A 127,441-nucleotide genomic window follows, 5' to 3' on the forward strand; every position below is an offset into this window, starting at 1 on the left:
ACCAGGTTTTCTGGAAAAAAATTGCTGCTATGAGCATCATTATGTGTCATTTCAGGTCTTCCTTTGTTTGTGGGAATGTCAGAAGGAACTTCAAAATTACAATTAATCACTAATGTTTGAAAGCAAGTGGGATAGCAAGCATATATGGTGACTGTTTCCCATGAGAGTTAATTCTGGTCAGAACCGAACATATTTTTAAATCCAATCTTCTTCTGGAAGTTACTCCAGTTACTCTCAGACATTCACTAGTTCTGTGACCTAGCAAAAGTCTAACTGACAACATGCCTCACTTTCTTAATCTGCAAAATTAGGAGGATTGGTTTTGATGCTTTTCAAGGTCCTTTCCAGTTATATGTGATAATGTGAAGTCAGTGATGAGTGGGATACTTTTCTTGTTTAAGCATTTTCTCATATTGTCTTTATCACCTACCTGGTCCTCATAGCAAATGCCACAAATGCTATTGCTCTGAACAAATAGGAAAGGGCAGCTCATGGAATAAGAAGGTTATTCCTTGGGAAGAAATACAAAGAAACCTTGGCTTTCTGTAGTCATATTTATTAGAATCAACTTCAACCCACAGGCATAAAATATCTGTAACATTTCTTTCTTATATAGTGGCAAGAGCTGTAAGTTAAGGGGTTGTCCATCAATTGGAGAGTGACAGAACAAATTATGGTAACAGATGTAATGAAATATTATTGAGTAGAAATGATGAAAGAGATAGTTTTAGAAACATCTGAGAAGACTTGTATTAGCTGATACAGAATAAAGTGAGAAGATTAAGATATGTGAGGTAGGTGTTTTCAAGGTTATGTTAATGAAGGTTGTTATTTACCCAAGGTCACACAGTAAGTACCTTAGCTTAGATAGGAACTCTGGTTTTCCTGCCTCCAGACCCAATTCCCTATCTATTACACCACTTGACTGCCTCAAAAATGAATAGAACAAAAAAAGGAGGCCAGAAAGAACCGTAGACAAGCAGAATAGCTTTCAGGAATACAGGTTGAATTTATTATCTTATATTAAATATTAATGTAATAAACATAATTATATATGTTTTTATATGTTATGTTTATAAATAAAAGCAAGCTATATATAGTAAAATGCCACAGTTTCAGGTACAATCCTCCCCGTTTTTTACTATATAAATGGAACAATGCATTTTATTTGGTCTTTGTTAAGTTCAGTATAAAAATATTAAAAATAAACCTTTTAAAGTCAATTTGAATTCCTTTTGACATAAGCATGTTGGGATCCTTGTGTTTCAATCACAAGGGAAAACTATCCAACAAACATGTATTAAGCACCCACTGTGTGCAAGTCACTATGCTGTGCTTTAATGATAAATCTTTTTAAATGGTTGTTTCCTTTAAGAAGTTTGTATTCTACTGAGACGGTAGCATGGTGTGGGAAGGGAGGTAGGGCATACAAGATTTAAGCATGTAACAAAGCACATCCCATAGAACATACTCAAAATTGCTCTTCTTGGTTCTGTGTAAATAAATATGGTGCTCAATATTTAGATAAATTAGAAATGATGAACTCCCTGGCAGTGGATGTAGTGATCCAGTTCTCAAAAGGATTTAGCATTTAGTTATTCTGTGGCAAGCCTTGTCTAGCCTCTCCTTCCCTGACTCCCTTAACCAACCAATGGTAGAGGGAACCTTTGTTATATCAGTTAAAAGACTATTTTTGGCTAAGTCTCTTTTCTTTGACCCTCCAGGAAGCATCATATAACTTCAAGGCTTGCAGTGAGGGATAGGGGAGTGTTGATTCCCTTCTCCCTCTGGTATCATTGTGATCTCAGCTGCAGGACAACTAGTATAGAGATGCTTGACTAGGTGAACCTGTACCCGGCCCCCTGGCTGCCTTATCCACTTTTGTGTTTTTCTCTTTTTTGATTCAGGTGAATGAGCATATATCCCAAGATGGATGTATCCATGCCTGGAAATGACCTTGGAAGTCTGAGAAATCTGGATGTCTTAAATCTTTTTTTTTTTTGTCAGAGCTAAATGGTGACAAGGGGAGGCTTCCTTAAATACTACTCCAGTGCTCTTGAATAAAATAATCACCAATAAGCGGACTAGTCCAAGCCCCTGGGACTAGTGCAAGCAGACATGTGCTGGGAGTTGGTTGAAAAGTCCAGAATTGAAGTTTATAAGATACCTACTTAACTGATTTTCAAACTACTTCATGTTTAGATGGTTTTAATGACCAACTATGCATAATAATACTGACATTTATTTAATTAAAGTCATTGTCTTGTATTTTGGATTTTATCATTTTTTGATATGTGTGTGTGTGTGAGTGAAATAAATACCTGTCTCATACTTGATTCATATTGTAGATTTAGTATTTTTCTTTCTCTTTTGAGGAAATAGTAGATAGGAACATAAACTTAAGGTTTAAATAATTTTTCCATCAGGGTACCAAGCTGGGAGGTTTTAAGAAGTCAAAGAATATAATAAAATGTAGTCTAACCCCCCCTTATAAAAGGCCATACTTTCCCAGGATTGATCCCACTGCAGACTCTCAATCAGTCTTTCTTTCAGTCAATAAGCATTTCTCAACCACATATTATGTTGTAGGGACTGTGTTGACCCAGACTGGGTCCAGAGTAATGGAACTATTTAGTGAAGAAGGAAAAGGACACTGTACCATATCCTCTGTGATCCAAGAAGTGATTCCTTAATATTTGTCATAATGGGAGTCTGACCAATGGGAGCCTCATCCTCAGAACATGCACAACATTCTCTTATTTCACCTGAGGATACCTAGAGAGCTTTCTTCTGGAAATCTGTGATGATATGTAGTGAAGGAGTCCTATTTTTCACTTCAGAATATATGCAAGTATGCTTGCTCTCTGTCCACTAATCATGTGGTGAACAAATACTTTTGATTGGTTGATGAGCTAAAAATGCAAGTGTATACAAAAAATTTCCTTTGGGACAATGAAGTTCTTTTTCCTTCTACATTGTCCATTGAAGAGGATGAGCTGCGGTGTCTCTCTTTATGGGAAAGGGCCTGGAATAAAGCTTTGGGTGTATTACTCTGCTGTTGCTGAGAAAAGTGGTATTGGGGCCCAGCAGTCTTTCTTCCCAACCAGGACATATGAAGCCATGAGCACATGGACTTGTTTCTCTTTTTTATGAGTATTCTTTTATGATTTATGTGTAGAGTTGTAGGAGATGTAAAGGATTATGTTGTGGCCTTTGAAAGATTCAAAACATCTAGAGAGGCATCAGAATTCTAGGTGCTGGAGTGTAGGCCAGAGTTTGTGGCCAGATGAGATCAGTTCACCATCACAGACTCAAGGAATGATGAGGACTCATCCCAGCAATGCACTGACCACTAGCCAACTTGTTGGGTCCTATAAGAGGGAAAGAATCATCCTTTGGTTGCACTGCATTAGAGTCAACTAGGTGGCCAATTTTGGAGGATTAAACCCTTTGTGGCAACTTTGTTAGGATTGAGTCCACTCTTTCCATAGACCAAGCTAGTACGGGAGAGTGTGCTCCTGGTATTGGAGAAAAATGTTTTTACTTGTGCTCTTATATATCTTCTTCCCATTTATCTAGCTAACCATCCATCCATCCATCCATCCATCCATCCATCCATCCATCCATCCATCCATCCATCCATCCATCCATCCATCCATCTATCTATCTATCTATCTATCTATCTATCTATCTATCTATCTATCTATCTATCTATCTATCTACCTATCTATATCTGTCTGTCCATTCATTTGTTCGTTCATTCATTCATTCATTCACTTATAACTCTTCTTTATCTTTTCAGTAAAATTTCTTTGAAACAGTCTATTGATATTAATTGTGTAAATAAAATTGTTGCTAATCACTGGAGAGTGCTTATCTAATTAAAGAGATTGTAACTGTAACTAGTGATTATTGATATTGGAGAAGATATAATGGAATAGGGATTTGAGCCTATAACATTAGAGAGATGTCTCCAGTCTTTAAGGGATACCCTAGAACTCTTCAGAAGAGAAGTAGTCTGACTTATCAATGTGAATAGAAGTTGGAATAAGGATCCCCAGATTTTATAAAGGCTTTGAGATATAGATAAGCAGGCACAAAATACATGAAAAGCAATATCAATGTGGGGAGGGGAGAGGATGAGGAAAAGCCTTTTCTTGGAGTTGGCACCTAAATAGTGCTTTGACCTAGAGATTCTAAAAGTCAAACACAAATTTGAGCTTGGTGAAGACATATGTGGTGGTATGATAATTATTCAAAATGTTTTCAATCTATTCTCTTGCTTTCTTAGTGCAGTTTGCAGAAGTAATTTGCTTTTATCAAAGGGAAATCTTTTTGTGGCTTCTAATGTAGGAAAAACACAAACACAGCAGGCAGTGTTGAAGGATTATAGAGTTGCCTTTAGATCAATCAGTAGTAATAGTTGTGGTAATATGCTGCTTCTATTCATATGTGAATGACAATTTCTGATGCCAATACTGAGAAAGACAAGGCATTTTATTTTGGCTTTGTCCATATCTTTTCTAGTTTTCTGTGAGGACAAAAAAGAGACATGAATCCCTAGAATGAAACAATTTTTGTGAAATAATGACAATAATGTTAATATTTAGTATTTATGTGATACCTTAGGGTTAGTAAATCTCTCCACATATATTATATCATTTGACCTTTCTTTCAACCCTGTGAGGTAGGTGTTATTATCATCCCCATTTTACAGATAAGGATAATCTCTCTGGGGCTCAGAGAGATTGTCATTCAACATCACAAGGCTAGTAAGTCTATGAAGCAGGATTTGAACTCACTTCTGACCGATTCCAAGTCCAGTACTCTATCCGCTATACTACCTATATCTGCTACTAAAGAAATAGAGGGAAAGGGTGACTCCAAAGGAATAATTTTTCATAGTCCAGTATGAGGAAAATAGGCATACCATCACCATATTGCCACAAAAATACGAATGAAACATTTCAAGAACATTTGCAACCAACCAAGCATTTATTAAGTACCTACTGTGTGCCCAGGCACTAAGAAAACAAATTTAAATACCGCTGGATCTCAGCAAAATTACATTCTACTGACTTTGAATATATATGTTCCTATTGTGGTAAAAAACTATGAAAGTTTTTTAACAGTCGGTTAGGATAACTGAAAGACGCCAGTTTTTTTTTTTAAGGACCACCCTTTCGGGGAGGAGACCAATAGCATGAGCTACGCACGCCAGTCCACCTGCTGCGCACGTCAGACTGCCTGCTAGCACTCCACTTCCAGGGTGCGAGCTTAAAAGGCAAGGAGAGAATGGAAGTGGGAAGTTTTTTTCCTGCTCTGCTGGTCTCCTGACTGCGCTGCACAGACGGTCTCTCTCTCCCCAAGGGTGGCCTTCGGCTTTTGGTGAGTTTTATACGGAATATAGACTAAGCTTAGACTTAAGACGATTTATATTGTGTTTCTACTTTCCTATCCTTCTAATCAACATCACCTTGTGACTACCATACATTAAAGGCTCTATCTAGAAAACCAGAAGCTTCTTCCATTTACTAGTCTGGGAGATAAATTAAGGGAAAGGTTAAGTAGGGGAGATTTATGATCTAATATCCAATTTTAATCTCACACTATTATTGATAACATGAATGCCCACAATGCTCAAACTGGCCAGAAACAAATGATTATTAGCTCAGCTGCCAGTTCATTTGCTCACATGTTCCTTAAAATGGACATCAACAAAGGTTCTAAGGTATTTTTATGTTGATAAAAATATCATAGTTGAAGTCCTTTATAATTCAATCATGCCCAATTTCACTAGTTCCTTAATAGAAACTAAACGAACAGTTCTGCTTGATTAATTGAGCCCCAATTGACAATAGTAAATAGTCCAAGAATGTCATTAACACTCAGAATATCCTTCAGTTCACCATCAGCCCTGCTGATCTTGAGAGAAATGTGGTTTTTTCCCCACCAACAGCAGTCAATGATTGTTTGACAGAAAAGAAAAGGGAGTCCAGAAACTGAATCATTCCCAAGGGTGAGGCTTTTATCACTTAGCAAAATGGCATTATCTTTAAGAGAGAGATTGTAAAACTTATAAGCTAAGGTACAAATTTAAGTGAGGGCCTATGACTTGAAGAACAGATGTTAGGATGGTGAGGAGATTAAGCATTAGACTAATATTCATAATATATATGTATGTGTGTGTGTTTCCCTGCACTGCCAAAATTAACTATTGTTTGTAGTCATCTAGGATGGATGTCTCCAGATCAAAGGATGGAGAGCAGAATGCTATTTGGAGGGCTACCAACAGACTTTGGAAAGATTATTTGGAAGTTCTTATCAAGATAAGACATTGAAGAATATTTTCAACTCTTATCCATGGCATGCAATCTGAGGCAAACATAGTCATTCCAACTCACGAACAGACGAACATGATACAGAACACATGATGATACAGAATCCAAAGATGATGAAACTCTTACTGAAACCTCTTGGTGTGGTAGGAAAAGAATCATATAACTGGTCCACACTTTCATCTTAAAAATATGGAACAATGAATATACTCCAGATGTCCTTGACTGTGGGAAACTTTAAGAAAGAAGAAAAATCAAATTGTGTGCAAAATTCTTTTAGGAGCCCTATCCTCAGGGGGAAGCTAGGTGTTGCAGTGGATAAAGCACTGGCCCTGGATTCAGGAGGACCTGAGTTCAAATCCGAAATCAGACACTTGATACATAACCAGCTGTGTGACCCTGGGCAAGTCACTTAACTCTCATTGCCCTGGAAAAAAAAAAGGAGTCTATCCTCCACTAAGAACTTGAGAACCTACATACATTTCAGGGTTTCCATAATTGATTTGAGGTTCCACCTAGAAATTTTTAGGATTAAAAACCTATCAGGTGGGCAGCTAGGTGGCACAGTGGATAAAGCACTGGCCCTGGATACAGGAGTACCTGAGTTCAAATCCGGCCTCAGACACCTGATACTTACTAGCTGTGTGACCCTGGGCAAGTCACTTAACCCCTCATTGCCCCACAAAAAACCCAAAAAACCATCAGGTCACCTGCTTGGATATAATTGTTGTCCCTTCCAAGGAAGAATATTATTAAAAAAAAACAACCCTCCCTCAAAATTTACACAAATAATAAAGGTTGACAACTCTTTCCCAAGAAGATAGTGGTGAAGTAGCTAAGAGGAGGAAAGACAGAGACCCTCCCCCCTGCCAAAGACATAAATCCCTCTTTACCCTGATATATCATAACTTGAAACTCCTATCCTCTAAGTTCTTTCATGTGTACTGTGTGAATAGCTTCCAACTTCTAGACCTGTTCAGGGTCTCATCTACTTCTTCCAAAACAGGTGCTCTTAACTCCTAGGGCAGATTAAAAGCTCATTGACATTCCCCTTCATCACCTTTAGAAAACAACCTTCTGTTGTTCTCTAGTGGAAGCCCTTTCAGAGGGGCATCTCAAGGCTGAGATAACTCATTCAGAGACTTTTCTGGTACCTTAGGGAAACAGGCCTATGCCTCATTATATAAGATCACATTCTCAGCTACTCGGTTTACTGACTTCATTGGATTCAGAACATACATTACATTGCTCAGAGGGACTCTGAGAGAACCACAGAGTAGAGTCCATCACTCAGTATCATAAATCATATATCTAGGACACTTGCCAAAGTCTCCCAATTTTTCTTCATAAGGTCCAATAAAATGAGCACATATGCAAATTAAGTCACAGGAATATCTTTAGGAATCCTGTAGCTTGCTAAGGGAAATATGTAAACTAATAACCATGAGTATCATGTGACATATATTCATATATTTTGTATATGTGTATATATATTCATATGTATATATGCATGCATGTATGTATATGGAAATGTATGCATATCATAGGCTTTTGAGAGAAAACTCTCTCTAATGAGCATCAGTTTCTGTCCTGCAACCTGTAGTATTGGAGAGTTACTAGGGGCAACTGAAAAGTTAAGTGACTTGCTCAGCCACATATCATCCAATAGACTTCTCAAATTCAACATGTTGGAAACAAAGCTCATTATATTCCATCTGAAATCTTTTCCTTTTCCAAACTTCCCTATTACTGTTGAGTGTACATCCTCTGGATCACCCAGACTCACAACCTTTGTATCACCCTCAACTTTCTCACATTCATTTCACATATTCAATCTATTGCCAAGTTCTCTTGTTTCTAGGCTCACATCTATCATTTCTTTTGTCTACTCTGACACTGCTATAACCCTTAGACTGGCCTTCTGGTTGTCTCCAAGCCTCAAGTATCTTCCCACTCCAATCCATCCTCTCTTCAGTTGCCAAAGTGATATTTCCTAAAGTGAAGATCTGAGCATATCACCCCCTCCTTACCTATTCCCCCACCATTTACTCACTGGTTATGTTTCCATCCATCCATCCATCCATATATATATATTCATGCTTGTTCATCTGTTTACTTATTAGTATATAAAACCTCTGTTTGGAATTTAAAGCCCTTTACAACATGAGACCTTCCTACCTATTCAGTCTTCTTACAGTTTACTCACCACCATACATTCTATGATCTAGCAAATGACATTGACCTCACTATTCTGCCCACATAACACTCAGTCTCTTGACTCTACAGTTTTACTAGCTATCCCCTATGCTTGGAATGCTCTTCCTCCTCTCTCCTATCTCCTAAATTCAGGGATTCCTTCAGATGCAGATGAAATCACAGCTGCTGGAGGCCTTCGAAGTCTCCCTTCCTCCCTACTTCACACTTCTAGTGCCTTATCTCTGAGTCTTGCTTCTTTTTTTTGCTAGGCAATGAGGGTTAAGTGACTTGCCCAGGGTCACACAGCTAGTAATGTGTCAAGTGACTGAGGCTGGATTTATACTCAGGTCCTCCTGAATCCAGGGCCAGTGCTTTATCCACTGCACCACCTAGCTGCCCTGAGGCTTCCTTCTTTCTACAGTGTTTATATCTTGTATGTACAACATTGTTTGCCTGTTGTCCCCCCATTAAAATAGCTGCTTCTTAAGGGCAGGAACCATGAATTTATTTTCTTTGTATATCCAATGCTTAGCACAGTGCCAGGCATATAATAGGTGTTTAATAAATGCTTGTAGACTGACAGTTCATCAGACCATGAGTAGGAAAAGAGAGATGGATGGTGAGGTCACTCAGAGTTTAGGTTTTCTGAGGCATGAATAACAATAGGACAAAGGGCAAGGAGTTTAACTTGTGGTTCAACTGATAAAACTATAGGGGAAGGATCATGAAAGAAAGAGAGGTCAGAAGTGGAGTGATGCACTGAGAAAATAGGGAATGGAGAGAAAAATGGAGGGCCCAATGAAGATAAAGTATGAGGTCCAATTCTGTGATTTTATGAAACAAAGGAAAGATGGAATAAGAACTCATATTCAAAGAGATGAATTTCAGAATTAGGATGTTAGAGGTAGAATAATAATGGATGATATGAACTCTATGGTATGAAGAACAGATAACTATGATTGATTCTTTATTCAAGAAGAATTTACTAAGCATCCACTGGACGGAAAGGAAGGGAATAAGCATTTATTATGCACCTACTATGTACTACTGTGCTAGGTGCCATGGACAAACATTTTGAAAGATATAAATAGTCTGCTCTGAAGGAACTTTCATTCTATTAGACGTTTCCCCAATTTTACATTCCCCAAATAAACCATACTTTTATAGCTAAATTGAAGCATATGCTAATATATACACATTGAGTCTTCACTAATAGAATGTAAGTACCTTCAATCCAGGTACTCTTTCATCTATTTTTTTGAAACCTCATCACTTAGCACAGTCTCTGGAACATAGCAGGTGCATAATAAATGCATATTCATTGCTAGCTTGATTGATTGATAAGAGACTGAATATATAAACAATAAATTTCCTTGAAAGATGTTCTCAAGGCCAATAGGATGTATAACAATAATAACAATGATAATAATCCAAAAGATGCTAATACTCAGAACTGTCTTGCTTAAAAAAAATGTTACCACTTGGTTGAAATTTGGTAATTCTAATGTGGAATGGAAAGTGATCTCATTAGAAACAACAAAACACAAATTGAATTAAAAATCTCTCATCATGTGAGGGTTTTTTTTTTTATCTGATCCATAGGAGAGTCTATTAATCTCATAGTCTCATGGGCCTCATTAACCATAGGACAATAGATTAGAGGTAGAAGGAAATGATCTATTTCAGCGTTTTCATTTTACGAATAAGAGATTTGAGATCCAGAGAACTTAGGTGACTTGTTAAAGGTCACTCAGGTAATAAGGTGGAAAGGTACCATTTTAACTCAGATATTCTTACTCTAACTCTAGCACATTCCATCTCACCCTATGACCTTTCTTCTGTTATAGATATGAATAGGGATCAGTAGAGTCAATCAATCAACCATCCCATTTCTACTTAAACTTTTGTAAGGTGAGAACAGCTCTGTTGCATCAACTACTAAAAAGCATTAAAATACTGTTAGGTTCTGTCCTGCTCTGTGGGTCTTCTGTAAAAGAGCTAGCTGGTTTGGAACTTATACATTCTAGTTTCTGGCAGCACAGAGGAGAAAGCAGTCCAGTTAAGACACTGAGAGGAAATCGCTTGGTCAGGGGTGGGTTGGAGAATACTTCTATTTCCAGTACCCTTTATCCTTGACCAGAGGACAACCTCATGAACTTTAGAAAGTGATACCTAAGGGAGACATCTTGAGGTTTGCAACAAAACAACTTGCAAGAGCAGTATGTTACTTTTTTGCCATAGGTATTCTGACTCGAGACCATTTCTCCTGGACTCTCTATGTGCTTTTAGGATAGTATATCACAGACCTTTGTGTGTGTGTGTGTGTGGGGGGGGGCGGTGTTTTATACCAACTATTTTGATTTTATCATCATAGTAAATACCTCTTTCTCAAATTTAATTGTCTGATTGATTGACATCAATGGATAATCAATAAGGAGAAGTATATCAGGGAAGGCTCTTGAATCATAACTAGAAAATCTCACTCCCAAAGTACTAGGGGACCCACAAAAGAGAAGAAGCCAAGCTCTGTCAATACAGTCAATTAATGGTCGCAAGGATTGGGAGTGCAGAATATTTGTTACATAGTTAGCAGTGTCTCCAAGACAAAAAAAAAGACAAAAACAAAAACCCAACCCCCATAAAAAAATTGTGAACCTAGAATCACCAGAATTGAATTTGAAATTCTTCTCTGACACAATGATCGTGTGATCTTAGGTAAATCACTTCCTATCTCAGGGTCTGGGTTTCCTTATCTGTCAAAGGAGGGTCTTAGACTAGATGATTTCCAGAAAGGAATTCCCTTCCAGCTGTAAATCCTATGATCTTATGTATTTCCATGATTTATTTGCCTATGATCCTCCTCTTGTGAAAGAGGCAAGAGAACGTGACTTTGAAGTTTTTGCATTTGTATACAATTTGGCATCCTCCATACTACAAATGTCATTGGTGCCCTCACTTCATCAGGAAAACTCAAGGAAACCTCCCCTCCCCCCACTATACATCAGAAAGACTGCTGCTGCTGAATTTATGGCAGGACGAGGACAAAAGTAGGATAGACTGGGCTGGTCAAGGTTATTGATCTGGATGGTAGGAGAGAGCACCTACAAATTCCTTTAAGTTTTTAAACTTTTGCAATATGTGTTTCCTTGAGTTCCCTGAGATGGGAAGTGATTTATCTAGGGTCACAAGATCACTGTATCTGAGAAGAAATTCAAATTCTAGTCTGGTGATTCTAGGTGCAGTGGTTTTTCTTGTCTTTTCTACTATTACCACATTGTCTTCAAGATTCTATCTTGTGTTGAAAACCTTGAAATTCTGTAGAAAGGATCGTTGTTGAGTTTGATATCATCATTATCACCACCATTCCATTTGTACTTCTTGTAATTGTTTCTGACTGTTATCCATACTACTCAGGACCAAAGAAGAGTCAAACAGTAGGAAGAAAGAACAATTCAATATTGATTTATCAAGGATGTCTCATGAGAGCTGCCATCAATGGTAAAGTAGATAGAGTGCTGGACTTGGAGCTTTGAAGATCTGGGTTCAGATCTACCTCTGATGTTTACTACCTGTATGGTCTTAGGAAAGTCACTTAAACTTCATGTGTCTCAGTTTCCTATTTGTAAAATACAGAGCTTCTGTAAAATAAATGATTTCTTTGATCCTAAATCTATGATCTTATAAATTGTGTTTTTATTGGACTTTGCCACTTACTGACTATAAGACTATTCGGGGGTGGGGGGAGGGTCACTTACCCTCACTAAGTTTCAGTTTTGTTATGCTTGAAACAGGATAATGATACCCATACCATCTGTCTTTATAGGGTGGCAGTGAGGCTCAAATGAGACAGTACAAAATGCACTTTGCATAGTATACAAGAATATATGTAATTTCTTACTATTATAAAACTGTTATATGTATGTAACTATTGACTACTGTTGTCATTATTATTATGTCTCCTCTAGAGGCACACGTGAACAGTAGGACTAGGCCCTTGTGTGGTCATGGGATTTGGCCTTGCCTGACTGCTGACAGCAGCAAGGAATTACCTGTTCCTTACAGTTGTTATGAAGCAGTTATAGAGATTTGTTTAGATTAAGAAAGTAAGCCCCTGAAATAACATTTGCTTTCTTAGGCTTGGGACAGTCATTGGTCTAACATTCAGAATATTTTGACCAAGAACAGTAACCTCTCTTAGTTTATAAGGTCAGCTTCCTGCTGGTTGCTTTTATGGTCATGGTTGTACGTATGCCTTTGTCTGTAGCTGATGGTGTCCTTTTCCCATCGTGACCCACTAACCATGTCTGATCACGCTAGTTTAATTGAATGTACCCAAGCAGACATATCTAAAGATGCATCCAGGAATCAGAAATATGACACAGCCTCTGTTTTCTGTCTTGAGAAAGATTATTTAGCATCCAATATCCTTAACATGGGCATCTAGGACCTCCAACAGGCTCATAACTATATACTCATTGAGTTTATGAAGTTGTTTCTGGTTTATAAACTGTTTTTCTCACAAAAACCCTCTGTGGTAGATAGTTTAGTATTATTTCCCCCATTTTAGAGATGAGGTAACAAGGTGGAGTGAGTTGCTTGTGGTCACATTGGCTAATAACACAGTAAGGGGCAAAACCAGAAATTGATTCAAGTTCCTTCCACTCCAAGTCTTTCAGGCTAACACCTAAGAAGAAGATGCAGGCAATTTGTCAGAGCAACAAAGAATTTGAAACTGGCAAAGCACTGTCATACACCAACCTGAAAAAACCCAAGGGCTTTCACTGGCTCCATGGAACAGAAAGCTATTGCCAAAACTGGTTCTGAATCTGCCCGTGGGACAGCTTGCCAGATGTTGAAAGAGTATCATCACCAAGTGATAATAATTACAACATGTAAGAGCTCCAGAAAAGCCAAGTAAAAGAAAAATTAGGCTTGTTCTATTTGGCCCCAGAAGCCAGAAGCCAGAACAATGGACAGAAGTTGTAAAGAAACAAATTTAGGCTTGATGTCTGGGGAAACTTTCTAACAACAAAAGTTTTCTAAAATGGATTTGGCTGTCTCCAGCAAGAGCAGGTTGCCCATTATTTGGAAGTCTTCAAACAGAATCCAGAAGACCATTTGTTGTGTACATTGGTAGTAGAGATTTCTTTTCCACTATGGGTTGGACTGGATGACCATAGACCAATGCTTCAGAAGCCTCTTCTCCCTGGAAGCTCACTTCAGCCCTGGACATCACCCATTGGCAATACTCTTAACCCCTGTGACCTTTCCCTCTGATTGGCTAGTTCCTCCCAGAACCTCCATTTTTAGGAGGATGGCCAGGCCAACCAAGTCTTCATTCTTCTCCAGGCTGACTTTCTGACTCTCCTCCTGAACTTTCTCTACAATGCCTCCATGGGCATCTTCATTCCCACCCCTCTCCTCTTTTCATTTTCTTTTTATATTTTATCTTACCTCATTAGAAGGTAATCTCCTTGAGGTCAGGGATTTTTTTTTCTTTTTGCATGTATTTGTATTCTCAGAATTTTGCATAGTACCTGACACATAGTAGGTGCTTATTGGGGTTGTACCACCTACTCCAGGAAGTCTGTCCTGGTTTTCTTAGTTGCTAGTGCCCCCTAAAATACCTTTGGATCTTTTTTGTAAATATTTGTACTTACTTATATGTATGTATTCATGCTACCTTCCTCTAAAAAAGGGACTTCATGGCCATGTTGCCTGTGGACGGGGGAAGGTTCTGTTTCAAGACCTCTAATGAGGGAGAACCCACCAAGTCAAGTCAAAGAGCATTTATTAAGCACCTACTATGTATAAAAAAGAAAAAAGGAAAAAAGAAGAAAAGAAATTTACATGACAACTTTTGTTGTATATTTGAAAGAAATATCAAGTTGTCCATAGTAGATATGCGGTTTCATGTGCAATCACCTTTTTTAAAAATTCTACTATATTATGTTATTGAAATGCTTGTTTTATTCCATAAATTAAAAAATAAAAAATAATAAAAGGATTTAAGTTCCCCAAGGAAAAAGACTTTTTTTAGTCTTTCTATTTCTAGCACCTAATATGGTGTTTGGAACATTGTAGGTACTTAATAAATGCTTGTTGAATGAATGGTCTTCAGCTTCTTCTGAAGAATGAGGAATTTGAACTAAATTATGTCAGTAATTGCTTTTAGTCCAAATACCATATAATCATGTTATACTTATATGACACTTTGAGTTGTGAGGCTTCAATAATGTCTTCCAAAATCCTGCAGAAAAGTAGCATGTCATTGTATTAATTATTCAGGGAGTACTATTATCTTTTATTTTTAATCATCTACATTTCCTATGGGCTGGTAGGTGGTACAGTGGATAGAGCACTGGGTTGGTATCAGGAAGACATCCTCCTAAATTCAAATCTGGCCTCAGATGCTTACTAGCTATGTGATCATGGGCAAGACTTTTTTGCCTCAGTTCCTCATCTGTAAAATGAGCTGGAGAAGGAAATGGCAAACCACTCTAGTATCTCTGCCAAGAAAATCCCAAATGGGCTCACAAAGAGTCAGACACAATTGGAATGACTCAACAAATATTTCCCCCACCCCTATCACACAGTATTCCTCCATCTCCCCTCCCAGAGTCATTACTTATAATAAAGAATAAAAAAAAGAGGAAGAACAAGAATCGAGCAAAAGAAATCAATGTCTCAGGTCAGCAGCAAAAAAAAAAAACCCACTGCTGTTATACAGTTTCGTACTTTTGTAAATACTAACTTCTGCAAAGGAGTGGGGGGTGGACAGTGTCTGCTTCCAGCTCTTTGAAGTCAAGCCTGATTATTATAATTTTACAAAATTCTATTATTTTGTTGTTGTTGTTGTTTTATATTGTGTAATCATTGTGTATTTTTTTCCTGGCTATACTTTACTTTGCATCAATTTATGTAAGTCTTTACATGCTTTTCTGTATTAATCATGCCATTTCTTACAGCACAGTAAAATTGAATGACAATCATTTATCATAACTTGTTCGACATGCCCATTATCACTGGGAAATTTCATTATGCTACAAGACTGAATCTTCCTGGTCCTTATATCTCATCAGTGGCCTTTGCCCCTCTTATTAGACCCTAAGACTGTAGGGTAGAGCCTCTATTTAAGGAAGGGCCTCTGAACAGTTTTTTTTTTTCCCATTTCCCAAAAGTTGCACTGCTTTTGGACTTTGGAATTCTCCATTAGGCCCCTGAGTTAGGTACCTTCTCCCCCTCCATTCCCTATAACTGGAGCTTTTTGTGTATTTGTCATCCCCACAAGATCATATGCTCCTTGAGGACAGGGATTGTCTTTGTCTTTATTTGGTTTTGTATTGCCAGTTCTTGGTACACAGTAGGTACTTAATAAATAAGTGCCTGACTGAGTACTTTGTTTCCTGTTCTTTGCTATGATAAAAAGTCCTGATATACTTTGGTGTATATAGAGTTTTACTTTCTTTCATTGGCTTCTTTGAAATACTGAATACTTAGGCAGTGGATCTTGGGACATTTTACTTTTTTGAAAGCATATTTACAAATTGTAGAAATCAGTCATTTAACAAAAAAAGATGACAAGGTACAGGTACAGCTTTCGAACAGAACATTTTTTCTTCTAGCACCAAATTTTGTCATCTCGATTTTTCTTTAGAAATAATTTGGAAAGAGCCACTACAAATTCAAATTATTTCAAGTTTTGGTCCTTCATGAAGCCAAGTTGGCATGATGACTCCAGTTTCTTCTCTACATCTCAAACATTCAGAATTCTCCTGACTTCTTGCTTGTTTTTCTAAAGCCTTATCTTTCTGTAAGGGTTGGTCTCAATTGTATCTTTGAAGTTAAGACTACTCAAATTGTTTTGACCAAAGAATTTTCTGACCCTCTTTACTTCTTTACCTCTTACCACTTCTTAAGTTAGAAAAAGAAGATTGGTTATTATGGTAAAGTTCTGGTTTAAGATACAAAAGGGTTAAAAAAAAGCAAGGATATTCAGGATTATGGGTTCAATAAAGGAGATGGGATACTTGGGGGAATTAAAGACTCTCAGAATTGATTTAGGTCTTTAGTCAGAATTATAATTTCTTTTGAAAATGTTAGTTTTGAATCATAGAAAAGCAGAGCCAGGGCTGGGAGACTTAAATGTAGAACATCCTTTCATCATTAATACTCCTTTGAGATATAAACTGAGCTTTGTACCTAATTATCAATGATAATTAGAATGAGAGCTTACCAGAGGACCCTGTTTCCTTCCCTTGGTGACTATACCTCAGGTAAGCTCCTTACTAGTCTGGCCCTGCCCTCTTGTCTCTCCCTCCTCATGCCCAGCAGGAGTCTTGTATATTTTAGGGTGTTTATTCCTGGAGGCTTGTCTCCCAAGTTAAGAGGTCTCTCCTTGAGGTCTCTGCCTTCCCTTTGTCACTTCAATTCTATTTATCTTAAAAAGTTGATCCTCCTATGGCTTTCCCACCACTTGCCTTGGTTGCATTTGGTGATGCATGGTTCACATGTCAGAATTGTTATTATAACTCCCAACAAAGGGGACCAGAAAGAACAAAATTCAATTCAATTCAACAATTACTTAATAAATTCCATGAGACAGGGTAGATAATGGAAAGAACACTGGCCCTGGGGTCAGAAGATCTGGTTGCAATACTACTTCTTTCACTTACCATTTGGGTGACCTTGGGCCGGTCACTTTATTTCTTTGATATTTACTTTATTCATCATAAAATGAAGAATAAAATGGGGCTTCATAGAAAATCATATATATTTTATATTTATAATTAACTTTATATTATACATAATATATTTTGTTATATATTTTACATCTATATAGCTATACATATATATTTTTTTCTTTTTCTTTTTTTTTGGTGGGGCAATGGGGGTTAAGTGACTTGCCCAGGGTCACACAGCTAGTAAGTGTCAAGTGTCTGAGGTCGGATTTGAATTCAGGTCCTCCTGAATCCAGGCCCAGTGCTTTATCCACTGTACCACCTAGCTGCTCCATATAATTTTAAAATTAAATTATTTCTCTTATTTGTAAAATGAAAGAGTAGAACTGGGTGGGCCCTAAGTTTCCTTCCACCTCCAAATCTGTGATCTTATTCTCTGTAATACGTTAAACTAAGCTGTAAAGATGATACAGAGAGGAGTAAGACAGAATCCCTGCCATATAATCTAGAGGGAGTGAGGTTGAGGTTAAGCTTCCAAATAAGAGAGGTACAATGAAGGATGTGTAATATAAAAGTGTGAGGGGGAGTTCCACCTGGGGCTTAGGGGACTGGGCTGGATCAGTAAAACTCTGTCTGAAGAGGTATTAAGCAGTACATTAAAAGAAGAACTCAGGGGCAGCTAGGTGGCACAGTGGAAAAAGTAACGACCCTGGATTCAGGAGGATCTGAGTTCAAATCCAGCCTCAGACACTTGACACTTACTGGCTCTGTGACCTGGGCAAGTCATGTTAGCCTCATGCCCTGCAAAAAGGAAAAACAAAAGGAAAAAAAAAGGAAGAACCTGAGGTTTAGGTATTTATACTTTCTGGGCATCACTTTCCTAATCTGTGAGGGGGTTAGACTACATAAAATTGGCTCAACTTGGGGTCTATGGGCTATAAAGTGCCTCCAAGAGTCTAAACCAGGCTAAAATGTAATTGGAAATGTTTAACAAAATGAATAAAAATATAATGCAACACAGTGTGGTAAAAAAACGGAAGTTTTAGCTGAATCTAAGTTAATATGCAGCATGCATTATAGGGATTTACTTTTATTTGAGCTTGACACCACTGGACAAGATGACCTCTGAAATCTCTTCTAACACCAGACTTATGATCCTGAACTGGATCTTGGCTTATGAATGCTATGAGGGCTAGTGGAAATGGGGATGGGGGTGGGAGGGGATGAGCACTTCAGCCTAACTAGCTGAAGCCTCAGCTAATAATGATAATTTGAAATTCTGTAGTGCTTTAAAGTTTACAAAGCACCTTCCTGACAACAGTACTGTTAGGCAAATCATCTCCTTGGGGCAGCTCGGTGGTCCAATGCATAAAACACCTGGCCTTGAGATAGGAAGACTCCTCTTCCTGAGCTCAAATCTGGCCTCAGACACTTACTAGCTCTGTTATCCTGAGCAAGTCTATCATTTATTAACCTTAATTGCCTCAGTTTCCTCATCTATAAATTAGGTAGAGAAGGAAATGGCAAACAACTCTAGTATCTCTGTCAAGAAAATCCCAAATGAGGTCACAAAGAGTCAGATATGACTGAAAAACAACTGAGCAACAAATCATCTCCATTTGACATATGAAGAACTTGCGTCTCAGAGAGGTTCATAGTGACTTGCTCAAGGTCTCAGAGATGGAAAGTTACCTAAGCCAGGATTTAAATATCTATCTCCTAAATTCCATATCCAACACTGTTGCCTTCTCCCACTCTGCCTTAGAACTTGACAGGATTATAGATTTGGAAACTGCTTACAGATGAGGAAACTGATCAAGATCACACATGTAGAAAGTGAGAGTCAAGATACAAAGCCACGAACTTTTACTCTAAATCCAGTATCCTTTCCACTCTATCACACTGTCTATATTCCTTTCCTCTACCTTAAGAAGCAGCAAGAATAACAGCAAAACAAGCTATCATAGAATGAAGACAAATATTAACAGTTTTCCATATGGGTCCTGGGGTCAGTATTCACTAAGCTAAACCTTCTTCTACCTTTATGGTGATGATTGATATTCACTGTGATAGCTATAAGGCTCTTTGAGACCTTCAATCAATAAGTAAAGATTCAGTTGTTCTCACTATATAGTACAGGAAGAAATTATGCTGTTTAGGAAAGTTGATTAACATCTTTCAGAAAGATTTTCTACACCAAGGGCTCAAACTTAGTCATAGGATTACATGAACTAGAACAGCCCATCCCTTGAGTGTTTCTGTTGTAAGGATGTGTGATTTCATCGGAGAGGAGAGCTTTTATTTCTGGTATAGAAACTTCCTCCATAGATGCAGATGTGACCTCATGACTTAACAGATAAATGCTAAAGAATTGCCTGAGGCACGTAGTGTTTGAGTGTCTTGGCCAGGGTCACAGTTATCTATTGTCAGAGGTCATATTTGAACCCAGGTCTGCTTGACATCCAGTCCAGCACTCTATTTGCTATACTGCTTCTTGAAGAGTTGTATTAATGAAGGTTTTATTTTTATCGTATAGCATTTAGGAAAGAGGATAAATGTGATGATCCCTGTTCAGCTTAGTGAGCTCCTGAAGACTTCAAAAAGACTTGATGGGGAGAAAGGGCAAATTTTTTTTTCTTGGGATAGATCCAGCCCAGAAAAAGGTTTGAGATGGGCACAGTGAAACATTCTGGTTGGGAGAAGAAAGAACAGAATACAATTAAGGGTATTTATTTATAGAAGAGGGGAAAAACCCTTTCAAAATACTTTTGAGATGAATTTGGTATAAGGAAAGAACTGTTCAATTTATTTTAATATTAAACTACTTAAAATTCAACACAAGGGATTTCTCAGAGAGCCACAAAAATAATAATTAGGTCTGCTGGTGTATTTGCTTTCACTGTTGTATATGAAGGAGAGTTAATGTCATAGCTGAGAATTGTTCCCATCCTTTGGAGTTCGCTCTCCTATCAGACAATTTTGGATTGGTTTGGTGGTTTCTGTTTAATAGATACGGGAATTCAGGAAGAATGAAGTTCAGAAATTTGCTTCAAGTTACAGAACAGGTAATCAGAACAATAGGAATTAGGATATGAGCAGTCCTTGAGTTCTCATTTCCTCCTCCAGGGATGGAGGGGGATAAAGGTCTCCTACTCATTCCTGAATTAGAATGTTAGAAATAGTATAGGCCCTTAAAACTTCGCCCCTTGTGAAATATCTTAGTTCCTGTGAAGTGCTAAGTATCATTTCTGAGAATTTCCTTAAAGCTCTATAATCCCAGTCTTCTGGCAGATACCATCTCAGTTTACCTTCTCAGGTTATTAGGCTCTTCAATAACAGGAAATCCAAGGAGAAAACCCAAGGTATTGGTTAAAGACCCATTAGGTGCTAGTGATAAAGATTCTTCTCTAATAGTGGTGGGGAGGCAAAACCCCGTGTTAATTCATTATTTACAACAAAATATGTGGTAATGATCTACTTTAGCATCATCATTATTAAACATTAATATAGTTTCTATATATTTAAGGAGCTCTGTAAGGTGGTAGGACTCTGGCTTATTGTGTAACAGCTTCTTCTGAGTTTGAATGCTGCCTTGTGATTGGAGGGGCACATTGAAAGATGATAAAATAGAAGAAAACAACAAGTTCTCTAAGGATCTGATGAATATGCAAGTGGACCATTTGAAAAAAAGGCTCTTAGGACTACTATCTCTAGAGCCAACTTTTATATTTGACAATCAACTCAAACTATTTTTCTTTACTTGTTATGATACAATTAAAATCAATGATGCCCCTAGGTGACATAGGGGGTGAGAGTACTGATCTTGGGGTTAGGAAGATCTGGGTTCAAATCCGACCTCAGACCCTTACTAGCTGTGTAATGCTGGACAAATTGTTTAACCTTTGCTGGCCTCAGTTTCCTAGTCTATAGCATAGGAATAATAATAGCACCTATCTCCAAAGTTGGTTTCACCTTGCTATTAAGATCTTTATATTTTAAAAGAATTATGAAGATCCGGGTTCATATCTTGCCCTGCACACTTATTAAGTAACTTGAGTGAGACACTGTATCTCTGCAAACCTCAGTTTCATCATCTGTAAAATGGGGATAATTTGAATTTTATTTTTATGATCACCAGGGATTACTAGGCCATTGTGTCATTGCAAAGTGGCACCATGAAAAGAACACTGAATTTGGTTTGTAGTCAGAGGACCAGGGTTCAAATCCTGACTATGCCAAGAACTTTGCAAAACTTAAAACAAAATATGAATGAGAATTGTCTTAATTATCACTGTTAACTTAGGGAAGGTCATTTGGTATATTGAGGAGAATGAACTAGATAAACTCTTAGGTCACTTTTAGATTTCTTCATAATTCAAATTGTCATAAGTTGAAACTCTAGGGGAAAAAAGAAAACCTCTTCTTCCCTATAGGACACTTTTTCCCTGTTTCCAAATAAATTCAAAATTCACAAAACCCAACTCTGTGTATCCTTGTCATATTAGTTGCCATTGAAACTGGTAAATTTAAGCCTCTAGACTGTTGAGACTTTAAAAAAAGTTATTGTAGTTGTCGGCATCATCATCATCATGAAAATAATTTGAGCGAGATCAACAAAAAATTTGGTGTCATTTTAGACTATCTAATAGAATTCAGGTGTGGAATTAGGAGCAGTCCATAGTCCAGATCCCAAAGGATCTGGAGCAGCCTTACATATCACTAGTTCAGAGGGTCCTGGAGACAAACTGATTGGCTTTGAGAATGAACTGAAAAGTCTAGGAAAACACATTAATTCTCCTTGAGGAGCTTCAGAATAATTGAAGTTATTGTATAGACAAAGCTTAAGAAAATCTAAATATAGTTTGGGTGCCTTCAGGATGGAGCTAAGCCTTTGAGTTTGGTCTCTAACTTCCTTCAAACTTTGCGACGTGCTGAATCAAGTGTATCCTGGACCTTTTGCTAAGCGAGACTGAACCAACCACAAGTTGTGGGGAAATGGGTGTGACACTCTCATGTTTTCTGTCAAGTGTCAGTTTCTATGGGTGGTTTATCTTCTTTTAGACAACCTGGAATCAGATTGAAGGTGGTATTGTGTGACTAAGAAAAATTATTATGCTTATCATTTAATTACAAGTTTAAAAATACCGATGGAATGCTTAAAAAAAATAACTCAGCATATCCATCAATGGCTTCTAGCAAAAGCATTATATAAATTGATGATACAAAATTTATAGTTGGGATAAAAAAGGGGAAAGTTACATAGCATGATGTTGCTATTGATCTATTTGTCTCTTTCCAACTCAGAAGTTTATTAGCTGTCTACTCATTTTTTTCTGAGGCAATTGGGGTTAAGTGACTTGCCCAGGGTCACACAGCTAGTAAGTGTCAAGTGTCTGAGACCATATTTGAATCCTTTTTTTTTTTTTTACCTTTTTGAAATGATACCATGTATGGTTCCTAATGGTGTTATGGAAAGAAGCCCAAATTTAGAGTCACAGGTAGGGGTCTTGACAGCCAAGTATTAAAATTTTAGCATGAGCATACAGACCTGAGAAATTGGCAAACCTATGAATCAGGATTTAATTTCTTGTTTTGTTGTATAGACTAAAGAAAGTGATAGTGAAAATATTAATAATGCATATTAAACTTAAAAGTAAGTCTTTAAGTTTCATAGAATAAGTTTTTAAACGTTTACTAGCGAACTCTGGGACTTAAAAGGAACTAAAAGTTCAAACCCCATATCTTCCTGAGTGACTTTGGGCCAGTCACAAACCTCTCCAACTGACAGGTTCTTCATCTGTAAAAAGACAGATGAAAGTACCAAGGTTCCTACCAATTCTAGACCTAAGATCCAATGACCTGTGATATATCACATGGTCCTATAGGGATTATCCCTAGCAAAAGGTTAGAGAATGAAAATTGAAAACTGAAAGAAGCCTTAGAGAAAACCTAATACAGATTAAGAAATTGAGACTGAGAGAGGTTAAAAGTAGCCTGAGATCATATAGTGGCAGAAACACCATTAGAATCCAAGTCTTCTGACACTTAGTGTGATATTCTTCCTGTTATATTACATTTGCTTCTTACATAACCGTTTTTTGGTTGTGACTTGATGTTACGAAAACCTGTTATCCTTGAACTTTTTTGGATGGGGAGCAGTCTAGACTTGTGATTTCATCAGTGTAGGGAATTACCCATGTGAATGTTTCTTCCACTGATACAGATGAAGACCTCCTCTGTAACTTAGCAACTTGGAAAATTTCCTGACGACTCAAGAATTTAAGGGACTCTTCCATAGTTACACAGAAAGTAGGTGCCATAGGTGGCATTTGAAGCCATATTTTCCTGACTTCAAGTGTACTATGTTACATCATCAGAATATAAAAATATTTAAACACAGCATCCCAAGTTTGAAAACAAGATATAAAAGGCTTTCTTCAGAGGGTACAATATTTTCCCTAGGGTTTTCTAGGTGACAGATGCCTTTTTTTATTTATTAAGGAAATTTTTATTGAATGAATTTTGCCTTCAGTTAACTTTCTTTTTTCAAAGTACTTTATTATTTTCCAGTTACATGAAGAGATAGTTTTCAACATTTATTTATATAAGATTTCCAATTTCCAATTTTTCTCCCTCCCTGCCCCCCTCCCCTAGAGAGCAGATAATCTGATATAGGTTATATATATATATATATAACATATAACATATATATATGTGGGGCAGCTAGGTGGCGCAGTGGATAGAGCACCGGCCCTGGAGTCAGGAGTACCTGAGTTCAAATCCGGCCTCAGACACTTAACACTTACTAGCTGTGTGACCCTGGGCAAGTCACTTAACCCCAATTGCCTCACTAAAAAAAAAAATAAAATATATATATATGTGTGTGTGTGTGTGTGTGTGTGTGTGTATACAATAACATCAAACATATTTCTGCATTAGTCATGTTATACGAGAAGAATCAGAGTAAAAAGGAAAAGCCTCAAAAAAGAAAAACAACAGCACCAAAATCAAAAGAAATAGTATGATCCAATCAACATCCATAGTCCACAGTTCTTTTTTTTTTCTGGATTTGGAGAGCTTTTTCCATCATGTGTCCTTTGGAACTTTCTTGTACCTTTGGATTGGTGAGAAGAATCTAGTCTATCACAGTTGATCAACACATAAAGTTGATACTGTGTACAATGTTCTTCTGGTTCTGCTCATCTTGCATCTTCATGCAAGTCCTTCCAGATTTCTCTGAACTCCTCATGCTCATCGTTTCTTACAGAACAATAGAATTCCATTACATTCATATACCACATCTTGTTCAGCCATTCCCCCAATTGATGGGCAACCCCTCAATTTCCAATTCCTTGCTACCACAAAAAGAGCAGCTATAAATGTTTTTGTACATGTGGGCCCTTTTCCCTTTATGCCTTTAAAAAAATCTGCCTCTTCTTCACCACAACTCTTTAGATAAAAAGGTATGTTTGCATTATCTAGGGGTTTCTAGTTTGGAATTTGTGAGGTCTTGGTCTGAGTCCAGTGATAGCAGAATCAAAATCTCAAAGATATTCATAATTCTTTGCCCTTCTGAACTTTGAAATATTTGACACTCTTCATCACCCTTTCTTCCTAAATATTCCCTCGTGACTGGGTTTTATGAGACTGCTCTCTTTTGGTTTTCCTCCTCCTCTTTGTCTTACTGCCTTTTCTTAGTCTTTGATGGCTCTTCATACAGGTTAGTTACATCCTCTAACTGTGGGTATTAGTACCAAAGGTTCTTTTTTTTATTGGTATGTTATTTCACTTAGTTATCTCATTAGCTCCTATGGGTTCAGTTGCCTTCTCTATATAGATGACTTTCAGATCTATTTATTCTCTCCTAAGCTCCAGGCCCTAGTCATCTAAATTAGAGATGTCAAGCACATAGGCCACCTATTCATTCCAATGGCAGTTCTCCTGAGTGCTGCCTGAACCCAATTAAATCTAATTGAGAAATAATTAATAAAATAAATACAATTACAATAAAACATATAATAATACATTTTAAAATTAAGTTAATATGGGACCCTCCGGGATACTTATGTACAGATCAGTACCCACTGTTTCTATTTAAGTTTGACAATACTGGAACTTATCTTCTTTCTCCCCAAACTTTCCCCTTTTCTGAACTTCCCTATTACTATCTTGGGCATCATCACCCTTTCAGTCATAGGGATTTGCAAGTTCAGTATCATCTTCAACCACTCACTCTTACTCATACAACAAACTCAATAAGTTGCCCAATCTTCCCTTTATCCATCTTGCCCAATTTCTCATTTTCATCTCCTTTCCACTCATAGAGCCACCCATGGTTCAGTTTCTCTTTTCTTATATCCTAGATTATTGATGTAGCCCCTTTATTTATTGTCTTCCCTCAAATCTCTCCATTTTCCAATGCATTCTTTACTCAGATGCTCATGATTTTTCTAAAGCACAAGTCTGACCATATCACATCGTGCCCCTCCTTTTATTAAACTTCAGTGGCTCACTATTACCTCTAGAATTAGGTATAAGCTCCTCTGCTTGGTCTTACAAGCTCTTCATGACCGGACCCCTTCCTGTTTTTCCAGTCATCTAACATGTTACTTCCCTTCACATACTCTATGGGCTGGCCATACTAACTTATTTGGTATTCTCAATCCCATCTTCATTCCTTTGCACTGATCATCTCCCATGCTTGGAATGCTTCCCATTCCTGTCTTGGAAGTCCAGGTTGCCTTCAAGAGTCAGCTCAAACACCACTTTCTTCAGGCAGTTTTTCCTTGTCCCTTCAACTGCTAATGCCTTCCTCTCTTAGCATTGTGACTGGCATATATTAGGAGCTGTATAAATGCGTATTACCTCCCTGCCTCTCTAAAGTTAACTTGAATATACTTTGTATGTATCTTATTACCTTGTATGTATCATGAGTGTGCATGCATATATGTATGTATATGTCTATACATGTATACATATTGTCTCCTTCTTTAGAATGCTGATGCCTTCCATAATGACTGGCACAACTGTTTATTATCCCCCTCCTACTCTAAAATCAACTTGCATCTACTTTATTTGTATCTTATTTATATATTATGTATAGATTATTATGTATGTATCTTGTTTATATATACACACATTTATATGTATAAACACATGCATACACATATACACGCATACATGCACATGTCTCCTTCTTTAGAATGTGAGTTCCTTGAGGGCAGGAATTGTTTTTCCTTCTTTGTTCCGCTAGCATTTAGCACAGTGCTAGGCATGTAATAAGCACTTAATAAATGTTTAGTGATTTACAAACTCTTAGAATTGGATGGGATCATGGAGGCCATCTTATGAAAGGTTGTTAAATATGATAATACATAACTAGGAGTATTGGCAGGGTCAGGGGGAGGAGACTGACCACCAGATCAACAGACATCTGCCTGTTCTCAGGAATAATTCCCAGGGTTTTTAAACATGTATTTTAGTATACAGCCTTGACCAAGTCATATTTTTATTTTCTTTATTGACTATATCAAAACTTTTCTAGTGTAAAACAAACAAAAAAACTTTTCTAGTGTCTTCAAGATCCTAACCTCATGCATATCCTTATTTTAAGGAGATAGTTTTATCTTCCTATTTTACTGAGATCAAAGCAATCCTATCAGAGTTTCCTTAGCTTCCCTTCCTTCTACATTAAATTTTCTGTATTCATTCTCTTTTTTTCTTGTATATATCACTAAAGAAAAATTTCTCCTAGTATATCTAGAATCTCCTAGAAATCTAGAAGATGAAATGTACAATTTTGATTATGTAAAATTAAAAGCTTTTACACTAAAAAAACCAAAGCCGTTACAATTAGAAAGGAAACAGGTGCTTGAGAAAAAAACACCTCTTTAGCAAGTTCTTCTGACAATCAAGATCTTATTTCCAAAATATGTGAAGAAAAGATTAAATTTATAAGAATAAGAGACATTCCCCAATGGATATATGGTAGCTATTTTAAAAAAAGAGTGGTGCATAGAACTAATAATTAGAGAAATGGAAATTAAAGCACTCCAAGGTTCTCCTTCCCATCCATATTAAGACTGACAAAGATGATAAAAAAGAAAAATGGCAAATGTTGAAGAGGCTGCCAGAAAAAAGGTACACTTATCTGCTTCAGCCATTCTGGAAAGGAATTTCAAACTATACCCCCAAAGTCACAAAGTTGTGTATATCCTGTGACCCAACAATACATCTACTATGCCTGCTATACCCCAAAGAGGTGAAAGAAAGAGGAAAAGAAACTGCATGTATAAAACTATTTACAGTAGCTATTTTTATAGTAGCAAAGTATTAAAAACTAAAGGGTATCCATCAACTGGAGAATGACAAGCCAAATTATAGTATATTATTGAGTACTGAAAAATGATGAAAAGGATGCTTTTAGAAAATTCTGAGAAAACTTAAATGCTAAAAGAAGTGAGCAGAACTAGGATAACAATTTAGACTATAACAAAAATTATAAACATAGACATCTCTGAAACACTTATGTTATTTAAAATATTGGGGGGCAAACCTGTTTCTGTCTAAATTATTGGGGAATTAGGCTGGGGTTTCTAAGAATATTGCTACTTACAAATTAATGACTTGCACTAGTTTTGGCAGTAAACATTTATTATTAATTAAGATCACATATTACCAAAGTATTGACCATGTGTCTGGCTAACTTCCCCATTAGTTACAGGCCTAAGTAATTACATACTCAGCATGGAGTAAGAGTCCCAGGAAGGAGAGGAGAGGGTGTGTGCCTAGTCTGCAAGAGAGCAAGCTTCCTGAGGTCCAGTCCCCTTCCTCCTTTGTCCCTGTCCTCCTTTGATAGAAGTGGCTCTTACACACCACTCAAAGCTAATTGGCTAGAATCATTCAATTCCATTGGTTGACATGACTTGAAGGGTGGTCAAGGTGTGTTTCCTTCCCTAACTAGTCAGAAAGGTGGATCTTCATTCCTTTTCTTATGCTAAAGGCTCTTCCCAGGCTGGGGACAGGGAGAGAACAGCTTCTGGGTTTCTCCTAGAAATTCATTATTATTATTATTATTATTATTATTATTATTATTATTATTATTATTATTATAGTGAGGCAATTGGGGTTAAGTGACTTGCCCAGGGTCACACAGCTAGTAAGCGTTAAGTGTCTGAAGCCAGATTTGAACTCAGGCACTCCTGACTCCAGGGCCGGTGCTCTATCCACTGCGCCACCTAGCTGCCCCCAAATTCATTATTAATAATTATTTCCTCACACTTGATTGATCAATGTAATTACCAATTATGATTCCTCTCCTGGCCTGGTCCTTATTGCTCCAAAGATACCAGTGGCCTCCTAAGCACCATAGCCAACAGCCCTTTGCTAATCTTTTCCCTCTCTCTTAACCACTCCCTTCTTTCTTAAAATTTCCTCTGCTGTTGGCTACATTATGGTGGTTCTTGCTTTATCTCTATGATAGCCCTACTGGTTATTTACTATGACCAGAAGTTTTATGTGAAAAAAAGAGTGTTTAATTCCAGTTTATGTATTTAGCTAGATAGAGTGTTCACATTATTACCCAGCTATGCTTATCACCACTGAAAACATCAGTCCTTTTCTATTACTAAGGTCCTATTTTTTTTTTTTTTTTAGTGAGGCAATTGGGGTCAAGTGACTTGCCCAGGGTCACACAGCTAGTAAGTGTTAAGTGTCTGAGGTCGGATTTGAACTCAGGTACTCCTGATTCCAGGGCCGGTGCTCTATCCACTGCGCCATCTAGCTGCCCCAGGTCCTATTTTTTAAGCTACTGTTTTAGCTTACTAAGCGGTTGCTAGGACAACAGCAATTCCCACGGTCAAGTCTTAGTAAGGATCAACACATCTTCAGAGGTTGGCACAACAGAGGAAAGGGAAGGGAAATATAGATCTTTTTCCTATAAAGGAAACTAAATAATGCCCTGGAGCAATATATGTTTAACATCTTTACTATCATGTTTATTTTTCAATTTGAAATTAATTTTAGTATTGATTCTTACTGATTTAATTTAAAAAAATTAGGTAAATTGCTGGCATAAATTCAGGAAGGTATGAACATGCCTGAGGTGGTTGATTTATGATCTATACTTATTGTATATGTCATCTGAACTGATGTTCAGTGGTTGCCAAAGGCTATGATGTCATCTTAGGTCAACAATTTGACCTTCCTGACTTTGGTGAACCATCCTCTCACTTGGGGGCATTGTTAAAGGGAAAGTGTGATAGCCAGCTCTGGCATCAAAAGCGTATATAACTAGCTCTTGTGATGGTGAAGAAGCTGATTGCTATTGTGAATCAAGTCTTTGTAGGCTCTCCTTTTGTAGCCACTCTCTTGTGGCTGAGTCACACAATCTCCATTATTAGACTGTGAGCATCTCAAGTCCTGGCTCTGACATGTTGTTTATTTGACCTTGGAACCCAAGTTCTAGGGGCAGCTAGGTGGCGCAGTGGATAAAGCACTGGCCCTGGAGTCAGGAGGACCTGAGTTCAAATCCAGCCTCAGACACTTAGCACTTACTGGCTGTGTGACCCTGGGCAATTCACTTAACCCCAATTGCCTCACTATATTAAAAAAAAAAAAAGGAACCCAAGTTCTCTGACTGAAAATTCAGTACTATTAAAAAAACCTCCAAAACCCCACGATTGCCAATGGTTCCCCCCTTTTTACATAACTGTCACCTCCAAATTCATTCCCTTCTTCATCCTCTCCCCCAACTACACCCCTCAGGCACCAGTTCTGATTGATTTGTACAGTCCTTCCCGGGTATTTGTATTGTGTCTAGTTGACTTTAACACCCTAATTTTAAATGATTGTAGGACCTTGGAGATTATCTTCCAAACTTTTCATTTTAAAGATTAGAAAACTGAGGTGAAAAGAGGTGAAGTCCCATGGTCACAGAGTGAGTCAGTGCTGGAAATCAGATGAGAACATAGATCTCAGTTTAGTTCTCATTGACATAATATAGTGTTTAACTTAGATGCCAGCTGCTCCAGAGAAAACAAGAAGGTCTGGAAATCTAGAAGAGGAAGTGTTTCCTATCACATTTTCTAAATGTATCTTAAGCACTCACTCCAACAATTAGGTGTTATATAAATTTCAGATAATCATGAGCATAAAAAACAAAAAGAAAAAGAAAAAACAAAAACAAATACTTTGCTTCTACATACTAATTTGTGCTTTTAAAGTACTTTTGCATGCATTAACTAGGTAGACCGCCTGGTGGGGTAGGAAAAAACACTGAACTTGGAATGAGGATAACTGAGATAACTGAGTGGTTCTCCTGGCTTCACAGTTACCATCTGTATGGTCACAGGAAAGGCAAGTAAACTTTATGGGCTTCAATTCCGTCATCTGTACAATGGGGAAAATATTTATTCTTAAAGTGTTATAGAAATGTATTATGATTATTAGTTACCATTCCTTAGTTGTTCTTTAAAGTATGTTTCAGTATTTATAGATTTAAACCTTTATATCAATTTTTCTTATCATTGACATGAATCATCTAGATGACACCAAGTGTCATTATCAAAGGCAGACGGAATATGTAGGTGTCTTTAAAATGTGAATTTTGGCACCCTAGGTACTGATGCCAGATGTCAGCTGAAGGTAGACTTTGATGTGATTACCTGTGTTTCAAGATGTGTATGCAGCACAAAGATCAAGACTTGGGGACATTTCTTGGTGCTTTGATATCCCCAAGGCTGGTGACTTGATCCATATTTTATTTTTCTTAAATGTTTATTTTTTAAGCAGTATATATTTATTATTAAATTGCATTAAATGTTAGTAAAGAATTGACTGCATGACATTCATTTTTTTAATATTTAGAATTTTTCCCGAATTACATGTAAAAACAAATTTTAACATCAATTTTTAAAACTTTTTGTTCCAAATTCTCTTCCTCCCTCCCCACGCCCCCTTAAGAATTTAAGCAATTCAATATAAATTATACATGTGTAGTCATGCAAAACATTTCCACATTAATCAGGTTATGAAAGAAAATAGACAAAAAACTTTAGAAAAAGGAACTAACAAAAAAAGATGCTTCAAGCTGTATTCAGATACCATCAGTTCTTTATCTATATATGGATTACATTTTTTCTAAGTTCTTCAGAGTTGTTTTGTAGACCCATATTTTAGTCTGCCAAAATGAACCATAACATTTTTTAAAACCTTGGCCTTGGATTGTTAACAGAAGCATATTACCAAGAAGTAAGATTTTCATCCAAAGGAGGTGATTTGGGGCAATTTTGCTACAGGATGCTAATTCATTTTTTCAAGACTTTCTCTCTCTCTCTCTTTCTCTTAGTTCTTAAGTCTTGCTATATGACTTTTTCTTTCCATTCTCTGTTATTAAAGCAAATAACTCTGATTAGGTCTTGTACCTAATTTAAAAAGTGGATGTGTTTGTTAACTTCTTGTCTCCTCAAGTACACTGTCAACTACAGTCTTGAAATTTACTTTTAAACTAAATCAAACCCTGCTTGAGCAGTCCTGTGAGTGATTGTTTTCTCATAACAAGTTTGTGTACATGTGACCTACTTAAGTGAAAACTAACAGCAACAATGGCAGCTGGGTTGTTTTGGGGGAGATGATGGGGACTCAGGGGGAAATTCCAGAGGGTTTCAAGACTCTTGAGGTCCAAAGATCTGTTCAGTGACATCAGGGTAACTTTAGAAGGAGGTATCAAATTAGACCACATTTGGGTTGAGCAGTCCCTTTCTGTGGGTTCTTCAGTTTGGCTGCATTAAGAACAGAAAAATAAACAATGTAGGGAAGGGTGGATACAAAAGAAAGAGCCACCACTAGGAAAACAACTGAAGTGTTTGCCATCTCTCAAACTTTACATTTTTGTTAATCGAGTTATTAATCTGACTCCTCACTTTATGGTTTTTGGGCATGGGATAAATCAGGATATGCAAATGCAGAGGAATTAAGGGTGAAGACAATGTGTAAAGGAAGAAGGTGGATAAGGTGTGAATACAGTAGAGAGGAGAGGCATCAAGGTTCAAGTTGGGGAAACAGGAGCGGGCTGGATTGGGGTTTAATTTCCTTGCAATGGAAATTTTCCTTGCATACAATACTCCACTACTTCCTATTAATTGCATGCACATCATAAGTTCAGTGGACCACAGGTTTAGAGCTGGAAGAAAATTTAGAGACCAAGTATTCCAATCCCATTTTTTTTTTTTTGGGTGAGGCAATTGAGGTTAAGTGACTTGCCCAGGGTCACACAGCTAGTAAGTGTTAAGTGTCCGAGGACGGATTTGAACTCAGGTCCTCCTGACTCCAGGGCTGGTGCTCTATCCATTGCGCCACCTAACTGCCCCAAGCCCATTTTACAGATGAAAATATGAATACCCAGAAAAGTAGTGACTTGCCCAAGGCCAAACAGAGGCAATATTTAACACCAGACCCTTGCATTCCAGATCCAGAGCTCTTTCTATTTCATCACAGAGAAATGAAGCAATCTCACAAAGGGGGAAAGGATAGACTGTGGTTTCTGGTTTTTGAAGTGATCACAGTCCTCATCAAAGGGACAACCCTTAGTATCTTTCCTAAATAAAATAGGGGAGTACTTCTTGGTTACTGGAAGTATTCCGCCAGAGTTTGGATGACATTTGTTAAGGATACTCTGTGCTAGGTATTGGCAATACAGAGATAATAATGAAATGGGCTCTCTCCTAAAGGAACTTGCATTCTACTAGGGGAAACAAGAGGGAGACAAGCAATGACAAATATATCTATAAAGTCAATACAAAACAATCAGCATCAAATTAACATTTATAGAGGTCAGTCCTCTCTAGTCCTGGAGTCATACCTCTCAACCCTGTATGGCAACACCAGGCCCCCACGCCATATGTTGTCAGATCTCCTTGATAGAAATCACTTGCCTACCCAAGCCTCTGTCTAGCACCATACATTGTTTCATCTAAGATTTCTGACTCCAGGTATAATGCTCTTTCCTCCCTACCCCACAGATTACCTTCATGTACCATCTGACTGCTTTAAATAGAACATAGAACTTTTCTGATGCCTAATGATAGACTCATCTGATATATATTCAGACTTCTTCCTATTAAATTCTACTAAAACATTCCTGAATTTGCTGACCCACACTTGGAGATCCTGGTCATCCCCTGTATCCACCTCATGCACAGTCATCCTTTCAATCCATCACCACCTGAGCCAAGTTCTCAAAATCTAAAATTCTATAAAATTCCTTGGCTAAAATGGGTCCACCTTTTTCTTTCTTCTATTTTAAAATTTATTTTACATACATTTATTATCTCTTCTTCACACTGCCCCTTTCCCTGGTTGAATAATAAAAAAGAAAAAAAACCCCTCATAACAAATATGCATAGTCCAGCAAAATAAATCCCCACATTGGCCATGTTAAAAAATGCTCAATCTGCATTTTAACTATGTCATTTCTAACACAGGAGATGGGGTGCCATGCTTCATCTTCAGTCCTTTGGACTTACAGTTAATCACTGCATCAATAAGAATTCTAATGTTTTTAAAAGTTGTTTTTCTCTATAAGGTTGCCAATTATATAAATCATTCTCCTAAGTCTATTCATTTCACTCTTTATTAGTTTATAGAAATTTTTCCCAGTTTCCTCTGAAAGTGTATACTTTGCCATTTCTTTTGGCACAATAATATTCTACTACATTCATATACCATAATTTGTTTAGTTAGTCCCCTTGGCAAGCTTTTAACCATTGCAAGAAAGAACCCTCATAAATAAACAAACAAATAAATATGTAAACAAATAAATGAATACATAAATAAACAGATAAACAAACATAAATATATATATATAAATAAATAATAAATAAATGAATGAATAGATAGATAAACAAAGAGATACATAAATACATAAATGACTGAATGAATATATGAGTAAATAAACAAGCAAATATACATATCTATCCATATACATACAAATGCACATATATACATCAATACATATGTGTATATATGTATACTCCATATACACACATATAAATATATGTATGTATATGTATGTGTATATATATCTATATATCTATATCTATATCTATATATCTATATCTATATATATCCTTTTCCTCTTTTATTGGGGTTATAGACCCAATAGGCATCCTGCTCTTCTTTAGGGAATTCCGTAGATGTTTTTGGCCTAAGTGTTTTCTTGGATGAAGGATACACTTGGGGGGGAGGGCACACCTACTTTTTGACTACCTGACTGAAAGCTGAAAGGGTATCAAACCTTATTACACATCCTCAACAATCTTGTCAAATATAGAATAAAGAATTCATTTAACCTTTTCTTTCTTCCTTCTTATAGCAGAATTTTATACTTAGAGAATATTACTATTTTCTCTGACTTATAGGCCATTTCCTTCTCACCTCTTTTTTTCCCTTTGAATGACTCCCTTTCTAACCTCCTACCAGTCAACTGTTAGAGATGGTGTTTCCCCAGTTGTCAAATTCATTCCTTGCTATGAAATATTGGAACTAATCCTCAGGAGGAAACTGAAATATATGAAGAGCAGGGCAAGAGGGAGGCAACCTTAGACTCTCCTGGCAATGTCTACTACATCTATTGTGACAGATGAAAGATGTCTACACTGGTTGCAGAATATTATCATCACAGAACATACATGGATAAAAATACCCATTTCTGAATCTAGTTTGCAGATACTTGGCCTAAGGCAGTAGAAATTAAAGGACGGCTAAAACCCCTTTAGGAACAAAATAATTTGCAAACATTAATTTGGTGCCTCATATGCTGCTATGCTACTACAAAATAAGTCTGGAGCTCCTGTGGTACTGGGGTCCTATTTTCTGTGTGCATTGTATTCAGGAACTATTGCCCCATGGCCATTGATGAATAATGAGATGGTAATAGCTTCAGATGTGCAATTTATAGGCTTATAAACTCTGTAGGACTGGCCTTATGGGTAGGCAGCTGGTGGTATGGTATGAATGGAGAAGGGACTGAAAGGGCAGCTTGGTATAACATGAAGAATACTATACTAGATTGAATGATGACCCAAATGATCTCGGACAAGTTACTTCACTTGTAGCTTCATTTCTCCATGTATAGAAGGAAGAGGTTGGATTAGCTCAATCAATCAATCAATCAATAGAGGAATAAATATTTTTTAAGTTCTTTCTATGTGTCTAGTGCTGAAAATTCACATGTAAATGAGAAATAGTCCCTGCTCTCAAGGCTCATAGATTTTACCAATGGGGTATGACATGTACAGAAGAGTATTAGTCAGGAAAAGGGGCATGGATTTAGGCACTCACAAGGAATTGTAAATGGAGTCACAAGGTGGTCAATTTCCATACTCTTTGCAGTAGCAATGGCAATAGTGATTTGATTACCATTCCCTAACCAAGAAGTGATAAAAGGGAGAAAGGATATAAGGGGCAGGTATTGAAGCAGATGAAGGAATGTTCTCAGTGGATAGGCCTTTGTTATCTTGGCAGTCTGAAGGTCCAGAGCAAAAGGGGTTGAAGTGAGAATTAGTTTGCCCTTCAATCCGGGCAGGTTAGATGATATCTAAGGTCCTTTCTCACTCATATAGTTTATACTTCTGTGACTCAAATACCCCCCAGAGGAAGAACATATTAAGACAGTATTATGTATTTAAATCTAAGCAAAGAATTTGTTTAATTGTTATAGCTAAATAAGAACAGGGCCTTTTTGTTTTTTGGTTTGTTTTTTTTGGTGAGGCAATTGGGGTTAAGTGACTTGCCCGGGGTCACACAGCTAGTAATGTGTCAAGTGTCTGAGGCTGGATTTAAACTCAAGTACTCCTGAATCCAGGGCCGGTGCTTTATCCACTGTGCCACCTAGCTGCCCATGAACAGGGTCTTTTTGAAAAGAGCTAAAGGATAGATATGGTATCATGGAAAGAGTAGAAGTTAGAGAAGGTATATAACATTTATAAACAATATGTCCAGGTGGGGAGCCGCAATAAGGACCTAGGGGCCATTCAAGGGCACTGGGCTGCTGGGGAACTTGTATAGGGCTAAGGTGTATGGGAATAAGGGACCTGAAATGGTGTAGGAGGGAGTTAAAGACCAACTTCATCTATTGCCTATTTATGTTGAGTGTTAATCTTGGGGCTATGAACAAAACAGTGGTTTGTGGGTATTTTCCCCCTTGACATGCCCAGTAAGGATGTTGCAGATTTAATGACTCATTTGAATAGTATTTTAATTAGAATCACATATGTTTTCTGTTGCTTCCAAGGAGGATGAGATTTCTGTAAAACAAAATAGATGAGAGCCCAGAGATGAATCCTCTGGTATTCAAAAGGATGTAAATACAATTGTACCTCTTTAAAACCTTTAGTTTTGTAGAATCTGGTATTTCAATCAACATCAAAATGGTTGGAAAACAAAATGCTCAAAACAAAAAGAGCTCAATCAACAATACTACAACAGAAAATATCAATAAATAAAGAAAATTCACATTGAAACTCGGCCTGTTTTTTTTCCGCCATGGAAGAAATGTGTGACTTCTGAGCAATATAATACATACCAAAGCCTTCATTTTGGATCAAGCATTTCCAAGGTAAGAAATAACAAATTTTAGTCTCTTAAGTATAAGATCAAGTTGGTGCTGAATTGATTGAACTCCCAGTTCTTTCGATTAAAAAATTTGGCAATTTTTCTGCCCAATCTGAATGAGCTGTACAAATAGCAACTTTTCTAGTTTGTCACTTAATGCTTTCCTTCCTCAAAGTTGAATGTAAAAATAGTTGAGGTTTAGAGGTTGGGAATGGTGGCTCTGTAAGAATTGGGAGGAGGAGTTCTTCATAGGATCTAGAAAAGAAGAATAATTTTTAGCATCCAACATGCAATCACCCTTCACTCCATTTTGTAATGAAGGTAGGGGTTGGGTAAAAGTTCAGTGAGGGAGAGGAGGACATTGGAAAGAGACTGATTGGCTTCCTCAGTAGCCATATTTTATTTTAAGACCTCACAGCCAAGGTCCTGTTGGTTTTCGTATAGAGCATCTGAAGAAAAGTGTATGGTCTAAAGTGTGTGGTCGTGTTCAGCACAAATGAAAACCCTCCATGTGTTTTTGCAATTGAGCTTGGAGAATTCTGAAGAATTCTAATGCAAGGTTAGGCCCACCCATGTTAATAGGAGTGAGTCATTTGTGAACATAATGAAAGGATGTAGGACTCTTAACACATATCCTATGTTAGCTGATTTCCTGCATGTTTTCAAGGTTCTTAGAAATAGAACTTTCCAGTGGTGACTTCTAAAATTTTATATCACAGACACAAAGTGAGCTGCTGTTCCATATACTTCTGAAAAAAAATGCACACCGTAGAAGAAGGGAAAGGGGAGAATCATTGGGAGGGTAGATTAAAGTAGTCCTGAGCAAAAAAGTCTTAGTTATAAGAAAAGAAGATTCTAAAGATATAGAAAAATACTAATAGCTTTTTTTTTTTGAAGTGAAAAAAATTTGATGGGTCCTCATCAACTGGGAAATGGCTGTACAAGTTATGGTGCATAAATGTGATGAAATATTGTGTTGTAAGAAATGATAAAGGGATGGTTTTAGAGAAATCCGAGAAAACATATTAACTGATACAGCGTAAAGGAAATAGAAACAAGAGAATAATTTATACAATGAGAACAACATGGCAAAGACAAAGCATTGAAAGAATTAGGAACTCTGATCACTGTAATGACTAACTGTGACTCCAGAGGACTAATGATCAAAACATCCTACCTAGAGTGCAGAATGAGACATATATATCTATATACACACACACACACACATTTATATATACATGTATATACACACACACATGTATATATGTATATATATATATATTTTTTTTTTGCACATGGACACTACAGAAATTTTGTTTGACCATATACGTTATAACACAGGTTTTGTTTTTCTTTTTTCTTGATAGGGGACATGTTGTTGGGGTAGAAGAGAAAGAAAGCACATTTTTCCTGATTGAAAAAATATGTAATAAAAAAGAAATGAACCCTATTTTGGAGGGCTATGCTCTTAAAACATTCATGCCAAGGGGAATGGTTTTTTTTATTACAAATAGAAAACAAGAATTGCACAAGAGGCCTTTACTATTCAAATGATGTCACATAGAGCAATGCAGAGTAACAAGTCCAAGATTGAAAGGTTTGATGAATGAGAAATGTCAGTGGTCCTGCTCTAAGACTAAACAAGTCTAGACCCAAAAGCCATGGAAAGGGTTGACGCATTGATGCAAACATGCTCCATGAAAACATATCTGCAGTATTTTCAGGAGAGTCCATATTTTGAAAGTTAATATTGCATATGGTTTACTTCATCATTCAGCTCTTGTCATTTTATTAAATGCTGATATCCAACAATGTCTATACTACTTCAGAGAAGGCTGCCATCTTGTTAGCAAATCAAGAGGAACATCAAGGAATGAACAATGAGAAGTGAATGGAATGGAAATTGCCAATGCCAGAAAATAAAAGATAAATCAAAGTTGAACTTGGGGCTTACCTACAGCTATAACTAACTACAACTATAACTAACTATAACTATAACTAAAAACTCTGTCACTTGTTACAAACATGTATTTAGTCAATAAGCATCTAATAAACATTTATTACTTGTCAAACATGGGGTTAAACACTAGAGATAAAAAGAAAGGCAAAAACCTATTCCATAACCAACCAGCTTTTTAAAATGGTTTCAATCATGGGGCAAAACCTTGGAAGAGGCCCCAAAGACTCAGGACACAAGAGTTGATAGAAGGAGAAACTGGCATGCTGAAAGGTTTTAGTAGGGAGTCCACCTCTAAGGATGGGAACAAAGGCCAGGATAAACTAAAGAAGAATTCACCTTAGACACCATTGTTTGTGGGAAGAGAAAGTGAGATAATAGAATCATTAATTTAAAGCTGGAAAGGAACTTAGAGATCATTAGGTCCAAACCCCTTGTTTTATAGATTAAGAAACTGAGTCTAAGATGTTAAATAATTGTCTCCAGGGACACACAGTAAGTGTCTGACCCAAGATCTGAACACAGAACTTCCTGATTACAAGTGCAGCACTCCAACCATTGTGCCACCTACATGCTAATCATTCTTGCTACTAGGTTCTAAGTTGTTTTTTTTTGCAGGGAAATGGGGGTTAAGTGACTTGCCCAGGGTCACACAGCTAGTAAGTATCAAGTGTCTGAGGCCGGATTTGAACTCAGGTACTCCTGAGTCCAGGGTAGGTGCTTTATCCACTGCACCACCTAGCTGCCCCAGGTTCTAAGTTTACAGTTGGTTCTTTCTACCTGTGAAGGAGTACAAATGATATCAGTGTTATCCAAATTTTGGAACTCTGGGTCAAATTCTGTTACCTCACTTAAACTATGGATCGTGGTTACCTATATCCTTAGCATCATAAATACATGATTCTAGGATTATTATAACACCATTTCTCAGACATTCACAGTCCCTTTCTCCAAAGTGTTCCCTTTTCCACTTCTTTCTGTGATAAAATAATGAGACTTGGCAGATGCCCAGGAACCCCAACCTGAAGTTTGATTTGGAATTGATTGAATTGGGTGAGACTGAGAGACTGAGAACCTACTTAATGATGATTAAATTGGGACCACACCTGGCCTACCCTGAGTAGGGTGTTCTCATAAGTTGAACCTAGTTAAGGCTGATTAAATTGAGACCACACTTGGCCTGAGTAGAGTGTGTTCTCAGATGCTGTGGACTGCAACATCAACAGGAGACCGCTCTCAGCCAATCAACTTGAAGAATCTCCCATTTCTTGGAGGAGGACAGGAAGTCGGAAGTTGAGGCTGGAGGACTGGATCTTTCTCTTTTGGTTGGAGACATAAGCTTGGTGGCAGAACTTTAGGTGGGCTACTAGGAAATATAGGATTTCCATGCTATAAGGAATCTGTTCTCAATCTTTATCTCTCCTCACTATCTTATATCTTTTAATAAATCCTTAAAAGCCTTATCTCTTGCTGAATTTATCATTGATTTTAGCCAGTTTTCCCCCCAAACTGGGGGGGGGCAGATTAGAACCCACATTTAGATTTTAAACAACACATTTCTTTCCACCTTGTCGCAATCCTACCCACCTTCAACTTAGCTCTAGTCTCCTATGTCCCTCACATTCACTTGTCCTCTTTTCTTTCTAATCTACTCCTATGGCAGAAAACATAGTTATTGCCTATTCATATTCGCAAAGCTTACTTTAATTAATTCAACAAAAATCTATTAAACAACTGCTGTACATCTATATAATTTATTTGTTTCGACTGTATTGTGATATGTCATGTGAGAAGCTGCCCTAAAATGATTTTTCTTCTGACTTGTTTCTGGATTTCCCAGAGGTTCCTGCTGAATAAGGAATCTATTCCCAGTAATTTGTATACCTGAGTTTATTGAACACCAAAATGTGGTGCATATTTGTTTCTGGGTCTTACATATTTAGTTTGTTCCATTGATCTACTTTCACATTTTCTAATTTTGAATGAGATTTAAAAAAATAATTTATACATTGTAATATAGTTTGAAATACCTTACCACTAAGCCCCTCTTTATTACTCCTCTTCCAAAACTATATATTATTGAACTTTTATTCCTCCAAATGAATTTTCTTATTATTTTATCTGATTCTATTAAATATTCCTTTTTGTAATTTATTGAAATAGAAAGAAATCTATGGAGAAATTTGAACGGTTTCAATGTTTAATTGTATTAGCATATTGCTGCTATGGACATTAAACACTCAAGTTATAATTTCTTATTGTAGAAAATTTGCAATTGAATATTTGAAAATAAATCTTTATCATGTTTGATTCAGTTAGATTAACAGGTATTTTGTGTATTTGTGTAAATACAATTCCTCTTTCTATTTATTTCTTTCCATTGATTTTTTTGGATAAACAAAATAGCTGAGAATTTTTTGTGGATTTATTTTGTATCCTAATACTTTGCTGAAACAAATTCTTTCTTTTTTTTTTTTTTTGGTTTATCCTCCAAGCAACCTATTACATTGTCTGCATATAGATATAATTTTTCTTCCTTCTTGTCTACACTTATTCTCTAAATTCATTTTTCTTATTTTATTATCAGAGCTAGGGTTCTTAGAACTATGCTGAAATAATAGTAAAAAAGATAGCTTAGCTTTTCCCCTGGTGTTTTTGGGAAATTTTCCTCCCTGTGTTTCTCTATCATAAAAAGAAATAGTAGGACTTGGTTTTTGAAATATACATTTCATTATTTTAAGGATATATCTTTTTATTCATATTTTTAAAATCATGTTTAGCATAAATGGGTACTATAGTTTATTAATAATTTTTTATTGATATAAGCAATATTTTGATTTTCATTCTTAATATATTAATTATATTTATCGAGAAAGAGTGGTATAGTGGATAGAAGAAAATTTAGCATGAAATTGACCTAGATTCAAGTCCTGTCTCTGGTAAATACTAAACTTATGACTACAGGCAAATCACTTAGCCTTATAGTTCTCCAGGATCCTTTCAAAGCTAAATTATAGGCAAATTGCTGATTTGAATTAATGATAAGAATTTCTATATCAGATACTTGTTACATCAAGGGAGTCATAGATCTAGACAAAAAATGGAGTTCCCTTTGGCCTACTGCCCACCAACTTGCACTCATAGTTTGGGTTCCTTTGATGGTAACAATCTTACATTTGAGGTATGCTGTTAGACTGTGCTACTAAAATTAAAGTGCATGAGCCCTCGATGAGTACACAATTATTTCATTGCAAAGGCATTTACTGAAATAGCACATTAAAAAAAGTAGCAGCAAAACACCAACTCTCATAAAATTGGGGGTTTTATTCACTATGTGAACAGTGAATGACACAACTAGAGATATTTAGGAAACATTTATGACAAGAAATCAGGTGTACCTGGAGCATACATGTGGTCTAGGCATGTGTAAAAAACAACTTACACATTCCAAGATGACAACTTCTAATGTCTTCATGTAGTCCCAGTCAAATTTTGTTTTTTAGTTTCTTTGAAATGCTGCTCTACTAGTCACTAACATATTCTCTTTCTTCTAGACCCAAGTTTTCTGGTTGGTGCTTGGTTGTATTCTTTCATACCTTCAGCTTCTGGCTCATCTGACGTTTTCAGCTTGTGTATTGCCATGCTCTTTCAGAAAGAATTCAGGTACCATGGAGCCACGATCAGGATCACACAAGATTACCAGCCACAGCCACAGCCACAGAATAATGGAAGCGAGAGCTTGGAATATGGTATTCCAGAAGGCAAAGATTCTAGGTTTACCACCAAGAATAATCTACGCAGCAAAATTGAGCAAAATTACAGGGGAAAATGAAAAATGAAATGAAATGAAAGGACTTTCAAGAACTCCTTAGGAAAAGACTAGATCTGAGTAGAAAATGTGACCTAAAAACACAGGATTCAAGAGAAGTATAAAAAGGTAAGCATGAGTGAGAAATAATAAAGAAGTAAATAAGGTTTAACTTTTTACATTATGTAGAGATGATAAATGTAACTCTTAAGAACTTTATCATCATCAGGGGTCATAGAGAGAGTTGAATTAGATGGCCATGGTAAAATTCTATTACATTTGGATGATTTTGTTTTTTTGGCAGGGCAATGAGAGTTCAGTGACTTGCCAATGTTCACACAGCTAGTAAGTGTTAAGTGTTTGAGACCATATTTGAATTCAGGTCCTTCTGAATCTAGGGCCGGTGCTTTATCCACTGTGCCACCTAGTTGCCCCCCACATGTGGATGACTTCAAAAGAAAAGTGCAAAACTGGGGAAGAGGTATGAACTGGGAGAAGGAAAAGACAGAATAGAGAACATTATCTCAGAAAATGGGGTATGCAAGGAAGAATTTATACAACAGAGGATATAGTGGGGAGGGAAGAGAGCAAGTAACACTTGAAACTCATTCTCATCTGAACTAGTCAAAAGAAAGAAGAATATACATGCACACATGGTGTGGTCCATAAATTTATCTTACCCCACAGAGAAGTAGGATGGAAAGAGGGAGGAGTTAAGAGGGAGGGTAAATTAAGTTGTCATTAGTTTCCATTCTAATTCTATTGCTAGGTTTTTTATTTTCAAGGACTTGTTTTACCAAGCTGCAAATTTTCTTTTCATATCTTTCTTCCGTAGATCTTTTTTTTTTAATTTAAAATTTTTCATTTAAAAAAAAATTCTCTTTTTCAAACTCCTTCTGCATCTGAATTTTATTTACCCGAAAATATCATCGGACCCTTGAGGGCAAGTGTACCATTATTTACTAACTTAAAGTCTAATCTTTTAATATGTATGCATCTCATTTCCCCAAATAAATTAAGAACACTGAATTAGTAGTCATTGGATAAGGGTTTGAATCTCACTTTTGCTAATGACTAGTTTTGTAACCTTCAAAAAGTCACTTAATCTCCCTGAGCCTCATGTTCCTGATCTATAAAATGAGGCATCTATATTAAATAACTCTAAGTTCTTTTCCATTTCTAAATCCTCCTTCACATTTCCATCAACAACCCAGTAAATGTTTAGCATCCTATAAATATTTGTCGACAATTCCTTTCAGTTGATCTTTCTTTGGAAATTGGGGCTAAAGCAAATGGAAAGAGGCAATCAAAACAAATAACAAAGGGAGGGGACAGTTATTTTTGTTTAGGAACATTGAAGGAAAAGACTAGCTGGAACAATATTGGATTCCAATGAAGCTACATGTGTGAGAGCAGTAATAGAGGGGTCACCACCTATATGTTCAGAATTAATGAAGCTATCTTGTAGTTGCTCTTCACCAGAGAGATGAAAGCAAAAGCTTTTAATGAGAAAGAAATAATTTGTTCATGAAGTAGATATTTGGGATGGGGAATGGGGAACTCCTCTGCCAGTCTCATAAATCCTTAGAATTATATTTTTAAATAATTAAAGAAAATGTTAAGTTGCAATGAGAAGTTAGGGAAAGTAAAGTTTTATTTTTTTTTCTCATCCAAGTTCATAGACTCCTTGAAATCTCTCCACTCTGCACTTTGGACATATTTAAATATGTGTACTAATAATATTAGATTTGGTGCCCCTTCTCCCACCTTCTATTCACTACAGGCAGTATTAACACAATTCTGGCAAAATTGTATGTTTGGGTTTTATTATTTTTTTAATCAGTAGTAATTTGAAAGACTTCTGTGTTTGGTACACTCTGTCCAGCCAGTAATTTATACTGGCCAAGGGTTGCATCTAATCCCTGGGTCTTGTAATAGGAACAGTAATTAAAACTGCATGGATCTTTTTTAACATAATGGGCCAATGTTGAGTCCCACACCCTTGGCTTCAAAATTCAGAGAAAAGTTAAATTGGTATAAAAATAAATACTCTCTAAACATTTACTCTGCTACATCTGACTTTAATTCCCTTGATTCTCACAACTGAGCTCTGAGAAATAACAATGAGAGGGGTAATGCATAAAGTCAGTGACTAAGGGAAGGTTAAAATAAATGGGCAATGGCTGAAAAAATAAGGGGGCTCCTCAAGAGCAATTTTGGGCCATGGCAACAACACCCAGGATCAAGAAACTGTAATATGTCAACTGGTGGTGAGAAATTAGGAAAGGCCCTTCATGCTCCTACAAATGTAAGGACTATTGACCAGTAGTTCCATGTTGGGCATGTCAGTCATAGCTATTATGAAGAAAGGAAAAAGTTGGAAAGAAAGGAAGCACAAATATTGGCTACCATATGGAGTCCTTTGTGGCCTGAACTCTGTAGAGGAAAAGTTCTACAAAAATGTCATAAACAACTAGAAAGAAAATCCTAGAACTTTACAGCTTGAAGGAAAGACTGGCAGAGTTATGGTGTATTGCCTTTACTTTCCAGATAATCAAAATGAGGTCTAGAGACATGTCTGCATCTGCACAACTAATTATCAGGAGAATCACAGAATTTGAGAGTTGGAAAAAACTTCATCAGCCCTCAAATCCAGCCTATACACTAAGCTAAAGCAGGGGCTCTTAACCTTTCTTTTTTTGTAAGTCCTGGACCCTCTCAGTAGTCTAGTGAAGCCTGTGGACCCCTTCTCCGAATAATGTTTTTAAGTACATAAAATAAAATTCAAAGGAAACCTCAAGTGCTACAGTGGAGTCAAGACAACCCTAATTCAAATACAGCATCAGACATTTACTAGCTGTGTGAGTCTGGGCAAGTCACCTTCCCGACATGTACTAAAGGAGTATACCCATACATATGAGCAACTACTATAAAGTCCTCCAGCCTCTATGTGAAACCTTTCAAGGAGAATGAATTGAGCCTTTTCTCCAAGCAGCCAGTTCCACCTTTGGACAGTTCTAACTTCTCAAAAGCTCTTCCTGACAGCTGGGTCTCTTTCACTACTTCATGCCTGATTGACTTCTCTTTTTAACCATCCATTTCTTAAATATAACTTGTAGTTTATTTTTTTAAACAAACAGAATGGTTATTTATAGCAGAATAAACCAAAACTATACTTAGATTGAAACTCTGTGTGTGTGTGTGTGTGCATGTGTGCGTGTGTGTATATGTGTGTGTGTGTGTGTGTGTGTGTACTATCAAAATCTTAGCCTCATATATATATTTTTTAAACCCAAAATGTAACTGAAATTCTGGATGTACATGCTGAATCTACATTTGTTAAAGTAAGAGGTCAGGAAAATGTAAACTGTTTCCAGAAAATAACTGATTCTATCTCCTAATACTTGCTTATAATGGGACCTTTTTTTTAGTCCATTCACAATGTAGGGAGAAGAAAGAATCTTTTGCCATGTTTTCCTTCATATCCTGGAAATTCTCCTTTCTTTTTTCTCCTATAAATGATGGTCCTAGAGGCCAAGGGATGATTCAGAAACCTGACTTCCTGGTTGCCGGTGGTTTTTGTGACTGCCTAACAGGAAACCAGGGCAAGGACAATGACTTTGACTTAGAAAATCCTGGTAAGGAGCACTTCTTTTGTTTGGCTCCTGAAAAAGCCTTTCAAGAACTTTGAGGCCTGTGTAGTGTGATAGCACCATAAGTCCAGACTTCTGGGAAAGCCTCTGAGGTATACATGGGAGGTTTTCTGCATTTTCTAAACATTCAGAGGGATGTCCATGGACATTCCTTCCAAGTTGTATAATACCTTGAATGACTCATTCTTTAACCATCTGAGGTTTGCTAAGCATTTTCCCCCAGAAAAACCCTTCTCCTAAGGGGAATAGAGCAAGCATTACAATTCCCACTTTATAAATGAAGTAAGTGTGGGCAGCTAGGTGGCGCAGTGGATAAAGCCCCAGCCCTAGATTCAGGAGGACCTGAGTTCAAATCCAGCCTCAGACACTTGACACTTACTAGCTGTGTGACCCTGGGCAAGTCACTTAACCCTCATTGCCCTGCAAAGAAACAAAAACAAAAACAAAAACAAAAACAAAAAATAAATGAAGTGATTCTCCAGAAGGTAAATGATTTGAACAAGGTCACCTAGTATGGATAGGATCGAGGCAGGCCTTGATCCCAGACCTTGCTTGATGCCCAGTCCAGTTCTCTTTCCACTTTACCACACTTTTTCTCTGTGTAGCTAAACAAAGTTTCCAACCAATTAAAACATTTCCCTAGTAACAGAGAGCTTATGTAAAGGAAACACGAATGCTTTGGTCTCTGATCTGGGACAGGGAGATTAAGGGCAATGCTCTCCATTCTCCCCAAGGAAAGAATAACTCCCACACCTAGAATAAGGCCAGGGGAGCTGATGTGGAGAGCTTCCTGTAGCTAGGAAGTGAGCTCTAGCTACAGGCTAAGGTAGGGCTTCTGGGTGTGTGTGTATGTGGAGAAGCACACCCCGACTCTGATGAAAAAATATGGCCAATGAGGGGAAAAAGGCTTGGTTAGTCCTGAGGCTGAGCTGGTTGGGGGAGAGGGCACTGATGGAGGTTCCAAGTGGCTGCTGGTGCCCCTGGGTCCTTACAGCCATGTCAGGAAGGAACTCTAAGAAGATGCTATTTCCCTTTTAAACTTCCCACTATAGGAAAAAATGCCAGAATCCCCAGCCTAATTTGATTCTGGCTACTCCTAATCTTTGATGTTCACTCCACATATTGCAAAATTGGCCATTTTTATGCTTATGATATTTTGCCAAAAAACAATTGCAAAATGTAACATGCATCCCCCCCCAAAGAAAGCTAATTAATTCCCTAAGATCAATAATGAGGTTATGATTCTTTTTTTTTTTTTACAAGAGTCCAAATGTAGAAGGGAGAACATGAATTCTGTTGCGCAAAAAGAGTTCTGATGGCTCCTGAAAGCATCGTCAATCAGTGAAAAATTAAGGGAAAAAGGCATCTGCAGCTCAGAAACAGAGTTGAAAGAGTCTTAGAGAGAAAAAGGTCAAAGGGAAAATCTGAACTAAGTAATTTCCTTCTAAATGATTCTAGTTCTTCAGGGGTTTTGGAAATTCCCTGAGCAAGTCTAAGAAAATGGAGATAGCTACTCCCACCACAAAGTACAGATTATCTTTTGCAAACATTAGGCCAGGCGGGAGTGATTGCAGATCAAAGTATTTCTTAATATGCCACCCCTACCTCTGCTCAAGTTGCTCCAAGGACCTCAAGAACTAAAGAGCAGTGAGGTTTCCTTTGGCTTAATGAAAAACAAATGAAATTTTGCATAATCTGAACTCAAAAGGGTCAGGCCAACCCAAGATCATCCAGAGAATGTTCTTCCTTTACCAGCAAAGCATCTTTTTAAAAATAATAATAATAAAGAATGAGGGTAGCTAGGTGGCTCAGGGGATGAAACACCAGCCCTGGATTCAGGAGGACCTGAGTTCAAATCTGGTCTCAGATATTTGACACTTACTAGCTGTGTGACCCTGGGCAAGTCACTTAATCCTCATTGCCCCGCCAAAAAAAAATTAAAAATAAAGAATGACTAAATGAGTAGATAATGCCTGCTCAGTAGATAAAATGTATTGGGCTTATGAAAAAGGAAGATAGAGATGAGGTTTCTTGGAAGAGTTAATTAACAGAAAGAAAAGAACTAGGAATAGGCTTTGCTTTGTAAAGCACGATAAATCCTCTGTGTGAGAGGAAGTGAGGAGCTATATGCAAGGGGCTCATCTAAGTATGGAAGACCCCCAAGTAATGGCTAAAGGGCCATGGACTCAGTTTAGATTAAGAAAACGTTGGTACTTTCCGTAGAAAGGAAAGAGATTTTGCAGCTAGGACCATAGTCCATGAATTATAAAAAGAGATCAAGGAATGTGTCACTTAGAACTCATTTAAAAGGTGTGAGCAAGGAAACTAAAGGGTTATGCACACTGTTATCTGGAATATAATTAAGGGCTGATGGACAAAGAGATTGGTTTTTTCTAACTGACTTTTTGGCTTGGACTAGAAGCTTATTTATCTAGCCTTCCTCCTAGCAACAAGATTTGTCTTTTACTTTATCAAACCAAGACCCAGAATATTGTGGACTGAACAGAGACTTTGGTATCAGAAGGCCTTAAGTTAGGTATCAGTGAACACATTCAGATTGGATAGAACTGAAACATTTGGCTTATTGGATATAGAGTTATAATATGTGTGTGTGCATGCGCGTGTGTATGTGTGTATGCCTATTCCACACAAATCATATTTGAGTTCAAAATGTACCATCAAATAAACGTGTTAAATGGTGTTGATGGTATAGAAGGAAAACATAGTCTGAGTGTGCCCCTGCCAGGGGCAGGAAGCTTATTAAGCACTATTGTTTCTCTCTCACCAAGGCCTATTAATTATTTCAAAGGTCATTTAGCACTCTAGATCAGGGCTTCTTAAGCTTTTTCCAGTGGTGACCCCTTCTTACCTGAGAAATTTTTACATGACTTCAGGTATATAGGTATATAGAATAGGTCTACATAACCTTTTACTGGTGCCAAAGTTTTTGCAACCCCCGCATTCACTCACATGACCCCATATGGAGTCACAACCCAGAGTTTAAGAATCTGGACTCTAGAGCAAAACTTTAGTTACCTCGCCTTATTTATCATTCTGCTTAGTTATAGCAAGTCTTGTGTATAAAATGATTCTTCAAGGTCGAGCCTAAGTAACATCTTTTTAGCTGTTCTTATACCATTAAAATAAAGTGAGTATGGGTCTTTGGCCTCAAGTGTTAAAATCCAATAGAAATTAAAATCATATAAAATATTAAAAGAATGATAGATGAAAGTAGAATGAGTACAGTTATCTCACAGTCAGCCCACTTGGTTTACCACTATGTGTTCACACACAGTGCTGTCTAACTCATTGTAATGTGGTACTGGTACAAGGTGTTTCTATCTTGCTAATTTTTGTTGAATATGCTGTTGGTCTCATATATTTGTTTGTTGATTCAATGAGTAGAAGAACTGGATGGTTTTATTAGAAATCTGCTTTTGAAATTTAAGGGTTTTCATTTTGTTTTGTTTTAATTAGTCCACTAACTGCCAAAATGACTTGTGCAAGAACCAACAAAGCAAGCAATGGCAACCACCAAGGACTCTGGCCCAAGAACCTTTTTCTACATCTAGGAGACCTCATTCAGGAAGAGCTCAAATCTTTGATTCTTTTAATCCATTCTCACAACTTTGAAATTACTCCCTTTGTACATGATGGCAATCAACCTAAAATGAAAAAAGACTAAAGTTGTCACATCTTTTCAATCAATGCTGTAGGCTATTAAAGCTGAAATGATGTAGAGATCTAGTTTCTATTTTAATTGGGGGAAGGAGGGCCTTGTTTGAATTGATTAGAGGAAGCTAGGTGGGTCAGTGGATAGACTGCTGGGCCTAGAGTCAAGAAGACCTGAATTCAAATACAGTCTCATTTACTAGCAGTGTGACCCTGTGCAAGTCATTTCATCTGTCTGCCTCATTTTCCTCAGCTATAAAATAGGAGGATTGTTTTGAGGATCAGATGATAATATATCTGTCAAAAAGGTGCTTAACACAGTACCTGGCATATAGTAGGTGCTATAGAAATGCTTATTCCCTTTCCTGATCAGAAAGCTTGTCTTTGTTCTAAGAAAAATGCTTTGTAAACCTTAAGGCCCATTAAACACTTAATATGTCAGCTATCAAAAAAAATCTCATTACAGTTGATATTGAGTCAGCCTGATGACTAAGAAACCTTTGCATTATAGATAAGATAGAGACATAGACTCATACTCAAAGAAGTCACCTTTATCCATCCGTCCCCTACTTATTCACCTACCTACTCTTTTCTTTGCCACCAGTCCAGGGTGAAAATGTACTTAGGCAAGTGAGATCATCTTTCTTTTCTTAGGACTAGGTTAGGTGATCTTGGATAGGGCACAGATATAAGGGGGTGAACAATAGCGCCTTACTTTCTCACATTTCAGCAATGGCAGAGTGGGCTATTATCTTGGACTAGCTGATTTTTAGGGCCAAGGTTGAAAATGATACTGAATAAGTTTATTGAAATTAAATTGAATTAAATTCATTCTAATTAATTAATTCAATAAATCTCATGCCATCAAAATAGGCACTTTATTGAATGTCAGTTTTACAGAAATCAGTGATTAGTGCTAGAGGAAATAAATGGAGACAACATACACTCCTACCCTTATGAAATTTACCTTGGGAGTGCTGTGTTTGGAATCAATGAACACTCTTCTACTTACTACCTCTGTGAACTTAAGCAATTCACTTAACCTTTCTATGAACCAATTTCCTCGTCTATAAAATGAGCAGATTGGACTAGGTGTCTTCTAGGTTTTCTTCCAGTTTTAGGTCTATGACTCTATGATCCTATAATCTTATCTTATGTCCTCATGGACCTTATTAGGGGAGATAAGATGTGTAAAAATAATTACACCTCAAAGTATGGTATATCTATATAAAAGAAATCAAGATAGGTTTCATAGAAAGATTGATTTTTTAATTTCACTTCGAAGGATGACTAAGTTGAAGGAAAAGAAGACATTCCAGTCATAGGGAATTTGGTATTAGGAAAGGCATAGAAGTAAGAATACAAGGACTGAAATTTAGAAAATGTGAAGGGAATCAGTGTGAGAGAAAGCTAGAAAGATATGTTTGAACTTAATTGTGGAGTGCCTCTAATGCTAGTTTGAACTTTGTCATTGGGTCCATGACACTGTCAAAAGTATCTTGGATTTAGGCACAATGCTAATTCCCCCACCACCCCCCCCAACACAGTTTCTGAATACCTCCCAATTGGCAATTAAGTTCATATAATCCTTTTTCCATTACTGACCACCTTTATTTTTTTTAACATCATCTCTTCCAATCTAGTTCACCTTTCCATATCTAATGCCAGTCTTACTCTTCAGTCTGTCTTCCTAAACTTCCTTAGAGCTGGGGTGGAAGATCCAGCATAGGTCCCAGTGTTCTCATATATCTGGCTCAGCTTCTTAACTATACTATCTATTTGTTTCTGGAGTCTCAGAGGTGGATACTGTCTATAAGCACGCCATTGCTATGCCCCTATCCCTCTATCTCTGACCAGGGAATTATTTTTTTATACATAGTAAGGTTGCCTCTGGGATATTAAAATTGATTCAGTACTGGAGCCAAGTGTCATGGTGTGATTATTGTCAGGTCTCAAAGTTTTTACCAGCAATGAGCAAGGAACTGTAGTTTTCAAAGGGTCATCTAAGGACCCTAAAGGGTAATCAAATGCTTCTTGGTGGCCTGTACATTAAATGGTTTATTCTATAATCTTCCTGGGTCTTATAGTGAAGCTATATGATTTCATTGATTTAGTCAGTCATTGAATAAACATTTATTAGATTCCTACTATATACCAGAAATTGTGCTAAGTATTGTGTATACAAAGAAAGGTAAAAGGCAGTCATTTCCCGCAAGAAGCTCATAGTCTTATGGGGAAGACGATATGGAAAAGACTCTGTACAAACAAGCTATATTTCAGATAAATCGGAAGTAATCAACTTCAGATCATGCATCAATAAAATCTCAGAAAAACAAAAGTTCCAAGGGACCTTCAGTTAATGGAAAGATTCATTGTAAAATTAAGCAGCATAGGGGGCAGCTAGGTGGTGCAGTAGATAGAGCACCAGCCCTGGAGTCAGGAGTACCTGAATTCAAATCTGGCCTCAGAACATTGACACTTACTAGCTGTGTGACCCTGGGTGAGTCACTTAACCCCAATTGCCTCACACACACACACACACACACACACACACACACACACACAAATTAAGCAGCATACTACTAACAATTACTTGAGGGTGATTAGTAGTTTAAATATATCATCCAGGGTATGTGTAACTGGAAAAGAAGGCAGGCTTGTTATATTTCAAACATGAGTGATACTAGATGATATGAACACTCTCTATTTTTTCCTCTATCTCTCTTACCTTAACTTCAAAGTCTTTTTTGAGCATTTCCATGACCTGAGACCAATTCACATTTTTCTTGGAAGCTTTGCACATAGGACCTTTGACTTTGCTATCTTCCTCTGAGAATGTATTTTGATCTTCCTTGTCACCAAAGAAACTTTATAGGGTCAGCATCTTTTTCTGTCTGCTCATTTTGCTAGCCTATTTCTTTTTTTATGCAGCAAACATTTATTTATTTTTTCATTCATTATCTATTTTTTTGCAGGGCAATGAAGGTTAAATGACTTGCCCAGGGTCACACAGCTAGTATGAGTCAAGTGTCTGAGGCCGTATTTGAACTCAGGTCCTCCTGAAGCCAAGGCCAGTGCTTTATCAACTGTACCATCTAGTTGCCCCCTGCCAGCCTATTTCTTGACTTTTAACTCCTTTTTAAAGTGGGATACTGCTTCCAGGGAACACTGTCCCATGCTTCAGGAGGTCCTAGGTGGTACAATTTAAGGAGAGATACATTTACCACTCCCCCAGCCTGTGCTCTGATCTGCAAGCAACCACAGGCCTGCTTGCACTCTGACCCAGAAGAGAATCCTGTTCCACTTGATATGAACACTCTAAATATTTCATTGGAAGTCATAACACATTAAAAGAACCAAAGGAAGATCTCCCAGTACATTCAGTGGATCCTCTATGGAGGATTTATAGAGACAAGGAGAAGAAGGGCATGGGATAAGAAGACATAGATGTATTGGGACCTGCACCTGTGGCAGGAGTACCCACACTATTGAGATCATAGATCCATTGAAGTATTGAGGAAATGAATCATGTGGAAAGAGAGAACCAGTAGTAGGTAGGCAGGCAACAAGCACTGACTAAAGACTTAAAGTTTGCCAGGCTTTGGGCTAGGGAAGCTGATACAAAGACAAGCAAAAAGAAAGATGGTCCCTGTCCTCACAGAGCTTTTATTCTAGCAAGGAAAGCAACACACAAAAGGGAACTGAAGGGGGAAGGTACATGCATGGGAACATTTTATCAAAATCTGGAGAGTCAAAAGCAGAGCTGAGAGAGAATGAAGGATGGCTGGTCAAAGTTCTTCCCCCAAATGGAGGCTCTGGTAGAAACTCACTAATGGTAGAAAGGGGCTGACATGGTGGAAGGATGTTCTAGGGATACAATGCTATATACTTTGCATAGTACCATGGCCCCATGAGAACTGTCCCTGGCTACATTTAACTTTATTTTATTATTTTTTAACATTTTAACTTTAGACCAATTTTAGATGCAAAATGATTTTAGGGGGCAACTAGGTAGTACAGTAGATAGAGCACCGGCCCTGGAGTCAGGAGGACCTGAGTTCAAATCCAGCCTCAGACACTTAACTTACTAGCTGTGTGACCCTAGGCAAGTCACTTAACCTCAATTGCCTCACCAAAAAAAGTGATTTTAAAAGGCACATTGTAGTCTCACCTCAAGACAATTCTAGTCTAGAACAGTGTAGAGGTCAAGGATTAGCAATATATACACCATTCTGAAATAGCTATTAGAAAAATACTAATGAGGAATGAGCCGTCTGAGGACTTGTTGGGATGCTGAAGGGGAGAGTCTTTTTCAGGTGTAGGTTGGACTAGATGATCTCTTAACTTCATGATTCTTTGACTCTGTAGGTAATAATTGACTGGAGAAGGGGAGAGGATGCCCCTTGATTTGAGCATGAAAATTCTTTCTGCCTTGATTTCATGGGCTCAGAGACTTCAAATAAATTTCTAAAATTTGAAATCCAGCAGACACTGCAGAACCCTTCCTGAGGCTACAGGGATGGTCTTTAAAACAGTTATAATGCTCCTGAGGAGACAGTGGAAAGAGCTGTTTGCAATCAGATCCTGTCTCTAGCTCATTATTAATGGAAAGGCTTTGCTGTTCGGTGCTATCAGTCAGACAACTTAATTTCAGGAATTTATGAAGAAAAGAAAGAATGTATTAATTATGTATAAAACTGTCTGGAATTTTAACTAGTCATTCTTCTGTCAAGAAGATAGAAATACTTTGTGTGCCTTGAAGACCTGTATCTTCCAAACCCAGCTCTTTCTGAGGGAATATCGCTGTTATCTATACTATTTGGACTTTCTCAAAGAAAATATCATCTGTTTTTCCCTTTAGTTAATCTACGAGTACATTCATTTGTCAATTGTTTTGTATACATTTGCTTGCTGGCCAAGGACTGACTAGCATGGCTTATAAGAAAGAGCCCTTGCCTGAGATTCAGAAGGTCTGACTTCTAGTCCTAGCTCTTTTATTATTTAGTTGTATATCACGGGAAGTCACCTAACATCTCTGGGTCTCAGTTTACTTGTCTGTAAAACAGGGGGGTTGGACTAAATCACAGCTTCTTAACCTTTTTCCATTTGCAACCCCTTTTCACCTGAAAAATTTTTACGTGACCCTGGCTATTTAGGTGTATAAAGTAGTATAAAAATCAAACATTTGCTGCCAAATTTTTTGCAACCTACACATTCAGTTATGAAATCCCATGTGGATTTGTGATCCACAGTTTAAGAAGCTTTGGAATAGATAACCATTAGGCCCCCCCTAAATCAATGACCCTAGAATCAAGTGACATTCTACAATTCTATTGAAATTCAAGTCAAGGGATATGAAAATAATAACTATCCAATGAATAATTATAACTCCTCATATTTGTTTCATATTTTTAGGCTTAGAATACTTTCTTTTTTATTATTTTATTTTTTTCTCTCAACAACAAACATTTATTTTATTTTTCTAGTTACATATAAGGGTAGTTTTCAAGCATTCATTTTCATAATATTTAGAGTTCCAAAATTTTCAACCTCCCTCCCTCCCTTTCCTCCCCCCTCCACAAGACCACAAGCAGGTTGTATATGTACAATCCACAAGTGCTCTTTTTATCAGTTCTTTCTATGAAGGTGGAGAGTAAGCTTTGTCATTAGTCCCTTGGGATTGTCTTGGATCATTGCATTGCTGAGAGTAGTTAAATCATTCACAATTGCTCATTGAACAATACTGCTATCACTATGCACAATGTCCTCCCAGCTCTGCTCACTTCACTATACACCAGTTCATGAGTCCAGGTTTTTCTGGGATCATCCTGTTGGTCAATTCCTATAGCATAAGACCATTCCACCACAATTATATACCGCAGCTTCTTCAATTGATGGAAAATCTTCCCTTCTGCCCAGTCACAAAACTCATTCTTGGTCCCTGACCATGTTCTAACTATCTCTAAGGTGGAAAATTATTTTTATTTCTCCATTTCAAATAGTTTGAAGATAGTTAGGTGTCAATCAAATCATCATGATGTTCAGAACCTTTTTTTTTGTGAGGCAATTGGGGTTAAGTGATGTGCCCAGGGTCACACAGCTAGTAAGTGTTAAGTGTCTGAAGCCAGATTTGAACTCAGGTCCTCCTGACTCCAGGGCTGGTGCTCTATCCACTGCGCCACCTAGCTGCCCCCAGAACCTTTTAATGTACATTATCTAATTTTTATCTTATACTAGGAAACCAGTGTCCTTCTGAAAGCAACAATGACAGCTTGGGGATAAAAAGGAAAAGATATAAACATCATAATAGGCAAATTTGCTCATTGCTCCTCAGCAAAGGCAGCAAATTTTAAGCAAAAAATGCTGCTGTGGGACAGAATAGATCAATATTGGGTTCTGCCAATGATTAACTGTGTGACTTTGAGTAATACATTCGACTTCTTGGGGAAGGGCTAGGGCTGTTTCTTCATCCATCAAAGTATAGAATCAAACTAGATGATCACTCAAATCCCTCTCAGCTCTAACATTCTATAATCTTCCTCTCACCTGCCTGAGGACTCTCCAACCCAGAAATGACAGAAGTTGGCAAAGAAGGAAATCTCTAGGCCAAGATGAATGCTAAAGAATTAGGATCCCAGATAAGGACATTAGCTTATTTCCAAGGTTGTCATACCATGCAAGTATCCAAGAAACTGATTTCATAACTATAAGAAAGGCTCCAGCACCAACTCAGACTCAAGGTCTTTATAGGGGCACAAAACTAAACTGAGCACACTTTGAATGTAAATCCCTGAAGCCCTAATACCCCTGTCCTCAAACAATCAGCAAATATAGGAGCAACAAAAAGCAAGGTAACAGAGTCAAGAACAGAGAGATTAATATTGCTAAAATATTCTATAGTTGTTGAATTGAAGGCACCACTGATGAAATAGTTGATTGTGATGTGGTAGGTAGAGTATTAGGTTTGGGGTCACAAGACAGACCTAAATCTGTGACTATAGGCATGTCGCTTTACTCCTTAGAGTCTCAACTTCTTTATTTAGAAGGGGATGAACACAATGCTAGTCCTACCTACCTCACAAGGTTGTGAGGAAAATACTTTACAAACATAACAGATGCTATTCAGATGTGAAATGTTATTACCAAAAAGGATACAGTATTATATATTTAGTGCTAGAAGGGAACTTGGAAGTCATGAAGTTTAACTCCCTCATTTTACAGATGAGGAAACTGAGGATCAGAGAAAATAAGTACTGTGCCTAAGCCATGAACAATTATGAAGTTATCTTGGGAGGAATTTGAACCCAGGTGCACTAAATACAGAGCTAGGGGTAGTTTCTTTGTACCACAATGCCTCCTGAAACTTTTACTTTTGCCTCATTCAGTAAAATCATAGCAACAACTTTGGTCATGAGAGCAGTTTTGAAATGGCCTCTATGAACTGTACTTTAAAACAATTTTTATGTACTCTTACACTGGACAATCCAATGTATACTGGATAGTAAATATAATTGACCAGAAACTGTGGCTAGGGTAATAGATGACTGACTCTCTCCAGCATCTAATTACACATGAAGACTATTATTTTGAAGCTTTACATTTCTTTGGAGTGGCTGTGGCTAATGGGAAGCTCTAATTTTTTCACCAAGTCAGCATGAGGTTGTTTTAGTCCAAGAATTGGCAACCTTTCATAAATAAAATGTGATAAATTTCTGGCTGACTTCTCATGAATCTGTGAGGGATGTAGGTAGGGAAGAAGGGAAGGAAAAAGAGGTCAGTGCTGACCCTGAATTGGCTCTTAAATCTTCCAGGTAGGGGTAGACCAAGGGTGTGGCTATATACTGGCTACCAGTTGTGGTCAGGGAACAGCTAAGTTGGGGCATGGAGCCAGTAATCACTCAAGGATCTCTAAAAATGGACTCCCTGACCCTTATCTTGTTCAATCTAAACCCTTTTTTCCCAGTAGTCTACAGCTATTCTTCATTCTTTGAACTTGCATTTAGTGGATTTCTTCTTTAGTCTGTCATGCTTGTGGATTCCTCATTCCATCACCCATGGAGATTGTCTGGTGGTGGTCATGCTTTCCCCATGACCCTTCTCCTTAATGGACCTAGTTATTCCTATAGTGTACACCTACATAAAAAATGTCACTGTATTGTCCCAAGAGTCTAGGGACACTTACCATGGTTTCTTTTATATTTTTACATCTTTCTGATTTCTTTCAAAAAAATGTTATCGGCCATTAAAACATAAGCACTGAATAAATATATAGGTGAAATGGGTGGATGAATTATTAAAAAATATGTATACATGAATACATATTTACTTTGAAGTGGTTTTGAAACTCATAGGATCATCTTTTTTTTTTTGTAGATAAGGAAACAGACCCCAAAGAGAGGAAATAATTTGTCTAAAATCACATAGGTGCTAAGTGGTAAAACTGGGATTCCAAGTCAATTATAGGCTTATAGAGAAAAGAGATACTAGAAGGTATCTCCAAGGCAATGTAATTCAACTAGTATATTTTAATGATTAAGAAACTGAGGCTCAGAGAAATTAAGTGACTTGCGTGAAGTCATACAGATGGAATTTAGGCCCAGAGCTGCTGTCCCAACACATAGAGCACTGGGCCCAGAGTCTGAAAGATCTTGCTTCAAATATAGTCTCAGAAACTTATTAGCTGTGTGGCCCTGGACAAGTCACTTAACCTTTTTGTGTCAGTTTCCTCAGCTGAAAAATATATCTAATAACAGCACCCTATCTTGCAGGGTTGTTGTGAGAATCAAATGAGATAATAATAGTGCCTGGTACATCATAGGTGCCACATGAATGCTTATTCTCTTCTTCCCCAAGGTCTCTTAGCCCTGATTCAGTTCTCATTTATTTTTCACTAAACTGGCTCCAAATTGTAGTAAAGTACATTATAGCTTGTTTTTTTCCTGAATCATATATCACTGGTCCCTGATTAAGTAGGCAACACATCACTGATCATAACTCAAGTGCCAGAGTGGTTTCAATAAGAGAGTTTCATTTCTGACCAAGATACTGTATATGAATTGCTTTCATTTTTAATAAGACCATACAGGGATCTTGAGGTTCAAGGTAAATCTCTAGATTATCTGATTCAGGACTTTTCATTTTACAAGAATTTTTTGCTTTTTGAAACTTGACCCATTTCTATAGATATAGTGATATAGAGATATCTCAGAAAATCACCATTTTTATCATCTCCACTGATGACGCATTGTAGCAGATTCTCGTTAATTACAGCAGTGCCAAGAAGAGACTACAATTGTGGGTTTATAAGGTATGGGAGATCTTAATCTGAAAGCTGGCTGCTGCTGCTATTGAAAAGGCACCATTTCATTAATATTCTATTAATATTTAAAAAAATAATTATTTTTTCTTTATATCAACTATACTTAATCCTAAGCATTCATTCTTTTAAAGAATCTCTGTTGGCTCTCTATTTTATTCCAGGTCCACAGTCTAAAGTGAGAGGCTACAAGTTATCCAGCATAGTTAAGCCAACATAGCCATTCTGAATCACTCAGCAAGTCACCTATTTCCTCTCAAATGTCTAGATAATTTAGGTCAGAGACAGTTTTTTATTTTTTCAGAACTCATAAAAGCATCTATTTCTATGGTGCTTTTCATGTTACAAAACCACTTTTTCCACAAAACCTGTTGAGGAAGACAATATAGACCAGTTTTGTTGTTGAAGAAATTGCAACGGTGAAAGATTGAATAATTTACCTACAGTCACAAACGTAGTAAATGTTGGATCCATGATTCCACCCCAGATCTCTTCCACTGTATCTCACTGCCTTCAACTTCTCCTCAGGTCTTGCTTTCCTCAAAGTAAAATGACAGAGTTGAATCCTAAGATACCTTCCAGCTCTAAAATGCTATGATTATTTGGCTAATTATAGACTTTAGGAATAAAATGCTTCTCCAAACTCAGGGAAGGTTTCCTCTTGGCTTTGTCAGCTTACTTCTCTGTTCATCTATTTCCCCATCACAGTGCCTCAATATGCTTAACATCTCTAACTACTGAAAATAATTTTTCCCTTCCTATTTTAGTAAACATTAAGTGTGATGGTCCAGAATACTTATACTAGGCCGTTTAAATATAAACTCCCTCTCTCCTCATTCTGAACTTTAGGTCTCATTCAGGTGGGGGGAGGAGCACAAATACAACAAATTAAGGTTGCTGGAATGTTTCAATTACTGGAAGGAAAGAAGGGAAGAAGTCTCAGTCTAAGTCAAGATTTGACTTGATAGAAGTAGGCATTAATATTGTAACCTGGAGGTGTGAAAGAAAATAAAGGGACTGTTAAGAAAATGAAAGATTTGTTCAAAAACAAAGGTCTGTATTGGGGGGCTGGTGTGGATATTGAACAGAGATAGTGTTTACCTGCCTTAGAACTCATGCCTGTGACTTTTTACATTGAAAAGGTTAGAATAACTCTCAGATCGTCTCTCCTATTATCACTGTATTCTGTTTTATATAGGAATGTTGTAGATGTCATCCATTTGAAATGGATGGCTTCAGAAATTACTTTTAACTCTGTGATTGTATGATTGTTGTTCAATTGTTTCAGTCATGTCTGACTCTTCCTGATCCTATTTGGAGTTTTCTTGCTAAAGACAATAGAGTAGTTTGCCACTTCCTTCTCTAACTCATTTTACAGATGAGGAAACTGAGGCAAACAAGGTTAAGTGACTTGATTATGGTCACACAGCTAGTAAGTGTCTTAAGTAAGATTTGAACTCAGGAAGATGAGTCTTCCTGACTCCAAAGCCTGGAGTTCTATCTACCCTGCCATCTAGCTGCCCATGTGGTTTTGTGATACTGATTTTCAATAGTATTTCAATCTGTTTTCCCTCCATGATTTCAATTCTTCTGCCATGATGTGTAAATTGCACTGTAAGTAACTTCTCATGAGTTAGCTGTTTCATTAGGCTTATAGGATAATAGATTTAGAGCCAGAAGAAATCTAAGAGGTCATCTAGTCCAGGGCTGCTTAAACTTTTTTCACCCACAACCCCTTTTTGCCTGAGAAATTTTTATGCAACCCTGGGTATGTGGTTATATAAGATAGGTAAAAAAACCAAACACTTGCTGCCAATTTTTTGACCCCCCGCATTCAGTTATGTGACCCCATGTGGAGTTGAGACCAACAGTTTAAGAAGCTAGGATCTAGTCCAACCTCCCTTATCTTACAGATGAGGGAACATAGTTTGAGAGAGTTTAATAACTTGCCCAAAGTCACTCAGGTCATAAATGACATTGAATTATAAACTTTAAGAAGAGAAGTGAAAGAGGTAAGGGGGAGGTGTTGCAGGAAAGGTGGTTAATACAAGTCAATAGTCTCTTTGTTACAGAATTTTGCCAGTAGAAGACAATAGAAAATAGAAAGAGTGTGAACAAGACAATGGAGAGTAAGTAAGTAAGTAATGAGACTGTTTTCCAGAAAGATTCATCTCACTGAAATATTTTAGTATTGAGATAAAAGTACAATCTCAGCCATATGGCTATTCCCCTCCCCCCTCTCTCTTTTGTGAGGCAATTGGGGTTAAGTGACTTGCCCAGGGTCACACAGCTAGTAAGTGTCAAGTGTCTGAGGCCGGATTTGAACCCAGGTCCTTCTGAATCCAGGGCTGGTGCTCCACCCACTCTGCCACCTAGCTGCTCCCCCACATCTCTTTGATCTTCATGATTCATATGTGCATGAGCTTCCATAAACATCTAGACAATGAATGTGAGACTCTTCTCTAGTTCCTCTAATGCTTTGGGAGTACTAATATAATATTTGTTACATCCATCTATTATACATTGCTGTATAACTCCTTTTCTGGTGTTTTTTTCCCTCATGTGGTGGGGAAATCATTGCTTAACACTACTATGAACCTTTCCAATAATCTTTGCATCCCCCACCATCTTGATTCTTTTGAAATTGTGGTATCCCATGATTTACAGATATAGCACATTACTTGGAGGATATTGGTGTTGAAAATTTTATTTTTTTATGTTGTTGTTGTTGTTGTTTAGTTAGGGAGAAGCTAGTGGTTGTTAAAGCAACGAGAAAACTTTTCAAAAAAGGCCAGATTATTTATATGGAGCTCCTGCCAAAGAGACATGTACTGATGAAGTAATTCAGAAGGCTGTGTATGTCATAATCTGGGCTCTCTCCATTCTTCATTAATTTGGTTTTTTATGGGGCTTGTTATACTAATCTCTTTTGACTGGTTGTATATCTCGTTGGGATAGATAGCTAGATAGATGATAGATAATAGATAAATAGATGATAGATGATAGATAGATAGATAGGTAGACAGACAGACAGACAGACAGGCAGGCAGGCAGACAGGCACATTGAGCCTTCATTTTCCTCCATGTTCTACTCATCACTACCTTGATTTTTTTCTACTATTCCACAGAAATCTCTTCATCTTGGAAGTTTTCTCCACTCCTGGACTTCTCACACTGAAGGTAGCCCCTACTCATGCAGCCTCTGCTTCTTATTGGCTGGTTCCTCAAAGAACCTCAGTTTTAAGTATGGCCAGGTGACTCTCTAGACTTTCTCTACTATTCCTCTAAAAGGCTCTCCCTGCCTCCTTTTCAGGTTCTTTTTTATGTGTTGTATTCTACCATTAGAATTTAAGGTTATTGAGGACAAGGATTATCTTTCTGCTTGTATTTGCATTCTCAGATCTTAGCAAAGTGACTGGCACATAGCAAAAACTCAACAAATGCTTGTTGTTGACCTGACTTGCTTACTCTTGTACTGTGGTAAGAGCAGAAGACACAATTACAAGTGAGTAAGAAAGTTCCTTGGCTCAGGGAACTTGTCTTCTGATGGGGGAAGACAGTATATAAGAGAAAGCTGGGAAGGGCATAGGAGCAGACGTGTGTATGGCATGGTATGGAAACATTTAGGAAATGGTGTTGATCCTGGCAAAATAAAGAGAAAACTCTCCTGTCAGATCTGAGGACTGAGGAGACCCTGCTGTAACCTGGGTTCGATGAAATAGACAAAGTCAAAGGAATGTATGAAAACTCATGCAACAAGTTATCCCTTTTTCATTTGGTATTCAGTTGTACTTCCTCTTCCTTTCTCAACTTACCTGTAAAAAAAATCACTGAAATATGAAGAAATAACAATGGAGGGTTTATGATGAACATCTAGAAACTCAGATTTTAAGCACAGAGCTTGGGAGAAAATAATATTTTTCTTAGCCAGAAGTAATCTTACTTATTATGCTTGATGTGTAGCTGTAAATATACTTCTTCATAGTAGAAGAAAAATATTTACAACTTCAAGGAACTCAGAGCCCAGGTTTAAACATGTCAAGGAAAAAAATATGTATGCTTACAAAAACACATTTACCGCTGACCCAAGAGCCTGAAACAAATGCTATCATTACCGGCAAGGGAATTGTTCTGAATGAAGGCCCCATGACTGAGTTGTCCCTGGTTAGGGAGTGGAAACAAGGCACTTAATTATCAATGAAGTGTGCACTTTTCAAAAATGGAAACATTAATCAGTTAGAAAAGAATGAAGCCTTAGCTCTAGGTAGGAAATATTTTTAAAATTTACTTTTAAACATGTAAGGTGTATACTCTGGAGCCCAACAGCAGTGCAGGTATTTTATTCTCATAATAAGAGGAACCATACTAGCAGGAAGTCACAAGGAAAACATGTTGGTTTGGGAAGGGCCAAACACATGTGCTTTCTGTTGTGAAGTTCTGATTCCGAAGTCCCCAATACTCATCATTAGAGTGAGTGTTTATCTTCCTCACCACCCCAGGAGCAGGTAAAGAGGAGCTTGGCTTTGGGTGCAAGGCCATCACTATTTCCAATCTGCCATCTGGGGGCATTAAAGAGGTTCTTGGAAGAGGTTTCAGGATGGATGCTTTAGTTCATCCTGTAGTTGTTTCAATACTTTCAAGAACAGGACCTTCTGCAGATAAACTTGTAAAAAGATAATCTGAATGGGTTTAAATGACTCACAAGTACGACTATCATTTGACACATGAGCATTATTGTCATCATCATCAACAATGACAACAAAAGAACATCCCTCTTCCTAGGCACAGTGTAACTTGGTTTATGAATTTAGACCTGCAAGGGACCTTAGAGAGCATATAGTCCAATACCTCTCTTTCCATTTTACAGATAAGGAAACTGAGATCCTGAGACAGGAAGTGATTTTTACCTTTCTAATCTTCTTGCTCATTACTCCTTGTACCCTGTGTTTCTGATGAACCAGCCTTCTTGCAGTTCCTTGTATACAACACAGAAGTGGGCTCTGTATTTGGTCTTGATCATACCTGGGATGTTCTTCCTCCTCACCTCTGCCTTTTAGGTTCTCTGGCTTTCTTCAAGCCTCAGCTCAAATCTCACCTTCTTCAGGAGGACTTCAAAGTTTCTCTTCTCCTCTGTCCAGTTGCTATTACCTTCTCTTCTGAAATTACCTTCTGTCTACTTTGTAGAAGTGTAGTTATCTACGTCATCCCCTTTTTCTGCTTCTACTGGCATCTTCATTTCTTAGCATAGTACCCAGCCCATAGTAGAGACCTAATTAATGCTTTTTTGATTGATTTGGTGAAGGTGGCAGACTCTACAAAGATTAGATGACTCTAAAATGAATCCCTATTGTGTTTGCTGAGCAGTTGGTGGAAAGAAATAAATACTTTATTGGTTGAGAAATGATATCAGGTTAATTAGAAACTGAATCAAAATCAATGATCTGTGATATTAGCAAACTGAGTCCCTAAGCCAAACCTTCCCAGTCATGACTTAATTTATAAGATGGCAGTACTTGTCTTTAAGTAGCATTCACATGAACAGAAAGGCCAGAGTCAGAGTGCTATCCTTAATGAGACACTCCATATAGCTAGTCAAAAATCCCCTGAAAGCTTTGAGATCTGATGTAATAGATTGAGTTCTGGCTAGGCTTTCACAGGTCATCTCATTGAACTTTCCAATTTTCTAGGTAAGAAAATTGAGACCCAGAGAAGTTAAATAACTCATTCAAAGGCACATAGTCAGTAATACGGGGAGGGGACATGGATTTGAATTCAGGGCCCTTTTTTCATACACAGTGCTCTTTCCATTGTACTGCTTAAGTGGTTGTAACAGAAGTCTAACAACAAGTTATCACAGGGCAGGAGGCAGACTGGGGACTCAACTGAACTTGCTATTCAGATGCAATTCTCACATAATTCAGTGAAAATTATATCCCTAGACTTAGATGTAGATTGAGCAGCTTATTTAAAATGTTTGGACTCACATTACAAGCTAAAGAAATGTTGAAAGCAGACATTACAAATAAATTACCATATTTCTTTGTGGACAGGTGGAGCCTCAGACTTTCTGAATTGAAATTGATTTGCTTCATCTGTATAAAAGAAAGAGACATATTCCAGAGTAAATTATCTTGCTCATGAGATTTGCCAGATGAGGCACTTTGATGAGTCTTCTCATTGCATTTGCTATTTTTAATCTCTGTATTCCCAGTGCTGGACACATGGTATGTGTTTAATAATTGTTCATTGAAATTAATTAAATTCATCTGTGTGGTCCAGTGGATAGAATGCTGGGCTTGGAGTCAGGAAGACTCATCTTCCTGAATTCAAATCTGGTCTCAGACACTTACTAGGTGTGTGACCCTTGGCAAACCACTTACCCCCATTTGCCTTAGTTCCTTATCTTTCAAATGAGCTAGAGAAGAAAATGGCAAATCATTTGAGTATCTTTGCCAAGAAAACCCAAACAGGGTCACAAAGAGTCAGACACAACTGAAATAATTGAACAAAAACCAAATGGCAATATTCAGAGTTGGCCTTATAAGTAGACAGATTGTGTGTGTGTGTGTGTGTGTGTGTGTGTGTGTGTGTGTGTGTGTGTCTGTGTCTGTGTCTGTGTAGGGGAATCAAGTAGTTTACTCTCAGGAAAAATATATCCCTCATCCACAGGACATGGTAATTTAAGTTTCACCTTTAGAGATTTATTCCTTTGAGTTGGTGACTGCCTACTCCATATATCTTTTTTTAAAAAGGAAATATAACTGAGTAAGGGGAGATAGAGAACATTTGGAAGTAACCCACTAAGTTTCTAAAATTATAATATGAATTGGTTTCTTTTTTATTTTCTTTCTTTCTTTTTTTTGGGGGGGGTGAGACAATTGGAATTAAATGACTTGGTCAGGGTCACACAGCTAGTAAATGTTAAATGTCTGAGGTCGGATTTGAACTCAGGTTCTCCTGTCTCCAGGGCCAGTGCTCTATCCACTGTGCCACCTAGCTGCCCCCAAGAATTAGTTTCTTAGAACCACTAGATGATATTGGAGTGCTTTCTATATATCATCTAAGAAGAGGAGGGATGAGGGAGAGGAGTGTGGTGATGTCTAGTCTAGCAAATGGGGCACTTGGACAATGTTTTGTTAACCTCATCTACACCTTCTGGCTGTAACAAAACTGGAACTTTGTTAAATAAACTGGAGCATAATGAGGTAACTAAATGCACCTCTAAGGAGGTCTGCTGGTGAAAACTACACTTGGGGATTTTGCCTTTGAGAGTATGATTTTGGAGAATTTTGGAGAATGAGACAGGCACGCAAAACATCACTGCCATGAAGCAGGGATGTGGGACTCCCTCTCCTTTGTACCATGAGCGTGTGTCCCTGGAAAACCTACTCTTCTGATGGAACTTCCAGGAGACAGCTGGATGTCTTTATGGTGATGGTATCAAGGTAATATATCACTGGTCTTGCTTGTCTAAGTCCTAGAAAGCAGTTGGTGTCATCAATCAGGGTGTTCACAAAGCCTTCTAATTGGATATCCTATCTCCTCTCTCTCTCTCTCTCTCTCTCTCTCTCTCTCTCTCTCTCTCTCTCTCTCTCTCTCTCTCTGATAAATCCCTCCTCCACTCAGCTGCCAAAGTGATTTTCCCAAATTGCAGGGCTGATATGCTCCTATTTCTAGAATCAAATAAAACATTTATGGGGCAGCTAGGTGGCACAGTGGATAAAGCACCAGCCCTGGATTCAGGAGGACCTGAGTTCAAATCCTGCCTCAGATACTTGACACTTACTAGCTGTGTGACCCTGGGCAAGTCACTTAACCCTCATTGCCCCACCAAAAAAAAAATATTAGCATTTTCTCTTTAGCCTTTAAGGCCCTTCAAAGCCTGTCCCTTTCTGACTTTTCTAGATTTCTTACACTTCACTCCAGTCCACATATGGGATTTAGTGATACTGGTTTGCTGGATGTTTTTTCCACACAACCCTCCATCTCCTAACTTTGGGCTGACTTTCCTACCATGATTGCAATGCTTTCCCTCTTCTTCTCTGCCTCCTGGTCTCCTTGGCTTCCTTTAAAACTCAGTTCAAATTAAATCTTCTGCAGGAGGATCTTGCCTTGTCCTTTCCTCTGATGTGTGCATGTATGTATGTATGTATGTGTATAGGGGTATATACACACATATAATACTTATACATATACCTATTATATGATATATGTATATTACATGTGTGTACATACATACATACATATATGATATATTTTTATATTATATACCTTGTGCTCATTAAAAACCAAACTGCTGTTTCCCTAATTAGAAAGTGAATCCTTTGAGGACAGGGACTTCATATTGGTCTTCCTTTTCCCAGCACTTAGCACAATGGCTGGGACCTAAAAATTGCTTAAAAAAAGCTTTTTGACTGATGACTCATCCATGATGATAAGCATTCCTCAAGCACTGAGCCCTTATGTGAAATTCCTCACCTCCCTACTCCCTAGAAGAGATTTCCATTTCAAGGGAAAGAACATTGGTAGAATCCCAGAGCCCCTGATAAAAGTTCAGGAAATGATGCAGAAAGAGGTGCTAAGGGGCTAAGAGAATAACTTACTGTCTGATTTTTCCAGGAGCTCTCATAGATGTAGTTAGATAGCAGGTACTTTAGAGAGAAAATTGAGACTAACCCTAACCCTTCCAGTGAATAGAATGACTGATTATGTTGATCATTGTTTCTCAACTCAAAGCTGGCCATAGAACATTTGTTTGTTTTATTTTGTTTTGTTTGTTGAAGTAAAATTGGACTTGAAATATATTGATGAACACATACATCCTAGAGCACAGGATGGGGAGCCCAAGGGGAATGAAGCTGTAGTGCAGAAGCCAAAGAAAGCCAAGGAGGAAAGGAGTGGAGGCCAGAACATAACTGATAAAACAAAACCAGAAACAACCACTTGATTTCAGCTGGGCTTCCCTGGCCAGGAGGAGCCAGAGAGCAGTACCAGGCCCCCTGCTTCTTCTTTAGGGACAGCACTCTGTCTTTCCTAGGAGTACCAGAGCAGCTGGGGGCTGTGCTTAGAAATACCTCCTCCTTGGCTCCTACTGCAAAGGAACCCATGGCATCATGTCCCCATTAGCTAAGAAGAAGCTCTTGCTTGGGCCAGGGAAGCGAGGCTGAGGCCTTGCAATGCTATGTCGAAGCCTGTGATCACAGACTGAGTGGTTCAGAAGTGGGTCCAACACGACCCTCAGGCATCTACCCAACAGAAGGGCCAAAGAGTCCAGGCTTTCAAGAGGAGAGGCCCCAGGGAACCTCCTTGCTTTCTCCTTCATCTGGCAAGCCTTGAAGAACCCATGAAAATAACTCACAGTCCCAAGGAGGACATTCTGCCAGGGTGGAATGACAGGGGCCCAGTCTCATCCCCATCTTTTTTTCCCATAAAAGTATTTTATTATTTTCCAGTTACATGTAGAGATAATTTTCAACATTTGTTTTTATGAGATTTCTAGTTTCAACTTTTTCTCCCTCCCTCTCCTCCCTGCCCCCTCCCCAAGACAGCAAGCAATCTGATATGGGTTATATATGTACAATGACATTAAATATATTTCTGCATTAGTCATGCTGTGAAAGAAGAATCAGAGCTAAAAGGAAAAAAACTTCAAAAAAGAAAAAAATAGAAATAGTATGGTTCAGTCTGCATCCAGATTCCATAGTTCTTTTTTTTTGTGGATGTGGGGAGCATTTTCCATCATGAGTCCTTTAGAACTATCTTGGATCATTGTATTGCTGAGAAGAGTCAAGTACATCACAGCTGATCAACACACAATGTTGTTGATACTGTGTACAATGTTCTTCTAATTCTGCTCATCTTATTCACCATCAGTTCATGTAAGTCCTTCCAGGTTTCTCTGAAATCCTCCTGCTCATTGCTTCTTTCAGCACAATGGTATGCCATTCCATTCCTATACCACAACTTGTTTAGCCTTTCCCCAATTGATGGGCATCCTCTCAACTTCCCATTCCTTGCCACCACAAAAAGAGCAGCTATAAATATTTTTGTACATGTGGGTCCTTTTTGCTTTTTTATGATCTCTTTGGGGAAAGGACCTAATAGTGGTATTGCTGGGTCAAAGGGTATGCACAGCTTTATAGCCCTTTGGGCATAGTTCCAAATTGCTCTCCAGAATCTACCCCATCTTTTGACCCCAATCTTCACTGACTGCTTCCATCCTTACCCTGCAGAACTGCTGAAACCAGTTAGCCATCCTCATGACTTCTTTCCCTGCTCTAAGGATGAGGCTGAAGCTGACTCCCCCTTAATTCGCCCCCCTCACACACACACACACCCTGGGGAAAGAAGGGGGGAAGCTGGAGAGTCAGTCACAGCTCTTGTGAGACAGGGATGCCAGCCACCCCTCATCATTCTACAAAGGTGGAACAGGGAAGAACAGCCCTTACCCCAGGTCCAAAGTCTGCTGGGTGCCCCCTATGATTAAAGCCACTCCTAAGGGCCTTTAATACCCCCTACTTTTCCCAGAAGCCCAAGCTCTGGCTCTGGTTCTCACAGCAAGTGGAACTTAGAGGAAGAAAACTTGGCAAAAGTTCTTGGCAAAAAAGCTGAGGGCTTTGTCTCCCTTCCTCAAGGAGGTAGAACCCAAGGACTCTGGAGTGAAACTTCCTGGGCCCAACCTGGGTGTCTCCCACCTGTTGGGCCTCCACCCCAGGAGAAATGGTGCATTTCTTCTTAAACTTCACCAATATGTGTGACTCTTTGAAAGGTCAAGCTTCGCTTCCCCTTGGTCCTTTGGCCATCCCTCCTTTCCCTGCCCTCTTCATCCCCATCCCCTATGGCAGCAGGCCTGGTACACTACCCTCCCATGTCTTTTGATGGGTTTTGCCATCACAGACTCTACCCAGTCTCCATGTGATACATACAGCCAACATACCAAGCCCCTCACCTCTCCTCTGACCTCAACCCTGAGCTGTAGGCAGGGCTTTGCGCATGAACAGGCTTTTTCTTTCCCTTTCCTTTCCTACTATTGAGTATTTGAGCACTCCCAGATATAGGCTGGGCCTGCAGCCACTTCCCAGGCTGTATGTGAGGTGGACTGTTGTAAAAACTATGGGAATATTACCTGAGAGGATTTGTAAGACAATCAGCCCCAAGCAAGTGACGAAGGAGCTGCCAAATTGACTGAGCTGTGACAAGACTTTGCACGTAGCAGGTGCAGACCAGGGGGCTCTTGCCCAAATCTGCATCAAGTGACTTCTTAATGTGATAATAGGGACAATAGAAACAATGCATTTGAGTTTCTTTTTGTCACCATGTCCATCTTGTCCAAGTGTCCATTGTGACTCATCCATCGGAGGTATTGAACAGGGAGGGTCTAAGAGACTCTATGGAATCCCACTGGCATGAGGGGGCATTGGCTTGAACCATATGGATTAAAACAATACAATAATTCAATCAAATACTTCTGTTTGCTCTCAAAAAATTTATCCCTGCGATGAAAGGGAGTAAGGGCCATTTTGGAATAAAATGGACAAGATTTGGCCTATTTTCATACCTTACCCCCAAATGTCATGAGGACTAAATATTTGTGTCACATGTGTTATGCCATATTTAATATTTTATAGGAAATATTTATATTACTGAAATTTCATCATGTAACATTTATATAATATGGAAAAATAGGATTCTATACAACAAAATTTAGGAAATATGGGGGTGGCTAAATGGTAGCCTAGAGGTGGTTATTCATTCATCAATTTTTTGCGTGTGGGGGGCAATGGGAGTTAAGCAACTTTCCCAGGGTCACAGGCTAGATTTGAACTCAGGTCCTCCTGAATCCAGGGTCAGTGCTTTATCCACTGTGGCACCTAGCTGCCCCCAATAAATATTTATTAAGTGCATCAGTTCACCGTTCTTCCAGGATTACCTGAGAGAAACAGGGAGCATGAACAGTCTTTGTATTCAATCATCTGCCAAGCGGAGAGCCTGGGAGTAAGGCAGACAGTCTCTGAGCCAAGATGCAATATTGGCACAGCTGTCCACAGCCATTCCTTGTTTCCCTCCCTCCACTTCCCCAGGCAGCAAAAGATTGGCATGGATGTTCTTTTGATGCTAGTGATCACGCCACTTTCCAGAAGTAAAGAACCCCTCAAGCATCAAACTCAGCAAGGTCACAAGGAGAAAAACCAAGAGGACCTGCAACAAGGTATGTCTTATAACTGAAAATAATTGAAGGCCAATACTGCTGCATTTGGCTCCTGACATTATCAGCCCAGACTCCTCCCCCTCACCAAAACTCAGAGGTCCTGGCTTGCGTTGGGGGCACAGGTTATATCCCAGTGACTGCATAACCACTTTTGGAGTTAAGCTCTCCGAAATAATATGACTGGATTCCATTCTTCAGGTAGGTAGAGGCCTGTGAGTTAAGCTACAGAGTTGCAGAAGAGGGAAAATGAGTGACTTCGGAGGGTCCAGAAATGTTTGAGTCTAAGAAAGTCATTTCACTTCTCTCAATTTTAGTTTTCTCACTAGTAAAATAGGGATAATAATAATAGCACCTACTTCAAAGTGCTATTGTGATGTTCAAATGAGTTATTTCTTTCAATCTATCATCTATCTATCATCTATCTATCTATCTATCTATCTATCTATCTATCTATCTATCTATCTATCTATCTATCTATCTATCTATCTATCTACCTATCTACTATGTATCATCTATTTATCTATCCATCTATCCATCTCTGTATATAATCTCAATAATAACAGTACCTACTTCAAAGTGTTATTGAGATGATAGATCTATAATTTCACTTGATCATCACAATAGCCCTATGAAGGGGGTGGGGCTATTTTTATACACACACACACACACTCATATATACACTTTACAAATGTTAACATGCATATAATAATTATTATTTTTGCTGTTATTACTATTACAGTAACATTACTAAATCTCTGTATCATTGTTTTGACATATTATAAAGCTTAGATGAAAACTTTTTGCCCAAACATGAGGAGAACATACAGTAATTTGGGATGAAATCAGTCAATGCTTGATTGTGAAGTCACATAGTACAGTAGAGAGAGCACTCTATTTGGAATCAGACCTAGGTGTGGGTTTCAGTTTTTTCATCTGTCAAATAAAAGGGTTGGGCTAGTGGGCTTCAGACATTTCTTCCATCTTTTAATCCATGATCTACAATAAGCTGGAGCAGTCTGGATTGGCTTTCTACTATGACACAGAAAGGTCTCCAGCTTTCCATAAAAGGTAGAAGGGAATAGAGACACAGAGATGTGCAAGAGGGTGTTTGTATATGAATAAATTTCAATGCTAACAACCAATATAAAACTCATGCTTTGGAATACCTGCTGTTTTGCACTCCATATACCTCTTTGATGTACTATTGTGGATAATTAAGAGAAAAAAATTAAAGTAATAGGGTGTGGTGGTGAGACTGGTTAGTATCATATCAAGAGCATTATTGCACTGTAAAATACTTTTTATAAAATGAGGGTGTTGAAATGAAGGACATTTAAGTTCCATTTCAGTAATAAGATATTAAAATTATTGCTAAGTGATCTTCTCTCATTTCTGAAAGGTGTCATATCCTAATGATAGACTCACCAAGATCTTGAACCAAACCCATCCTTCCAAAATTAATTTTGGGTCTAGAGCATGAAATAACTATTTTCACCTAATATTTTCCCAAATTGTTATAGATAATTATCTTAAAGTGCACAAACATAAATTCTACTATATCCTCATGATTTTTTATACTTCAAACCCGAGACTCTAAATGATATCAGATTGTCTTGCTCAAAAATTTGTTGAAACAGAATAAAAAACGTGAGAATTCACTAATTTGTTTCTATCTAACGCAACATTTTAAACTTTGGATAAAAAACAATACAAAATAGGGAAATGTGGTTAGACTTGCTCATCTGAAAAAATTCTGAGGATTTTATTGTACTATATACTTGATAAGCATCTACTGTATGTTATAATAGACGGAAAAACTAAAAAATCTTTGACTGCATTAAGAGAAGTATAATGTATAGAACTGGGATGGTAAAAGTCCTATTATATGGACAAGCAGGATGGAAAAGGGATCATGTTGATGCTATATGATGACAAGTTGAAAGAATTGGGGAACTTTGAGAAGAAAAGGTTTAAGGGTGAAATGTTTGATTATCTTCAAGTATTTAAAAGGAATGTACGGGAGCGGCTAGGTGGCGCAGTGGATAAAGCACCAGCCCTGGAGTCAGGAGTACCTGAGTTCAAATCCGGCCTCAGACACTTGACACTTACTAGCTGTGTGACCCTGGCAAGTCACTTAAGCCCCACTGCCCCACAAAAATAAATAAATAAAAATAATAATTAAAAAAAAATAAAAGGAATGTACATGAACAAACAGTTAGATTTTTCCTGCTTGGCCTCATAGAGAATAACTAGGACCACTGGGTGGAACTTGGGAAAAAATGGCAGCTCTGCTTTTTGAGACAGTTGATTGGAGGAAAGAAATATCCTACTGCAGGTGAAGAGCTGGTGCTAGGAAGGGCTACTTTGCTCTCTAGTGCCACCTACAGCTTAAGAAAGGGGAAACCCCTCAAAGTGTTTATATCTGTCCCTGCTCTGGAGATGATGGAGGTAGCCAATGGATAAAAGGCCTGTAGCCCAGGCAGCAGGAAGAGGAACAAAATGAAGCCAAGCCAGTGAGTGGACCTCCCTTTGTAGCTGAGGAAAAGGCCAAATTCATAGCTAAATGGGAAGATTGCAAAATTGGATACTCAGACTGAGGTCAGTCAACAAGTGTTTATGAAACACTCACTGTGTTCCTGTCACCGAGCTGAGCTTTGGGGATACAGAGAAAGTCAAAGACAACCCGTTCTCCAGGAGCTCTAAGCCAAGTGGAAGACACAATATGCAAACAACTGAGTGCAAACAAACTCTAGGCAGGATACATGGGGGACATGTCCCAGGGAAGGCACTAAGGTTAAGGGGGATCCAGAAGGGGTTCCTGCAGAAGGAGGGCCTTTAGCTGAAATCTGAAGGGAGCCAAGGAATCAAGGAGGTAGAGATACAGGGAGAGGGAATATCAGGCATGGGGATCACCCAAAGAAAATGCTCTGAGTTGAAACAGGAGGAGGGTTTTCTGGGGGAGGGAATTAGGAACAACCTGGACAGGGACTGAAGCCAGGTCATTCATTCTCAGCCAAGGAAAGAGAGTGGGCGGTATGGTTGGGGAGGTGAAAGATGGGAGTCTGGGAAATCGGGTGTGGAAGGGTGAAGTCCTCACAGGAGTGGAGAGGTGGTATGCAAATTGTTCTATGAAAATCCCTTCTCCCCACACTCCTTCCCCCACCAACAAAACAAAACTTATAAGGGAGAGAGACCTGGGGTTTGGGTGGAAATGCCTGTCCACAGGGCTCCAGAGCCCCTTTCTTGCTCCATCTTCTTATGTAGTGATACCAACTGGATGAGATCTTTGAGCAGGAGCAAAATATGCTAATAGCCATGACCAACTGAAATGACCTGCTGGCCCTTTAGCTATACCAGATCATCCAGCATGACTCCTTTATTAGAGACCTGTGCACTAATGCTGACTGATGAGCCACCCTGAGGAGTTGTGCACTGGCTCCCCAAGGAGGTCCATCCCCTGCCTAATGTGACTCTGCCCTCAGCTTGGGGCAGGAAGTGGCTCTTGTGTTTTCTAGGATTCTCTTTCTCAGTTGGGATGATGTTGGTAACCTGCCTCTGCTCCCTTCATCTCTGAGTATATGTGGATCCCTTCCTAGATTTAGTCATCTTTGCTTCTAATCTTCCTTTGAGGACTTTCTCCTTTTGTTGTCTTGCCCTTCTGCTCCATTATTTCCCACTGAGCCTTTGTTTATTTGCTCCTCATTCTCCTTTTTCCATATCTGCCCCTCTCCTTCTCTCTTCCTCTACCCATTGGGTCAGATGAAAGCTTCTTCACTTTAGCCACCCCTTCCTAACCTCTAGGTGTACCTATATCCCACATTGCCCTAGTGATTGAAGCAGGGAGATGAAGGATCCAAAGGAGCACCAGGGAAGAATTTGGGGGGACCTGAGGCTGAGGCTCCAACTCTGAAGTTTGTTCATAACAAACTTTGGAATTTTTTTTTTTTTTTTTTTAGTGAGGCAATTGGGGTTAAGTGACTTGCCCAGGGTCACACAGCTAGTTAAGTATTAAGTGTCTGAGGCCGGATTTGAACTCAGGTACTCCTGACTCCAGGGCCGGTGCTCTATCCACTGCGCCATCTAGCTGCCCCTGGAATTTTTTTTAAAAGAGTTAATTATGACATTATTAGTGATTTGTACAAATGTAAAACATTCTAATGTGGGCTCAAAATTTACAGGCAAGTGTAATTGTACATTTACCCTGGGATCTTGAGACTGAGTTGTAGCTGCACAATCTCAGTGGCTGGCCTTCTCCTCTGGCAGAACCCCTTCTTCCCCAATCCGACTTAACAGAGCATGTACAGGTTTGTGTGAGTGCTCTGGTCCAGAGAATAAGAGAAAGAAGTGAAGCAAATAACATTATCATGTGACTATGATAATTGTTTGGGCTACATATCCATACACATTAAAGGAGATAATTATCTTCTTTAATCACAATACTTCTATTCAAGTGAAAGGCTTAACTCTACCCCTTATGGGCTGTTGGTACAGTGCCAGAAACTGTCTAATAAGTAGGACAATAGCCAATAGCTGAGTAGTTGGTATAACAACACCAAACCCTTTGCCCTCCACTTCTCTCTTTTTTTCTTGTTTCCTCATTCAGTATTTCCTGAAAAACTTGGATAAAATGTCTCATTTCATATCAGCTTCTATTTAATGGTAAATATTGCTACTAAGAAAGGAAATTCCTATTATTTCTTCTTTAAATTTTGTTGATATGTAACCCTAGTTCAAACCTGGAGTATCTGAATGAGACATTCCTCATTGCTGGAGAGAATGATGATGTAATGCTGCATGACTGTATCAAAGGCAGAATTGGCATGAAAATTTGAGAGGAGACATATATTTTTTTCTTTCCTACTTTTGGAGAGGACACATGTAGTTTCAGACCTTCCTTGAAGAGAAATAGACACATGGATAGAAAAGACTATGGAAGGAAGGCATACAGAGGAGACAATGGTACAATTTGTTCATGATTTCCAGCTTGTCTCCCCAGAGACTCTGTGGCTGTTTCCACCTGGGTCACAACAAGGTTTCTCTCTGTCTCTGTCTCTTTATCTTTGTCTTTCTCATTCACTCCGTGTATTTTCTAGTATATATTAATGTATATAATTTCTCTGATTTTTGTTTGTTATCTGTTTGGAACAATGAGTTTACTTGCTATTCATGATTTCTTATTCTTTTTGTATGACTAGCATTTGGTGGGAAAGAACTGAACCTGTGGATATAAACTTAAAGTTTTCCTTTATAAGATAGCAACCAAGAAGGTAGTCTCAACCTAAAAAAAAAAAAAAAAAAACATCATTTTTTCCTAGACTAGCATTATTTAGGGAATCATGGCAGAGAGAATCGTGGTTTTAGTCTAGTCTCCCTCTTTCTGAGGAAAGAAGAGAAAACATCAACATCCATTACTTTGGGCAGGAATTAGTCTCTCTTGGAGGGGGATGGCCAAGATTCCTGTGATTTCTATTTTTGCCTCCCCATGAGCCTCAGTTAGACAAACACATGTGGATATTCACATAACGAACACTGGCAACACACACACACACACACACACACACACAGATACCCTAAAGCTATTTTTATATCACCCCCATTTCCTAATGTATTCCAGTCCTTCCCCTCCCAAAGAACCATTTCTTACAAGACAAAACAAATAAGAAGTGAGAGGGAAATAGCTCAGCAAAATTATATCCCCCAATCTGATGTTTTAAGGAATATTCCATGCCCATAGTACCCCGCCCACTGTAAGAGAGGAGAGCCTTCTCCTATCTCTTTTTTGGGGTAATGTTTGGTCAGGTTTCCTTGTTCAGTTGTCATTATTCTTTCCATTTACATTGTTTTAATCCCTGTGTATCCTGTTTCCCCAATTCTATTCAGTGACTTCATTTTGTATCAGCTCCTGTAACTTGCCCCTCCTTAAGGACTTAATGACCTTAGTGGAGCATTGTAGGCCCTAAAGAGGAAGGCCATTATGTAAATTCTTCATAGTAGGTATAATAGTGGAGGAGGAAATGGGAATGTGTGGTTTGCTGTATTGCCCAGGGAGACAGGTCATCTCAGATGCTGACTCATTTTATTACCTTTTGATAAGCAGTCCAGTCTTCGTATCTTGGTGTTCTCATTAATGAGATAAAAATTATCTTGTTAAATTATTTTTAGATATGTGGGGACTTTCAGGGGAAAGGCTTAGTATCATCACAGTAGAGTAGGGTTTCTGAACCTTTTTTAGGTTCTAGACCCCTTTGACAGTCCGTTGAAGTCTATGAACTCCTCAGAATAATGTCTTTAAATGCATAAAATAAAATAAAATATACAGTATTACAAAAGAAATTGATTATATTGAGAAAGACATAAAAATGTTGGTTTAAAAAGTTCTCAGACCCCAGGTTAAGAGAACTTACCTTAGAGACTTGTTTTTTTAAATCTATTTATTCTTTAATTATTTATTTAACTTTAAATTAGGGAATAAAACAAGAATTTCCATAATATAGTATAATAAAAAAGATGATTGTACATGAAAGTATAAATCTGTTATGTACAATTTGCTATTCCTTTAAAATATATAATAAAGTTATTATGTAAATTTCTTTTTTCCTTTTTTCTTTTCTTTTCTCTTCTCTCCTCCTCCCTCCAACCTCCCTACCTCCTGTTATTATGGAAATGAAGTTACCAAATTCCTGTATATTATCTAAGACAGGCAGTGCAGAGGCATTATGAATCTAGATTCTATAGATCATTTTCCCCTCCATGCCTTCTTCCATACTTCAGTTAAACAAATCAAGTGCCTATTGTATTTATCATGAAGGGTGTATGAAGATGTCTGAAACCATAGATCCCACAGTTCTCCAGCTTTTGGCAGCCTGTTTATATTCCTCAGACCTGCCCAAGGGACTTTATCTATGGTTGTGACTGACAAGGGTTAGGAATCCAGGTCCCAGCAGATAGAGGGCGTTGTGAGTAGCTTTGGGGGAACTGTTGGACAGAAGAACCAGAAACTGAAAAACGCAGCTTTCAACTTGTTTCTGAGATCCCATCCCCAGATTTTGAGATCTGGCCTATAGATCAAAGAAAAGTAATCAGAAAGGTTGAAGTCTTTAGGCCAAAGAAGAGAGCAAATGCTGGAACTGGGGAGGTGCCAGCAGGGTTCAGTATATGGGAACAGGAAGCAGGAATAGGGAGATTGGCATGAGTGCAGTGTTAAGAAGAGTCAACAATGGTTAAGAAGGCCAGAGTAAGCCAGCTACTGTGAAGCAGTGACACACTGCTGGGGTCCAAAGTAAAGAACTAGGATTCAGTAGTATTAGATTCTAGTTTATGCTCTGTTCTGTGTGCTCTGTTTTCTCACTGTGTGACCTTGGTCAAGTCATTTTTTCTTGGGTGGCGGGCTTCAATTTCTCAAATCTCTTTTATGAACCATAGTTTCCTCCTTTGTGATAAAGGTTTACAGAGTATTTTGCAGGAGTATTATGATTCCTGTCTCACAGAATAAGAAAAATGAAACTCAAGGAATATATGGTTATGTCCATTTTATATATGAGAAAAGTAAGATTTGGAACTTTTAAATGACTTACTTATGGAGACTCAAAACCAAGGCTTTTGGTCCCCTGAATGCATTTCTCATGCATGTACCTTGGAGCCTTTGCTCTGGTATATAGAATGTATTCTACCCCCTCCAACCTGCAGCATTCTCAAAAAGTACTAGCCATGCTTCAAGGCTCAGTTCATATCTCACTCCCTCCATTGTTTTCCTGACCTGGAGCCCACAGTCTCTGAAACCCTGTTCACTTATTGTCTTTACTACACAATGCAACACTTGATTATCCTGTGCTGTATTGTTCTCTGAGTGTCTCATATTCATTCATTCATTCAATAAACATTTATCAAGTTCCTTGTAAGTCATGAGCTAAGATAAAAAGATAATTAAGTCTGCTCTTCACCCTTGAAAGCTACAACCTACTTAGGGTGCTGCATACACAAGAAAATAACTACCTTGAAAAATAATATAAAACACACACACACCCTGCTATAGTCAGAACAATAAAAGGAGACATTCACTGGGAAGATCTGGCTTCAAAGAGAAAGTGGAATTTAAACTGGATCTTGAAGAATAGTTGTTGTTGTTCAGTTATTTTACAGTTGTGTCTGACTCTAATCTCTCTTTTTTTAATGGATAAAGCAGACAATGAGCAGTTCAGATTGTCTCAGGCATAGCATATGTGGAAGGGAATTATAAGATGATAAGAATAGTGAGCATTTATCAAGCTCTTTAAGGTTTAAAAAGTCCTTTACAAAAATCTCATTTTATTTTCATAACAACTCTGGGGTATAGATATGATTATTATCCATATGCTATAGATAAGGAAACTGAGACAGATGTTAAGTGACTTTCCCAGGGTCACACAGCTAGTATGTAATGAAGACAGGGTTTGAACTCAGGTCTTCCTGACTCAAGGTCTATTCAATGTACAACCTTGAAAGAGAGTAAGATGGGGCAGCTAGGTGGTGCAGTGGATAGAGCACTGGCCCTGGAGTCAGGAATACCTGAGTTCAAATACGGCCTCAGACACTTAACACTTACTAGCTGTGTGACCCTAGGCAAGTCACTTAATCCCAATTGCCTCACTAAAAACAAACAAACAAACAAAAAAGAGAGTAAGATGCCATGCCAAAAGGTTTAAGTCTTATTTTGGTAGTTTTGTGCTAGAAGAATATACCTACAGATTAAATGATTTCTTTATTAAGGGTGTTAAAATCCCCCAAGTCTGTCATGCTCATGGTCAAAGTGGAAACAACCCAACACCTAGCACAGTGCCTGGCACATGGTTGTGACTTAATAAGTGCTTGCTGATCAAGGGATTGATCTATTCATGGAACAATGAGACTTGTCACCTTGCAGTGCTCATGGTAACTAGAAGCCAACAGATTACTATGATCACTTCAGTTTATATGCTAACATGGAAGGCAAGAGATATACTAAAGAGATACTGCTAAGATTTCGACAAGATGTGTCTAACTAAGCCCTGCCCCCTTTGACTACTGCTTAACTATACAGCATCACTGATGTCAAGTTTTTACTTTCTTTCTGTCCTTTTCATTGACCCGTCACATTTCTAAAACAGCCCAGAAACCACCTCACTCTGCAAACATTTAATTTTCTTGCCAAAGAAAAGAGACATAGGAGCTAAGTACCATACTAGTTACCAAACACAAATTTAGTTACCAAATTTATAGAGGATAGTGGTGAAAGACCATAAGCAGTATGCTTCTTCAAAACAAAATTAATACCAGAAATTCTCAACCCACTCCCACTCCCACACCCCAGACCAAACCAAACTAAAATACATGAATGTTGAAAGTGATCTTGAAGTCAATTTGGTGTGAAGTTCCAGTAAACCAGATGATCATGAGACCATTTCAATATGACTTCAGAAAGAAGACCAATAAATATGATGATGAACAGATCTATTTGGTGTTTCTACATTTTGTTTTTGCTTTTTGTCATTTTTGTCAATTCTGTAGGTCGTGAGGTGAAAGCTCTAGGTTTAGTTTGAATTTATCTTAGTGATTTGGAAGATATTTTCATATGGTTATTTGCAATGGGTGGTTCTTCTTGATAACTATTCATATGATTTGTCCACTTATCTCCTAGCAAACAGCTCTTGGTCTCATATATTTGTACCAACTCATGATATATCTTGGATATTAAACTTTCGCATTGATTTTCAATATAAATATTGAGTAGGGGCTAACTTGGTCAGATGTGCATCCTTCATTCAGCCACAAAAGTGATTTTCCTAAATGGTGGATCTGACCAAGTTATCCCCTACTCAATAAACTCTAGTGGCTCCCTGTCATTTCTAGGATTAAATACAAAATCCTCCATTTGGAATTGTGCAAAAAAAAAACCAGTGCCCTTTCACCCAGATATTCCATAGTTCAGAACATACCCCGAAGAGGACAAAGACAGAAAGAAAAGTCCAATATCCATCAAAGTATTCATAACATTACTTTTTGTGGTAATAAGGAATTGGAAACAAATCAGATGTCCATTGATTAAGGTCTGGCTACACAAATTGCACATCTAACCATGTCTTTCCCATACTCACTAAATCCCAGTGGCTTCCTATTATGGAAATTTCTTTTGATTTGGGGACCCTACCTTTGGGCTGAGATTAGAAAGCCTTAGGCCCTCAGGGTCTATTCTGTGTGGGAGGTGCTGGTGCCCCTCCCCCTCTGCTTCAGCTGAGCCAAAAAGCCCGGTGGGTGTACTGTACAAGACACCAGGTCAGACAGCTGGGAGGGCCCCAGCTCCCTCTGCCCTGAGCAGATCTATCTGAGAGATCTCAGGCTCATCCAGGCCAGGCTCTAGCATAACCTGTGCTGAGGTCCCAGGCGCGCAGCAGGGGGCACGGCCCCTGGAGCCCTGGGTATGGTACACACGAGACACTTGAATGTCCTCATCCCCCCCCCCTCCACCAGCTGCAGCCCTGGCTGGCAGATTAGCTTGGGGTCTGAGGGGGTACAAAAAGCCCCGAGATTTGAGTGGAGAGAAGTAAGATATATATAGACCTGGGAGTTAGATGGGAGGAGAGGCTGAAGGACAAGATAGAGGGACTGGCAGACAAGACTGAGGGGGACTGATGAGATTAAGAGAGCAGAAAGACTGGAGCACTAGGGAAATGGAAGGAGAGGTTGGTGAGAGAGAAACACAGGGGTTCAGTGGTTCAGTAAGGAGAGGAAAGTTAGATGCTGGGATAGACAAAGCAAAAGGGGATGGGAGCTAGTGAAAGGACCTGAGCAGTGAAGGTGGAGCATGCCCTAGGGCGAGAGGCAGCAAAGGCCCATATTGTATTAGAAAAGTGCGGGGCCAGCAGGTGGAAGGAGACTTCCGAACCTCAGTCAGGTTGTACATTTTATTTCCCTGTATTCTTAATTTTAAATAGTATCTCATAAATAAACTCTGCTTTGATTATTTAGTTAAGAGGCTTCTTAATCTTTTGCTTATCAATTTTGGGAGTGGAGCAGTGTGGTGGAACTTTATAAACGGCCCACATTAAATTAATAGCAGTTAGATAGCCAGTCAGTCAAAAGTCCCCAGATTAGTCCTCCAGTCAAATTAGTCCCCCCAAATTAGGCCAGTAAGTCAAAATATTTCTACATTTGAATGGCAATCGTGGCAGGATTTACAGCCCAATTATAATTTTTCTAAACTTATAATTTTTCATATAAGTACAATTATAATTTTTTTCAGACTAGATTAGCTAGCTAATAATTAATTTTTTTTACACTATCACCTCCAGGATCAAGTATAAGATTTTCTGTTTTGTGTTCAAAGTTCTTCATAAACTAGGACCCCTTCCCTACCAGTCTTTTTTTACACCTTACTTCCTACCCTATGCAGTTTGATCCAGTGACACTGGCCTCCTTGCTGTTCCATGGATGAGACATTCCATCTCTTGTATTATTTTTCCTCTTTTTTAAAATAAAAAAAAATCTTTGTTCTAAAGAATATGTTTCTGAATAAGGAAAGGAAAAGATAAATTCAGGAATTGAGATGATGTACAAACAAAAGATAGTAATATTTTAGTGTGAATTATTGATATTGCTGTGAACATTGTCATGCTCCCTCAGTCTGGTGGATTTTATTTCAATCTTTTTTTGTTCTATGGGGAGTAGAGCCTTCATCTACTTCTATCAGTGACCAGATAATTTATTCTTAATAAAACAAAAACAAAACTATGTACTTATTAACTCTCAACAAAAACAAACTAGTGGATAAATTCTTACTTAATCCCTCCATTTTTGCTTTATCCCCCACCATTTAAAAAGGTAAAATTAAATGAATCAACAAATAAGCAAAGAAAATATCCCATTTTCCTTCTCCAGCTCATTTTACAGTTGAGTAACTGAGGCAAACAGGGTTAAGTAACTTGCCCTGGATCACACAGCTAGTAGGTGAAGTCAGATTTGAACTCAGGTCATCCTGATGCCAGGGCTAGTGCTCTATCCACTTTGCCACTTAGCTAACTCTATTTTACTGAATAACTAATTGGGCCACTTGACAGTTTAACAGGCTTCTTTGATTTTTATAGCTTCTGCTATAAAATTTAATTTAACATAAACACTCTAAATAAAATTCCTATGTTTCATCAATAAAGGTATGGTTTACTTTAACCTGGACTTCCCCTTCATCAAAGACAAGAACTTACTTAAAGAATTATCCTGATTTCTTTTTTTTTTTTTTTACATATAAGGTATTTTATTTTTTCCATTACATGTAAAGATAGTTCTCAACTTTTGTTTATACAAGCTTTACAATTTCAGATTTTTCTCCCTCCCTCCCCTCCCTCCCCCCTCCCCCCTCCCCTAGACAGCAGGTAATCTGATATAGGTTATATCTTTATATTTAAAATTTAATTAAATTTATTATTTTATTCCATTTTGAGTTCCAAGCTTTCTCCTTTTTTTCTCTTCATTCTGTACTAGAGAAGGCCAACATTTTACACACACATACATAAATATGTAAAAACATATTATGTATACTTCTATATATCATTTCTTTCTCTGGAGGTGGATAACAGTTTACTTCATAGGTCCCTTGTAGCTGATTTGAATATAATATTCAGAATAGCTTAGTCATTTGCATCTGTTCTAACAATATTGATGTTACTGTATACAACATTCTCTTAGTTCTGCTCACTTCACTTTTCATTATTTCATGCAAATATTTCTATGTTTTTTTCTAAAATCAACCAGCTCATCAATTATTATAGCACCGAATTATTCCATCACTATCATCTACCATGATTTGTTCAGCTATCCCCCAAATGATGGGCATCCCCTCAATTGCAAATTCTTTGCCACCACAGAAAGAGCTGCCATAAATATTTCTAGAACATATTGGTTATTTTCCTTTTTCCTAGATCATCTTTGGAAATAGACCTAATAGTGATATTGTTTACTCATCTCCTCTTTTTCCTTTTGTCTTGTTAGCTTGCTTTCTCACCTCTATTTCACAGAAACATCAGGCTTAATACTTTAGTAATTTCACCAATAGAGTATTATGAAAGTTTTCAAATTTTATTAGCATTTTTATCTGGATTACTTTTGCTAGAAGAATCATTTCTTTATGTAAGACTTTGTCAAGTGGATATCCCCCTGTAAATTTTTCAGTCTGTTTGCTTCTTGAAAGTCCATCTCCTGCTTTCACAGAACATTCTTAGTTTTGCTAGGAAGACTACTATTTTAAAATTGTATAAATATTATGTTTGATTTCTTCATATATGCCTTGTCTTCTTTAAAAATACTATTATCATTCTAATTATTTTTCCTCATACCTATATATTTCTAAAATTTGTAGTATTTTTGTCATTATATAATATATATTTGTATGTAATATAATACATATATATGTATACATGTATATATATTATTATAGTATTGGATTTTCTTTGTCTAAGCATGCTGAATTTTGACACCTTCCTTGTCAATGTTTTGTGGATTCTTTCTCTTTGTCCCATACTGCTTATTTTACCCAATTTAGGAAAATTTTCTTTGATTATTTCTTGAGGTATAATGTCGGGGTTACTTTGTTTTTCTAAGTTCCCTGGAACATCAGTTATTCTGAGTTGTGATTTGTTACCCAGATCTGCTACTTGTTTCAGTGTTTTTTCCAACAGATTAGATAATTCATTTTTTAAGCTTATATGTCTAACTTCTTTGTGTTTGCACAATTGCATTTTTCAGTACAGTAAGTTTGCTGTTCACTCACGTTCTCCATGTTGGTTATTTTCTTCATTAATCTCTGTTGCAATTTTTAGCATCATAATTCTTTATCATTTATTTATTTGTTTGTTTGTTTGTTTGTTTTTGCAGGGAAGTGAGGGTTAAGTGACTTGTCCAGGTTCACACAGCTAGTAAGTGTCATGTATCTGAGGCCAGTTTTGATTTCAGGTCCTCCTGAATCCAGGGCTGGTGCTTTATCCACTGTACCACCCAGCTGCCCTCCATCATAATTCTTGTGATTTTCTTTAAATTTTCTTTGAGTTCTTTTTAAAAAAAAAACTGTCTATTCCTTGGACTCTGTCACTGCTGGTACTTTAGCTGACTCAGTTGCTCTATATTGTTTAAATTCTAGTAATATTTTGGCTTTGGCTCATTTTAAATTTTGGATATTTTTTAGGCTTTCATATGATTTTCAAACTGTTTTTCTTATTTGTATTGATTCTATATATTTCTTCTTCATAGAGTTTATGAAGATTATGGTTAATCTTCTTTGTACATCTTTGATTCTTGGATCAGTCTCTGAAATGTTATAGTCTTATGGGATGTCTGATTGGTCTTCTCTCTTGAAATTCTTTTTTTTTTACACTTTTTTTTTGGTGGGGCAGTGAGGGTTAAGTGACTTGCCCAGGGTCACACAACTAGTAAGTGTCAAGTGTCTGAGGCCCGAGTTGAACTCAGGTCCTCTTGAATTCAGGGCCAGTGCTTTATCTACTGAGCCACCTAACTGCCCCCCTCTTTTGAAATTCTATGTTTCTCCATTCTACCTCATCTCTGTGTGTAAATCTATGTTCCTAACCTGGGTTTATGTATGCCCTTGGTGGATCACAATGTCCTTGTGGACACCCCCACCCAAGTAGCCTTATTTATCCATAGTCTTAAAGCAGGGAAGGCAGCCTTTAATTTAGTAATGTCTCATTAGGATGGTCAACTAGCACTGATGTTCATTGATGAAGCTACAGGTTAGTTCCTATGGCCTTACATTTACTGAAATTTTGCCTAATCTAGAAGGGCTGTGTATCTGAGAGATTATCTAATAATCTATTCTGGTTCCCTAGAAGTGATAGGTTTTGAAGATTGTTCCAAAGGATTAGAGGGCCACGGAATTCTTGAGATGATTATAGAAGGGAGTGACAACTGGAATAATGTAACAAAAAGAAGAGTATACTAAGCAATGTAAGGTAACAAAGTACTCACTGGAAAAAAATATTGCGATAATTAACTACTATATTTAAACTATCTGGGTACTGGGATTAAATGTAACAGGTCAAAATTAAGTAACCAACTATTTATAATAATTCAAGTACAAAACACAAGATGATCCATTTGTATTTATATATGGGATTTTACTCATTAAAAGTGACCTGTGGAATCTTACCAGAACTCATCTGACTTTGGAATCTAATGTTTGGAGGTTTAGAGTTGAGAGAGGCAGGTTGAAACAGAAGTAGGTCTCTATTTCTAATGAAAGATTGGTACCATCTTCACTCTTCTTCGAATATGGGGAGTCACACTTCCTTGATCCTTATCCCTTGGGCACCTATATGGAGAAAGCATTTCTTGTTCCCTCGTAATTTTTTTTATGTGGTTTTGCAGAATTACTATAGCAGGAGGAAAATGGTCCCCTTTGCTTGGTATTTCCTGGTGGCAATCAGCTGCTTCAAGAAAATGAAGGTTATTTGAGTTTGAATATCTTAACACAAAACTCATCTTAAAAGTCAATATACCATCCCAGAGGAAACTCTAGAGACAAATCACGTAGCACTTCCTTTAAGATCTAAAGACAGCTATATTTTATCCTGCCACAAGAAAATAATAAAAACTGAGGGAAAATGCATTAGATATAGGGATTTTCTAGAAATTGGAAACTTTGCTCATAAGTTATTTATAAAGAATATTTCTCTTCTCTCCAGCGTATTACCTTTGTATCACTCTCAGTATAAACAAGAGGATATGCTGGAGTGAATGTATTGCCCTTTTTTTAATTGTACGTTCCCTTTCTTAGAATCATAGATTTAGAGCTGCAAGAGACCTAAAAAAACATTCCTATCCAACACTTTTTTATTCTATAGATAATGGAACTGAGACTCAGAGAAGTTAAATAATTTACCTAAGATCACACAGATAATAAGTGGCAAAGTCTAGGGTTTAATAAATTAAGAACATAGATATAGAGGCAAAAGTGCAGTCAAGTGATTTGTTCATATTCATAACAATACTATAGGATTTGAACCCATTTCTCTTATAATTGATGCCTCAAATAAGGAAAAGTTTCAGTAAGAAAATATATTTCAGGCAGAGAGGATGGGAGGGTGTGATGGAAAAAGGTGCAGAGGTATACTTTTTTTTTTTTTTTTGGTGAGGCAATTGGGGTTAAGTGACTTTTCCAGGGTCACACAGCTAGTAAGTGTCAAGTGTTTGCAGTATTGGTTTCATTGCCACCCTCCCTCTGTTTTCTGAGTCAAGCCTTTGAGAAGGTCAGGTTAAACTAGGCCACTTTGACTGAGGGACTGGGTAGAAAAACTGGCCACAGAAGATGTTCCATGCAGGTTAGAGCTGAGATACCTTAGGAAGTGGGTAGGAACTATATGTAAACCAACCTCAAGATTCAAGGAAGCTCTCTTCAGAATGGGGATTTCCCCCTCCCCAACCTTACTATGGCTCTTATGTGACCAGAACCAAGATTAGATGAGATGTCTCATCCACTGAAACATTTCATTTTCTACTCAGAAGCAGACAAAAAGACATCAGAGTTTGAAAATGATTTGCGGATCTATCAAAAAAGAAGAGTGTATTTGGAAGTGATAATATAGTAATTGGATTTTCATTTTTTCATTTTTTTCTTTTTAAAATAAGCATTTTATTTAAAGTTTTGAGTTCCAAATTCTATCCCTCCTTCCCTCTCTTCCCTTCCCCCTCCCAAGGCAGTAAGTTAGCAATCAGATATTGGTTATATGTGTGTAATTATATAAAACATTACCATATTAGTCATTTTGTAAAAGAAAAGTTGAATAAAAGAAAAAAATGAAAGAAAGAAAGTGAAAAATACCATGCATCAGTCTAAGTCATATCAGATCTTTCTTTGGAGGTGGATAATATGCTTTGTCATTAGTACTTCGAGATTGTCTTGGATCATTGTATTGCTGAGAATAGCTAAATCAGGGGCAGCTAGGTGGCACAGTGGATAAAGCACTGGCCCTGGATTCAGGAGGACCTGGGTTCAAATCCAACTTCAGACACTTGACACTTACTAGCTGTGTAACCCTGGACAAGTTACTTAACCCTCATTTCCCCCTGCCCCCCCCAAAAAAAAAAGAAAGAAAGAGAATAACTAAATCATTCAAAGTTCTTCTCTGAATAATATTGCTGTCACTGTGCACAATGTTCCACTGGTTCTGAACCAGGGGCAACTTAACCATACATCAGTTCATACAAGTCTTTCCAGGTCTTTCTGAAATCATCCTGCTTCTGATTTCTTATAGCATAATAATATTCCATTACAATCATATACCACAGCTTGCTTAGCCATTCCCCAATTGATGGGAATTTCTTTGATTTCCAATTCTTAGCCACCACAAAAAGAGTTGCTACAAATATTTTTGTACAAATAGGTATTTTTCTCTTTTTGGATGTCTTTAGGATAGAAACCTAGCAGTGGTACTGTTGGATCAAAGGGTATACACAGTTTTATAGCCCTTTGGACATAGTTTCAAATTACTCAGTTTACAGCCCTACCATCAGTGGATTAATATCCCAGTTTTCCCACATCCCCTCCAACAATCAACATTTTCCTTCTTTGTCATATTAGCCACTCCTGATAGGTGTGAGGTGGCATCTCAGAGTTGTTAAATTTGTATTTCTCTGATAAATCGTGATTTGGACCATTTTTTCATATGACTGTAGATAGCTTTGATTTATTTGTTTCAAAATTGCCTGGTCATATCCTTTGACTGTAAATGGGTTTTTAAATGTGTTTCATAAAGCTAAGCAAGGCCTGAAAGGTTTCCTGGGTCATTTAGTATTGGAAGAATAGGTGAAAGCTGTATCAAAGAAGGTATTATAAATAATTCCTCCCACTTTTAGTTCCAAAAAAGGTCTGATTTTTCTCTTTAACATAATATACTAAGTGGTAAAAGTGACACTAGATTTGGAATAAGAAACACTGATTATGAGTGCAGTCTCTAGCACAGAGGGAATCTAGCCTAGTGGACAAAGTGAAACCCTAGAGTGAAGAAGGATTAAGTTCAAAATCTGCCTTTGACTTGGTTCCTGCCTCCTGACAACATGCTGTGTGTGTCTCTGTTACAACTACTAATTCCTACTGTATGATGCTGGACAAGTCTTTAAACCTCACTTTTCTTACCTACAAAAGGGGTTTTGTGATCTTTAAGGCTCCCTCTATTTCTAAATCTTTGATCTATTGGTTAGTTATATGATAAAAGTTTTTGGACTTCTGAATACATAGTTCTTTCATTAATAAAAAGGGGATAGTGATCCCTGTATTACATACCATACGAGGCAACTGTGATAATGCTTGTGAAACTGGTGTCAGTATTAAGTTCCTTGGTACCAATTTCTAGTATGATAGACACTTCAAAGGATATCCTTTAGAACATGCTAATTATTTACTCTATTTCCAAAGTACTTGCTACATGCTAATGAAAATAGTTTCTATTGTTAGAATGGAAGCATTTTGAGGGCAGGGATGATCTCATTTTTGTCTTTGCAATCCCAGTGCCTAGGAGAGAATCTTGTAAATAGTATGCATTTAATAAATACTTGTTTGATGATGGATTAGTGATAATTTTCCACATTAGATCTAAGCTCAGTTGTTACCTTTGGGGAAGGATATAAGTGGGGAGGATGTAAGTAGATGCATAGGAATGGGAACGAGTTGCTAGTGGCCACTTGTTTTATGGGAATTGGGGAGAAGTGGGAGAAAAGGCTTGGTGTAAGGTGGACACAATCTATTATGGTGAAGTAGATAAAGAGATCAATTTTATAAAGTCACAGGATCTTGGAATCTCAGAGTTAGGAGGGACCTCAGATACCCAATCCAAATGTTATCTTCCCTAGGGTTCTATGAATGCTCATTACCCTTTTCCCTCCTCAAGTTACTTTCATTTTCCTAAAGCACAGATGCTGTTAGGTTCCTGGTCTTTCAGCTGTTTTGATGCCATTTGTATTTTGTCTGACATTTGCTTTTTTTTTTTTTTTTAGTGAGGCAACTGGAGTTAAGTGACTTGCCCAGGGTCACACAGCTAGTAAGTGTTATGTGTCTGAGGCCGGATTTGAACTCAGGTACTCCTGACTCCAGGGCCGGTTCTCTATCCACTGTGCCACCTAGCTGCCCCGACATTTGCTTTTGATTGCCAAAGGAAAGAGGTGGGACAAAATGTGGTTCATTATGACCTCAGAACCCACCACTTGTTTTTTCTGTAGCCTGTTAGTCTCCCCATTGTCAATAAAACACTTCTATATTTTAGAATGAGAGTAAATTTATATTACCTTCTTCCCAAGGCTGTCATGCTGTTCTTAGGCCTCTTCCCCACCCCTCCATCATCTCTTCCTATCTATATTTTTTCTTTTTTTCCATCTATATTTTTTCAAGGGAGTCGCAAACTGATGTATGACTCTGTTGTTCCTTACTAATGACATTCTGTGCATCCCTGCCAGAGAACTCTTTGCTCTTCTTCTTTTTAGCCATTCATCACCTGCTTCTGAATATATTGGACTGGTCAAAATGGATCACAGTCAATGACTTCTATCATATCATTCCTTGTTGTCTTTCAGTGGTTCAGTACATAATTTACTTTGAGGAAATTGTTTTTCTTAATGCTAAATATACTTTTTCTCTTAGGCAAGGTCAATAGTTGACACTTGAACAAAACTTAGGTGGGACCCAGGGGTCACTCTGGTTCAGATTTACTCCAACTATTCAATAATATATCACTAATGCACATGTGTTCTGGCAAACTGCTTGCATGGTGTCATTTTCTCTTCTGTGGCAAATAATTTGCCCACAATACTTCAAAGCTGTTTCATGCTATACCATTTCTTTCCTTGTGTCCTTATTTCCTTTCCTCCAAGTGAAGATTAATTTCCTACATATTTCAGTCTCCCTATTTAATCACAAGCCATTTTCTCTTGATTCATGCTTCAATATTTCAAGGATTTATGATTTTCTCACTGCAAATAATTTTTCCACTGATGCAGATTATGATCCCTCAGGCCTGGCCATAAGCTTAATAACTTGTCATGGCCAAAAATAATTGAGTCCTTACTTGTTGGCAGACCTTCTGTTGATGAACCGCTATCACCTTAGCTCAGTTCTTTCTTGGATAGCAAGCACTCCATCTATTGTGCTTACTAATGGAAGACTTCCCAACTTAATTGAATTAGCAGGACTTTGTCCTCTGCTGCCTGCTGGTATAGTCTTTGAGAATCCAGGGAGACTTCCCTAATGTGATGTGGCATCAAAGAAAGATTCAATTCATACACTGGAAACAAATTAGAAGTCTCCTAAAAATAATCTTGTAAGCAAGAGAGAAAATTATTTACTTCCCATCAGTTTTATGAATACCCTGGAAAAATGGGGTCGCACATAGTAAGAACTTACAGACAAGACAAGTATCTGAACATTGGAATGGTAGACTGAATTTGGTCATCACTACTACATTCATTTTAAAGCTTTACTTTCTTTTTTATATTTTATATTTAGAATTTTATTTTCCCAAATTACATGTAAAATATAAATGTTGACATACTTTTTTTAAACTTTGTGTTTAAAATCCTCTTCCTTTCTCCCTTACCCCTAAAAATCCAGGCAATTCAATATAAGCTATACATGAGCAGTCATGCTAAATATTTCCACATTAGCCAGATTGTGATAGAAAACAGAAAAAAACAAAACTTCAGATAAAGAAACTAACAAAAAAATGATGCTTCAAATACCATGGGTTCTCTCTCTGTAAATAGATTGCATTTTTCATAAGACCTTCAGAATTTTCTTGGATTATTGCATTGTTGAGAATAACCAAGTCATTCACAGAAGATCATCTCACAATATCGCTGTTATTTTGGATACAGTACATTTTACTTTGTATCAGATCATGCAGGTCCTTCCAGGTCTTTCTGATAGCATCCTGCTCATCATTTTTTAAAATAGTAAACTACATTTATATAGTACTTTAAAGAGAGATTTCCTTACAATAAACCCATGTGGTTGATTATTGCTACAATAATAATAGATAACATCTATATAGTGCCTTATACCTGACAAAGAATTTTCTTCACAGTAGCCCAGCAAAGTACCATACATTTTACCATCATCATCAATCCATCAATCATTCCACCAGCAGCAGCATCATAATCTTACATTACTCTTGCCTCTGCTTCAAAATTTTTCACAATTACTTGCTATTGTTAACTATTTCCCTCCATCCTATTCCCTCCCCATGATATTTACTCTATTTTATGTCTTCTTTTACCCTATCCCTTCTTAAAAGTGTTTTGCTTCTGACTGCCCCCTCCACTGCTCTTCCTTCCTCTCTTTCACCCTTCCCTCCTTAACCCCTTCTCCTACTACTTTCCTGTGGGGTTAGATAGATTATTCCATCCAATTGAGTGTATATGTTATTCCTTCCTTGAGCCAACTCTGATGAGATTAAGGTTTTTGAGCCAATTCTGATGAGTGTAAGGCTCATTCACTGCCCCACTCCTCCCCCATCTCTCCCCCCACTTCATAAGTCCTTTCCTGCTTCTTTCATGTGAGATGTCATCCCATTCTATCTCTCCCCTTCCCCCTCCCCTAGTGCAATCCTCTCCCTACCCCAATTTACCCTAAAGATGTCATCATGGGGCAGCTAGGTGACACAGTGAACAAAGCACCCATCCTGGACCCAGGAGAACCCAAGCCCAAATCTAGCCTCAGACAGAAGACACTCACTAACTCTGTGACCCCAGGCATGCCACCCAACCCTGAATTCCTCACATAAAAAATGATAAACAAAAAATAAATGCTTTATAAGTTTCATCCTTTCATAATCAATTTCTACCTGTTCCCTTTGTCTAAATTTATTTCTATCATCTACCCTAATACTGAGAAAGCTTGTATGACTTAAACATATCATCCTAACAAGTAGGAATGTAAATAGTTTAACCCTCTAACATCCCTCATGATTTCTTTTTCCAGCTTACCTTTTTTTGCTTCTTTAGGGTCTTGCATTTGAAAGTCAAATTTTCTATTCAGTTCAGGTATTTTTATCATGAATACCTGAAAGTTCTCTTTTTCATTGCAGTCCCACCCCCCACCCCCGAAAGATTATACTCAGTTTTGCTGGGTAGGTGATTTTTAGCTGTAATCCCAATTCCTTTGCCCTCCAGAATATCATATTCCATGCCCTCTGATCCTTTAATGTAAAAGCTGCTAGATCCTGTGCTATCCTGACTGTGGCTCCACAGTACTTGAATTATTTCTTTCTGGTTGCTTGCAATATTTTCTCCTTGACCTGGGAGCTCTGGAATTTGGCTATACTATTCCTGGAAGTTTTCCTTTTGGGATCTCTTTCAGGAGCTGATTGGTGGATTCTTTCAATTCCTTTTTTTATTTCCTTTTTTTAACCTTCTGCTTCTAAAATATCAGGGCAATTTCCCTGACAATCTCTTGGAAGATGATGTCTAAGCTCTTTCCTTGATCATGGTTTTCAGGTAGTCCAATAATTTTCACATTATCTCTCCTGGATCTATTTTCCACATCAGCAGTTTTTCCAAGAAGATGTTTCACATTGCCCTCTATTTTTTATTCATTTTTATTTGCTTTGCTGTGTCTTGGTTTCTTATAAAGTTACTAGCTGCCATTTGTTCAATCCTAATTCTTAGGCAATTATTTTCATCAGAGAGCTTTTCCATTTGGCTTTTCAAGCTGTTGACTTTTTTTATGACTTTCCTGCATCGCAATAATTTATCTTTCCATTTTTTCCTCTACCTCTCTTACTTTATCTTCAAAGTCCTTTTTGAGTGTCTCTATGGCCTGAGACAAATTAATATTTTTCTTGGAAGCTTCGGATGTAGGAGCCCTGATGTCGCTATCCTCTTCTGAGGGTGCACCTCTATCTTCCTTGTCACTAAAAAAACTTTCTATGGTCCACATATTTCTCTGTCTGCTCATCTTGCCCACCTATTTCTTGACTTCTAACTCCTTCTTATAGTGGGGCACTGCTTCCAGGCTGCACTGTCCCAAGCTTCAAGGGTTTCCAGGTGGTATGATTTAAGAAGAGGCAGGTTCTCCACTTACCTGGCCTATGCTCAGGTCTGTAAATAACCCCAGACCAACTTACTAATTAATTAGGCAACAAAAGGTTTGCTGCATTAATAGATTTGGCTAGCTTGTGCACCACCCCCACCTGGGCCACTGTCACTCAAGATTTCTTCCTGGTTCCCTGCTGGGGTAGAGCAACCAATTTCCCGCTCAGCTCCAACCCCAAACCCCTATTTTCTCCCCCAGCCAACTGCTCAACCCTCTCACCAGACTGTGAGCTTAGTTCCAGAAGACACTGGCATTGCAGCTGATATGGAGGATCTGGGGGTAAGTTTCTTTGGTGTGGCCTGTCTAGAGCTGGATGTATGTTGGTGCCACGGGGTTAGGCTCTATCCTAACCCTGGTACAGCAGTCCCCTCCTGCCAAACTTCTAAGCCGTCTTTGGCTGGAAAATGGTCTCAGCCCATCTTCAGTGGATTCTGTTGCTCCAGGAATTGTCTTATGGTGTTGTTTGGAGGTTTTTTGAGTGGCTGTGTCAAGAGCTCCAAGAGCTTACTAAAGCTTTACTTTCAAAAAAACCATGACTATGCAACTATATGAAAAGTTAACAAAAATGAGAGATTCTTAATGAGCAGTCAAATTTGTTGATTGATAACTCTAAGGTGACCTGTAGGTAAGAGGGGACAGGAAGAAGCAGTTTTCCTCCACCCCCCACCCTATACCTTTGAGGTTTTCCATAAACTCTTGCAGTTGTATGGTTTAAAGAACACTAAATTGGAAGCCTTTTGAGAACTGGGTTCTGGTCCTACCTCTATTACTATGTGGCTATGTGGCCTTGGACAAATCAAATGAATCCTGGGTTAGATAAGGTGACCTAGTCTCAGAAAAGATGGGGGAATCTCTAGGCTTTATCAAATGATCAAAGGAGTCTATGACCTCAAAACATCAAAAACACCAAAACATTAAGAATGCTGGCTCCCATTTGGAATTATGCCCAAAGGGCTATAAAGCTGTGCATACCCTTTGACCCAGCAATACCACTTTGCGGTCATTTCCCCAAAGAGATCATGGAAAAGTTAAAAGGACCCACATGTACAAAAATATTTATAGCTGCTCTTTTTGTGGTAGCAAGGAATTGGAAATTGAGGGGATGCCCATCAACTGTGGAATGGCTGAACATATTGTGGTATATGAACGTAATGGAATACTATTGTGCTGTAAGAAATGATGAGCAGGAGGAGTTCAGAGAAACCTGGAAGGAGTTGCATGAACTGATGATGAGTGAGATGAGCAGAACCAGGAGAACATTGTTCACAGTATCATCAACATTATGTGTTGATCAACTGTGATCAACTAGATTTTTCTCACCAATCCAATGGTACAAGAAAGTTCCAAAGGACTCATGATGGAAAAGGCTCTCCAAATCCAGAAAAAAAAAAAAAAAGAAAAGAAAAACGGACTGTGGAATATAGACGCTGATTGGACCATACTATTTTTTTTTGTTTTTGGTACTGTTTTTCTTTTTTTGAGGTTTTTCCTTTTTGCTCTTATTCTTCTCATATAACATGATTAATGCAGAAATATGTTTAATGTTATATATATATATACATATATATATATATATATATATATATATATATATATATATATATATATATATATATATATATATATATATATATATATATAAAACCTATATCAGATTACCTGCTGTCTAGGGAAGGGGGAAGGTGGGGAGAAAATTTTGAAATTGGAAATCTTATCTAAACAAATGTTGAAAACTAAAATTAAAAAAAATTAAAAAATATTTAAAAAACAAATGCTGGCTCCCCTTGGAGTGTTGTCTGGGGCAGGCACTGAGAATTCAAGTGATTTGCTCTATATGTCAGAGGTAGGACTTGAACCCAATGCTTCTGAGGTCTCTATATCTAGCAGGCCATGCTGCCTTTCTGCAATCTTCCCGAGGCTCAATAAGCAAATACCAGTTTGGGATACCACATAGTTTTTTGTGCATCTTCACAGAAGTTGTCATTTTTCTTAATAATTTCTTATTGTATAATTGATTGTAAAGGGAAAGAAAGGGAAAGATTTAGTAGTGAATCAAATAAACTAATATGAATTCCATTAGGTACAATCAACAGTAACTTGGTATAACCCCACAATCCAACATTTTTGTGAAGGCCTCTCAATATTCAATGTTCAAATTATTCCCAAACTATCATAATTTTAATCAGAGAAAAAAAACACTCTAGGTATAATTTTTCATAGGAAAAAAATCTACTTTAAAACAAACCAATGTGTGAGTTTTTCTCCTGGATCCCTGAAGACAATTTCATAGCCTGCTGAAATTCTGTCTCACCCACAGGAAAGCCTTTCTTCTATATTTCCAGAAATACTGAAAGGGCTACTTGGACAATAGTTTCACTTACAGACCACACTTCAGCTCAAAAGGGTCAAATGACCTGGGTTTTAGTCCTAACCTGACCTTTAACCCTATAGCATTAAACAAGTTTCTGAAATTTTGGGGCCTTGGTTTTCTAAGTTGTAAAATGCAGCAGCATATTATAATGGAAAGAGCCCTGACTTTAGATTTCAGAGGCCCCAAATTCAGATCCTGACTCTGCTATGTGCTTCTTGTGTGACCTTAAACAAGGTACTTCACTGCCCTGGGCTCAGTTTCCTCCCCTGTGAGGAGAGTAGGACTTAGATTCTTTGATTTAATATGATTTTATGAAAGGGATTATTTCAGAAGGGATGGATAGAAATGGAATCTCAGACTTTTTGAAAAAATCAGAAGAAAGCGAATTAACCAAAATAAATTCCATTTATTAATAACTCCTCTACCCCACACCCCATAAGGAGCAGACTCATGAGAAAGTCAGGATGTGTTAATATCAAAGGGGTAGAAACCATGAGGCTAGAAACAGGATATAGTATTCTGGAATAAACAAAGGACTTTGGGAAAAGCCTGTAAATAAAGACACAGATCAACAAGAGGAAGGATACCCTAAAACAGTTAAAGTAACTTCATCCCTAGTGAGAAATGAATTCATTGAGATTTGTCAGTGATTTTCTCTGTGACCAACCGTGTGGTAGACAGAGGCTACATCCAGAGTTGGAACAGCAAAACCTGTTCCAATGGATAGCCAGTCAATAAGCAATTACTAAGGGGTTATTATGTGCCAGGAGCTGGGCTCAGTTCTGTAAATACAAAGAAAGGCCAAAAAAAAATATCCCCTGCCCTAAAGGAGCATACAATCTAGTTGGGGAAACATGTAAAGAATTAGGTACACACAAGATATATGTCATGCCTTCAAAATCTTAGTATAGTTTTAAGCTATTAAAACTGTATAGAGGGGGCAGCTAGGTGGCACAGTGGATAGAGCACCGGCCCTGGAGTCAGGAGGACCTGAGTTCAAATCCAGCCTCAGACACTTGACACTTACTAGCTGTGTGACCCTGGGCAAGTCACTTAACCCCAATTACCTCAGCCCCCCCCCAAAAAAAAACTGTATTGAAAGTAGATGGAAGATCATTTGAAAAGGTAAAATTTCAGGAACTAGGGGAGTGAGGAAAGGCCTTCTGAGAAGGTAGGCTTTTGTTCTGAGTCTTGAAGAAAGGCCAGAGGCACTAAGAGATGAAGATGAGGCATGTGTATGCTTAGAGCCAACTTTTACTAGCTTGGGAGAGCTGACTATTAAATTTTTAGTGTGAGCATTTGCACCTCAGAAATCTGTAGCAAAGGCTGCAAACCAGGACTTGATTCATTGTCTAGAATTAAGAAAGTGATGGAGGTAACGTTAATAAAGAAGATTAAATTTAAAAGTGTCTCCTGTGTACATTTTTGGTTTGTTTTTTGGGGGGTTTTTTGTGAGGCAGTTGGGGTTAAGTGACTTGCCTAGGGTCACACAGCTAGTAAGTGTAAAGTGTCTGAGGCTGGATTTGAACTCAGGTACTCCTGACTCCAGGGCCAGTGCTCTCTTGACTGTGCCACCTAGCTGCTCCACTGTGTACATTTTTTAAAAAGAGCCAGTTGTTAAGCATTTCCCAACATACCCTTGGTGATGAGGTCGTTCTAGGCATCAGGGACAGCCAGTACAAGGCTATAGAGATGGAGGATGAAGTAGTGTGTTTGAGAAACTGAAAGTACCTCAGTGTAGCTTGATTGTTGAATATATAGAAAGGAGTTTTTGTTGTTGTTTAGTCATTTTTCAGTTATGTCCAACTCTTCATGACCCCACTTGAGGTTTTCTTGGTAAAGATACTACAGTGGTTTGCCATTTCCTACTCCAACTCATTTTAAAAATGAGGAAACTGAGGCAAACAGGCATAAGTGACTTGCCCAGAATCACATAGCTAGTAAGTGCCAGATTTTAATCCAAGAAGTAGTCTTCCTGGATCTAGGCCTGATACTCTATCCACTTCACCATTTAGTTACCCCATGGAGATGGGTAATATGTGAGGAAACTGGGAACCTGGATAGGGGTCAGGTTATGAAGAACTTCAAATATCAGACAACTTTATATTTGACTCTAGAGGTTAATAGGAAGATACTGGCCCTCATTGAACATGGAAGTGACATGGTCAGACCTATGCTTTGGAAAAATTACCTTGATAGATGAATAAAGGGTGCATTAACATGGGGAGAGACTTAAGGTAAGCTGTAGATATGTCCAAATTCTGTGTTACTTATCTATATGGTAAGGAAAACCAAAATATTGCTGGCCCTGGTCCCACTGCAAAGGAAAAACTTGTATGGACAAAATTTAATTCATTCATTGAACAGACTTTCATTGTATCATTTATTTGCCCTGAATAGTAGTTTAAAAAAATAAATTGGAAGGTCCCTCTCCTTAAGGAACTCATAATCTACTTGGCATGATAGACATGTATAGAAAAGATTATAGGGGGCAGCTAGATGGCTTAGTGGTTAAAGCACCAGCTCTGAATTCAGGAGGACCTGAGTTCAAATCTGGCCTCAGAGACTTGACACTTACTAGCTGTGTGACCCTGGGCAAGTCACTTAACCCCCATTTCCTGGCCAAAAAAGAAAAGAAAAGAAAAGATTATACTGTAAATCAAAATGTAAGTGCACATGAGAGGAACAACGATCAATAAAGATAAATCAAAAAAATAAGATCAAATAAAGGGGTAATCACTTTAAGCTACGCTGATTTGGATCTTGAGGACTGGATAGGGTGTCAACAACAGAAGACAGATAAGGGATAAGAGACTTAATAGGGGTATTCCAGAAGTAGAAAACCATATGAGTAAAGTAAGAAAAGTATGGGAGGTTACCAAAGGATGATGTATAATCTAGTTTTGCTGTAGTGTTGAATGTGTGAAGGAAAAAAAAGAATGAAACACGTGAAAGCAAGATACTTTGAAAAATGAAATTTGAGACTACAGATGAAACATACTATTCACCTCAAAAGAAAGAACTGATATTGATGGAACAAACTGAAGCATGCTGTTTTTCACTTTCTTTCATTTTTTTCCTTTTAATCAAGTTTGCTTGTACAAAATGACAAATATGGTAATATTTTACATAATCATGCGTGTATAACCCATATCTGATGGATTGCCACCTCAGGAGGGGGGAGGGGAGGGAAGGAAAGAGGGATAAAAATTGAAACCCCAAACTATAATTAACCCTTTTATTACTTTTTAAAAAAGTGCTGAAAATGAACATTCCCTTTGGTCTGAGGTACTGTGTTGCTGGCTAGATACTGTCTCAGCTGGCCTATATCTCTGCTTCTTCAGCTGTGATAAGGTGGTTTACTGTAAGACATGGACAAGAATCCCAGAGGAAATGAAGGCTTTGTGACCTGCTTTGCTGGAGGGAAGACCCCCCCTCACTGGTGAAATCACAGAATCAGCGAAGCATCAAAACAAGAGGCTGGTAAGAACTATTTCTATGAACGTGCAGCTCTCTGCAAATACAAAGGGCCACTGGCTTGTTTGGAAGGTTAAGCTCTGGCATTTCTGATCTTGTGGGGAACTAGACTCATCTTTGTGGATCCAAGTTTGAAAGTTTTGCTTGATGAGGTCATCTTCCCGTATCTTCCTTCATCCAAAATGCCTGTGTGCACTGGAGTTGCTTCACAGATTCAGTGTAGCTTGCTTTTTGAATGTATAGAGAGGAGTTTTTTTTTTTTTGTTTAATCATTTTAGTCATTTAGTCATTTCATCTGCATTGGGGTTGCTTCACAGATTCACAGAATGACAGAATTTCAAGGAGAGAATAAACCTTATTGGCCATCTAGCTCCACCATTATTGAGGGGAAATGCCATTGTATAATACCTCTGGTAAGTGGTCATTCATCTGTTGCATAGTTATGTCAAGTCTCAGGGAACCCACCACTTCTGTAGTCAGCACATTATACATTTACACTAATTATAAGCATGACGTTTCCCCTTTATATAAATCCTAAATTTATCTATTTACAGTTTTCATCTATTGTTTTAGTGCTGCCTCTGGGACCAAACAACACAAACCTAATCCCTCCTCCATGTGATAGCACTTCGGATACTTCAAGGCAACTAGTCCATTCTTACCAGCTGATTCTTTCACTCAACCCCAGGAAAATATCCCATGTCTCTTCAACTGGTGTGGTTTGGGTTCAAGGCTCTTCACCATTTTGGCAGTCCTAGTCTAGCCATTGTTCGCCTTTCCAATGTCTTTTCTAAAATCATCAGGATTGAACATGATTCTCTATGGGAAGTCTGATCATGGAAGAGTACAGTGGAACAATCACTACTGTATTCCTGGAAGTGATACTTCTCTAAAGACATCCCAAGTTTGTATTAATGTTTTTCTTTTCTTTCAGTATCAAACTATTAACAAATATCAAGCTTGTGATACAGTTAAGCTAAACAGCTGACTAACCATGTCTCCATTATATTGAACTGGTGAAATCAATTTGTTGAACCCAGGGCTTAAGACTTTACATGCCCCCCCCACTTAATTTTTATATTATTTGATTTCACTAATGCACTAGACTATCAAGATTTAAAAAAAAATTCTGTCTTTGTTATACAGTGTGATGGCTCTGTCTCCCAGCTTTCTGTCATCTACCAATTCGATAAGGTTATCTATGTTTTTAACTGAATCATTGGTAATATTGAACAATACAAGGCCAAGTAATCAATGTCACAAACACTAAGTATAAATGACTATGGACACACATATATAGCTATCTATATTTGAATAGTTCTATTTTATAATTTTTCTATTATAAAATAATTATTATTTTATATAATTATAATATATAAATATTTATAACTATAAAACAAAATATTGATGTATCTTATAAGTATCTTATATATTTATAGATATAATTATAAATGATATTTCTAAATCATCATCATAAAACAATAATAACCATAATACTTGGCATTGCGTATTCTTTTGTACTTTTTAAACATTTTCATAATCACATTATACTTCATTATTTTTATTACAAAATATTAAAATATTAATATTTAGATGTTTGGCATTTTTCTTAACAATAAAAAGATCATAGGTGTTTACACATAAACATTATGTATATATTTCTTATAACCTCAGTACTCTCAGATTTTTATTGTTTTATTTTTTCACTTCTTTCAACTTTCCTTGAAGATGAAATCATAGGATTGTGATTTGTAAATTGTGAAATCACAGAGTTCTAAGAATTAGAAGGGAATTCAGAGCCCATCTAATGCCACTTATACCTGTCCAACAATGCTTTCTACAACATCTCCAGCAAATGGTCACATAGTGGTCAATGAGTGACCTGAAGTGAGGGAACACATTCTACCTTTTCAGGCATTCTATTACATTTTAGACAGCTATAATTGGTAGTAAGTTGTCCCTGGAAAGAAGACCAAGTCTGTTTCTTTTTAGCTCATTGCTTTTAGTTTTCCCTTCTGAGGTCAAACAGTCCAAGAAGAAAGTCTTTCCTACATCAAATCCATGATGGGGAAACGCAGACAGAATCATGTAGCATAAAAGGCATTGTTGAAAGTAATAGCCACTTGAATCTACCTAATTACCACCAAATACTAGTTCTTTTCCTATTTCCTTTACCAATTTATATATCTTCAAATCTCTGCTATCTCAGAAAGTTACACTGTCTTAATCAAGGTGATAATTCTTCTTTCACCTTTCCTTTTTTCCTTTTTTTTTTTTTTTGTGGGGCTATGGGGGTTAAGTGACTTGCCCAGGGTCACACAGCTAGTAAGTGTCATGTGTCTGAAGCTGGATTTGAACTCAGGTACTCCTGAATCCAGGGCCGGTGCTTTATCCACTGCACCACCTAGCTGACCCTCTCTTTAGACTTTGTAACCCTTCACAACCCCGCCTCATCTCTTGTTCCAGCCTCATTAGACATGACTCCATCTCCTGTGATGCAGGCAAACTGGACTCCCTATTGTTCACACACACCCTCACCTTTCCTTTTTAAAAAGGCCCTATAAATTTTGTAACTGTAAATTACAAAACCCATGCTACAGAAGTCTCCTTTACCCTTCTATTGGACTGGTATGGCTCTGGAACTCCAGATCTTTATATCAGCTGGTCAGAAATTTGCAAAGCATTCTATATCACATCTCTGCTTTACTCCAGTTTTAAAATTATTTTAGTGGACTCTTAAAGATTTTTTAATAACCTCATCCTCAAGAACATCAATTTTTATCCCATAAACCATGCTAGACTGAAGCTCTGGAAATTGTACTGGGAGTTCAGAGACCAGAGTCACTACTTGAACTCTTCCACTGACTCACTGTGGGACCTTAAGCACCTGACCTCTTTAACCTATGGTTTCCTATAAAAGAGTAAATGGGATTATCACACCTCTAAATTCCCTTTCAACCCTAAAATTCTATAATTCTAGGAGTAAACCTTGGCATTTCCCTAATATTTTCATATTTTGCCTTTTAAAGTTTGAATTTTAATCTTTACTCTTTCATCATTTTAGCCATTTCTTTTTGAAGCTTGCCTTCTCTTGATTTTAAAAGAATATCAATGGAACTAATCAAAAAACGGAAAAAGGAAGAAGGTTTAGCAGTACTAGATCTTAAACTATATTATCAAGAAGTAATTATTAAAAAAAAACTATCTGGTACTGACTAAGAAATAGAAAGGTAAATCAGTGGAAGAGAGTAGACATACTCTGGAGATCCTGGGAAGATGACATAGTAGGTCAGAAATTTCCAGATTCTTCAGATTTCCTTCATAAACAAACAAAAATCTCCACAAAATGAATATAGAGCAACAAAAATAAAGGCAAAACAATTGTCCTTTTAAAATATCTTGAGAGGATCTCAGGAAGGACAGGGATTCTAGGGACTGAAGTTTGGCTCGAGTGAATCATAGACTTCTCTAGGGATCCTCTATTTAATCAAAAAATATCAGGCCCTGGGGAAACTCTGTCAAGAAGCAAGAGATGCCTCAAGAAATTTCATTGTTACTGAACATGTAGAATGATAAGAAAACCAGGGGACAGGATGGGGGAAGGATTTTTAGAGAGGTGTGTGGATTGAGATTGGGGGTTGGGGGTTGGGGGAGTGAAAGGAGGAGTATTGGAGGGGTGGGTGAGGTAAGGGGTAGGAGGGTGGGAGTAAAAAATAAGGTAACAGAGAAATCATGAAAAGAGAGGTTGAGAGGGGGCAGCTAGGTGATTCAGTGGATAAAGCACTGGGCCTGGATTCAGGAGGACCTGAGTTCAAATCCGGTCTCAAACACTTGACATTTACTAGTTGTGTGACCCTGGGCAAGTCACTTTACCTTCATTGCTCAGGGTGGGGGAAGGTTGAGAAAGAAAATACTGAGTAAAAATAAGATGGAGGGAAATTCACAAATAGTAATTATAACTTTGAATCTGAATGGAATACTTATAATAATTCTCTTTGTGGTGGCAAAAACTAGAAATTGCTGGGATCCTCATCAATTGGGGAATGCCCGAACAGGTTGTGGTATATGGTTCTGATAGAGTGATATAAGAAATTATGTCCTCAATGACCTTAGAAAAACATGGTAAGATTTGCATGAAATGAAGACGAGCAGGGGCAGCTAGGTGGCACAGTGGATAGAGCACCAGCCCTGGATTCAGGAGGACTTGAGTTCAAACACTTAACACTTACTAGCTGTGTGACCCTGGGCAAGTCACTTAACCCCAATTGCCTCACCAAAAAAACCCCAAAACCAAAAAAAATCAACCAACCAACCAACAAACAAACAAAAAGATGAGCAAAATGAGCAGAACTAAGAGAATGTTGTATATGGTAAGAGCAATATTCTTTTGAGAATGACTTTGAGTAAGTCATTTTGACTACTATAAATACCCAAATTAACTATATAGAGCTTATGCAGAAAGATACTGTGACGAGTAAAATCTAATCTGTGGTTTCCCTTTTTCTGTCCCCAGTGTGGGGGGAAAACTATCTAGGGTTTACTTATAAATTAGAAGCGTTAGCACCAGTTTGGGGCATTAAGCATTTATTAGTGAAAAAGAGAATACCTGGGTCAGAAAACCAAGGAAAAAGCCTATCTGTCCTAGAGGAGAGATAAGGGTTCAACCTGGTCTGCCACCACCAGCCTGATTGGGAACCAAACTGAGAGAGGAAACAACACTTTCCACTTCCTTCCTCCCTCCCCCAGAAGAGGCCATCCTTACACACTGTTTCAAGTTGATTGGCCAGCATCATCCAAATCCCTTGGTTCACTGGACTTGAGGGTGGTCTAGTTATTGAGTTCAAAGTCCTTAGCTTCTAAGAATAATACCCTATTGAGGACCAGCCAGGTGTGGTTTCAATTTAATTAACTCTAAGTACGTTAGTCAGCAAAGTCAATCGCTCTCAGTCAGTCTCAATTCAATCAATCAAGATTAATCTCCTCTGGTTGGGGCCTTTGGGCATTGATAAAAGCCCATTATTTCTCACAATACTATCTGCATCCAGAGAAAGAATTGATAATTAGAAATATGCTTAGAATAATTTCACATATATAAATATATATATACACATATGTACGCATACATATTTATGTGTATATACATGCACCCACGTAGATATTTGTGTTTATTTGTATCTAATGGTAGCCATCTCTAGGTTGGGGTGGGGGGAATGAAGAAAAAAAAAAGAAACTTCTGGGAGGACTTCCAGGAACCAAGATGGCAGAGTAAATAGTAAATTGCTGCAACTCTCCCATATTCACCTCCAAACAGTCATAAAATAGCATCCCTAAACAAATCCTGGAACAAAAGAATAGCAAAAATAAGGTGAAATAATCTTTTCACCCAAGAAACTTTGAAATTGGCAAGAAAGGTATATCTCACTTGGGTAAAAGAGGAACACAGTCTAGGCTGAGAAGTCCCACATCAGCAAACCTGTGGGAATTCCTGACCCCCAGTTCAGTAGAGCAGTAAATAGAAACAGCACGACTTCCCACATACCTCAGCATAGCCAGGGAAATGGGCAGACTCCAGCAACCAGGACCACCTGTGCTTCAGTGTATCCCCAGGGAAATCCATGAACACACCAGTGGCCTCAGCACATGCCAGACTCCACCACTAGGACCGACCCTGGTTCAGCACAAGGTAAGGTGCTAGATCCTTACTGCCTCCAACAGTGTTAGCCATCCCCAATGCCACCCCTTTAGTACAGCACCAGACACGAGTCCCCCATAGGCCTCTGGGCAACATCAGTATAGCACCAGGTAAACAGTAAGGGCCTTCAGCACCAAGCATAAGAAGCCTGAAACAGTGTTCCCACCCCCCCACCCCCCACCCCCCCCTCTGGAAGCAGAGCTAAAATGAAAAGGGAAAAAAAAAGGCAAAAAAAGACAAGCAAAAAAACCCCAAACAAAACAAAACATGAAACCAAAAACAAGAATCTGACCATAGAAAGTTATGATTGCAGGGAAGATCAAGACATAGACTCAGAAGAGAACAACAATGTCAAAACACCTATGGATAAAATCCCAAAGAAAAATGGGAAGTGGTGTCAACTCAACCCAGAAAGGACTCATGGAAGAGCTCAAAAAGGAGCTTAAAAATCATATAAGAGAAATAGAAGAAAAATTGGAAAAAGAAATGAGTGATGCAAGAGAATTATGAAAAAAAGAATCAACAACTTGGAAAAGGAAAACAAATGCTTAAAAAGTAGAAAATGGAAAATGGAAAAGGAGATACAAAATACCCACTGAAGGAAACAACTCCTTAGAAAAACACAATTGGCCAAATGGAAAAGGAACTACAAAAGCTAATTGAGGAAAATAACTCCTGTAAGGTTAGAATTAGGCAAGTTGAAGATTATGACTCTATGAGACATCAAGAATCAATCAGATTTTTTTTTTTTTTTGCTGGGCAATGAGGATTAAGTGACTTGCCCAGGGTCACACAGCTAGTAAGTGTCAAGTGTCTGAGGCCAGATTTGAACTCAGGTCCTCCTGAATTCAGGGTCAATGCTTTATCTACTGTACCACCTAGCTGCCCCCAATCAAATGAATTTTTCAAAAAATGAAAAAATAGAAGAAAATGTAAAATATCTCATTGGAAAAACAACTGACTTGGAAAATAGATCCAGGAAAGACAATGTCAGAACCATTGAATTACCTGAAAGCCGTAATCAAAAGGAAGATTTGGACAGTACCTTTAAAGAAATTATTGAGAGAACTGCACTGATATTCTGGAACCAGAGGGCAAAATAGATATTGAAAGAATCCACTGATCACCTCAGGAAAGAGATACTAAAATGAAAACTCCCAAGAACATTATAGACAAATGACAGAATTATCAGATCAAGGAAAAATTACTGCAAGTTTCCAGAGAGAAACAATTCAAGTATCAGGGAGCCACAATCAGGATTACACAGGACTTAGCAGCTGTAACATTAAAGGACTGGAGGTCATGGAGCCTGAAATTCTGGAAGGCAAAGGAGCTAGGACTGCAACTAATAATTACCTGATCAGTGAAATTAAGCATAATATTTCAAGGGGGGAAATGGCCATTCAATGAAATAGAAGAATTTCAAGCTTCCATAAGAAGAAGACCAGAGTTGAACAAGAAATTTGATCTACAATATCAAGAAAGGGCAGTTCAGGGGAGGCGGTATATAGAAGCAAAACTGGTGAGGAAGGAAAGGGTAAAAGGAGAGAAAGGACAAATAGGAGGAAAAATATGATGGAGGGTAATATATATATCATAATTACAACTGTGAATGTTTATGGGATGAACTCTCCCATAAAATGGAAGTAGATATCAGAGTCGATCAAAAGTCAGAATCCTACAATAGTTTGGTTGCTATTCCTTTCAAATATGCAACAAAATTATCATATAAATTTTTCCCCCCTCCACAGAGATGCTTACCACTACAAATACATATGTGTGTATATGTACACATATGTACACATATACACACATTATTCTACACATACTTATGGTTATAAGTTCTTTCTCTTGATGCAGATAATATTTTTCTTCATTTATCCTTTATTGTTAGATTTGGCATTTATAATATCCAAAATATCATTTACTCAAATTATTCACTCAAACTTATCTCAAAGTCATTCTTAAAACAGAATTGCTTTACTGTATACAATGTTCTCCTAGTTCTACTCATATTACCCTTCATTATTTTGTGCAAGTTTTCCCATGTTTTTCTAAGCTCATTGAGCTCATAATTTCTTATAGTACAATAAGTAGTATTCCATCACAATCATATACCACAACTTATTTAGTCATACCCCAGTTGTTGGGCATCACTACAATTTTCAGTTCTTTGCCACCACAAAGAGAACTTCTATAAACATTTCAGAAAATATAGCTTCTTTTCCTTTTTCCCTAATCATATTTGGCAGTAGACATAGTAGTGGTATTTCTGGGTCAATGTGTTTAGGCAGTTTAATAACTCTTTGGGCATAATTCCAGAGTGCTCTCTAAAATTGTTAAGTCAGTTCACAGTTCCACCAACAATGAATTAGTATCCTAATTTTTCCACATCCCCTTCAATATCTGTAGCTTTCCCTTTCTATCATTTTAGCCAATCTGGTAGTTGGGTTTTTTGTTTTGTTCTGTTTTGTTTTGTTTTTAGTGAGGCAATTGGGGTTAAGTGACTTGCCTAGGGTCACACAGCTAGTAAGTGTTATCTGAGGCCGGATTTGAACTCAGGCACTCCCAAATCCAAGGCTGGTACTCTATCCACTGTGCCACCTAGCTGCCCCCTAATCTGGTAGTTGTAAAATGATCTCTCAAGGCTATTTTAATTTGCATTTCTCTGATCAATAATGATTTCTATATTACTATATGACTTTAATATAACTATATATGGTTTTGATTTCTTCATTTGAAAACCACCTGTTTATATCATTTGACTATTTATCGATTGGGGAATGACTCATCTCTTATAGATTTGACAAAGTTCTTTACAAATTTGTATATAAGACTTTTATCTGATAAACTGTCTATAAAATTGTTTCCACAATTTTCTGATTTCCTTCTGGTCTTGGTTACATTTATTTTGTTCATACCAAGTCTTTTAATTTGATGTAATAAGAATTATCCACTTTACTCCTTACTTTGTTTTCTATCTCTATTTAAAAATTGTTAGCCCAATCCATAAGTCTCACAAGTAGTATGTTCCATGATCTTCTAATTTTCTTGTAATATCTCTCTTTATCTCTAGATCATGTATATTTTTGACCTTATCTTGGTATATGGTTTGAGATATTGTCTTTGCTCAGTTTCTGCCTTACTGCTTTCCAGTTTTCCCAATAGATTTTTACCAAATCATGAATTCTTATACCCCAATCTTAAGTCTTTAACCTGTCAAATACAAAGTTATTATATTTGCTTCTGTAGATTGTATGTCTACTCTGTTCTATTGATCTACCTTTCTAATTCTAAGCCAGCATCAGATAGTTTTGACAATTCCTGTGATATAATATAGTTTAAGATTTGGTATTGCTAAGTCTCCTTTCTTACATTTTTTTCATTATTTCCTTTAATATTCTTGGCTTTTTCTTCTTCCACATATATTTTGTTATTATTTTTTCTAATTAACATATTTTTGGTAATTTAATTGGATGACATTGAATGTACAAATCAATTTAGCTAAAATTGTCCTTTTTATTATATTGGCCCTGCCAATATACATAAACAATTAAAATTTCTCCAATTATTTAGATTTGATTTTATTTGTATAAACATTTTTTATAATTTTGTTTATATAATTCCTAGGTTTGTTTTGGAGGCATACTGTCAGGTATGTTATACTTTATACAATTTTTTAAAAATTGTATACCCATTTCATTAGTCTGTTCTTTCTCTATTTTATTGATGTGAACATTTAGAGATATCAAATTTCCTCTAATCACAGCTTTTGCTGTATCCCCTAGTTGTTGATATGATATCTCATTATTGTTTTGCTCTTTAATGAAATTATTGATTATTTCTATGATTTATTCTTTAACACATACATTCTATAAGATTAGATTATCTCCATTTAGTTTTTAATCTGTTTCCCTGGTCCCTTATTAAATATTATTTTTATTAAATTATGAACTAAAATTGATCATTTTAATATTTCTGCTTTCAACTCTAAGAATTGTAAGTTCTAATATAATGTTTAATGTTTTAAGAACAATTATGAGTGAATGTCATTTTGACTATTATAAATATACAAATTAACTTCAAAGGACCTATGAAGGAAGACACTATCTATAAACAGAGAAAGAAATGATAAATAGAAGTATGTATAGCATGATTTTACATATGTGTACATATTGTGTCTAATAATAGCCATCTCTAGGGTTGACAGGGAAGAGAAGAGAAATAGAAAAAAAAGAAAGTTACATGATAACTTTATTATATATTTAAAAGGAATAGCAAGTTATACATAGTAGATTTGCAGTTCATGTGCAATCATCTTTTTTATTTCTAACATGTTAAGGAAATGCTTGTTTTATATCTTAAGTTCAAAATAAAATAAAAAAAACAATTAAAATGTTTTTTATATTTAGCAGAGCATTCCTTTCCCTTAAGTCTTTCATCACTCTTATTTGGAACTTGAAGATGGACCCCCAATTGTGGTTTTCTGCTTTCTTCTCATTCAAGCACATGTGCTTAAATTGTGCCTGAACTGTGGTAGAGCCTTCCAAGTTCACATTGGTCTGATCAGCCACAGTCGGACACACTGTACTTTGACTCCAACATAGTGATGTCATTTTGGTTCTCTTTGAGAATGAAGGACAACAGCCAGCCAGGAAATAGGCAAATGTTATAAATCAGAGACTGGTTTATTGTTTTGTTTAATGTCTCTACTAGAAATGTGCAAACTAATTTGTGTGGGTTGCACGAAACAGGAGAATGGGTAGATTTGACCCTTGAGCTAAAGCTTGCCCCTCAGTGTTCTAGATTTAATGTGATAGAGAAGATATAAATGCAGATTAAACTTTAGAAATGCGTCATGTATAATTTTTTCAGAAAGTTGTTAAACATTTTCCAGGATACTTGAGATTCAGTCTCATTATCACTTTAATTTTCCTCCTTGTACAAATTAAAGATGAAAATACAGATCTCACTGATACTATTTTCCCAAATTTCAATCACTTATCTAACAAACAATACCCTTGAATGTTCTTAAAGAGAAAATCATGGCCTTTCAAATCAAAACTTTGTTTTTTATAGGGAAATGTAGGATACATCCTTTCTACTACCCTTATCAATCATCTTTTATGATTTCAACCATTTTACAAGTACCTTTAGGATACATAGTCTTGTCCATTGTAAATTCTGCAATTCTTCCCAGCTTTTGTAGCAGGATTCCTGCCAAAATATTGTGATTAGTGTTTAATATTGGTGGTTTGAAAACATTACTTCCTTCCCCATTGCAGGCAATAATCTTTCTCTTCTCTGAATTTCTGTTGGATTTTGTCCCTCTCTTACTGAATTTTTCACATGCTACTTTGGTTATAGTTATTTGTTTGTATGTGTTCTTTCATTTATTAAACCGTGAACTCTATGAAGTCAAGTAAAACATGTTTTCCAGAAAGCACTGACAAGAGCTATTTGCAAATTAAAGCCTCTCGGCAAAGACCTGTGGAATAAATTTCTCTAGTTTCTATTAGCTTCCTTCTCTCTTCTCAAAAACAACATTCTTAGAGCTCTGCTTATTTCATCTTGTTACCCATTTCACTTTCCCCTAAAATGTTGTTGAAAACAAAAACCAAGAAATTAATCAACAAGCATTTTGAAAGCTGTTAGATAACTGTACTAGGCATTGGGAGTACAAAACAAACAAAAAATGAAATAGCGCCTGTCTTCAGGGAGTTTATGTATAGCAAGAGAAGAAAGCATGTGCTCACATAAGTACATACAAAATAAACATGTGTTGGGTACACTGCCATTTTAAGATAAATGGAACAGTTTCATTGTGAAAGGGACAGGAAAAAAGTATTTTTGTGTAAAGGAAAACCTTTATATTAACTGTTAAAGAATGTAAGATTTTGCTATTGTCATAGCTAAAATGTCTGATGCTTAAAAGGACTAGGAAAAGAAGCTTGTGTTAATAAAAACTATTTGTAAGCAATTTGAGACAGAAATTAACTGTTATCCACAAAGAAAGTCTTAACTCACCCTGTGAATGATGTAAGAAAAGTTTGTATTTGAAAGAGACAGAGAACAAAGTTTTATTTGTTAAAATCTGAATAATGAATCTAAATAGTTTATAGGACACCAAAGTAACGTGAGGAATATGTTGAAATGATGAAAACTTTAGAGCTATGGGAGATTATGGTAACTCAGCTCATTTGCCTATAACCATTTTATGACTAGAGAAGGTAAAACTATAAATATTACAAATAATATAAACAGTCGGACACTGAGATGTGATTAAAAAGAAATACTGATTGAATGGGAGAATCTTGGGAAATTGTGATGTTTACCCCAAAGATTAATCAGTCACTGAGAGTTAGGAGGCTCTCATTGAATGTATAGGAACCTGGCTTAAGGTTTTAGAAAAGAACTTGACTTGGAAACCTAACAGCTAAGCTGAAAAGCTATTTTATCTGAACTATGACAATTTGAACCAGACAGTTGACAGAAGGCTACAGATAAGTGCTTCCTGACTGATAGAGAGAATTGAGCTTCAGTGGCAGGTTTTGATTTTTAAAACACCACTTAGAGTTTGAGAGTGATGAAGTTTGTGTTGTAGGAATGTGGGAGTTAACCCAAATTTCACTATTTCTACCAGTATGCTGGTCCATAATAGAAAATGTGATCAAGGTTCACATATGAATTGTGATATAGTTATTATTTTCTTTAACAGGTGACCACTCACTGAGCTATTTCTTTTGCCTTTTTTTTAAGTAGTTATATTTAACATGTGAGAATGTCATTGTTTTGAGTTATCCCAAAGTGTCATTATCATGAATGATTGCTTATGTTAATATCATGCATCTTATGGGCTTGTTACCTTGTAATTGGCTGGCTCACCAAGGCCTTGAGAGCTAGACTGGTAAATAGGGAAAATAGATTTCTCTTCATTGGGATTACTCATAGGATACAGAAAGCTTGAATGTAACCATGTGGAAATGGTCTTTCTCTGGGAATCTGAGTAAGGGACAATATATTAGATGACATTACCGGGTATCTATTCCACAACACATCATTCCATACAATACCATATCCATTAAATGATGTATTTTTGGGAAGGTGAGGCAGGGGAAAAGGGGGAAAGACACAAGAAATTGGAATAGAGGAGACCAGGACATTTCAGCTGAGCTTTGAAGGAAGCTAAACATCCTAAGAGGCAGAAGTGAGGGAGCAGTGTGTTCCAGATATGGAAACCATGTTGTACAAAGGTGTGGTGAGATGAGAAGAAATGTTGTATGTAAGGAACAACAAGAAAGGAAATTTGAAGATCTCATAGGAAGGGGAACGTTTTACCTTCTGGGACAGTTCATGGTGCTTTTGGAGGACTATAATTCTTAGGAAGATTTTCCTGACCTGAAGTTTAAATTTTACTCTGCAACTTTTATCTGGTGCTATTGGTTCTGACCTCTGGGGCCAAGAAGACCAAGTTTAATATTTGTCTGGATCAAAGAATGTGTGAAGGGGAGTAATAAATTATAAAGCCAAAAATCCGAGTTGGAGCTAGACTATAAAAGATTTTACACAACCTCCAAAAGACAGATAGAACTTAGTAGATATAGGAGTTTAAGAAGTGAACTTTGTGAGGAAATTGTTAAAGAAAGGTCTGATGGCCAATTCTTATTACTATTTGTTCCTTCAGTCTTTGATAGATATCTTGTCATTAACCCTCATACTTGTTTTTTTTTTGTATTTTTGAAACATATTTGTTATCATCTGAAGTTTCTTTTGTGTGTTTTCTTAATGAGGTTTTCTTTAGCCTAACAACCCTTTCTGTCCTCTCCTTTATTAGTTTATGTCTTCGTTTTTGCTTGACCTGTTTTTTTTTTCATAAACTGGGCACTGTCTAGTAACATTTCCCATTTGATCTTTTTTTTGGGTCATTTCTGCTATTTTTCCTGTCTATGAAAAGTTCTATTAAGAACCTTTACAATTGGTACTATCTATTTTACTAATTAAAATTTTTGGCTTTCTTCTTCTTGAAAGCTTCTTTTATCTAACATTTTAACATGTCTCATTACTACAGCATCTTGAAAGAGGAGCTGGGTTTCCTTCCCTTTGATTATTACTCTTATCATCTCCCATAGTTCTTCCTGTTCTAACAAGAATTGGCTCATTCTTCATATGTCTTTGCCAAATTCTCCAGTTTTTGAGTAACAAGTTTTCAGCTGTTTCAATAGTATGATGAGAAAAAATGTTAGAAATACTTTCAAGGATGTGTAATTTTGTTGGACTATCCAAATCAATGACATGACGAATCCTGGAAGTACTGTCATAGATATCTTCATTTAAAGACATAGAAAATAATATATGATGAACATTGAACTAGCATGTAGCACACACCAAAGAGGTGAGTGAATACCCTCTAGGATTGTATGAGATACCTAATGGTGACTTACCCATTAAAGCCTATATTATACTATCCCTCTCTTAAATCTATCTTATGTATTTGGCTTTGGTGATCACTAAAATATAATATGATATAATTTGATACAATATGATACACCATATTATAATATGACTTAATACTATACAACACAATATTATAATACAGTACAACACAAAAATATAACAATACACCATATTATATAATGTAAGACAAAATAATACAATATGACATGCTATCGCATGTTATGATATATAATATGATAGGAGATGAGATATAATATATAAACCAGAATATACTATGATAAAGTATATATATATATATATATATATATATATTGTTTAAAGAGTGATGGTTCAGGTAAAATATTAATGATACAATTTTGAGGATCAGAGCCCAGAAGCACAAATCTCATGTTAATTTCTTAACTCTGCAAAGCTGTGATGTGACCTGGGCTACACAGCTTCTCCTTCCTTCTTTCCCAAAACTTTCAAGAAACTTCCCACGCATAGAGAGTCTTCCAAGATTCTCTAAGGTATTCCAAAATATATGTTGATGTGATGTGTATTCTTGGAATGGTACCTCACAAAGCCAGCCATTGCCAGTCATCTTCACTCTTGTCTTGCCACTTGACTTTGATGATTCCAGAGGAGAGAATGAGGCTGATGACTTTGCAAATCTCTACCTCACTTAAATGCAATTCACTCTCAAGTCAAGACATCACCCTCATGATGTCATTGGTCCTCTTCAAGAATGAGGGACAAACAATAACAAACAACAACATATGCATAAGTGAAATGGTATATTATAACACAAGAAACAAAGAAAGGAAAAGTGAAACCTTTTGCTATTATTTAGAAAAATAATCCAAGTTAGGTGAGATGCCCAATAAAGTTCATGTTGTATTCTCTTCTATCTTTTGAATATATACTGCATGTATTTATGTATATATTTGTTGTATATATTTTAATATATTATGCGTATGCACATGTCTATTATATATATGCATATAAACAGAGACACATACAAGACATTTTTTCTAAGCACCACAATATGTACCACTAGCATTTAATATTTTTATACTTCTATATTTCTATGCTTGTTTTACACCTCCACTTCTCTGAGTGTCTTTCTCCTGCTCTAAAACAGGTTATGTTATTCAGTCATTTTGGTCATATCTGACTCTATGGTATTTGGGGTTTTCTTTGCAAAGGTGCTGGAGTGGTTTTGCCATTTCCTTCTTCAGCTTATTTTATGATGAGGAAAGTGAGGCAAGCAGAGGTTAAATGAATTGCCCAAGGTCACACAGTTAACAAGTGTCTGAAGCTGGATTTGGACTCAGGTCTTTCTGACTTCAGGCCTGGTGCTCTACCCACTATGCCACCTAGCTGCCCTAAAACCTCTTATCATTTCACATTTTTCATAGATAAAGTGTAATCTCTTTAACTTGGTATTTAAAACCAGACACAATGTAATTTCAATTTGTGTGTTTAACTTTATTTCACACCTTATCCCTAACACTAAATAATTTTACATTCTAGGCAAATTATATAGCAAATTGTTCCCTGATCTCATGCTGCCTACCTCTTTTGCATTGCTGAATATACAAAGATATTCCTCTCATGACCAGTGTACTCTGTCTCTACACTACTACCTGTTAAAATTTCTCTCTTCCTTACTGGCCTAATTCGTATCGTCCCTACTCTATGAAACCTTCCCTTGTGCCCCTTGATTAAAGAGATCTTGCTGGCTTCAAATTTTCTTCTAAGATTTTGGCTATGTCTCTCCTTAGGCCATACCACATATCACCTTGTATCATACATTCCCTCCCCGCCCTTTCATACGGTAATTTCCCAGAGGGTAAAGTATCATTTTAAAAATCTCCATAACTTGTACATAGTATATGCTTAATCAGTATCACTTAAATTGAATATTTGTGTAATTTTCTTTAGTATTCCAATACTCCTTTTGAAATATCTCTTCTTGGGGCAGCTAGGTGGCTCAGTGGATAGAGCACTGGCCCTAGAGTCAGGAGGACCTGAGTTCAAATCCGGACTCAGACACTTAACACTTACTAGCTACATTACCCTGGGCAAGTCACTTAACCCCAATTGTCTCACCAAAGAAAAAAATCTCTTCTTTACTCCTCTTCTAACCTTCTCACTCTATCTTCCCTTCTGTCAAGCTGGCTTCTTCCCAACATGCACTACTTCTTTATTGGTAAAGCTCCTTTGAGTCTCACAACAACTCTACTGGAAGGAATTAGTATGATTATTTTAACAAATGAAGAGACAGCTGCAGAGGAGCTAATTGACTTATTGAAGGCAATGTAATAATTCAGTGAAGATAAGAAGACTGAATCTTCTGATTTTGAATGCAGGTCCTTTTAGCATTGTGGAGCTAAGGGAGAAAAATAGAGTTGAAGGTTGCAAGAACAGTAACTTTAACTGCATTAATAAAATCTTTCATGTTTACAAAGAGCTTGTGATGATCTCATCTGATCTTGCAGCAATCCCGTGTAAGATTTCTTAGCCAATTAACTTGGAATCAGAGAACCTGGACCCAAATCCTGTCTCTGATACTAGTGGCTAATTGGATGAACTTGAACAAGCTCTTTTTACTCTTTTGGGTATTATTTTCCTCATTTGGCTCTTAGGTTCCTTCTAACCCTGGTTCTATGATCCTTACATCCTCATTTTGGAGATGATAAAATAGATTAGAGATGACTTGCCCAAAGCAACACCATTGTATGAACTAGCTGAAATTCTAGTCAGGTCTTTTCCAGTTCTAAAGTCAATGACCTTTTTTCTATTCCCAGTTGCCTCTGGAGGATGAATAAACTTCATAAATGTTCTTTAGCTCTTTGGACCTACCAATATATAGGCTTATGTATATGTGTACATGCACACACACATATGTATTTGCATATACATACACAAACACATACAGATACATATGCACTCTACATTGCATCTGCTGTTGTTCTTAGTTTCAATTCCATGGCACAAGATGACCTTCTTATGATAAGATCATCACTTTTAAGCCTCACCATCATGCTGCCACCTCAAGCCTTGATTGATGTCACTGCCTGTAGCCTCCTTTCCCCTCTGATTGGAGGGCTAGAGGGTAGAGTATCAAACTCCTCCCAATGCCTTTCTTTTTAGAGGGCAGAAACTGGACTCTCAGTTCTCTCCACTTTGCACCTATTGTTCTGGTTTCAACTCAACAGAACAAGATGCTTTTGTGCTGGGTATTCCCCATTGAATACCTCCCCTCCACACCTCACATCCCCTGCTTTCTTGCCTCCTTTTGTATGTTATCTTCCTCTTTAGACTATAAACTTCTTTTTTTAAAAGATCTATCTATTTATTTATCTATCTATTCATTCATTAATTTATTTACTTATCTATTTTATCTATCTATCTGTCTTTGTCTATTTATTTATTTAAAGATTTGAGTTCCAAATTCTACCCTTCTCTCATTCTGTCTCTCCCTACCCTCCCCCCTCCCTGAGGTGGCAAGCAATCAGATACAGGTTATGCATGTGAAATTCTTTAAAACATTACCATATTAGTCATTTTATATAAAAAGATTCAAGTAAAAAAAAGAAAGCACAAAATAGCATGCCTCAGTCTGTGTTCAATCAATATCAGTTCTTTCTCTGGAGGTGGATAGTATGCTTCATAATTATTCCTTTGGGATTGTCTTGGATCATTGATTGTAGTTAAGTCATTCACAATTGCTCATAGAACAATAATGCTGTCACCATGTTCTCCTTTTTCTGCTCACTTCACTATACATCAGTTCATACAAATCTTTCCAGGTTTTTCTGAAATCATCCTGCTTGTCATTTCTTATAGCACAATAATATTCCATTACAATCATATACCATGGCTTGTTTATTCATTCCCCATTTGAAGCATGCTCCAATTCTTAGACACCATAAAGAGTTGCTATAAATATTTTTTTGTACAATTTTTTTCCTTTTCTCTTTTTCACAGTTACTGTTGTTAACTATTTCCCTCCATTCTATTCCCTTCCCCATGCTATTTACTCTATTATCTATCTTCTTTCACCCTATCCCTCCTCAAAAGGGATTTGCTTCTGACTGCCCTCTCCACCAATCTGCCTTCCCTTCTTTCACCCCATCTCCTTTAGACTATAATTTTTTGAGGGTAGCAACTATTTTTTTTCTTTTTTATTAATGTATTCCTAACACTTAGAACAGTGTCAGGCACATAATAAGTGCTTAGTAAAGGTTGATTGGATTGTATATGTGTGTGTGTTTGTGTGTGTGTGTGCATATAAATGTATATATATATATATATGTAGATATAGATCAATATAGATATATACACATGAAAACATATGCATATGTGTGTACATACACATACATCTTTAACTAATTAACTACATATAATTGAGATATCTCCAAATCAAAATATCACCAACAAATGGAAACTCAGTTATTAAAATAAATTCGTCAAAACGTTAAAATGCCTGGAAATGTAGTCAGCCAAGTCTACTCATCCCATGAAAAGACATTTATTGTCCTTGGAAAGAGAAAATGATCAGAATTGAAAACTGAGATGAGATAGCCCCTGAGGGATTGGTAGAAGAGAAGCCCAGAAGTTATCCTTCTGTATGACTCATCATAGATGTGGAAAGTGTGTTCATGTTTTAACTGGAAGAATTGTAGTCATGTGCCATGAGGACCCTTGGGGGAGGGAACAGACAGTTTCATCTGGAATCAAACATGTAGAAAAATAGGATTTTCTCCAAATAAATGCATTATATAATTTCAAGGAACACTAAAAACAGAGTGGCAAAAATGATAAAAATAATCCATGGAGAGGCTATAAAGCAAAGGTGGAGAACTTGACCTTTCCTTCCTGAGATTCCAAATACTCTTTCTTTGTGAAGAGAGTTTGTATACAGTGGGGGTGTGTGTTTATGTGTGACTGCTTGGCAATTTGCTCTGAAGACTTAAGGGAAATGATAGACTTAACTGGTACATTTTATCCCCATGCTTTCTCATCTGTTTATACCACACTGAGTTAATAATATGTAAGTGATCTTATTTCCAATCTTCAGACAATAACTAGAATGATTCATGTCAAGCAATAGATGTCAAACCCAAGCTGTTGTTAAGCCATTATGTGGTTTTTTCATTGAGATAGGAAAGAGCTAGACAGTAACAAAATGAGCATGTATTTAAAATGGGAGACAGCTTACAAATTCAGTGTTTTCGTACTGAATATGAAACACTGGTATAAGTCATTGGAAGAGAGTAAAACCTCAATTTGTAGTGATGGTCAGGAAATGAGGAGTTTCTGAAGTATTTGGATTTGGTGGTTTGCTCAGGGTTAAGTAGAAACCCTTTTGGTTTCAAACATTTTTTGTTGAAAGTTTTTCTAAAGCAGATTAGTCCTACCTTAGTACAAATAAGGTGAACGTAATCCTTTCTAGGATGACTTAAGGATCTTATAGGACTCAAGGTCACGTCTCTGAAATTAATTATTTATTGAGAAGTTTATTGGAATGTAGAGATCCAGTCCACCTTATTTTCTAAAGAAGGAAAATGAAGCCCAGAGAAGGTAAATGGGGTTTACATGGCCATGGAGAATGTAAATGGGGTTAATGCAAGAAGAGAAAGGGTTTGTTGCATCTAGTACATACAGGTTTTGGAAAGCAGGTTGTTAAATTGTCAGAGCTAAAGTGGCAAATGCTAACGTAATATATTATCAGGGTTTGATTTACTATTTTGTTGTCTAGATTCAAGAATGTGATGGAGAAATCTTTTTTTTTTTTTAGTGAGGCAATTGGGGTTAAATGACTTGCCCAGGGTCACACAGCTAGCAAGTGTTAAGTGTCTGAGGCCAGATCTGAACTCAGGTACTCCTGACTTCAGGGCCGGTGCTCTATCCACTGTGCCACCCAGCTGCCCCGGATGGAGAAAATTTTAAAGATGCAGATTAAATTTAAATCTGCACAACTAGATATTGTACATACAGTTCCCCCACCCCCTCCCCAAAAGTCAGCTGTTAAACATTTATCAGCACATTCTGGCTAGAACTCATGTTTTCTCATTCCTAGCCCACTACTCCATTTATTATATGAGTAGTGAGGATGTAGAAGATATTACTGAATATCTCCTAATCTCAAGATTATAACCTGAAAACTTTTAAAACAAATTTGTTTTATTTGTGCTTGCTTTCTTATGTTCAACTTTTTTTTCCTAAAAGAAGAACTAAAAAATCCAATTACTTGGAGCATCAAAGTCGTTGGGTTTTACCTGGACAAGGTGGTAGCTTTTACTGCATATGCATATTTTTCATAATATTATATGTAGAATTCTTTACAAGTTATTTTTTTAAATTATAAAAGTATTTTATTATTTTCCAGTTACATGTAGAGGTAGTTTTCAACATTTGTTTTTATAAGATTTCCTGTTTCAAATTTTTCTTCCTCCCTCCCCCCCCTTCTCAAGACAGCAGGTAATCTGATATAGGTTATATGTATTCAATAATATTAAACATATTTCTGCATTAGTCATGTTATAAGAGAAGAATCAGAGCAAAAAGGAAAAACATCAAAAAAGAAAAACAACCACACCCAAAACAAAAGAAATATTATAGTTCAATCTGCATCCATATTCCACAGTTTTGTTTTTTTTTCTGGATTTGGAGAGCCTTTTCCTTCATAAGTTCTTTGGAACTATCTTGTACCGTTGTATTGCTGAGAAGGATCAAGCCTGTCACAGTTGATCAACATATAATGTTGATGCTACTGCGTACAATGTTCTCCTGGTTCTGCTCATCTCATTCATCATCAGTTCATGCAAGTACTTCCAGGTTTCTCTGAAATCTGCCTGCTCATCATTTCTTTTAGCACAATAGAATTCTATTATTCATATACCACATGGTGCAGCTAGGTGACACAGTGGATAAAACACTGGTCCTGGAGTCAGGAGGACCTGAATTCAAATCTGACCTCAGACACTTGACACTTATTAGCTATGTGACCCTAGGCAAGTCACTTAACACCAACTGCCTCACCAAAAACAAAACAAAAAAACATTCATATACCACAAATTGTTCAGCCATTCCCCACTTGATGGGCAGCCCCTATAGAAAAAATATATTAACTGGGCCTAATCTGTGAACTTTTATAACTCAAATTAGCTGGCTATATGACTGCTTTTAATTTAATATGGGAAGAGCCAATTGGGAGGCTCCCCATCCCCAACTGCCTCGCCCAGCCTGATAAGAAAAAAATTAAACAGCCTCCTTTTCAATTAAAGCAAATATAGGGTTTATTCATAATGAACAAACTTAGAAATAAAAGCAAGAAATATATGACCTGACTACTTTTTAACTTTCTCTCCTGCCGCCTGTGGGTCTGTCCTGAGGGTATGCTGGCCGCTGCCACCACTGCCCCACCTCTCCCTGCTTTCCGTTTGTGCTTTCATCTCTTTCTCACTGTCACTCATGCTACACTCTTCTTCACTACTCTCTCTCACTACCCTGCTAGCTCCTTCACTTTCACTGTCAGCTGCCTCCTCTGCTCTACTACGTCTCATCTCCTCTACTAACTGAAAGCCTCCCTTTCTCAGTCTCCTTCTCTCAGTTTCTCCTTTCACTGTCTGCCCTCCCCCCCACCCAGGATATATAACCCTTCTTTGTCCTCCTGAAACTCAGGCTGACCACACACACACACACACACACACACACACACACACACACACCAAGCTATTTTGCTAGTGCCCACAGGGCAGGCAGAGCCCCATGCTGATGTGCCCAGAGCTGGGGGCTGGGCAGAGACTGGGATGTTCCTGAGGTTTTTGGTGTGCATCCCTGCTGAACAGGGCCTAGGCTAGGTGGTTGTGAGGAAAATAGTTGTGCTGGGGGAGGGGCAGCCCATGTGGATGCCCAAGGCTAATTTCAGCCACTCACACCCCTCAATTTCCAATTCCTTGCCACCACATAAAGAGCAGCTATAAATATTTTTGTACATGTGGGTCCCTTTCCTCCTTCCATGATCTCTTTGGGAAAAAGACCCAAAAGTGGTATTGCTGGGTCAAAGGGTATGCACAGCTTTATCGCCCTTTGGGCATAATTCCAAATTGCTCTCCAGAATAGTTGGATCATTTCACAGCTCCACCAACAATGCATTAGTGTTCCAATTTTTCCACAGCTTCTCAAACATTTATTATTTTCCTTTTTTGTCATATTAGCCAATCTGATAGGTGTCAGGTGGTACCTCAGAGTTGTTTTAATTCGCATCTCTCTAATCAATAGTGATACAGAGTATTTTTTCATTTGGCAGTGGATAGTTTTGATTTCTTCATCAGAAAACTTCCTGTTCATATCCTTTGACCATTTCTCAATTGGGGAATGACTTGGATTCCTATAAATTTGGTTTAGTTCCTGATATACTTTAGAAATGAGGCCACCTGATAATTCTGGAATTTGGCTACAATATTCCTTGGAGTTTTCCTTTTGGGGTCTCTTTCAGAAGGTGATCAGTGGATTCTTTCAATGATGATTTTATCCTCTGATTCTATGATATCAGGGCAGTTCTCCTTAATAATTTCCTGGAATATGGTGTCTAGATTCTTTTTCTGGTCATGGCTTTCAGGCAGTCCAATGATTCTCAAATTGTCTCTCCTGTATCTCTTTTCCAGGTCAGTTGTCTTTCCAATGAGGTATTTCACATTTTCTTCTATTTTTTCATTCTTTTGATTCTGCTTGACTGATTCCCGGTGTCTCATGAATTCTTTATCTTCCAACTGTCCAATTTTAATTTTTAAGGCATTGTTTTCTTCAGTGAGATTATGCACCTTTTTTTTCCATTTGGCCAAATGAATTTTTTAAGGCATTGTTTTCTTCAGTGAGATTATGCACTTTTTTTTCCATTTGGCCAGACGAATTTTTTAAGGAATTGTTGTCTGCAGTCAATCTTTGTGCTTCCTTTTCCAAGCTGCTGATTCTTTTTTCATAGTTTTCTTGTTTTGCTTTCATTTCTCTCCCAATTTTTTCTTCTCCCTCTCTCAATTGATTTTTGAAATCCTTTTTGAGCTCTTCCAAGAAGGCTTTTTGTTCTTGAGACCAATTCACCTGCCCTCGGGAGGCTTCACATGTAGGCAATTTGAGGGTATTGTCCTCATCTGAGTTTGCGTTGGCTTCTTCCCTATTGATACAGAAGCTCTCAATGGAGAGGGCTCTTTTTTGCTTCTTACTCATTATTGCAGCTTATTTATTTATTTTTAAAGTTGAAGCCTGCTCTGGGGGCACCAGGGTCCCTGTTTTGGGCTTCTTATGCAGGGGTATAGGTGCTGTGTGTCCGGCTTTTTACTCTGAGGCCTTTCTAGTGTATGCACTTCACCCCCCTGCACTTCCTGTCTAAGAGAGCTGCATCTGTGTGCCTGGTTGCGCCTATCCTACCACTGGCAACTTGCCCTCTTGGCTGGTGCAGATAGGTTTTTCCACTGTCCTTCTTGGCCACCAGATTTTTTGAGCCTGGTTCCAGGGACCTCAGTTGTTTGGCTGTGGCCCGCAGCTCCTCCTCACTTGCCCCGACCCCCTCGGCGCTGGGCTGCTGCCCTGCTCTGGGCCTCCCTTTTGCCCGAGTCAGACCGACCTTTTCCTGAAGTCTTCTAAATTATCTCTGGTTGGAAGACTGTGTCTCTCTGTCTCTTTGCAGGTTCTGTAGTTTCAGAATCTGTCCAGAGGCTTGATTTAATGTTCTTTTTGAGGGAACAGAAGGAGAGCTCAGTCAGCTTGCTGTTTCATCTCTGCCATCTTGGCTCTGCCCCCTGCCCCCCGCCCCCCCCCCCATTCTAATTTTTAAGGAATTATTTTCCTCAGTGAGATTTTGTATCACTTTTACAATTTGGTCAATTCTGGCTTTTATGGAAATATTTTCATGCCTTTTTTTAAACCAAACTCTCATTTTCTTTGCTTAATTTTCTAACATTACTCTAATTTTCCTCCCCTTCTTTCTCTAGCACTTTTATTTGATTTTAAAAATCTTTTAAAATTCACTTTTATTTTTTTTTGACAGTTTTAGTGGGGCAGCTAGGTGGCACAGTAGATAAAGCACCAGCCCTGGATTCAGAAGGACCTGGGTTCAAATTCAACTTCGGACACTTGACACTTGATATCTATGTGATGCTGGGCAAGTTACTTAACCCTCATTGCCCCACCAAAAAAACAAACAAACCCAAAACAAAAAAAAACAACCCAAACCCAAACCAAAAATCTTCTAGGAATTCTTCTTGAGCTTGTGTCCAATATGCATTATTTTCTTTAATGCTTTGCTTATACTTGTTTTTACATCATTTTCTTCTCAGTTTATGTCTTGAGCTTTTCTCTCACCACTGTAGTTTTTTGTTTTTTATTTTCAGGTTATTTATTTGTTATTTGCTTATTTTTCTTCTTGTTTCTTGTTTTTATATTTCTACTAGAGTTGAGCTTTGTTTACATTTGGGCCTAGGAGGGGTATTTATTTTGAGCATCAGGCTTTTTCACCCTGCTGTTTTCACAGCTAGTTTTGGAGGTCCATAAGTTTTTAGCTCATTCAAGTTGGTACAATCCAGGGAGAGGAGTTTTCTTATTCTGAAGGCTGACCCTTACCAGGTATATCCCCTTTTATCTTGTGAACACAACTCCTCCCCCTGGAATTGCAATTTGAAAGCAGGGCCCCTGCACATGAGCAAAAGCACTTCTTTGAGCCCTGGAATTGTGACTCCATAATTAAGCAATGCACAGTGGGATTGCCAAATGGTGTCTGCTTCTGCATGTGGTGCTTGCATAAGGGTCCCCTGAAATATCTTTCTGTCCAGATATTCAAGCCCCTTACTTTTTTCTGGGCAGTGAGAGATTCCAGTGTCACTGCTGCTGCCACCACTTCCTCCAAGGCCCACAACTGGTGTCATTGTCATGCTGCACTCCTGGCCAGTCTTCACCTCAGTACCACATATCTCTTCTTCAGTCCTCCTGAGTTGTCCTGTGTTAGAAAAAAAAGTCTCACCCTATTTTTTTTTCATTGGCTATGCTGCTTTAGAATTTGATTTGATACATTATTTTAAAGTTGTTCAGAGGGAAATGTTGGATAGTTTAGCCATAATGTTCTCTTTACTTGTCCACCTTGGTTCCTCAAAATTATTTTGAGAAGGTTTTTCATAATAATGGTTTTCCATTATTCTATATCAATGAAAAATAATTTGTTGAAAACAAAGATGGCTGAAGGGTCTTATTTCCCAGAAGCTCACATACATTGATTATTATAGCCACTTTCTCTGATGAGAGTAAAATACAAAAAAAAATTTTAGTACATCATGCTTTATATGAAAGATATTTTTTATGGAGCACAATATTTTCTAACAAATTGCCAAAAGGTTTCATTATACAAAATAAGTTTAATTACCTTTGGCCTAGTTTTTAATTTCCTCCTATCAGTTAGTTCTTTTGAACAGCAGTGCTTTCTTCCAATCAAATCAGCTCCACAATGCTACTACAGCAACTACAATGCTAATTGTCCTCTGCTCCAGTAGTGTTAAATTTTAAGCAATTATTCTTATCTTCTTTCTCAGCTCTTTCAAACTGCTCCACTTCTGCTTTTCACTGATTTCTCTCAGTGTTTCTATTTCTCTCTTCATTTTCTCCTTGTTGATGACTGACTCTTTCCTCACACCTTCTGTAAATTTTTTTTTTTCTCTCAGCAACTTCTTTTTCTCAGGTCCTTTCAAATACTTTCCTTTGAGCAGCTGCTTTCTCTCAGGTATACCTAAAACTGTCTGAGTTCCTTCCAAGTATTTTCTTTCTGAGAGCTTGCTTTTCTCCATGTTTCTTACTCAACTATCACCTTTTTATACATAAAATGTCTAAATAGGAAATTGGTGCCAGTTTACATACAACAAAAGTATGTAAAAAAAGTATTTAGTCATCTACTAAAAGGAAGTAGGTATACTCTCTCATCTCTTTTTTGAGAATGAATTTCAAAAGCCCTTATTTTCACCATCAATATTTTCCCAGTGATAAAAAAAATGATGCAAAAACTGAAGAAAAAAACCCATGACCTACGATGAATTTAAACCTATTTAAGTTTTTAACTAAAAGGTTGAGATTATTGTAAAGAGGAAAGTAAGACTATAACATGGGTGATGACTTGGGAAAGCAGAAGAGGTGGAGTAATTGAACACTGCAATGAGTACAAGAAATTGGTCTAAAAGAAAAATAAGAAAGAAATTCCAGAATTACAAATTTGTTAGGTGACTGATCCCTGTGTGTGGCGCAGGTAGAGTCAAGGTCCACATAATAAGTTGATTAACTATGAAGTGATGGTATTTGATGGGACATAATCATGTATGGTAAGTCTAAAGACAGAGTTAGTGGTATTGCAAAAGACTTTAGATCAGGTAATGAAATCCTTGAGAGAAGAGGAAAATGATCTGGGAAATGGAACATAAAAGCCACCAGTATCTAGAAAGGATGATATATATGGATAGGGTGAAAGTAAAAGAGAGGATCTAGAAATAGCAGTGAAAATAAGAAATATGCCTATTTCCCCCTCTCGTTTCGAGGATATAGTGAGATACTGGTAGCCTTTTGCAAACTTAAAAAAAGTACTATATAAATCATAGCTATTAATATAAAGGAAGCTAGGTAATACAGTGGATAGTGCCTTGGGCCTGGAGTCAGGAGACTCATCTTCATGAGTTCAAATACGGCCTCAAATACTTATTAGCTTTGCAATCCTGGGCAAGTCACTTAACCTTGTTTGCCTCAGTTTCCTCATCTGTAAAATGAGCTGGAGGATGAACTGGGGAGAGAGAGCCAAAGAAATGAACTTTAGACTAGGTTGGGATGTGGTTCATGGCTTCACCAGACTGCCAAATAGGTCCATGACACACTCAGAAATGATAAGAACCTCTGAGC

General features: G+C 37.5%; 1 pseudogene; it reads left to right on the forward strand.

The window, feature by feature from the left end:
• Window positions 1–13,323: 13,323 nt before the first annotated feature.
• On the forward strand, window positions 13,324–70,210 carry LOC122749891 (annotated as a pseudogene).
• The last annotated feature ends 57,231 nt before the right edge of the window (window positions 70,211–127,441 follow it).

The sequence above is a fragment of the Dromiciops gliroides genome, chromosome 1, assembly GCF_019393635.1.
Source record: "Dromiciops gliroides isolate mDroGli1 chromosome 1, mDroGli1.pri, whole genome shotgun sequence".
In the NCBI taxonomy this organism is placed as follows: domain Eukaryota; kingdom Metazoa; phylum Chordata; class Mammalia; order Microbiotheria; family Microbiotheriidae; genus Dromiciops; species Dromiciops gliroides.